The 119,459-nt window shown below is 35.5% G+C and overlaps 5 protein-coding genes and 2 long non-coding RNA genes across 8 annotated transcripts; 4 read left to right on the top strand and 3 right to left on the bottom strand.

The window, feature by feature from the left end:
• Positions 1-10,095: 10,095 nt before the first annotated feature.
• On the bottom strand, positions 10,096-10,524 carry LOC141638334 (uncharacterized). Its single transcript, XM_074447737.1, has one exon. It carries the CDS (start codon positions 10,522-10,524, stop codon positions 10,096-10,098), a length of 429 nt encoding a protein of 142 aa, XP_074303838.1.
• A 7,396-nt stretch (positions 10,525-17,920) lies between these two features.
• On the bottom strand, positions 17,921-19,735 carry LOC141638328 (uncharacterized). The gene is made up of 2 exons (XM_074447734.1): positions 18,900-19,735; positions 17,921-18,743 (listed from the first exon to the last, which is right to left on the bottom strand). Exons 1-2 carry the CDS (start codon positions 19,733-19,735, stop codon positions 17,921-17,923), a joined length of 1,659 nt encoding a protein of 552 aa, XP_074303835.1.
• Positions 19,736-42,838: 23,103 nt separating this feature from the next.
• Positions 42,839-46,794, top strand: LOC141642550 (glucan endo-1,3-beta-glucosidase 1). The gene is made up of 4 exons (XM_074451389.1): positions 42,839-43,184; positions 43,678-44,979; positions 46,312-46,339; positions 46,424-46,794. The coding sequence occupies exons 1-4, from the start codon at positions 43,127-43,129 to the stop codon at positions 46,587-46,589; spliced, it is 1,554 nt and encodes a 517-aa protein (XP_074307490.1). The 5' UTR covers positions 42,839-43,126; the 3' UTR covers positions 46,590-46,794.
• A 553-nt stretch (positions 46,795-47,347) lies between these two features.
• LOC141642551 (uncharacterized) lies at positions 47,348-51,619 on the bottom strand. The gene is made up of 3 exons (XM_074451391.1): positions 51,084-51,619; positions 48,915-50,369; positions 47,348-48,789 (listed from the first exon to the last, which is right to left on the bottom strand). Exons 2-3 carry the CDS (start codon positions 50,363-50,365, stop codon positions 47,841-47,843), a joined length of 2,400 nt encoding a protein of 799 aa, XP_074307492.1. The 5' UTR covers positions 50,366-50,369; positions 51,084-51,619; the 3' UTR covers positions 47,348-47,840.
• Positions 51,620-63,474: 11,855 nt separating this feature from the next.
• Positions 63,475-64,200, top strand: LOC141638322 (uncharacterized). Its single transcript, XM_074447728.1, has one exon. The coding sequence runs from the start codon at positions 63,475-63,477 to the stop codon at positions 64,198-64,200; it is 726 nt and encodes a 241-aa protein (XP_074303829.1).
• Positions 64,201-69,103: 4,903 nt separating this feature from the next.
• Positions 69,104-71,204, top strand: LOC141629102 (uncharacterized). The gene is made up of 5 exons (XR_012537227.1): positions 69,104-69,215; positions 69,900-69,969; positions 70,049-70,189; positions 70,846-70,938; positions 71,021-71,204. It is a non-coding gene; the product is annotated as an uncharacterized LOC141629102 (long non-coding RNA).
• A 314-nt stretch (positions 71,205-71,518) lies between these two features.
• Positions 71,519-93,610, top strand: LOC141642549 (uncharacterized). 2 transcript variants are annotated; one of them, XR_012543333.1, is made up of 4 exons: positions 71,519-71,538; positions 79,382-79,471; positions 85,622-85,759; positions 93,006-93,610. It is a non-coding gene; the product is annotated as an uncharacterized LOC141642549 (long non-coding RNA). The 2 variants fall into 2 exon arrangements; XR_012543332.1 differs by lacking the exons at positions 71,519-71,538; positions 79,382-79,471 and having other exon boundaries at positions 84,563-85,759.
• The last annotated feature ends 25,849 nt before the right edge of the window (positions 93,611-119,459 follow it).

Here is a 119,459-nt window from a genome sequence, read left to right as displayed (position 1 = left end):
GAAAATTTGATTATAGGTGGTCACATTCAAAATTTGAAAATTTAATACACAAAATAAAATACTCCCTTCTATTCAATAAACTTCCCTATTTCCTTTCCTTCTATTCAAAATAATTTTCCTATCTTTTTCTGGTACTTCGTGATTATTCGTATTATCCAAATTTAATTATATAAATAAGAGAGAATATTATAAATACTTTCTCCGTTCCGGTCATTTGTTATACTTTTGTAATCCACATCTCTTTTTCATGAATTCCCATTCCTAAATCACACCCAAATTACACTCATCCCCCTACTACTAAGAGAATAAAAATTCTCTTAGTTTTCCCTCCAAAAAGTATCTAGCTAAATAAGGTAACAAATAATTTTTTTTTTCACTACATTATTATATTTTCAGTTAATATATTTTTATAGTTAAACTCTAATCTTTTAATTAAAATTCATATTTATAACTTCACTAAATCCATAATTTATTATGCAATAATTTCCATTTCCATAGATATTATTTTTCATCAGTTACACTGCAAATTTCTTCTTATGCAGTCTTTAACATAATTATTGTCATCACTTACACTCTAAAATTATGTAAATCTGTTTCTTACATTATTTTTCATCAATATGGTGTATATTTTAAAGGACGTAACAATTTTTATATTTTTTTAACTAAAAAAAATATTAGTCTAATTATTCGTAAATCGTCTTTTTAAGTGCGTGGTATACTGTTTTATCTGTTTTTGTTATAAGGTTTATACGCGTTTTAATTAAATTTTACATTGTAGCATCACTTAATTGTAATTTAATGTCATAAATTAGTTTCATGCAATGATATAGCATTATAGAGTTAATTTTTATAGTAAAGTAAAAATGGTTTAAGACAAAAATAACTTAACTTAAAGTGTCTTTTGATTGTAATAAACTTTTATTTTCTACCTCTTACTAAGATTATATTAGTACATTATAATATTAAAGATACAACTAATTTATGCAATTAATTTAATGAGAATATCTCTTTATAAAACAAAACTGAAAAATACCGTGCTGTAGCACGGGATCTACACTAGTGATCAATTAAACCCAAAAAAACCCAAATCGTCATCAAATAACAATCAGATAATCTTAACATCAAATAAATCAATAGATCATCCAGTCTTGTATATCTACAATCTACATCCAAGAAAACTAATCCCTTTACTCTTTAGACAAAATTAATTTGATAGCAATGGTGATGATTGATGATCTTAACTGAGAACGTTAATAGAGGAAGGAATAAGATGAACGATTAATTCGTATTATTCATTGTCAATTACAATCGTCTATTATATACATATATGCTATGCTAAGATCTTACCCTAATACAATCTTTACAATATAATATTTTCATAACTAAAATATACATCGTATCATATCAAATAATTCTCGTATATGGTACGATATTCTTGATACGGTTTCCATATTCCCCTTCAAGTTGGTGCTCCGGGTAAACCGAGACCCAACTTGCGTTGCAAATAGTCGAAAATTTCTCCTCCTAAAGCCTTTGTGAACAAGTCTGCCACCTGCTCTTTACTTCGAACGTGCATCATTCTTATCGTGTTCTCGACAAGGTGTTGTCTAACAAAATGACAATCTATTTCTATACAGTCCGTCTTGCTTCAGACCGCCTTGTTTTAGACCGCAATAAGACCTCTCACAAGTGAGAAGCACATGGGTGGTGGGACACCCCCATGTGCTTTCCCACTCACACCCTACATGGGTTTTTTGTGAGAGGAAATGGTATCCGTCTGACCATTTCAGACGGATATGACGATCTGAAATAAGAATTTGTGATTTCTATATGTTTTGTCCTATCATGAAATACGGGATTCTTTGCTATGTGGATCGCAGCTTGATTATCGCAACATAACAGCATGGGCTTTGTATGAAACACTCCTAACGATGCCAAAAAAGACTTCAACCAGATTAGTTCACTTGTTGCGCTTCCCATAGCACGATACTCGGCCTCTGCTGTCGACTTTGATACGGTTTCTTGCTTCTTTGCCCTCCATGATACAGGTGATGAACCGAGTGAGTCAAAATACCCGCTTAATGAACGTCTTGACAATGGACACCGTCCATAATCTGAGTCACAATATCCTCGTAATTCCAAATTCGAATCTTTACTCAGGACAATTCCCTTGCTCGGGTTCATCTTGATATAACGCACTACCCTTAAGGCAGCATCCCAATGCTCCTTTCGCGGTTCGCTTACAAAACGAGACAACATGTGTACTGAATAAACTAGGTCGGGTCTAGTAATGGTTAGATAGACCAATCTTCCAACTAATCTTCGATACTTTATCGCATCTTTCAATAACTCACCTCTAGCCAATTCTAACTGATGATGTTGAAGCATGGGCGTGTACACGGGTTTAGCTCCACTCATTCCCGCTTCTTCAATTATACCTAATGCATATTTTCGTTGATTAAGGAATAGTCCCTTGTGCCTGTGTGCCACTTCGATCCCCAAAAAAATTTGATTCGGCCCAAGTCTTTTATGCCGAAATGTTCATCGAGACTAGCCTTAAATTTTCCACTTTCCTCCATATTGTTACTTACTATTATCATATCATCGACATACACCAAGACTCCAATGAATATTTTTCCATTGTTATAAGTAAACAAGGAATAATCGGCCAAGGATTGAACGAAACCATACCTTTTTAAGAAATCGGTGAGCTTGGCAAACCAATTACGAGATGCTTGTTTTAGTCCGTAAATTGATTTTAACAGCTTGCAAACTCTATTCTCCCCTTTTCGTTCAAACCCTTGTGGAATTCTCATGTAAACTTCCTCTTCCAAGTCTCCATGTAGAAAAGCGTTGTTTACATCCAATTGTTCGATGTTCCATTTTTTTGCTAATGCCACGGTCAGTAAGCAACGAACGCTAGTCATATTTGCCACAGATGCATATGTCTCGTGATAATCAATTACTTCGACTTGAGTAAATCATTGCGCTACTAATCGTGCCTTATATCGTTTAATGGAACCATCCGCCTTGTATTTAACTTTGTACACCCATTTGCAACCGATTGGTTTCTTTCCATTTGGTAAGGGCACGATTTTCCAAGTCCCATTGTTCTCCAATGCTTCAATTTCTTTATTCATCGCTTCCCTCCGCCTGCTGCTTCATGAAAATAGACGGGTTCTTTTACCTCGTCAATTTTTTTTAGGAATGTTTTATGGGAATTGGAAAAATAACTTGTGTCAACATACATAATTAACTAAGGGATAACGAGTACCTGATTTCTTGGACTCGACTGATCGTGATGAGCATTGGCGATGGCCTTGACAATTCTTGTCGACTTACAAACATAGTCCTTTTTCTAGTAGGGCTCTCGTCGTTCTCTTGCTCCTCGACCAACCTTATCATTGTCGCCATTTTCTGTCGAAACATCTTGTGTTTCGTTTACATTTGTCTCAACATTCAGTTCTACTCCTTCCCCTGCATTATTTCCGTCCTCTTCAAGAGGCACTTCTTCTTCGATATTTTCTGAACCGCCCTCAACATAGTGTTGGGAATTCATCAATCTCATTTGTTTACATATTGAATATGTGAATAATTAATTTAGTCATAAAATTAATTCAAGATCTTATGCATGCAAAATTAGTACAAGAGTAAAGAAAAATCGGTTCCTTACAATTGTTGATTCGACAATATGGGCACTAGCAAGGTCACCTACCTTAGCTAGATCTTGAGCTTTCCTTATGGATGAACAAGATTCAAGTGTAGAATCTCTCCCCAAGGATTGTACCAAGATAACACCCTTAATAGTTTTAATTAATATGAGACTAGTATTAACTAAAACTACCTCAAAATTGACACAAATAAGTTGTATATGCACTTGATGTATTTCGGTCAAGAGGAGGTATTTTGTGAGATTTTTGCTCTCTTATTCTTTCTCAAAGTGTAGAGTAATTTTTATGCAACACTAGAAAATACAACATGTATATTTTTCAATCTTATATAATGATGAAAAAATAAGAGAAGAACTTTATTTTTCTCTTTGGAAAACCGGGTAGGAGGGGAGTGGGGAGCCAATGCATGAAGCCAACTTTCTTCCCAAGAAGAGTAGGCTTGCATGGCTACATATAGGTAGGTTATCATTGTGTTTCTAATTATTTAAAATATAAAAACACAACCCTAATACTCCCACTACTAAAACCGGTTTTCTACCCATAAAATGGAGGTCCATTTTATTTTTGTCAATTGTGACATATGTGACATGTTACATGACATGTTACATTATAATGCATTTTTAACATATTAAAAATCATCATATTAATAAAATATATCACATACAAAAATAACTAGTAGTTCACAATTACTTGTACCAAAATGGGTCATATGATTATAAATCACATCTACATGTGGTTATAATAAATTATTCATTCTATTTTTAATTGTTTCATAAACAATAAATTAATCTAAGTAATAAAACAATTCGATTACTTAGACCGAATCTTATTTAATCAAATTATAATAAGAGACGTAATTTTACTCACAAAATCACTCGTCAATTTTAAGGAATTTAATCAACCCGTATCAGCATACGATTAATTAAATAATCAATTAAGAGCATTACCCTATAGGTATGACCTTAGGGGATTAACTGGTCACCACCGTCGCACGACAGTAATGTCAAACTCTAGTCAGCCAATCATTACCGATATGTGTGGACCAGTTGACTGTAAAATATTACTTTCCCTCATGTATTCTTAAATATGAGATTTAAATATGTGATCATCATGATCAACAATTGTGATCGCATTATTGTCGGAGACACTTACTCCAATAATCTCCCACTTGTCCTCGACAAGTGTGCGTCACCAATTCTCTTATCCTATTACTATCTCTCACTCAATGCAAGGTGTCTTTCAGGGCGTACTTGCAAGTGATCATATCGAGAGTGGTTTCCTCGATCTGGAGAACAACTGATTGACCGGAATTATCTACCATAGATACCTTCCGAGCGTGGCCACGCATTTCCAGTTTATTACTCCTCGAGTGACCCTGAGATATTGTTTTAACCCTGACAAATGGGTGGACAATTCCTATCGCACTGTTCCCTTCGACTAGCCATAGCTCATCATAACCCAAAATAAGCCCTTTAACCCCATTTACGAAGGTCGTAGGATCATAAATCAAAGTTACTCTGAAATTGTGCCACCTTGGGCGAACAATCTTTAGTCAAAAGAATCGACTAATTAGAATACTATAGTATCTCTCACCACGACCAGGCTATATAAATTTGCCAGAACTCTATAAGCGGTCATTAGGCCCGACAAAGTGTTCCTAACAGTCTGCCTATGTGATCGACTAGTCATCTCATATGACTCTATGACACTTGAACTTGCCATCAATCGCATCACACTCTAGTCATTTCGAGACGTCACCTCATACAAGTGACTATGGGCAAATACCATGTTAATCCGAGTTCACTTTAACGGGGTTCAATATTGTCTCTACAACCCGTTTGGATGTAACAAAGTATAAAAGTAGTTTTTTTTAGATTTAAAAACTCGAACGACAAATGTGATTATTACATATGAATAGTCAATACCTGATTACTACTTCATATTCTTATAATCCAATTAGATCTTGTATGTAGTTGTTCATCTCAATCCAATTGAAATGACATATGACATGACTCATCATGTTAAGCCTATGTGAAGGCTTGGTTAGTAGGTTTTATCAACTCCTTGCACCTTACTCAACCTTTCAACATACTTGTTCCCTTTTGTAATGCATACACTTGCATTTCAAAACTTTATAAGTACGTGTCTAGATCCAATCTAGACATAAGCTCTCTAGCCTTAGAATAGCTCCCACTGTTTTCACAATGTGCGAGATCCATCCTCTTGCACATCTCATGATTGCAAGTGTACTCAATTTCCGTTGTAAGCATCTCTCATTGTTCTTTATTGCCTAGAACAATTCAAGCAAATCCATTTCTTAAATAACATAGCCACAATGGTTCCTTAACCATCTTTAGGTGTTTCGAATATGGTTTTTGTCCGAAACCTTATGCAATCTCAACAATAATTAGTGTAAGCCCTTACAAAAATTTGTGAATTGCATCAAAAACATTTAACTTTGCATCCTTAATGCTTCTTCAAGCACTTAAGAATAATCTATATGACTTTTTGGTAACTATTACTTAGATTCGATTTGAAACAATTCATCATACTCAAAGTATATGAAGTGTTATACATCATTACTCATTTAATTGATCCGACAGCGAAAGCAAATGAAATCAATCAATATGTTCAACATGATTGAACTAGTCATGAATCTTATCAACATAAGACTTCTTATTTGACGCTAATATCATGTGGATTGATCTCCATAAATCCGGATATTGAAGATGTATTATAATACCCCAAAAGTGTCAAATCATTCCCAACGATCAATATGTCATCCACATATAAGACTAATTAAAATTTCCGTAACTCCCACTAAACTTCATGTATAAACACAACTTCTCAACCTATTGAGAAAAGTTTTATCACATGATCAAAATATTGATTTCAACTCATTGATGTCCTACTTAAGACAATCCCTTAAGTTGCACATTATTTTAGGATTGCAAGAATATACAAAACTCATGACATGTATTGAATACATTCCTTATAACTGAAGAAGTGGGTTTTAGATTCACTCGCTATATATCATCATAATGAAATACAATCCCTAATAAGATCTGAATAGTGCAAAACACTTTGCAACTAATCAAGCTTTGATATCTCTCTTTGATATCCAACAATTCCACTTGGAATTTATATCGGTTTTTCATGGCTCTAAGCCTTGTATTGAGTTGTGACTTAAACACTCTCATTTAAGTCATATGATCATTACTTTCCAGAAATAACTTGAATCAAACAATTTCTTTGTAAGTTGCAAGCTCTTTAATTTCTAAAACTAACACGAATTCATCATCTTCAACAAGTGATGAGTTCAACCTCCTAGGTTTCGAAGAAACATCATGTAGCCAAGAAAATACAGTTTCTTGCAACATACAATTTTTGACACAATTTTTTTGTGGCTGGAGGTTTCGAAGAAACAACGTCATGTAGCCAAGAAAATACAGTTTCTTGCGACATACAAATTTCATACAATTTTTGACACAATTCTTTTGTGGCTCATGAATATTTTCTCCCATTATATCTTCTAGAAATAAACTTGTATTCTAGAAAGACATCTTTACGAGCCACAAACCTGTTGTACTCGTGATTATAGTAAGGAAAAATGAGCATTTGTTTCTTGTGAAAACTTACAAGCATGGTACGCTAGCTACCATTTCATATCTCATATGAATCGTTTTAAATTTAGTGGAAAAAATAATATAAACAAATGATAAAATCCTCAAAAGGATCAAGTAACTCAAAGTAACTTGATTGAAGTCCAAATCATATCGAATAGGGTTTGATTTCTTTATCCAACCACACATTATCCCATAATGCGTGCAAAGAGAGATTAACTTGTGATACTATATCACATTTCCTTTGGATTATATCAAAGTTTTCACTTTGATAATCCCATCACGATTAAATCGTGATTCTTGGAACTCTTTGAACTTCTTCAAAAATTTCTCTATTTACCTTATTAAGTGAACACATTAGTGTCAACTTAAATTGTTGGTAAAAGAAAATGATCAACCTATCCTGGAGCAATGATTTACAACCTCGATCTCCTTTTCAACTAAAAGGCATGAGACATCTTGCTTTGAATACAAGATACGCATATACCATAAGATTAACAATCTATTGGTTCCAAGAGTACTCGATAACTCTTTGCGTTCATCATTCCAGAATTTAAGGTTTAATCTTGGGTTACCAATTTGAGTCTTGCATCATCTACATGATATATCATTCTAGTTTGGTTTAGAATATAATCACCTTGATAATGGGCTAGCCATACATCAAATCGTGGTGTAAAGGGTCACAAAAGTGAAACCTCTTTTATATCTTAACAAAATTATATTCTTATTTAGAGTTTATTCACTTAATAGTCATAATTAAGGTATAAATATAAACCCAAAACTAGATTGAGTACACAATGATTCTATCTCTCGACATCATCGTTGCTAGTCGCCATATTCTAATCATCCTATGTATCAAATACAATGATGAAAACCACCACCGGTTTCTAATATTGACGAAGTAGTACTAGCAAAATTTATGTCAATCAAATAAACATTTAAAGAAGAATGCCCATTAGATGTCCCACAACTAACTTGCTGATTCTTCAATAATTTGGGGTAGTTTCCTTTCTAGCGTCCAACAATTAAGACAATGGAAACTTTATCGGCCGGGATTGATAGGTTTAGTATCGTTATTCTCAATAACTTTACTTTTACCATTACCTTGTATCAATTCCATTCTAATTTTATTTCTTTAAACCTCATCCTTTTCTTAACGGTTTAAGAGAATGCTCCCACTCATTTCAATGAGTCTTTGCTAAGAGAAGCAAAATTGAAATTTCGTGAAGACTACTCTTCATTCGTTTGTTTAGTCTTAAAACTTTCATTGAAGTGGTTACGATATTTTGGTCAATTACGATTTCTAACAAATCTAGTCACCAAAATGATTTAACGTTTCAAAGTACTTAACTCAATTAAGCACATGAGAAACAATTCATTGTAAGTAAATATGTTAGTCAAAAATCAAAAACCCTTTTGATCACGAATAACTTTTATCTATACTCTTCACAAGAGATCCTTGCAATGGATAATATGAGGTTTTTAGAAGAAAATTAAAATTTGTCTTTAGTTACGTTGTTTTAATAGAGATCTGAACTAAAATCGAAATGATATCGTATATAATTTGAGGTAAATAATTAGAACAATATGATTAACGGAATAATGAAAACAAAACATTTATCGTTATAATAATACTTGTAAATAATTTAACAAGATATGAGCATTTATATAGTGGCCTCTACCCAACTATTATAAATGATTCCAAGATCCAAATTCATATTAACTTGGGCACGCTTTGGCGATACAACCCTCATCAATATAACTCGGTGGATTAACTCTTTAATCGATTCTACTTTTAGAACTCTTGGTCGATAAAATTACATTAATATTTATCTTTAGCCCAAAACACATCCGGCTATGGTCGAGAATACTTTTGTTGAGTTCAACCCAAATTTCGAATAAATGTGTCCATGATCCAAATTCACATTAACTTGGGCACGCTTTGGCGATACAACCCTCATCAACATGAATTCGGTGGATAGAAATTTATCACCCACTTCCCCTACGTAACAAGGTTTGTACCCCGGTTTGGCCGAGCGCACTCCCTCACGAAATAGGTTTTCATGGTTTCTAATTTTTGGTAAGGCTAAGTCTGAATTGTTTATTTAGCGAGAGGCCATGTCAATTTATTATCTATCACGTTTTAAGTGAACTAAAGCGGTGAACTACGATAATTGTAATTGACACGGTCGATAAACTCGATTTAAAATGCATGTTTAGTTATGGCGATTTAGCGATGCATGCAACATATAAATAAAATGCAAAGCATAAAAATAAAATCCTAGTATGGCCTTCCTTAAAAAAATAAGTCTAATAAACTATTACAAATTCGGAAACCAACTCCTTTGGTCCCTTGAACTTTGGTCTTGGCACGCAAAACGAGGCAACACCGTCTTCTTCGGGAACTCCGGGAAATTACAAAATAAATTACATAATTTCCTATTATACATTTGTAATAAAAATTAAATGACTATTAAATTACAAATTGGTGATACGAGATCACAAAATTACAACCGAATCGATATTCCCATACATTTCGGGTAATATCGACTAAAAACTAAGGCTATACTAAGTAAAATTACATAATTCAAAATTATATAAACCAAAATTATGACAATCATAAATAAAATGCAACATTTATAATATGTATGAACATGCCAAATTTTTAAGCTAAATCGCCTTTAAAGATGAGCCAATATCGTATATTAATCGGTTTTTACGGATTTGCGTGATTTAACTTATTAAATCACAATATGTTACATAAACTCATATTTATGTTCAAGTTAATTATCCTAACTCACTTAGGACTCACTCTTAAGTTGATGAACCCTAGGAGCGTTCCCTGCCGAGTACCTTACCCGTAACTCCTCCCAAACATCTTCGATTGGTTGAGTAAACGTGATACTCGGGTGTAACTTCGGATCTATTACATTCCGAAGCCATGCTCGCAACATCGCATTGCACTGTCGCCACGCTACTAGTTCGAGGCTGTCTTCTTCTCCATCGCTTGTTGGCTTCTTGATTCGTCCCTCAATAAAAGCCAATTTGTTCTTTGCATTCAATCCGTTTTTCACAGCATCAGCCCACATATCATAGTTTGTGCCATCGAAGATTATTTGCGTGACATTCAAACTAGGGCTGTCGGATGGATGAAGATACAATGGGGATGTCATGGAAATTGTCTTTAGACCGCTCCCACTTCCCTTCGATTTTGCATCATCGCCAGTCATGGTGTAGGTTTTCGAATGTGTCGGATGGATGAAGATTACTAATCTATATACCAACCATGCCAATAATATACGTTGTTGTATACAAGTTGATAAGAACCGTTTTAACGTTGTTTTTGCAAAATCGTCTTAGGCACATATGGTAGCTCAAGAAGCTAGAAATGACTACTGGTTAGAACCTTAGAGGAAAATAATTGGTTAATTTGAAAGTGTTTCCCATAGTTTATTATGACTAATTGTATTTATGATATCCTATATCGTGCTAAAGATCGTCGACACTTTTGCTAATTATCGTCGACAATTAACACATCTTTCCAATATTGCCCCCCATTAACCCCATTTGTCTCTCTCTAATCTTTCTAAAACAAAAAAGATGGTTTTTTGGAAAAAAAATCGTAATTTAATTTACGAACTTTTCGATTAAAACAGTTTTAAACATATCGACTAATGACGGTAACAACGATGATGCTAGTAACGATGTTCAAGAGATATGTTTCCGTTTCAAGTTTACGATTTGACGAACGGATTAGCGATTATCGATCCCCGCACCCAAAACTAATTTAAGACGGAAATTAATAAATTTTTTTTTAAAAAAAAAAAATTGTTGAAAAAGGGCCTGGATGAAGAAATTTTTCGTCCAGACCAACGTCCGGACAAAGAAATTTTTCGTCCAGACCATGGTCCAGAAAAAAATATTTGGGATATTCTACGGTGTACCCTTGAGTTTTTCGAGTTTCTATGTTGTACCCCTCCTTTTTTTTATATTCTACATTATACCCCTAAACTTCTTACTTATTTCTCCCTCATGACCTCGTTTAACTTTCTATTAACTTTATCACTATCAAATAATCGTACTTTGGCTGTATCACTATCAAACAACCTCATTGTATCACCATCCTATATGAGAAACATCACAAATCACTTTTAATAAGCACAAACTACTATTAAAAACATCTGTTATGATTCATGACATGATAATGGATATTTGATGAACTTTTAGTTAGATTCGTAAACTATTTGGTGGGTTAATGGATAATTCGGCGAAAAAATAAGTAAATGAGTATGTTATCGAGTAATTGGAATATTAAATAGATGATTTAATAGGTCAATTAAGAAACTAAGTTAGCAAAGACGATAAATAAGGTCATGGTATAAACTACTGTATAGAGTTTAGGGTATACCATAGAATTTCAAAAATGTAGGGGTACAACATAGAAAACCTAAAAACTCGAGGGTACACCGTAGAATATCCCAGAATATTTTTCGTCCAGACGAAAAATATTTTCGTCCGGAATTTTTTTTTTTTTTTTTCCAAATTTTTTTTCCCGGACGAAAATATTTTTTGTCTGGACGGAAATATTTTCCGTCTGGACCTGGGTCTGGACGAAAAATATTTTTGTCTGGACGGAAAATTTCTTTGTCCGGACCTTGGTCTGGACGAAAATGTTTTTCGTCCAATTTTTATTTTTATTTTTTTTCGAAAAAAAATCATTTTCTGACTTAGATTATTTTTTGGTGCGGTAATCGATAATCGCTAATCCGTTCTAATAATAACGATTCTATTCTAAACTACCTAAATCTACTAACTAATTACAAATTAAACTAGTTTAGATTACTTGTCGTCGATTTCTTGAATTTGCTAACGGAATTGAAGCGGTAGATTAGGAAAGTCATTACAAATTGTCGACGATAATTAGTAATGTGTCGACGATCTTTAGCAGGCAGGTATAAAAATGGTGAATGATGGTGAGACTTATCTAAGAAAAAAAGGTTCATGTGATAAACGGAGTATGGGCTACTCCGTGTCTAAAGAAAAAAGGCTCATGTCTTCCTGACTATCACAGTATCCACTATTGTAAATTTTGAGCATGTGATAAACGGAATCCTGCCTGCTAAAGATCGTCGACAATTTACTAAATATCGTCGATAATTTTAATGAACTTCCAAAATTGCCCCTCCCTCACACTCCCCCTTATATTTTCCATATTATTCAAAAACTACCTTTCACACTTCCAAATTTTGAAAAAAAAAAACGACTCACATAACAACAAAAAACCGTTTCGACCGCATCATTTCCGTCATCTAATTCAAACATTCAACAAGGTATGTGATTGTTATTAATAATTTTTTTTAGTATTTTCTTAGTTTGTAGATTTGTGACGGAATTAGCATATATGCCTTTATTGTAGACGGAATTAGGATAGATGCCTTGATTTGAATCGGATTAAGCTGTGTTTTGCAAAAAAAAAAAACAATCACTAAATTCAAAAAAAAAAAAAAAAGAAAAAAAAAACGACAAACCTGGGATGGGACGAAGAACATTTTCGTCCAGACCCAGACGAAAATGTTCTTCGTCCATTATGGGTATTGGACGAAAAAACATTTTCGTCTGGGCCTGGACCTGGACGAAAATGTTCTTCGTCCAAGCCCATTTTCTGGTTTTTTTTTTCTTATTTTTTTTGAATTTCTCGTTTGTATTTTTTTTTTTTAAAAAAAACTTATTTTTCCGTCTTGTTTTGTTATCGTTAGAAACTAATAAATTATTAATAATAAACCTCCGTGGCGAACTCGTTGTAAAATTATTTATTTTATTTTTAAAATTTTAAAAAACTTATTTTTCCGTCTTGTTTTGTTAGCGTTGAAAACTAATAAATTATTAATAATAATTCTCGTCCGTGGCGAACTCGTTGTAAATTTATTTATTTTATTTTTTAAATTATTTAATTTTTTTCCGTCTCGTTTTGTTTTCGTAAAATATTAATTAATTATTACTAATAAACCCCGTTCGGGGATGTTTTGTTTTATTATAATTTTTTTAATTTACTTAAACTTATATTTATAAATTATTTGTTTTATTAATTTAAGTAATCAATGCGTTTTTATTATTTTTTGAATAGATGGCCGGTGGAGGAAAAGACCGTCACGTTCGAGCTCGAAAGGGGCTCCAGTTTGAGTCTGAGGTTGGAGATGGTAGTACCCAGTCGTGGACTGCGGAGCAGTTGGAGGAGGTGGTTCGGTCTGGTGATGTGATAGGTGAGGAGGAGGCGGGTGATGAGCGAGTGCGTAGGGTGCCCCGTAGACGGGATGAGGAGGGGTGTTTTCATCGGATGTCGGATGGTAGTTATAGTAGTGTCGTGGCTCCGAAGAAGAACAAGTCGGGTAAGGATGTCTCTTGGTTGATTTCCGATCGTGTTCCGGGTGGTCCGATGTTTCCCCACGTGATTCCTAGCTTTGGGGGCCACATTGCCAACACCTTATGGTCGACTCCTAATGAGGTCGGTCGACCAGTTTTGACGGGTTACCACCGGTTTGGTAAGACGAGGTTGTTGAGTTGTTGGAAATTACATTCGGCCGTTCAGACTATTTATGACGGTAGTGGTCTTTCTCACCTATTAGATTCCATGGCCGAGCATTTTAACATGCCCCTTATTTCTGCTTTCGTTGAGAGATGGCAACCCGACACCAACAATTTTCACATGCCTTTTGGGGAGATGTCCATACTCCTTCACGATGTTGCGCAGATCTTAGGTGTTCGGGTTGATGGTAACTGTTGTAAGGTGGAGAGTAATGACGGGAAGTTGGCGGATCCCCTTATATTTGTTTGTGGCTTCTTTGGGATTTCATCAAACGAGTTGAGGTTGCCGTTAAACCCTAGTAAGAAGGCCCATATTTACAAGAGTGGGGGTATATTGGTAGATGCAGTTTGTGACATGGCGGCAGCTAGTTGTGATGTTGTTTTTGCTCAGGGGTTTTTGGCTGCGGTGTTGGGGTCGACACTTTTTGTCAACAAATCAGGTGATAGGTTACGTCCTCAGTTGTTTCCTTTAGTATATGATACTGATTGTGTACACCACTACGCTTGGGGAGTCGGTGTACTAGCCTTCATGTACCGACAGTTGGGTGTGGCTTCACGTGCTGGTGTGAAGACTATTGGTGGTTGCTTGACTTTGTTGCAATCGTGGATCTATGAGTATTTTCCTATGTTCAAACCCCGTCCACCTTCGGTAATTGACCCTACTCAGCCTCGGTCGTGTTCTTGGAGATCCGTTGGTCCATTCGCTCAAAATGCGGAGAAATTGTTGGAGTATCGGAGGTTGTTAGATGGGCTTACTTATGCTTCCATTAGGTGGGATCCGTACGGGCCGCGTCAGGAGGAGTATCATCCTCGTACTCTGTTTGCCGGTTGTGTTCGTTTCATGGACATAGTCGAGCCGTACCAGCCTGATCGGTGTTTACGACAGTTTGGGTATGTGCAGATAATACCCAATCCCATTATGAGATTGGTAGCGCATCGTCCTGCTTCGAGAATAGGGTACGAGGTTAGTGTTGGGGCTGCGGTGGCTGATCATCTTTGGGATTGCTGGCAGGATCACGTGGTTCACCTTTCTCGTAGATCGAGACCAGTTAGTTTCCCGGGTGAGACGACGCCAAATTATGAGGCTTGGTATAATGGGAATTCTCACCCGTTGATCATTGATCCCGACCACCATGATGCCCCCACTGCACAGGACGATTTTGATGTTCCTGCTGAGGTAATAATTTTACTTACAGTTGTTGTAATAATTGTTTAACTTTCTTACTGTTCGTCGATAATGTTTATAATGTTTTAGTTATTTTGTCAATTTGCAGACTGCACGTGCTTTAGTGTTTCAGTTTGCCGAGGCCGGAAGGATTACCGATGACAAGAAACAGCTTTCCTTCTTCCGCAAGATGATGAAGAACATCGACCCATTGGTTGAGAGGGCTAGGGAGATTATATGTCATAGAGGACCTCGTCAAACACCCGGTGATCGTGTTCAGCGTAGATCAGATGGTGTGTACACTGATAGCGAGGAAGAGGATGATCAGTAGTCGGGAGACTAGTTTGTGTTTGTTTTTATTTATGTTGTACGTTTTTGTAAACATTTTTTATGTTGAATGATTTTGTTAGTTGACTATTTGAACCTTGTTTAATTCAAAAAACATGACGGTTTTAAATTCTGAAATTTCTTGAATACATAGCAACTGATGCAAATTCATACATTTCTGAAAATACTCACTACTTCATGGCAATGGCCAACATAATGAAAACAAACAAATACAAGATACACTTGAAATAAAACTTCATCATCCTTGACATTTCCGAAATCTCCTTTTTTATACCTATCACTTGCTCTTTCATGACATTTCTACTTGATGCATCATCACCTTCATCTTCACATGCTATCTTCAACTTTTTGGTTATTGTCAAATGATCTTCAGTCAACCACGACACAAAATGATCGCAAGGTACACAATTAAAATACGCTTTTTTCGGATTAGTAACTGACCCGGAAATCTTGATGATAGCGTTTTTGTGACAACGATTGCAAATTTGATTCTTAAAATCAAGGCCTTCAATTGGGTGGTTTCCCCACATTGAGGATGATGTTGACATAAGTAGAGAGTTGAAAAAGAAAATGGAAGAAGATGAAGATGATTGGAAAATAGAAGAAGTTGAAGATGAGTGCAAAAATACAAGAATATGTAGATGTTTATATAGGGAAAAATAACCGTTACAATTCAAATGTTACCTGTATAATTCAAAATAACCGTTATAATTCAAAAATAGCCGTTACAATTCAAAATAACCGTTAGAATTTAAAAGTTACCGTTACAATTTAAATGTTACCGTTACAATTCAAAATAACCGTTATAATTCAAATGTTACCGTAATAATTAAAAATAGCCGTTATAATTCAAATGTTACCGTTATAATTCAAAATAGCCATTATAATTCAAATGTTACCGTTATAGTTAATAGCTTATAAATAGGTCATTCTATGTCAATTTCAATCACAACATACAATCCTATTCACTCACTACAATACTAAAATGGTTCTCACAAATACTCAAAAAATCAGAGGTTATCAAGGCAGAATCGATCTAATTGTTCAAAATTTACCAGTTCTAATTGAGCGTCTTGAATCAGTGGTTCCCAGTGCCACTGTATGACACATGCTTGAAGAGCCTCCAATTGGTAGCCTTTGTATAATTTTAACCGGAAACCCGGATCATGTTCTAACTCCAGCAGTTAGAGATGAGGTTGTTTCTGATGAAGCACTAAACGAGAAGATGTAGGAGTTTCGCAGGTTAAGAAGTGATATCTTTACATATTTTGAGCGCGTCCTCACCGTGATCGATTACCCAAGACTATCAGACTTATGTGCCGGTAGAGTGCTCAACCAAGGAAATCTTTATCTCTACATCAATGATTTGTTGACTCAATATATGTTTACCCAACCTGAAGAAATTGAGGTTCAAGATCATGAAGAAGATAAGGAATCGTCATCTTCATCATCGGAAGATAATTAAGTTCGATAGTTATTTAATTATGTTATGTTTTAAATAGTAATCGTTTATGGTATGGGTTTGAGGTTTGGGGTTTAGGGTTTAGGGTTTAGGGTTTAGGGTTTGGGGTTTGGGATTTGGGGTTTAGAGTTTGGGGTTTAGGGTTTAGGGTTTAGGGTTTGGGTTTGGGGTTTAGGGTTTGGGGTATGGTATGTTTTAATTATGTTTTAAGTGGTTTATGTTTTAATTATGTTTTAAGTGGTTTATGTAATGTCGTTGTATTTCAAATTAAGGAATGTTTTAATTAAAATATGTCAAATTGTGTTTTAAGGAATGTTTTAATTAAATTATGTTTTAAGTCATTTAATCGGATGCAGAGGATAATAAACTACAATAATCGGATAAATAAAATATAAGGTACAATATTCGGATATATAAAATATAAGGTACAATAATCGGACAAATAAAAGCTAAGATCAACTCGCGAAACTGCGCCATAAAGATAGCTGATGACGATACATGCCACTATAATGAGCTACGCTTTCATCATGTACCCAACAAGGTGCTAGTGGAGGCATAGGTGACAAGGGGCGTACCCGGAGTCTCAAATAGTGGTTTCCCGCATGTAATACCCATAAGACACCATATGGGGTACGTACTCCGGTGGGGGCTCGTAAAGGCAAATAAGTATAACTACCATTCCAATGTCGGTGACCTTCTTGATCGTCAAATGAAGAAATACAACATATCACCCAATTGTACATCGTAGCATAACCATATAGATCGAAACTGTCCATCCAATGACCCGAGTCACACGGTATCTGATCCATAAATGTAATTCTAGCTACCTCCGCATCAAATCTCACTGGGCCATAAATATGATCACGGTAAAGGGGAATACGGATTTCCCTAAGTAAATCTATTCTAGCCATCGTGAAATGAGATTGGTCACCCCGAACAGCATGTGAGAGAACTCGAAAACCACAATGACCGTCTCTGGAAGGATTATACCACACTTCTAGATGCTCGTGAAACCAGGAAGGCAAAAAGTCAAGATAAGGAAAGTACCTCGAATGACCAATGGTGTAGTCTACCTCAAGAGGGCGCAATACGATGTGCTGAAACTCCCCGTACCCGTGGTAGCAGTGGTAGGCGGTGTACCGGGGCCCGTTTGAGTGGATCGGGGGGTACTAGACAGAGTAAAACGAACCGTTGGAGTGGAACGGGGAGCAGTAGACGGAGTAACATGAACCGTCAGAGTGGAACGGGGGGTACTAGACGGAGTTCGTTGGGAAGACGTGTTTCTTTGGGGCGTTGCACTGCCTACTCGAACCCGAACCCGTGCATGCTCAACGGCGGACGACTCTCTACGAGTTCCCCTACTCGGACGTCTTCTAGGGTTCTCGTTCACCCGAGGCTCGTTAACATCCTCCTCTTCTGGATGTATCTGAGAGTAAAGGACATCGAACATGGATGATCTCATACTCAGATCTGCATTCCGAATTTTATCGAATAACTCCTCCAATCGATCATCGTCACAAGCCGGCATTGCCTCCGAACCATCGTACTCCATCTTCCTCCAAAATGCATGTAACACATCAACAGGGACCCGAGATCCGTTTCTAGCAATGCGATGAAGTGAACAAGCACATAACAAACCAAGTGTAGTAACCTTTACACAACCGCAATCGATAATCAAGGCATCTTCCGTCATCTTGGCACCTCTTTCGAATTCTTCACGCAATTCACTGATGGCATTCTTTGATATTTTATAAGAAAGTCTGGAAAATAATCGCTGAATCCCCGTCAACCGCCTCGATCTAGATAACTCCAAAGAGTGTCGGATCTCAACATGTTGCGTTTCCATCAAAGAATGAAACCGAATCCAGATGCTATCACTGGCCAGTTTCGCGCTATTCAACCATCTCTTCAAATTCGCATGAGCCGACTCAACCCGAGATGTAGAAGTATTCTCAAAATGAGTTATCTTGTTCGTTCTATACTTGGCCCATTTTTCCAAGTGCGGGAACCATTGCCTCTCAATATAAGCCGCCACTCCCGCCCATTGCCTTGCCAAATTGTCCCACGCCACATTAAACTTATCTTCGGTCTCCGCCTCGACAACCGCTTCAAACAAGTAACAAGTTATGTGCTTAGCCCAACTATCCCGACCCGTGATATCAAGTGCTTTCTTCTCCACGTTAGAATATATATGCCAAAGACATAGCAAGTGAGACGAATCCGGAAAAACAATGGGAATCGCGTTCAACAAACCTGCCTCGCAATCAGTAACAATAGCATTAGGTTGAACGACATCATTGAGAAGGGCCTTCAGTTTCCGTAAGACCCACAGATATCCATCCTCGGACTCATGCTTCACAAGAGCATACGCGATGACAAAGCTCTTCCCGACGGGTGTGACTCCAACCATCTCAACAAGCGGAAGATGGTACAAATTTGTCTTGTACGTGGAATCGATCAGTACCACATAATAGTATGATCGAAACATCTTAACGGCTTCTGGATGAGCCATGAACACGTGGGTTAGCTCATCGGTCTCCTGATCAGTGACCCAATAATGAACGTACTTATGCTGAACCACAAGTGCTAGCATCTGTTGTGCCAGATTTCTCCCATCTCTTTCCTCGGCCCTTACTTTCTGAGAACGATTGTAGATTTGTCGCCGATTAGGTCTTGACTTTTCCGGATTCCGCTGATGCAAACCCGCACTAATAATTGCCCGTCTAACGTGAGCTCTAACTTGGGCATCGATATAAGCCAACTCCTCTTCATCAAACTTTGCAAAGTATCTGTCGCCGTCACAATACAACGTTAAAGCATGATTATGAAACCCGGATCTCATGACAAGCTTCCACTTATTCTCTTGTAATTCAACAACTTTCATTGAAATTTGCATTTGCACCACGTGTAGCCGTGTTACCCCTCATTAAAGAATCGACATCCTTATTTACGAGACCTTTTCTACCCATCCGATAAACAAAATAATCTTGTCTCAAATTCGTGTTACGACCAACTCTCTTGTTGCTTGCCCTTTTTATACCAAACCCGAGTCGGAGTCCGATCTCATATGCCCAATTAAACGCTTCCATACTTGATGCAAAGAACATGGTAGTCGTAAAATGATCTGAGTAATCAATACCGTCTCCATCGTTATTCACTTGCGCACGCATTTCGATAAATTAGTTAATAATTAATTATTTTCTACGAAACGAGTCGGAAAAAATAAAAAAATAATGCTTCTTTATAATACAAAGACGGTAATTAATTATTTTAATTGTTTTATACAAAATGAGTCGGAAAAAATAATAAAAAAATAATAATATAAAGACGGTAATTAATTATTTGAATTGTTTTATAGAAAACGAGTCGGAAAAAATAAAAAATAAAAAAAAATAATACAATGACGGGAATTAATTATTTTAACTGTTTTATACAAAACGAGTCGGAAAAAAATATATATATAAGACGGAAAAAAAAAAGAAAAAAAAAAGACGAATTGGGCCTGGACGAAAGGATTTTTCGTCCAAAATCAGGCCTGGACGAAAAATTCTTTCGTCCAAGGCCCATACTGGACGAAATAATTTTTCGTCCAACACCAGGTCTGGACGAAAATTCTCTTCGTCCAGGCCCAATTCGTCTTTTTTTTTTTTTTCCGATTGCATTTTCAACAAAATCCGTCACGAATTCTATCATAATTCCGTCTATAATCAAGACATCTATCCTAATTCGGGATTCAATCGATTATAAAACATAATTTTTTAACAAAACTAAATCGTAAACTCACCTCGTTACTAGCTTCATTGTTGGAATCGTTGTTAAAATCGTTCCCGTTCATGTTGTTAATTACAAAACCCGTCTTTTTTTTTGTTTGAAATATTTTAGTGAGACGGTGACTTGTGTTTTAGTGAGACGGAAATTGCATTTGTGTTTTAGTGAGACGGAAATTGCATTTTGGTGAGACGGATATGGAGTTATGTTATGGAGGGCAAACTTGGAAATTTACATTAATTGTCGACGATAATTAGTAAAATGTCGACGACATATAGCAGGATCCAAACGGAATATGGGTTACTCCGTGTGTAAGAGCCAATATTGGTAGTACAAAATAGAGAGCGGAATAGCCCAATTAGTTTAACAATATTCGAGTATGAATGCATGATCAAGGTTTAACTAGGAGTAATATGTATGAAGCCTCATTAACGTTATATGTTGACACTTCAATATCCATCTATTTTATTTTTATTTTTTTAGTAATAAGGGATCCACCGCCGCTTTCTTTAATCCGCACTGGATAAACCCTCGATTTACGTTATATCTTGCAAATCACGTATACCAGGCCAGTGCTTCAGGCTGGCCCACATTGCCTTGATGAGATAATAGCATGACCTAGGCACGGGAGGTGGACTTCGTGTCGTGCTAGTGAAATGAAAAAGGTAGTCCAGGCACGACCCATGAGGCCATGATCCATGGTATGATGTGTTATGCCATGCTTGAATGTGTCGAAGCAATTCCTCCATTTCAGCCTTATTTCTTTAAATTTTGGACTTGCGTAAGCGTGTGCATGCCTAGGTGGTTGACACAATTGTCTTTCTCGAACTTGGACCCATGCACGACCCATGGCATGTTGGGTCATGGCAATCAGGTGTCGTGCTAGCCCAATTGCACGCGTGCTCATTTCCATCTCTACTCATGCCCCAACCTTCCTATATACAATACTCGAATTGATAGGATTCCAGGAAGCTTAACTGCTTGGGACTAGGTCTGTTAAAAAACAGTCCCGTTCTTAAAATTGCTAATTTATGTCGGTACAGAAGCCATTTGGCTAAACCTCCTAAACCAAATTGTTTCAAAAGTTTTATACGGTTTGGTTAACTACTTAAAACAGTTATAAACGGTTTGGTTAACAACTAACTATTTATATTATCGTTCTATATATACTATTTTCCAATTTTCATTTATTTATCTTGCAATTTAATTTAATTTTTATTATTTATTATACCCAACAATAAACTTAATTAGATAACTTTTATATTAATCAATCTAAGAGTTTTCGAGGTTGGATGCACCATGAAAATTAAACTAGAGAACTTTTTTTTGTTTTTTCCTTAGTTTTTAGTACATTTGTTTGGTTTAAGTAGCTTTTTTTTTCTTGAATATTGCGAACCGGAATCGAACCTACATGTAAAAAATAACGGTCTAATTCATCGAACTTTTTTGTCGGAACAACTCAGTTAATCGAACCTAAAAACACACGAAATTTCGATATTTTGGTTTGGTTATTTTGGCTAGATTTATTTTACCACCCCTATTGATCTGAAATTCTGAATCACTATTGTGCTTTAAAAGCAAGGCAGTATGATAATTAGATAACAATTTGATGGACTCATGGACCACATTTTAACGGTATCTCTTCTGAAACTACAATTAATCTGTATTCCAATTTATTGCGCCATGAATGATGAAACACCGAACATTTCATCATGCAACTTTCTACAAAAGTCCATGATGTCATCATGCATTTGTTACATCTTCACATACTTGACCAACAATTGTTGTTTGGCCGTGTACACTGTACAATACCAAACTTTGTTGTTGCCACTCTCTGAGGACTCCGACTTATAATAAATCTAGCTAATATTTCTATTAAGTGATTAATTATGAGTTTAAAAACCGACACAACGAAAACGTTAAAACATAACCGTCATTTCTAAATTTATATTTAGTGATACAAAGTTGATTTTTGTTTCATCGATGGCTTTTCAATTGTAAAATTAATTACGAGTATTTTACCATTCTTTTGTTAGATCATGAATTACGTCGATATATTACTTCATCACTCACATATCTCTAAGTAAAGGATTATAATCAGACCATGCACACAAATGTGTAATACGAGCAGACCTAATCATACACATGTATACAATGTAGACTGCATGTTTTGGTGCATATATGGTTGGTATAGTATGACATGGGAAATTTAGGATTTGGATCATTTCCATTTCCTTTCTCTCCATTTCCTCTCACAATCTATTTTATTAATAATTAACCCTTCAACTCTCATTTTTCCTTTACTTTTATGCGTAAATTGAGAACCGTTAGATGTTGTCAAGATGTGATCCGGACCATTAATAAGAACTTGAAAGAAATGGAGAGAAATTGTGCTCGGAAATTTAGGGGGTCATAGAAACAGGAATATACCCCATAAGTGTTCCAGGCTGTACCCCAACAACCAATACCTGAGCCTTCACTGTTCAAGTTCAGTCACTTGTCTTATGCCAGCTCCTCGACCCCTTTGTTGTATGCAAATTTTGAGTATATCGGTTTTAAATTTAAAATGGGTTAAATATGTTTATATGGAAGTATAACCATGTGAAAAGATATATGATCCGTTTTAATATTAAGACTAGCTGTGTAGAGGTATCCTTATTATCATCAATTGGTCTCCCTTGTGACGGGTTACCATTTGTGACGGATATTTTGTGAGATAAAATGGTAACAAAATGGGTTAGTGGAGAAAGGGGACCACGTGAATAGTGTTGCAGAGAGAGAAAAAGTGGGTACTTTGTGAGATAAAATGGTATCCGTCTTCAGCTTGTGACGGATATGTCATGTCTTCAATGAGAATTTGTGTATCATCATTAGGACTAAACCATCATTATGTAATTATCTAATCATTAGTACTTAGTCACGTGCAATATTCCTTCCAAATATTATATTTTAACTTTTAAGTAATTTTTTAATTATGAAATTTTTTGAAAACAAACGTATAAGACTGACTTGAAAGATGCATTAGAATGTGTTTTTGTCGATAAGTATATGAATAAAGTTAAAATGAATTGAATTGTTTAGCAGTTAACTTCGATTCGACATTGTCAATGTTAGGGGAAAAAGGAAACAAAAGCAATTTATAATAAGATCAATAAGACAATTAATTATCTTACACTATTGGAATGTAAAACTTTATTTCATTATTGTCAAAAAAAAAATTATTCTACATTATGAAGGTATAACTACAAGTTTTGAGTATGTTAAAGCCAATTATCCTACAATGAGTAACCCCGTATATCTATAAGCAAGGTTATGACTTGAGATGATTTATCTATCATTATATCAGCCTTTATCGTTGGAGTGTAACACTCATAAGAAAATACTTGGGACACTAATTTTAAACCCGTGCCCGTGCAAAAAATGCACGGGTCGTAATAGCATGCGTTATCATTAAATACATGAACATATTATTGACCGTGATTAAGTGTTCAACACCATGGCAATATAAATAGTCTATATTTGGAGATTCGAATATTTGATAAATATTAAATTTGAATATCAGATAATAAATAACCGTATTTCATTAGAATTATATTAAAGATATTTGATATGTTAGACCCGTTGAATGTATGTAAATTGCAACATTTTATGTAAATTGTGACATTTTAACTTATATTTTGACATAAGTAATTAAAATAAGAATATGAGATAAGAATAGGAATTGAGTTGAGGGGAGAGTAATTAAATAGAATAGAAACCATGGAGGGACCCACATATAAAAACTCAGAATTTTTTTCTTAAATGGGGTTTAAATCCGAAATATTTACAAAAATGGGGCTCTTTTCAAAGTATTTACAAGGAATGGGTCCACGTCATCGCAAGGTACGGAATTTTATTTTTTAAAATAAAACTTAACCTCTCGCTGTGTGAGACAGCGAGAAGATGTCATTGCGTTAGCTCCCCAACATGCTTCATTGGTTGTCTTCGTTCTCTTTACTCCGACAACCAAAACACGAACTACGACAACCATTCTATTCCTCCCATTTCCATTACCAAATATACCCATTTATTTGAGTGATTAACCTCGTAGATTGCAAAGTAAATAGTCTGCAAAGTTGCCGCTCACAAAACTAATTTTACGTTTTCGGTTTCGCTAATAAGTGTCGCACATAATGTAAGATGGCTAACTTTTGTACATTTGAGGTATTATTTTATGTGGTCTTGTTAATCATCAATAATCATAATAAGTTATGATGATGGTAGTAGCAAGCTCAATCATTCTTATGCCCTTCTCGAAACAAAGGGGCTGTATGTACTCCCTTTGTTAATGATTATAGATGAACTCAAAAGTCAGAAGCACTTCCGGTGCACGATTGACAACTCTGATTCATTTTACGATGTCTTTGATATCCACTAGAGTTCAGAAAACAAACACAATTGATATGAAAAAAAGGAGAAGATGAGTTATTAACGAGACAAACCCAGCCAGTCGCGAAACCGAAAACGCAAAAACAATTTTGTGAGCGGTGATTTTTCGGGCTATTTACTTTGAAAACTACTAAGCTAATCACTCAAACAAAGGGGTATATTTTATAAGGGAAGTGAGATGAAGAGAATGGTGGTGGTAGTTCGTGTTTTGGTGGTCGGAGTAAGGAGAACGAAGACAACCAATGAGCATGTATGGTATCAAAGGCAATAACATCTACTCGCTGTCTCACACAACGAGAGGTTAAGTTTATTAAAAAAAAATTAAATTTTGTATGTTGTGATGACGTGGACCCATTCCTTGTAAATACTTTGAAAAGAAATTTCACTTTGTAAATATTTTGGATTTCAACCCCATTTAAGAAAAAAAAAAAAAAACTCAATAATCAATTAAAAGCCAAGAAAATACTTGGCTTTTATACTATATAGATTTTGTCAATAAAAACAACCACGATAGTAATCTAAATTTTACTTTTACTAGTATTGGTGCCCGCTTCGCCCGGGCCTTACCTTTACTTACCATTAATTTTTTTTTCATTAAATAAAATTACTTAAAGTTGCATAACCCATAAATTTATCATTAATATATTTTTCTATGACATATCCTAAAATTACGATGAAATAAATTTTGAGACAAATTCACTACTTCCGCTATTAATATTTTACTCTTATTAATGAAACAATAGTAATAACATTTCACTACTTGTCCGTAATCATTGTTACTTTCACTACTCCCGCCGTAACCGTAGTTATTGTTACTTTCACTATTACCGCATTAATATTGATTATTTCACTACTCCCGTTGTTGTTACCACCACTTTCACTAATCTCGCTGATAATATTGTTACTTTTATTATTCAAATGAGTGATTACTATCTTATAATTATATCTAATGTTACTACAATTCTTTTCTTTACTGACGAAATTACTTTTACTACTTAGGCATGCAATTTTAAGAGAATTATATATTTATATAAATATATTACATATATGCATTAAATCAAATCGAAAGAATTATACAATATTATATATTATGGAATCTAACTTGAATTACTTATAACCTACTTATTATATTTTTGTATGTTAAATAATTAACATCTCTATACATCTAATAAATTATAAAGTTCAATAAAATTGCATAGATTTTAAATTTAATACATAATTTTATGATGATAATAATTAATACCATAAGTGTGCATGTTTATACTAATTAATTATTTTATTTTAAGGAAATTGACCATCTTCTAGTCTTCTATAAATATTTAGGAAAATTACCAAACATCTTCTTTCTTTTAGTCTCTTTGAAATTGACCATCTTAATTAATTATTTTATTTTAAGAAAATTGACCATCTATATTAATTATTTTAGTTTAAGGAAATTGACCATGTTTTAGTCTCTTACAAATGTTTAGGAAATTTCCGAGCTTCTATAATTTAATTTTAACCCAAACTATATAATATTTGCATTGAGATCCCTTAATCGGGTCCATCACACGGTGATATTGATTTAAAACTATATAATATAATTAATTTGTATAACTTTTTTTAATTACATTGAAGTCCCTTGGTTTCTGGATTTAATATATAGTATTGATTACCGCCTTCCTAGTGAGAGAAAACGGTCTTCCCTCTCTCTTCCTTTTCCTCCCCTTTTAGGTAATCTTTGATCTACTACACCGCCGAGGAGGGTTTCTCTCCATTTCCTAAAAAGAAATGGAGAGGCCATTTTCTTTCGGTGGTCCAGATCGTATTCTGGCATCATCGAACGGCTCAAAATTAATGGGTAAAAATAAAGGGATAATGAGGTTTGGTGGGAAAAATATTATTAAATGAGTTTAAGAGAGGAAATGGAGAAGAAATGGAGAGAAAGAAATGAAGATGATCCATTTTGTACACCGCCATCCTCCTTGACCTAACACACGCCCCTCTGGCGCCGCCGGAGATGTGGTTGTCCTTCGGCTAATCTCCGGCAGTCTCCAACCGCTTGACCAAGGTTTGTTTCCGTCCTTGCTCCGTTTTCGACCCACCTTGCTCCAACCTTTTTTCTTATCCAGATCAGCATAAATCCCAACTATATCCATCAATTTCTCCTATTTCTGCTATAATTAGAATCCCACATAAAATCAAACCCTTGGCACAAATAAAGATTTCTGGGTTTGGATGGTGGACTGTTTTCAAAGTCTCAATTGTGATTGGTTTACTATTTCATGAGGCGCCTTAAGTTTCTCTGCAATTTTTTTTCACGTTTATCCGTCGCGGTCTCATTTATTGCAGTTTATCGCTTGGATTTTCTACTCTCCCTAATTGAAGGGTTATCTGATTTACCTATGTCGGGTTGTCCCTTTGTTTTTTTATCTGATTTTAGTTGAAGGGTTATTTGTAACCTTTGATTGTTTCATGTTCATTTCAAGGGTTCCGTTTGACTTAATTTGACGCACCATCTTATCATATTCTTTTGCTCTAAATATACCTTTCTTGGTTGGTTCTTGGTTTGCGATTGCCGCCTTTGGAGTGGGTATGGCTGTTGCCATTTTCTTTTCTGGAATACAGTAAACCTTTTTTTAGAGGTTGTTGGGGCTGCTGTCTACTGTTTGAGGTGGTGTCTGTTCTTTGTGTTTCACTTTGGTCGAGTGTTTGGCGGAGGTGGTGTGGTTGGTTTGGTATTGTGTGGATGGATGGTCGTAGTAGTCTTTCCTCGTTCTTGTTTTTCGAATCTCCTTTGCCTTCCTTTCACTTAAGCTTTCTGGTTTGGTCTTTTTCGTATATCTTCGTTGTTAAGCTATGGCGTCTTTTCCAAAATTTTCGTCCACTTCTGGTACCGATTTTCTTGAATTCTTCGTTCTTACTTATGGTTCTGAGAAGTTGTCAGATGAGGAAGTTGAGTTTCTCAAGGTTCTTACCCAGCTAGATTTTTCACCTTTTTCTCAAATTCAAGCCCTTAAAGACTTTGGTAATAACCTTTTTCGACAACATTTGTTTGATCAGGCGGGTGATTGTTACGATAAGGCATGTCGTTTACTGAGTTCGTCTCTCAAAGACAAAAGCGTGCTTGATTTAAACTCAACTTTATCGCTTTGTGTTTCTTTGTATTTAAATTTAGCTGCATGTGCAAATAAGCTTCAAGCTTCTGAGGTCGCTTTGACATACTGCTCTATGGTTTTAAATTTCTTTCCTCGCAATGCTAAAGCTTTTTTTCGTAAGGCTATATCGCTTAAAAAATTGAATAGGTTTTCTGAGGCATGTACTACTTTGGAGGAGGCACGTTTGATCGAGCCTCATAATACAGATATTCTCCACGAACTGGACGATGTTAGGCAGGCTCTAACAATTAACACAAATGGTAAGCGTGTTGTCATGGACACCTTAGATGCAACAGATGTTCGAGTTGGGAAACTGTTTATTTCTTCTCTTCAAAGTCAAGAAGTTGTTTCTTCACCCCAATATCAAGAAGATGCCATGGTGGGGAAGTTGGCAGAGACTGGTACAAGCTCAGAGGTGATGGACTTTATTCGTGAACCATCTATGCCAGATCAGGGTGATGAGCGCTCTGACCCTACTCCATCCGCAAACACTAACTCATCATCCACAAATACTCCCTCAGAACCTACCCAAGTCTTTTTGGAATCCATGACTGAAAACTACTCGGCGTCTGCATTTGAAGCTGCTACTCCGTCCTCAGCCTCTACTCCGGAACAAGCCAAATGTGTTTTTACTAACAAAAAGCAAGCTCATAAGAAATTACATCTTTCGGCTCAAGACTATAATAACTTGTTACTCGGGAAGAATTTAGAATTTTTTCACCCCAGATCTGGGGCAGTTTTGAGGGTTCGCCCCCTCACCCCAAAAACTATCCAGCCGGGAACTCTCCATGACGATAAGTCACGGGAAGCAGCAGTTCCTATGTCTGATCCTTTGCCGGATATTAGTCTGTCAAAGGAAGCACCTTTGCAAACTAATTCTGGTTCTGCGGATGAAGCGTCGGTTCAAGATGAATGCTTCGTCCAAACGGATAAAAAGACGCGCCTTTCTTGTGACATATCTTATGCTAGTAAGGTCTCCATAATCCAATTTAAATTTGACGCAGTTAGGACGCAATCGAAAGAGCACGTATGCCACAAAGGAATTCGTTCCTCTCCTCGTGGTCAAGCAGCCCGTGCCACTGGTAGTTTGAAGAAGCGAGTTTTGAATTCTGTCACCCGTTTATCTTCTTTTTGTAGGTACACCAATACAAGTATTGCAGTTCGGAAGACTAAGAGGGTAGATGACTACCTGATCCAGTTCGATGATTACTACCCATCATTCAAGAAACGTCGTCTTACTGTTTCACTTTGTTCTGCCTTATAGTTTAGTTCGGTTAATTGGATGTCGAATCGTTTAGCAGTTTTCGGTACCAGCCCATTTGAAAATGGGTAATATGTAACTGACTACTATGTAGACTTTCTTTTCTTTTATTATATCAGTTTATTGTTGTCAAAAAAAAAAAAAACCACCACAAAAACTATACTGCTAGCTTACTAACTGCAAGCTACAATATTCCTAATATAAGTCGTACCAAACAAGCGTTGATACTTGATTCTCTGATTATTTATTGAGTAATTAACTTTCTAACCAACCTCATTAATTTGATGATTGATATGAAAAGGAAATCATACCTTCATTTTGTTGTCTATGAGCAACGCCAAGCTAGTCAAAATTATTTCAATTCGCTACTCGATCGATCTACTTCATGTTGTTGTTAAGACGGGCCACCGACCATATAGCACATGATTGCTTTTTTATTAGAAAAGTTGTCAATGAACAAATTCGTGTTTTGACAAAGGAGAATATACTTAACAACAAACATCTCTGATATGTTATCTAGGGTATGTATAATGTTCGATTTTACATAAGTTTTTTTTTTTTTTTTTTTTTTTTTTTTTTGAAGAAAAAGAAGAAAAAGAAAAACTTTCTTTGAAGAAACTCAACTCTTGAAAGAAAATAAATTAACAAATTTGTGATTTAATATGGTAGTATAATGAAACTAAAGACCTAACTTTTAAAAGAAAAAAGATCAATAAGTCTTGGTATAGACGGGTGGGACGAACAAACGGGTAAATACCTCTAATAAAATGGGTAGGGGGACAAGGTGGGGCACTTGGCATGTGCTTCCCACTTTATGGGAAATGGGTATTTTGTGAGGGAAAATGATATCCGTCTTTACTTATAGACGGATAGTGTCCGTCTATAATGAGAATTTGTGAAAAAAGATAACTTTTAGGTTAATCTACATAGTATAAAAGTTGGGTTTTTTAAAGGATTTCTATTGGCTAATTTTTTTTTTTTTTTTTTTTTTTTTTTTTTTTTTTCTAATGGGGCCCCCCATTATCTCTATAGAATTAATTACACCACTCTTAATCTTATTTAATTAAGATTACACATTTACACAAAATAATATAAAACCATATATTATACAATTACACATTAATAAATTACAATTAAAAAAATTAATAAAATTTCAAATAATCGTCCTCCTATTTCTAAGCTAGACAAATAAAATGTGAACAATGCATATTGATTAATCATCCGGAATTAGTACTCAAATTCATTAAATCTAACGAAAAAAATCAGCATGACTATATATTATACTCCAACATCACAAATTTAACAAAATAAATATATATATATATATATATATATATATATATATATATATATATATATATAGAGAGAGAGAGAGAGAGAGAAGAGATCAACTAAGGTCCACATTTATATTGAGTCCATAAGGTCTATTATGAGCCATTGGATGGAGGGAAATGGAGGGATGAGATCAACCCCAAAAAGTGTGTTTATAAGTTAATCTCACCATCTCTCTCCTCCTTCACTAATCCACTCTAATTAATCACTAATTTACTATATATTTGTTTTCCACTCATCCATTTCTCTTTCATCTTACACATTTCATTTCTCTCTTCTCTCAAACTCTAAAAAAAAAACCCAAATAAATAAAAAAAAAACCCAAAAATCCAAATAAATAAAAAAACCCAAAAAATCCAAATAAATCAAAAAACTCAAATAAATCATTCATTCCTCTCATCTTCATTCACCACCACCCACCACCACCCCACCCGACACCAACTAACCACCCACCACCCCCGCCGCCGCCACCCCACCGCCGCCGCCCCACCGCCGCTGATGCGTTTTTTTTTTTTTTTTTTTTTTTTTTTTTTTTTCCAAATCGTTTTGTGTTAATTTGTATGTTTTGAGTTGTTTTTTCCATTCATTATTTTTTTTGTCTTTTATTTTATTTTAGTTGTCTTTTATTTTGTTAGTTCTCATTTATTATTCATTTTCTTAAATCTCTTTTTGGTATACGTTTTTTTTAAGATTTCGTGTTTTAAATCTTGTTTTTTTTTTGTGAGATACTTTTTTTCATCTAAGACAATAATGGACTAAAGTTATACAAAAATGAACCAAAGTTATACAAAAATAGACCAAAGTTATACAAAAAAAGACTAAAGTTATACAAAAATTGGACTAAAGTTATACAAAAAATTGGACTAAAGTTATACAAAAAATGAACCAAAGTTATACGAAAATGAACCAAAGTTATACAAAAATGGACCAGAGTTATACAAAAATAGACCAAAGTTATACAAAAAAAGACTAAAGTTATACAAAAAATTGGACTAAAGTTATACAAAAAATGAACCAAAGTTATACAAAAATGAACCAAAGTTATACAAAAAATGAACCAAAGTTATACAAAAATCGACCAGAGTTATACAAAAATGCACCAAAGTTATACAAAAAATGGACTAAAGTTATACAAAAATGAACCAAAGTTATACAAAAATGAACCAGAGTTATACAAAAATGAACCAAAGTTATACAAAAATGGACTAAAGTTATACAAAAATGGACTAACTTTTGTATAACTCGTGCATTTTTGTATAACTCCTCCCATTTTTGTATAACTTTGGTTCATTTTTGTATAACTTTGGTTCATTTTTGTATAACTTTGGTTCATTTTTGTATAACTCTTGTGCATTTTTGTATAACTCTGGTCCATTTTTGTATAACTTTGGTTCATTTTTGTATAACTTTGGTTCATTTTTGTATAACTTTAGTCCAATTTTTTGTATAACTCTGGTGCATTTTTGTATAACTCTGATGCATTTTTGTATAACTCTGGTCCATTTTTGTATAACTTTGGTTCATTTTTGTATAACTTTGGTTCATTTTTTGTATAACTTTAGTTCAATTTTTTGTATAACTCTGGTGCATTTTTGTATAACTCTGGTCCATTTTTGTATAACTTTGGTTCATTTTTGTATAACTTTGGTTCATTTTTGTATAACTTTAGTCCAATTTTTTGTATAACTTTAGTCCATTGTTGTATAACTTTGGTCCATTTTTGTATAACTTTGGTTCATTTTTGTATAACTTTGGTTTATTTTTGTATAATTTTAGTCCAATTTTTTGTATAACTTTAGTCCAATTTTTGTATAACTTTAGTCTTTTTTTGTATAACTTTGGTCATAAAATGTATAATTTTAGTCATAAAATGTATAACTTTAGTCATAAAATGTATAACTTTAGTCGTAAATAGTAAAAAAATCAAACAATAAATATGAAAAATATGCAAAAAAAAAAAAATAATAACAAAAACCAAAAAAACTCATAATAACAAAAACAAAAAACCAAATAACAATAATAAAACCAAAAAACCAACAACCCAACCAAACCCGAATCTGAAATAAACCAAATAACAATAAAAAAAAAACCAAATTTAAATATCGTGTGTATAACTCTAATGCACGCAGTGTATAACTTTAATAGACAAAATGTATAACTTTAGTCCAAAATTTGTGTAACTTCAATTTATACAATGTATAACTTTTAGACATTAACAGTATAACTCTATTTTGATTATTGTATAACTTTAGCCCAAAATATGAAACTTGAAAAATAACAAATAACCAAATACCAATAATAAAAACCAAATAACAATAATAAAACAAAAAACCAAATAACAATCACAAAAAAACAACACCCTCAAATCCTAAAAGCAAATCTAAAAAAAAAAAAAAAAAAAAAAAAAAAAAAAAAAAAAACCAAACGAAAAAATGACAAAACCAAATCTGAAAAAAATGACAAAACAAATCTGTTATGAAGAAAATGACAATACCAATAACAAAAACCAAATGAAGAAAATGACAAACCAAATGAAGAAAATGACAATACCAATAACAAATCTGAAAAAAATGACAAACCAAATCTGAAAAAAATGACAATACCAATAACAAAAACAAAAAGAAAAAGTGAATCTGAAAACATGAAGAACAAAAAATGAAGAACAAAGTGAATCTGGGACGGAGGTGAGGCGTGCATGGTGGCGGCGGAAATGTGGTGGTGGGGTGATAGTTGTCGCGGTGGTGGAGGGAGGACGGAGCTGCAAGAAAGGTGGTAGGCCGGTTCTGGGGTGATAGTTGTTGCGGTGGTGGGTGGCGGCAGTAGTCGGGGTAATGGAGAAAGGAAGGAGGGAGGGAGGCGCTGTGGTGAGTGGTGGTGGAAGGAGGAGGAAGGACGGAGGGAGGCGGCAGTTGTTGTTGTTGTCGGGCTGTCGGTTGTGGGTGGTTGTGTGTGTGGTGGGGGTGGGGGGCGGCAGACGAGAGAGGGAGGGAGGGAGGGAGGTATTTGAATATGGTGAAGGGAGGACGTAAACTGTGTGTTTGGTTTTTTTTTTGTTGGTTTTTTTTTTTGTTGATTTGGTTTTTTTGTTTGAGAGAATGAGAGAAAGATGAGAGAGAATGAGTGTATGAGAGAAGTGTGAATGAATGAATAATGAGGGAGTGAGTTGGGAGATTAGAATGGTGGAAGAGTTATACACAATTAGGTAGAGTTATACACAATTAGGGAAGGAGATTAGGGAGGGAGAATTGTGACCCTTCAATGAGATGTAATCTCATCCCTCCATCCCTTCCATCCAAGGGCTCTTATAAGGACTTAGGGCCTTATATGGTATGAAGGCCTTATAAGAACCCTATATATTGATATGACATTTGTGTTGAAAGTAAAATAATTAGAAGTAAATATGTGGAACTATTTGGTCAATTTCAGAAAAAATGTCAAATTTGTATATAAAACATTTAAAAAAATACTTTGAATTTGATAAAGTATCGTAAATGTAACATGCAAAACAAAATCTAAATTTCAATGAAACAGCGATGTGTAAATAACTGCAAAAACATATGTTCTACAAATAAATTTGGATCTCAAGTAATCTAAAATTACAATCTTTCTTAGACAATTACTCAATTTGTAGAACAATCAATAAAAGTGACTAGAGTCGTGTACAAAACGAATTTTACATGAAAAATGCAACAATTAAAACATCTAACCTTGAAAAAATCTAACTAATTAAATCAATGTTTGATTTGTTTATCTACAAAATAAAACAAAGAGCAGGATACATATTTATAGTGTCTGATATGAGCGTTAAGGTTAGTAGGGTCGCTGAAGACGTTTATATGGCTGGTCGGGTGTATGGGATGCGATTTTATAATTTGTAATTGGGATTTCTAATTTATTACTTCCCCCGACCCAATTGTTTGTTAAACGGGTTATTTCTTTTAATGTTTTTTATTATTAATAACTCTATTAAAAACATAATTATTTTCATCTTAATTATTTCTATTATCACTATTTATATTTAACATGTTAAATTAGTTTTATTATCAATATTCAACTTACCATGTTAAATTTTATTGTAAGTAGAAGATTTTGAAAAAAAATTTGAAATGACTAAAATAAAATGAGTGTATATTACCTAATATTCATATCTTATATATTAGCTCAACGAGGCAACAAGCAAGCGAGTATCATCACCTGCGTGTGTTCATATTGATCCTCAACTAGATACTTCACTGCAACTATTTATAATGTCATGATATTGAATCTTATTTATATGCTCCTATATTCAATGATAACGCCCGTGCATTTTTTGCACGGGTTTAAAACTAGTTTTAGTTGAAAAGCTATATATTTACAATAGAGCATTGTACATACTTTTAGTTAAAGGAGGGATATCATATATTCATATGTCTAGTGTCGAGATCAAACCTCACCAAAAACAAGAGATTGAGATTATAATTTTCTCTCGTCAACTATATAAGGTAGTATTTGACGGGTAATGTTAATAAGGTTTTGGCGAATTATTGGTTTCCTCACAATTTATTACAAACAAAATGATAATATTAGGGGATTGTATGTAAGAGTAAAAAGAATAAAATCCCTAGAAGATTAGTCCAGCCAAAATATTTCTAGCCCGGCCGATTTGTGACTATTATGTGTCTTTTATTTATTTTCCACTTTTATCATTTTGACTTTGATCATTATTTGTTTGGTCAAGTAGAGTTATTTTTTTTGTCTTTTTTACCAATTGATATTAAGACGGTTAGATTCGTCTTTTAAGTATAAAACGAATTAAATATTACCTTACCTTATATTCCCTCACATCTAAACCAAAGGTAACACTTGCTTTTTGGCATTATTTATGGTCGTAGAGAATCTTTGATATCAATACTATATATTAAATCCAGAAACCAAGGGACTTCAATGTAATTAAAGAAAGTTATGCAAATTAATTATACTATATAGTTTTAAATCACTAGCACCGTGTGATGGACCCGATTAAGGGATCTCAATGCAAATATAATATAGTTTGGGTTAAAATTAAATTATATAGAAGCTTGATAATTTTCCTAAATATTTGTAAGAGACTAAAATATGGTCAATTTCCTTAAAATAAAATAATTAATTAAGATGGTCAATTTCAAAGAGACTAAAAGAAAGAAGATGTTTGGTAATTTTCCTAAATATTTATAGAAGACTAGAAGATGGTCAATTTCCTTAAAATAAAATAATTAATTAGTATAAACATGCACACTTATGGTATTAATTATTATCATCATAAAATTATGTATTAAATTTAAAATCTATGCAATTTTATTGAACTTTATAATTTATTAGATGTATAGAGATGTTAATTATTTAACATACAAAAATATAATAAGTAGGTTATAAGTAATTCAAGTTAGATTCCATAATATATAATATTGTATAATTCTTTCGATTTGATTTAATGCATATATGTAATATATTTATATAAATATATAATTCTCTTAAAATTGCATGCCTAAGTAGTAAAAGTAATTTCACAAGAAAGAAAAGAATTGTAGTAACATTAGATATAATTATAAGATAGTAATCACTCATTTGAATAATAAAAGTAACAATATTATCAGCGAGATTAGTGAAAGTGGTGGTAACAACAACGGGAGTAGTGAAATAATCAATATTAATGCGGTAATAGTGAAAGTAACAATAACTACGGTTACGGCGGGAGTAGTGAAAGTAACAATGATTACGGACAAGTAGTGAAATGTTATTACTATTGTTTCATTAATAAGAGTAAAATATTAATAGCGGAAGTAGTGAATTTGTCTCAAAATTTATTTCATCGTAATTTTAGGATATGTCATAGAAAAATATATTAATGATAAATTTATGGGTTATGCAACTTTAAGTAATTTTATTTAATGAAAAAAAAAATTAATGGTAAGTAAAGGTAGCCCGGGCGAAGCCGGGCACCAATACTAGTAAAAGTAAAATTTAGATTACTATCGTGGTTGTTTTTATTGACAAAATCTATATAGTATAAAAGCCAAGTATTTTCTTGGCTTTTAATTGACTGTTGAGTTTTTGAATTTTTTTCTTAAATGGGGTTGAAATCCAAAATATTTACAAAAGTGAGGCTCTTTTCAAAGTATTTACAAGGAATGGGTCCACGTCATCACAACATACAAAATTTAATTTTTTTTTAATAAACTTAACCTCTCGTTGTGTGAGACAGCGAGTAGATGTTATTGCCTTTGATACCATACATGCTCATTGGTTGTCTTCGTTCTCCTTACTCCGACCACCAAAACACGAACTACCACCACCATTCTCTTCATCTCACTTCCCTTATAAAATATACCCCTTTGTTTGAGTGATTAGCTTAGTAGTTTTCAAAGTAAATAGCCCGAAAAATCACCGCTCACAAAATTGTTTTTGCGTTTTCGGTTTCGCGACTGGCTGGGTTTGTCTCGTTAATAACTCATCTTCTCCTTTTTTTCATATCAATTGTGTTTGTTTTCTGAACTCTAGTGGATATCAAAGACATCGTAAAATGAATCAGAGTTGTCAATCGTGCACCGGAAGTGCTTCTGACTTTTGAGTTCATCTATAATCATTAACAAAGGGAGTACATACAGCCCCTTTGTTTCGAGAAGGGCATAAGAATGATTGAGCTTGCTACTACCATCATCATAACTTATTATGATTATTGATGATTAACAAGACCACATAAAATAATACCTCAAATGTACAAAAGTTAGCCATCTTACATTATGTGCGACACTTATTAGCGAAACCGAAAACGTAAAATTAGTTTTGTGAGCGGCAACTTTGCAGACTATTTACTTTGCAATCTACGAGGTTAATCACTCAAATAAATGGGTATATTTGGTAATGGAAATGGGAGGAATAGAATGGTTGTCGTAGTTCGTGTTTTGGTTGTCGGAGTAAAGAGAACGAAGACAACCAATGAAGCATGTTGGGGAGCTAACGCAATGACATCTTCTCGCTGTCTCACACAGCGAGAGGTTAAGTTTTATTTTAAAAATAAAATTCCGTACCTTGCGATGACGTGGGCCCATTCCTCAGAAATACTTTGAAAAGAAATTTTTTGTAAATATTTCGGATTTAAACCCCATTTAAGAAAAAAATTCTGAGTTTTTATATGTGGGTCCCTCCATGGTTTCTATTCTATTTAATTACTCTCCCCTCAACTCAATTCCTATTCTTATCTCATATTCTTATTTTAATTACTTATGTCAAAATATAAGTTAAAATGTCACAATTTACATAAAATGTTGCAATTTACATACATTCAACGGGTCTAACATATCAAATATCTTTAATATAATTCTAATGAAATACGGTTATTTATTATCTGATATTCAAATTTAATATTTATCAAATATTCGAATCTCCAAATATAGACTATTTATATTGCCATGGTGTTGAACACTTAATCACGGTCAATAATATGTTCATGTATTTAATGATAACGCATGCTATTACGACCCGTGCATTTTTTGCACGGGCACGGGTTTAAAATTAGTGTCCCAAGTATTTTCTTATGAGTGTTACACTCCAACGATAAAGGCTGATATAATGATAGATAAGTCATAACCTTGCTTATAGATATACGGGGTTACTCATTGTAGGATAATTGGCTTTAACATACTCAAAACTTGTAGTTATACCTTCATAATGTAGAATAATTTTTTTTTTGACAATAATGAAATAAAGTTTTACATTCCAATAGTGTAAGATAATTAATTGTCTTATTGATCTTATTATAAATTGCTTTTGTTTCCTTTTTCCCCTAACATTGACAATGTCGAATCGAAGTTAACTGCTAAACAATTCAATTCATTTTAACTTTATTCATATACTTATCGACAAAAACACATTCTAATGCATCTTTCAAGTCAGTCTTATACGTTTGTTTTCAAAAAATTTCATAATTAAAAAATTACTTAAAAGTTAAAATATAATATTTGGAAGGAATATTGCACGTGACTAAGTACTAATGATTAGATAATTACATAATGATGGTTTAGTCCTAATGATGATACACAAATTCTCATTGAAGACATTTACATATCCGTCATGTTCAAGACGGATACCATTTTATCTCACAAAGTACCCACTTTTTCTCTCTCTGCAACACTATTCACGTGGTCCCCTTTCTCCACTAACCCATTTTGTTACCATTTTATCTCACAAAATATCCGTCACAAAATAGTAACCCGTCATGAGGAGACCAATTGATGATAATAAGGATACCTCTACACAAATAGTCTTAATATTAAAACGGATCATATATCTTTTCACATGGTTATACTTCCATATAAACATATTTAACCCATTTTAAATTTAAAACCGATATACTCAAAATTTGCATACAACAAAGGGGTCGAGGAGCTGGCATAAGACAAGTGACTGAACTTGAACAGTGAAGGCTCAGGTATTGGTTGTTGGGGTACAGCCTGGAACACTTATGGGGTATATTCCTGTTTCTATGACCCCCTAAATTTCCGAGCACAATTTCTCTCCATTTCTTTCAAGTTAACTTATTAATGGGATCACATCTTGACAACATCTAACTGTTCTCGATTTACGCATAAAAGTAAAGGAAAAATGAGAGTTGAAGGGTTAATTATTAATAAAATAGATTGTGAGAGGAAATGGAGAGAAAGGAAATGGAAATGATCCAAATCCTAAATTTCCCATGTCATACTATACCAACCATATATGCACCAAAACATGCAGTCTACATTGTATACATGTGTATGATTAGGTCTGCTCGTATTACACATTTGTGTGCATGGTCTGATTATAATCCTTTACTTAGAGATATGTGAGTGATGAAGTAATATATCGACGTAATTCATGATCTAACAAAAGAATGGTAAAATACTCGTAATTAATTTTACAATTGAAAAGCCATCGATGAAACAAAAATCAACTTTGTATCACTAAATATAAATTTAGAAATGACGGTTATGTTTTAACGTTTTCGTTGTGTCGGTTTTTAAACTCATAATTAATCACTTAATAGAAATATTAGCTAGATTTATTATAAGTCGGAGTCCTCAGAGAGTGGCAACAACAAAGTTTGGTATTGTACAGTGTACACGGCCAAACAACAATTGTTGGTCAAGTATGTGAAGATGTAACAAATGCATGATGACATCATGGACTTTTGTAGAAAGTTGCATGATGAAATGTTCGGTGTTTCATCATTCATGGCGCAATAAATTGGAATACAGATTAATTGTAGTTTCAGAAGAGATACCGTTAAAATGTGGTCCATGAGTCCATCAAATTGTTATCTAATTATCATACTGCCTTGCTTTTAAAGCACAATAGTGATTCAGAATTTCAGATCAATAGGGGTGGTAAAATAAATCTAGCCAAAATAACCAAACCAAAATATCGAAATTTCGTGTGTTTTTAGGTTCGATTAACTGAGTTGTTCCGACAAAAAAGTTCGATGAATTAGACCGTTATTTTTTACATGTAGGTTCGATTCCGGTTCGCAATATTCAAGAAAAAAAAAGCTACTTAAACCAAACAAATGTACTAAAAACTAAGGAAAAAACAAAAAAAAGTTCTCTAGTTTAATTTTCATGGTGCATCCAACCTCGAAAACTCTTAGATTGATTAATATAAAAGTTATCTAATTAAGTTTATTGTTGGGTATAATAAAATAAAAAATTAAATTAAATTGCAAGATAAATAAATGAAAATTGGAAAATAGTATATATAGAACGATAATATAAATAGTTAGTTGTTAACCAAACCGTTTATAACTGTTTTAAGTAGTTAACCAAACCGTATAAAACTTTTGAAACAATTTGGTTTAGGAGGTTTAGCCAAATGGCTTCTGTACCGACATAAAGTACCGACATAAATTAGCCAAATGGCTTCTCTCACTAGGAAGGCGGTAATCAATACTATATATTAAATCCAGAAACCAAGGGACTTCAATGTAATTAAAAAAAGTTATACAAATTAATTATATTATATAGTTTTAAATCAATATCACCGTGTGATGGACCCGATTAAGGGATCTCAATGCAAATATTATATAGTTTGGGTTAAAATTAAATTATAGAAGCTCGGAAATTTCCTAAACATTTGTAAGAGACTAAAACATGGTCAATTTCCTTAAACTAAAATAATTAATATAGATGGTCAATTTTCTTAAAATAAAATAATTAATTAAGATGACCAATTTCAAGGAGACTAAAAGAAAGAAGATGCTTGGTAATTTTCCTAAATATTTATAGAAGACTAGAAGATGGTAAATTTCATTAAAATAAAATAATTAATTAGTATAAACATGCACACTTATGGTATTAATTATTATCATCATAAAATTATATATTAAATTTAAAATCTATGCAATTTTATTAAACTTTATAGTTTATTAGATGTATAGAGATGTTAATTATTTAACATAAAAAAATATAATATAAGTAGGTTATAAATAATTCAAGTTAGATTCCAGAATATATAATATTGCATAATTCTTTCGATTTGATTTAATACATATATGTAATATATTTATATAAATATATAATCCTCTTAAAATTGCATGCCTAAGTAGTAAACGTAATTTCGTCAGTAAAAAAAAAGAATTGTAGTAACATTGGATATAGTTATATGATAGTAATCACTCATTTAAATAGTAAAAGTAACAATATTATCAGCGGGATTAGTGAAAGTGGTAGAAACAACAACGTGAGTAGTGAAATAATCAATATTAATGCGGCAATAGTGAAAGTAACAATAATTATGACGAGAGTAGTGAAATTATCAATATTTATGCGACAGTAGTGACAGTAACAATAATTACGGCGGAAGTAGTGAAAGTAACCATGATTACAGGCAACTAATGAAATGTTATTACTATTGTTTCATTAATAAGAGTAAAATATTGATAGCAGGAGTAGTGAATTTGTCTCAAAATTTATTTCATCGTAATTTTAGGATATGTCATAGAAAAATAGATTAATGATAAATTTATGGGTTATGCAACTTTAAGTAATTTTATTTAAGGAAAAAAAATTAATGATAAGTAAAGGTAGCCCGGGCGGAGCCGGGCACCAATACTAGTTACTCTTAATCTATAAGACAAAATATAGTCATGTGAGATCTTATTTGATTTATCATCATGAATGCTATAAGAATATCAATTTTTTATAATTTTTAATAATATGTAACTAAATACATTCACGTTGCAAAACGTGCCTCGGCAAATGTAATAAAGCAACTGTTACCTTTGATTTGGACGAGAGGGGGTATAGGGTAGATAAAGCAAGGGTTTGTTATTCTTTAAACATTCTACTTTTTCAATAGGTCTTGGTATAGACGGGTGTGGCGAACAGACGGGTAAAGACCTCTAATAAAATGGGTAGGGGGGACAAGGTGGGGCACCCCTCATGTGCTTCCCACTTTATGGCAAATGGGTATTTTGTGAGGGAAAATGGTACCGTCTATACGTATAGACGGATAGTGTCCGTCTATAATGAGAATTTGTGCTACTTTTTATCATCCATCTCTTTAACCCATTTTGATGTTTGAAATCCATATCCGTTTTAAATAAGTACTTCATATTCAATTAGCTTTGCTATAGACGGGTCAAATTCAATGCAAGTAGTGACATTTTTTTGCCCCCAACACTCCACTTGTTAATTATCATATTAAGGAAGTGGTATTGTATTTGACCCGTATTTCATTATAGACGGATAATGTCCCCGTCTATAATGAGAATTTAGGCTCCATATTTTTTTTATTTTTTTTATTTGGTAAGAAAATTAGGTTGATCCTCTAAGGTAGAACCAACATATGTCATCCTTTCAATTGAGGGAGGTAAGTTAAAGCCACCAGCAATAAAACCACCTCGAAAGAGCTGGACCTGAAAGAGTTGGGCTCCATATTAGTTTTTGCTAGATCGGGCAGTAATTTATTTAGAAACTAAAAGTAACTCACCAAAAAGTATGGAGGGTTGTGAAATGTCCTTGTTACCCCTGAGTGACTGATACTTGCCTTGTTGGGTCCTATAGAAGAAGCTAGAGCTGGTAAACTAACATAATCAGTCAACTGCTACTAAATTACTCCACATTTTATCACAAATTCTCATTATTACCCATAATAAAACCAGTAAGCATCATATTTACAGGTAAATTACTTAGTTACATTACTTGCACAAAAGTGTAATAATAAACAAACAAAGAAGAAGCAGAGAATCACAAAGCCAAATATAGAGAGAGTGAGAGATAAACTATAATGCAAGGTTCTGTGGTTGAGCTTGACACTACTGAGGATGATCTTCTAGTTGTTGTCTTCAAGCTTTTCTTTCATGGCTTCTTTTAACCTCATTCTTTTACTCTTCCTCTTTCTTCTTTCACCATTTTCAGGTATTTTTATCCTAACCCACTTCATTTTTTCACCAGTTTTAGCTACCCTTTTCATTGTATTCTTCAAAGATTTGGGCTTTTTTTGTCTTTCAATAATTTTTTTACTTTCTTATAATTACTGTCATTGAGCTTTAACATGAATTTCTGATGTACCTTTTGTATTTGGATCATGTGGTTGTCAATTTCCTTGAATTAAGTCCTAGAAATCAATGTTGAGATACTCGGGTCATTCGGAAACTATCTCTTTGCCTTGCTAATACAAGGCTAAGGCTGCGTACCTCTGACCCCCTTACCTTGCAATGGGGGTATTGTTGTTATTTGTTGCAAAGTCCTAGAAATCAATGAAATATTTGAGCTTCTGATTTTCTATTGGCTCATTTATGCACTCACTAATTCAAGTTTATGCTAATTAGATGCAACCCATTTGAAATTGTGTTGTTTTTGGTTGATGACATTATGAGGTAGTAATATGAGTAATTGGTAAAAATTTCAGCTCGAGGGAAATATATAGCAGATATACAGCATATTCAAGTGAAAGATGAACCATATATTGGAGTAAACATTGGAACAGATGTATCAAACTTGTTATCACCTTCAGATTTGGTTTCATTTCTTCAATTACAGAAGATTAACCATGTCAGGATATATGATGCAAATCCTGATTTGCTTAAAGAACTTGCCCATACTAAAATCCGCGTCATAATTGGGCTACCCAATAATCAATTGATTGCCATTGGATCTTCCAATGCTACGGCGGCCGCCTGGATTGACAGGAATGTGGCTGCTTTTTACCCGGAAACTGCCGTCATTGCCATTGCTGTGGGTGATGAGGTTTTGACTACAATGCCCTCATCTGCACCACTTCTTTTGCCTGCTATTGAATCACTTTACAATGCACTTGTGGCTTCCAATCTTCACAATGCTGTCAAAGTGTCGACCCCACATTCTGCTTCGTTAATATTAGACCCTTTCCCGCCTTCTCAAGCGTTTTTCAACACCTCAATGACTCAATATTTGTTACCGATTGTCAAGTTTTTGTCTAAGACTCAATCTCCACTTATGATGAACTTGTATCCTTACTATGTTTTTATGGAGAATAAAGGTGTTGTGCCATTGGAAAACTCGTTGTTCAAGCCTTTGACTCCTTCTAAGGAAATGGTTGATCCCAATACTTTGCTTCACTACACCAATGTGTATGATGCAATGATTGATTCGGCTTATTTCTCAATGAAAAACCTCAATATTACCGATGTGCTTGTGCTTGTGAGTGAGACCGGCTGGCCTTCCAAAGGAGATTCCAAAGAGCCTTACGCCACACTTGATAACTCGGATACATACAATTCCAATCTCATTAAACATGTCTTTGACCGTCTTGGTACCCCATTTCACCCTGAGATTACTTCCAGTGCTTACATATATGAGTTGTTTAATGAGGATCTGAGGTCATCCCCAATATCAGAGGCCAATTGGGGGTTGTTCTATGGGAATACTACACCGGTTTATTTGTTACACGTTTCTGGGAGTGGGACTTTCTTGGCGAATGACACAACAAATCAGACGTATTGCATTGCTATGGATGGGATGGACACGAAAACTTTGCAGACGGCATTGGATTGGGCTTGTGGTCCAGGAAGAGCTAACTGTAGTGAAATCCAACCCGGGGAGCGCTGTTTCCAGCCCAACAATGTCCAAAATCATGCTTCTTATGCTTTTGATAGCTATTATCAGATGGAGGGAAGGGCTTCTGGTTCTTGCGATTTCAAGGGCGTTGCCATGATCACTACCTCTGACCCTAGTAAGTTTACTGTCTCACCATTTCTTACAACCTTTATGATTTGTATGAATATTAATATTTAAAATAGGTCTTGCGTAAGATCGTTGTATGAATATAACCCGTTAGTAACTTCATCATGAAATAAGTAAAACATCCCTAGTGCTTGATTGATCATGTGGGCATTCAACTTGAGATATAAAAGGAATATATAAAATTCAATGCTTTAGTTTGTTAGTTTTTTTTTATTGTAAAGTTGATGTAGTTTAGTTGGGTTGGTATTTGGTAAGGTAGGAGTGAAAGGAGAGGAATTTGGTTTGCCACCATTTCACTCCTTCCTGTAGGCTGGCTATAGTAAAGAATTAGAAAGATTTCTACTATACTGTACATACTTAAGCATCTTAATTACTCGGAAAATTCGCTTTCGCAACACTCCCTTATAAATGTGATAAATTGGACCCAAAATGATTCCTTTCCCTTTTTTATTTGGAACACGAATGTTTTAGTTGTAAAGTTTAAAGATAATGCAACACCACTACTACTACTCTACTAGTGTAGTTAAAGATGAATGGAAAGACTTTTTACAAGTTATACTCTCTGATGACTGATCTCATGGGCATTATAGTAATTTCCCTGGTATTCATTCACATTATTTGGTAACTTAGCTTTCTCCGTCATGGATGCATTTCAAAATCTGTCTTGGACAAGAACTCAGAATGTGGGGAACACATCACAAAAATAATTGTCTTTTCTTATAATTGGAGGGTCATTCTACCGAAGTACTATGTTAGAACAGCCAATTACTTCTATATTAAGAGTAAATTATCAATAAGTCTCTTTTAAAATACACTCTTTACAACTTATTCCCTTTTAAAAAATACTCCAATAATTACACCCAAAATATTGCGAAAATTTAAAAATTGCTACCAAACCCCTATATTTTTCTTTCATTTTTATGACACGAATATTGTATTAATGTGGCGGGAGATCTGAAGAGCAATAGCTAATTAGTTAATCTTGTACTATGGACAAACATATCAGTAGGAAGTACCCATTATTCATCTCTTGTGTAGAACATTGCTGCATAAATAATTGGAAAATGAGTTAGCGCTACCCGGTGGCGTCCAATCTCGACACCACCCTCTCACATGTAATAAATGAGGACCCACAAAATAATGGATACATTCTATAGAATAAGTGAAGTACCCATTATTCATCTCTTGTGGCGCCGAAATTGGCCCTCCTGGTGACGCCGTATCATTATCCATAATAATGTGGCCTTTTGTTTAAGCTGGTTGGCCTGATATGATACTTACGGACTTACACGGTTATTTTTGACTTGGGAAATGTTTGTAGGTCATGGGAGCTGCATATTTCCTGGAAGGTAAAATTTACTACTACTCTCTTGACACTCTCATTTATACAATAACCCGCTTGATAAATGAATTACTGTGTTGATATTTGACAGTAAAAGGGAAGGAAATAACACACCGGAGGTAGTGAATGCAACTCAAGTTGACAGTGGAGCTTGCCCAGTTCGACTCAAATTCAAGATTAGTTTAGTAGACACTCGTATCATTTCTTTAACTATAACCATCTATCTATTATTTTTTGGACTCGTTACTTGCCACTAATTGAGGATCTAGTGTCTATAATTTTTGGGCAAATTTAATGTCCATTTCTGTAACCGTAATCTATTCTTATTCATGTTGATGTTCGCTAAGAAGTTAGAGGGTCAGGTTAAATATCGGGTCCAAGGTCCCGGTCTTGTATTAGATTACCTTATATACATTTGCGCCTTGGCTCTATCTCACAACGATTTAACGGTTAAGTTTATGATAGAAAGTAAAGCGAAAATGCAATGGAAAGAGAAATGATCGAAAAGAAAAATGATTTTAACGAAGGGAGTAATCATTTATACAAAAATTAACGTTATCAAAACAAACAAACAAATAAACCAACAAACAAACAAATAAAAAGAAAGGCAACACGGGAAATTTATGAAGAAAGGAGCGTAAGGGCGTGATATGACAATACCCATAATAAATACACTTCACTGATAGAATATTTAAAATACGGAAATTTCTTATAGTACTCCTTAAATTTTTTAAAATTTTCCATCGTACCCTCCTTTTAATAATCCGCCTCCATTTTTGTGCCCATGGTACCCACTAATGTAAAGTTTTGATGACGTGATAATATTAGTCATTGATTAACGGGAAAATTAATATAATATGCATTATTTGTCGAAAAAATAAAAGTTTTTACATTTCCCACGCTACCCTTGTGATTTATACATTTTACCCAGATATCCTTAAGATGTAATTTTTTTCCCATAATACCCTTGAATTTATACATTTTTCCCACTATACTCCTAATTTGAGCATTTCAATAGCTTGAAAAGTTGGTCATTTTGCTATCATAAGAAAAATTGTAAAAGGAAAAAAAAAAAGCACAAAACAAAAGCTAAAAAAGGCACATCCGTGAGTCGAATTGAACCTACGACATCCGAGAGGTACTTCAGGCAAGCGTAAAGTTGTTAGCTATTTTGCTACTATAGACTATTGATCCATTTATTACAATTTATTACTCCGTATTACTTAACGTTCAAAAGGCCACCCGGGTCCCGGGCCATGGCCTATCCGGCTATAACCAAGCTTCGTTTGTGTTCCAAAGATTAGTTCGCTTATTAGCAAAACTTACAATACATAAGTTAAACCTCCGTAAACTGAAGTTTAGAAACCTTCTCATAGTCATTCTTACGAAACAAGTCTCATTCCTCAGCAGGGGCGTCTTAAAATAAATGGAGATCCGGTACACCGAGAAAAAATGAGACCCTAAATATAAATGCACAAGGGTATCATACTTCAATTTTTGTATTGAATTTAACCAAAAAGAAGTCTTATAAGTTCGGTGTCCGAAAGCTCAGGCTCGGTTCCTTCGTCCGTGGTTGCAAGGGGTGTTGGACGCCGATATTCCTCAGACATCTCGGTTCCTTCGTCCGTGGTTGCACGGGGTGTTGGCTCAGACATTAATCGATCAACATCACTCCATTTTACAGACACTTTAATGCTATAGTTCCCGTGCTCAATAATCTTCTGTTTCACAGAACCCGGATTAAAACAAACATCCAATTTCAAATCTTGTTCTAGCTGATGTTCAGGAGGCAGCAGTCTTGCATGCAAGTTGACAGCAACCATTAAGGCCGCACCACTTGGCACAGCAACCACAGATTTTGAGAGTGGTAATGTACAACCTGATTCGAGATCTGAAGACTTACCTCGAAAAAGGACACTTTGATAATATGCCTTGTCATGTTCAGTCAAGTATGTTCCATTACTGTGACGAGCAACAACATTGCCATCAAGACAATGTCTAGCATCCGGATATCCATTGTATTCGAACGAAATTTTGACTTTAGCCTGCACTGCGTTGGAAAATATTGTATAAAACACCGTCGCGTAACCATGTACACCTCGAATGATGGAGCAAGCATGCTTATCATACCAAGACATCGGGTTCTCAACAGAGTATTCAGACCAGCTAATTTGTCCTCTGATAAATACCCGACCTTCAACATCCTTAAACTTTAGTCCCATAGACAAATAATCGGACATAAGAAAACAACGGCTTTTGACATCTATAGAAAGGGTTTCCTCATTTCCAGAAATTTTGAGAGGATTCAGCCCTTTTCTGTCAAATAATAATAAACTTGCCAAACCGTCACAAATTCCAATTCTTCCGGTGATTTCTAACTCACTATTAGTATCGTGATGAATCATAACTGTATACACCTCCATTAGATAATACCACGGATTACACGAAAAATTTTCCCTGCCAACAAAAAGTGGTGTCAAAAGGACAATCATTTGATAAAAGTATACAACACCAACAAACGGAAAATAATTGTGACTCAATGTAAGAGTCAAACCATAAGAGTAAACCTGATAAAGAATTACCTAAACGGCTGCCTAGTTTCAGGCTTCAGTTGATATGGGTGAAACCATCGCACATTAAAATGGACAACAAAATTTTGAGCCTCAATATAACTATCATCTTTACAAACGTCTGTGGCAAAGAAGTCTACGCAACAATTAATATCTTGTTGGTGTGGATCATGTTGAGAAAGTTGAAAATCAATTCTGAGAAATGAATACCCAGGCACAACAACTACATCTCTGCCAAGCTCAATAGGATCATTTGCCTCAATAGGCTGATTAGACACATGGTTAAGAAGCAGTATCCCGGGATACTTGTGACCATATGTGTTCCCACAACGAGCAATAATTTTTCCTGATAGATTAAGAGGCACTGGAGCAGCACTATCATTTTTCTTAATAAGCGTGATTTTAAGAATAGCCACAACTGCAGCAGGGAAGGCAGCATAAGTGACAAGCACAGGACTATAAGCAAGTTGTCGGACTTTGTTGTATTGATTGATATCGGTCAGTTTGTCAAAACACAAATCCTTATCGACAATGACACCATCACCAGCCTTATCCTTAAGATTCAAAGATATATGCGACCAAGAAGTGGAAACAAGACATTCGGCAGGCATATCCAGAGATAAGAGATTGTGTTGGGGAGTTAAAGTCTCGGGATAATCAGAGTCTCGACAATAGACTTTATAGGGAGTGCCATCTTCATCAGAAATTGTAATAGTACCATAAATCTCAATCGTATCACGATTCCCAAAATACTTGTGTTCAACTGCCACATAAAATAACTCAGAAGAAGGTGCAGCAAGAACATGACGGAGGTATGGTTGCTTCTTCAGATGATGAAACCATTTCTCATTTTTGATTGGAATTTCTTTAGGTGTACGCACATCATCCCCGGCCACAGAAAATAACTCAGAAGCAGGTGCACCAATAATATGAGGGAGGTATGGTTCCTTCTTCACATGATCCAACCACTCCTCATTTTTTTTGATTGGAATTTCTTTAGTTTGAGGGATGTATGACCCAGGCACCATAATTGTAACATCAACAGCAAAATAAGTGACAAAAACAGATTTATAATCAATTTGTCGGACTTGGTTGTATTGATTGATATCGGTGAGTTTGACAAAAGATAAACCCTCTCTGACAATGACAGAATCATCAGCCTTATCCATAAGGCACAAAAATATAAGCGACCAAGAAGTGGAAACAAGACAGTCGACGAGCAAATCAGGATTTAAGAGATTGTGTTGGGGAGTTAAAGTCTGGGGATCATCACGGGATCGATGATAGAGTTGATAGGTATTGTAATGTTGATCATATAGAGTAATAGCACCATAAATCTCCAACATATCACGCTGCTGAAAATACTTGGAGTCGCGGCAGACTCCCACAGAAAACAACTCAGAAACAGGTGCACGATTAGTTTGAGGGAGGTGTGTCCCAAGAGCCTTAAGATTAAGCGCCATAATTCTAACATCAACAGCAAAATCGTAATTAACAACAAGGTAAAGATATTGAAATTGACGCAACTGAAGATGGTAATTCTATGCAATATGAGACAATAAATTTATGCGCATGAAATTAGAAACCTTAAATTAAGCGCATCTGAATTATAAATCAAGTTACACGGTAAATAATATCAAATAAGTACTTGGAATTGAAACCTTAAATTAAGCACACATCAATTAAAAACATGGTTATTTAATGAGAATACTCTGAACTATGAGGTTGCTTCTCAAAATACTATCAACTTTATTTTAACTACCAATACAATCAACTATCATACCCGTCCTCTTTTATTAGAATTGTCCCTTTATTAACCTGAAGTAGTAGGTAAAAGCAAGTCCACCTTCCCCCCTTACCATTGATCTTCATCTTGCTCGTCATGTTAACCTGTAATTTTTTTTTATAACTTCATCTTTCTCCCTTGTATATCCTCTCCCTTGATTAATTATAAACCATGACAAATCAAACACACAAATCTCCTAACTTATTTAAACAAAAATCCAGCGACCAAAAAAGTGTTTCCTTCAATTTCATTAATTCACACAAATTGCTTACTTTTACTAATCAACACAAAATGCTAAACAATACCCAAAAATCTTTATCCTTAATTATAAGAAAAACCCAATCAAATTAACCACTCAACAAGTAGGAACAAAAAAAGAAAAACAATCGGAATACCCATTCAAATAATCTCTCTTTCTCCATACACCACAACACTGAATCCTTCTTCCTTCAATCCCAAAATGGTGTTACCATAAACCGCTGAATTCTTCTTTCTCGAAGTATGTTGGGCAAACCCTGTCAACTGACGTTTTGGGGAAGGTACAAAATGCTCAAGATTAATGGCGTTTTGGGAAGGTAATTTTTCTTTTGGAGAAAATAAATGAGAACAGGAGAAGGCACCTTCTTATTAATGGTATTAAGCTTAAAAGGCACCTTCTTATTTCTTCTATGCCCAATTTTTGCAGGTATACATGAATGCTTTAAGATACATCCGGGTCTACCTCATAAATACTGGATGGCAAAAGAAAGATAAAAGACAATAATCTGGTAAATTACATCGATTTGTAGCGATTTGGAAGAGATGAGATTAGGGGAAGATTAATTGGGCGTTTTGGCAAGGATTAATAATGACGTTTTGGTTTATTGGACTGGAGAGAATTAATGGTGTTATGTACTCTAAATTTGTAGATGACAAAAAAATAAAAGGGGGTTTACAAGATTTTTTGACCGGCTTAGTAAGTAGCCCATCCAAGTATACTAGTACAAGGGAATGAGTGTACTTGTTCGTTTTATTGCTAGTTAAAATAAAGTTCGTAGTATTTTGAGAAGCACATTCAAAGTTCAGAGTATTCTCATTAAATAACCCTTAAAAATAAAGTTACACAGTAAATATCATCAAATAATTGGAGATGAGATAAAATCGTCTTTTTAGAACATATATGATCACAAAATCTCGCGCACGATATTCACAAAAACTTAAAAGCACTTTTATCATTTAGGCATAATTGAATTGAAAAATCGATGATAAAATAAAAATAAAAAAAATTACAAAGAAAATCAGGAGAAAACTGACCACAGTAATAACCTGGAACAAGATTTGCTATTAGGTAATGATTTAGAGAACCAAATTCAGAATTTTTTTTTTTTTTTTTTGACAACAATGAACCCTTCCCCCTTAAACTAAAAGAATAAGAGATTTCTAAGGTTTTCCCGCCTAAATGAATTAGGCTATAAATGGGCTTCATAACATCATATATACAACTGGGTCATCCTGATTAATTTTGACTTATGATATAAATGGGCTTCATAATATCATATCTACAACTGGATTATACTGATTAATTTCATACGATAAATAATTCTATACCATTTAAAAAGGGGGATAATATTTTATTTAATTTGCATAGACATATTAATATGATATTCTTATTTTATTACATACATGATTACACTAATTATATGTACAATGTGATAGAAATATTTTATTATTATTATTTTTAAAACTAAACATTATGGCCAAAAATATTTTTTTGATAAACATTTTCTAATTAATTCTATTTTTCTATCTTTTGATACAAACGTGGGTTAAGAGAATTCATAAATAATTGTTATTACTTCTAAAAAGAAAAACTTATGATATATTTTTTCTTACACTTTAACTTAATATCTATCGTCTTTGCTCCATACTATATGAAAGCTTAAATTTTGGTTACTTTTTTTTAGTTATTTATATAACGCCTTTAGTGGATATAATGATATAATTAAAAACAATATTTTTTTTAAAAACAAAGTTAATAAAATATTTTTTTTTAAAACTGACAATCTTATACGGAGTAAAAGTGTTGAACAATATATTTTCTAGCTCTTAATACAAAATATTATAAATAGTAAATTTTATAATTAAATTTCAAATGCACTTAAATACCAATAGTATAATTGTTAAATTCTCTAATATTCCTATCTAAAAAACCGCGCATTTGCGTGGGATCTATACTAGTTATATTTAAAAGACTAGCAAAATACAACAAAGTTTAGCCTGTAGCCAGGCTTACAGACCATACAGGATGAAGTACAAACAAATTACGGATCCGAAAGACAGAGTGTCGTACAGTAATTGGTACTGGCAATGTGTTTGCCAGAACGGAGGATAATTTTCGACATGTAACCCGGAAATTAACGTGGTTATAGTTCTTCTGTTCAGCATACCTCATAGCTAGAACGAGTAGTCGTGCAGCAGCAATGAACGACGATCCTACCCGTACAGTGTTAAAAATTGAACATCCCAAAGCAGAATCCAGTAGAACGCCATTGAAACATTGTGAGGACCGTAGTCGGTGTGTAGAGACTAAAATGCAAACACCATGCCCCCCTTGCACAGAAGTAATGCCTGCATTTTTTATAAAAGGAAGGCGCACAACATGCATTTCAAAAGAAGACCTACTCAGTTGAATCCGAGAAGTAGAACTTACCAGATCACCAATAAGGCGATAAATACCTGCAGGCTCAACATGACAATTTTTGAAAACCACCCAATTTCGATAGGTCCATATTGCACGGATTACACAACAAAAATAGATCAAGGTCGTGTTCGAGCGAAAAGATTGACGATTAAGATACGATAGAAAATCCGCAATCCATGTGAGAAAGTGAGTAGAAGGGTTCGCCATGGGATTAATACCCAGCCAAGAAGATTTCCATAAGTGCTGAACTATCGTACATGATCTAAACAAGTGTCTCATAGATTCATGGGAAGAGTGGCAAAGATGACAGTCTTGCGCAACATTCAAACCGCGTGATAGTAAATTAGCATTTGTTGGTAAAATGTTGTGTGCCATACGCCAAATAAGGATTGACAACTTACGTGGCATCATATTTTTCCATACAATGTGCCAAGGAAATTGGTGAACCCTAGAGCGAGCAGAGGTAGCAGGTATAGTTTGTGACCAAAGGAAGAAGTAGCCTGACTTTGCTGAGTAAAGACCATCCTCAGTAAATTTCCAATAAATAAAGTCGTCAATATCAGGGGCTGGGGGTTCCATAGCAATGATGTCCTTGGTTGTTTGAGAAGAAAAATAACGGAAAAGCATAGACGAGTTCCAGTCCCCAGAATCCAAAATAAAAGATGATAAAGGTGGTGATGGGTGTGAAAAGGTTGTATTGAATGTTGGTAATTCTCTATTCACCCACCGACTCGACCAAATATCAATTAATTTACCACTGCCTAATTTCCAGCAAATAGCATCTTTCGTCAAATTCACTGAACGACATATGCCAGTCCATGCGTAAGAGACATTAGAGACATAAGACCTGGAGTTCGGAATAGGTAGATCCTTCCGGTATTTTGCAGTCCAAAATTTTGCAAGTAAGGTATTCGGATAGGAAGTAATACGCCAGAAGTTTTTGAGGAGTAAGGATTGACTCAGCAAGAAAGTATTCTTAATACCCAGACCGCCATATTCCTTTGGAGACTGCAAAATCTCACGTCGAAGCCAGTGTATAGTATTCTTGTTCTAATCATTACGCCACCAGAAAGCGGTAATTAGAGCATCAATTTTACGACAGACACCATGTGGCAGAGGAACACAAGATAAAATGTGGTTAAGAGAAGCTAATAGAATAGACGAGATAATAATAAGCTTACTCGACTGGCTTAGATGAAGTGCTGTCCATGAAGTAATGCGTGTAGTAATCTTGTCAATTAAAGGAAGAAAAGGTTCCGATTTTTTCCGCGGGATATCAATTGGAACACCCAGATAATCCCTGAAATGAGTAACCGTGGGCATCTTCAAGATAGTCGTAAGATGAGCTCGGAAATACATTGGCGTGTTCGGACTGAATTTAATGTATGATTTGTCCAAATTAATCATTTGTCCAGACCCAACTTCAAACTCCTTGAGCAAATCTCGCAGGGCTTCAAAATAATTATTTGTAGCTTTACAGCAAAGTAGAGCATCATCCGCGTAAAATAAATGCGATAATGTAGGCGCATATCTTGAGATCTTGATTCCAGTAAAATACTTCATCCATTCTGCCTTGGCAAGCTGTCGTGATAAAACTTCCATACAGAGAATAAACAAATAAGGGGATATAGGATCTCCTTGCCGCAGACCAGAAGTAGGTTGTAGAGCTTGAGAAGGCGTGCCATTTATGATTATCCTGTATGAAACCGTTGAGATGCATTCCCAGACGAGATTGCGCCAGTGTGTAGGGAAACCCATATGTCTCATCACAGCCATGAGGAATTGCCAATATACGCGGTCAAAAGCCTTGCTCATATCCAATTTGAGTACCGCATAACAATTAGTCTCCCTTTTTGTTTTGTTGATGTAATGAAGTACTTCGTGCGCGAACAGGCAACCATCAGACATTAGACGACTCAGGACAAATGCTTGTTGCGAATCTGAAATAATTGAAGGGATCACCAGTATAAGTCTGTTAGCAATGCACTTAGAAGCAATACGATAAATAACATTGCATAGACTAATAGGGCGGTAATGAGTAACTAATTCAGGATGATCAATCTTCGGAATGAGAACAATTTGCGTGTTATTCCATTCCTTAAGCATAACACCCGAGTTCAGAAATTGTAGGACAGCAGCCGATACAAGATGACCAATTTGGGGCCAAAAGAGCTGATAGAAACGGGGAGTAACACCGTCTGGGCCGGGTGACTTGGAACCATCCATGTTTCGTAAAGCTCGAAGGACATCAACTTCAGTAAAAAGTGCAGATAAAACAGAGCAATCTGCAGAGGAAAGTGAAGGCAAATCCAAAGAAGAAAGGAAGGAGTCTATCGAAGCAAAAGACGAGGCTGTAGAAAGACAACTTCAGGTACATAGTAGATTTTGAAAATAAGAAAGTATCTCACTCTCAACTTGGTCTGGGTCCTGAAGCCATATACCATCAGAATTAAGAATAGAAACCAAACATTGTTTAACAGAGCGTTGTCTTACTCTATTAAAAAGGAACCGAGTTGGTAATCCATCCAAGACCTCATTACGAAGCTTTACCCGCTGAAGCCAGTATGCATTTTGTTTTGAAATAAGTTGGAGACGGCTAGCACGCAGCAATTGATAATTTTCAGCCGAATCAAGATCAGAAATATCCGTAGCAGACATGTCAAGATCCTTCTCAATGGATGACCAATTGATGCCGTAACTAATACGATGTTGAATAACCCATTGCATAATAGCGAATCTCACAGAGGCTAACTTGCGGGAAAGAACGTAAGGTAAAGAATCCAAGACAGGGGTTTGAAAGGCAAAATTAACAAGGGAAACAACCTCAGGTAAGTGCAGGCACCAGTTATCAATGCGGTAGGGTCTTTTTAAATTATTTTGAGGTTGGGAAAATTGTAAAATAATTGGGGAATGATCAGAAATAAGAATTGGTAAGTTTAAGAGGGAGGTATTTGGAAATATGTCAAACCAATCCTGTGATGCATAAGCACGGTCAAGCCTTTCCATGATACAGTTCTCACCATATTGTCCATTCATCCAAGTAAACCGAGGTCCAAAGAAAGGAATATCAACCAAACTGTTCTGAAGTTTCCATGTCGTGAATTCAACTTGACCCCGAATAGATGTAGATCCACCAAATTTGTCCGAGTGTAATTCAACCTGATTAAAATCCCCAATTACGAGAAGAGGGGTGCAACCCAAAACAACATCAGAAATCTTATCCCATAAAGACGAACGATACTGAACTATAGATTCTCCATAGATAAACCTAATGTACATATCATTATACACACCCTGAGATAACCTTAAACCCAATTTACAAAAGATAAAATGTGGGTTACTACAAAGGATTGCAACATCAACCGAACTATTCCAGTACAAAAGAAAACCACCACTACGTCCAATAGAATTAACCCCAAAATGATTGGGAAATCCAAGATGAGCGGTCCTCGAATAGGCAACTTCTACTGTAGTATGAGTCTCTTGCAAAAACAAAATTAACGGATGATATTTAAGGACACTTCTATGTAGGTACGGAATTGTAGGATCATCCGTTTCTCCAAAGCCCCTACAATTCCAACAAAAGATAGTCATTGGGTCACGGGTGGTGATTTATGGTCCACCACCTGACCTATGAGAGTCTTCACGTCTTCAACGCTGGAAACAGACAGGACAGAACACGAAAACCGTGTTAGATAAACCAAGGAAGAAACCCAATCTGAACCAGAAGCAAAATTAACTCGTTTATTAGAAACAAACTCCAGGCCCGGATCCATAAAAGAGTGTTTCCGTTTATTTTTGCCGGAAGCCCAAACCAATTTACTTAAATTCGGAGGTTTGGGCTTCGTATTACTGAAACCAGGCAGACCTAGGAATCCACAGATACACTCAGGGGGGGAGTGTGCTTGGGCAAACAGCAGACAAATATGAACAATCCCAACTCAAATGCAGAAATTTAGAACTATTTGATTTCTTAAAATAGGTCTACTTAAGAATTGAAATTGTGATTTACCTTCCTTTTAAAAACAAAATTTAATTTCCTACCGGACGAGTCCATAGTAGCGGGACTAGCATTAGGGCTACCACTAGTCCCAACAGCCATAGACTCACGAAAAAGGATACCAACATCAACATGTCTTGGGGGAGTAGATGGTTCAGCCAAGCCAAGCACCATAGTGGCATCCAAGTCCTCTTCTGGAACAGACATTCTAAAAGCTGGTGAGGCCGGAGCAGCCGAAGTAGAAGCACCTGTATGATCCGGCAGTGAACGAATGACAGGATACGTCTCGAGCAGGACCTCTCTAGACTCATCTTTATGAACTGCAAAGCCAGGTGCAGGAGCGGAAAAAGGAGCCTCTTCATCATCTCCATTGTCAGATGGAGAAGAAGAAAAAGAGAAAACCGGAGATGCCCCTCCAGAGTCAACATGAGCAGAATCATCAGGAGCAGCAATATTAACTTTGGAGGTCAAATACTTAACTCGGGAAGGTAAACCCATAATCAGGGGTATAGAAACGCGAACCAGGTGGTCCATGAAGAACCAAAAGCCCTCGAGCACTAAGCTCGTCCATTCGGGCACGAATATGGCGGGCTCCAATAATTTTACGTGATGGACAAAAGGAGTCACGATGGCCCACTTCACCATAGGTTTTGCAAAACCTGAAAACACCTTAATAAGAAAACCCGATCCATTAATGTTCGCGGTCACTGATGGCAAGATAGCAACCAGGGATTAAAGGTTTGGATAGATCCACCCAAACCTTAACCCGAACAAAACAGCGAGACGGAGTTAAGGAAGGAACAACTTCCTCCTCACAAATGTCCCCTACATGAGGCAGAAGGAAAGCTGCAACAGAGGAATGCATCAGATGAAACGGTAAATACAAGACCCGCACCCAAATAGGGACAATATGAAATAACATATTGTCAGGGAAAGTTGTGGCAGAACAGGGACGGAGAACCAATAAACTGCCGTCAATATTGACCGTCTGTCGTTTCCTGAAATAACGATAGTCGTCCATGGAAGAAAAAGAGAACAAGTAGTAAGGCTTCATGGGACGAATTGAAACCGACCCATTAAGCCTCCAGTGAATTCCAATCAGATGCATGATCCGGGGTATATCAAGATACCTCTGATCAATGAAACGAGCCGTAAGAACTCTATTAAAGTCGAGACCAGTAAGATCCACACACAGATGTGGAGGAAGTTTAATACTTACTCCTGCCCGACAAAGAGCGGTGGAGGAAAATGATGCCATGGGATGGATTTTATGTATGGATTATAAGTATGATAGTGAGGATATGTGGTTTTAAAAATAGTAGTTTGCAATTTATAGTAGAAGAAAACCCAGAAAGGTGGCCGGAAAATTGCACGCGGAAGATTTTTTAAAGGGACACGTGTTTTAGAAGTATGTAGATAACTAGACACAGCAGCAGTCCATGCGGGAGTGGTGAAGTTTGGTAGATCTGATAAGGTAGTGGAAGCAAGGAGATAGAGTTAGGCAGATCAAAGAGGAAAGTGGATTGAAAGTTGTCGGAAAATTGTTAACGGTGAAGAAAACCCCAAATGAAGGGAAAACTCTCAGATTTGAGAGGAACTCTCTAGAGATAGAGAGAGAAAATTTATTCAGAATTTGATGAGAGAGTTAACGAGAACGAATATCTGATGATAGAGAGTTTCACTTTTTTTTTTTATTATTTTTTTTTTTGGGACAATGATTGATAGAGTTTAACCTAAAGAATGACGAAAATTGGAAACGGTCGCTTGCATCAATCTATGAGGAAGACCTTGAGAAAAAGGATTTTACATCAGATTACTACATCATACTTAATGACTTTTTGAGTTTTTGTGTATTTTTTCGTGTACTATAGAGTATATAAATTATATTTTAGTTTTATGATGTCAAAAACTAAATTTTTTTTGAGCTTATATGTAATTTTTTTGAGTTATAATGTAACTTTTTGAGATTAAAGTTTAAGTAAACAAACTCAAAAATCAATATCTATCTATCTATCTATATTAATAAAGGAAGCTTTTTTTCGAGCGATTATAGAGAGTCCAGCTTTTGCAAAACTCCAAGTTATATTAAAGACTCCAAACGGTGTGAAACTGTGAATTCATAAAACAAAGATAATATATACAATTTAAAATAGATAAACAAATTGGAATGAAATTAGAAGATAGAATTTGATCAATAATAAACGTAATGCTTCCGGTTGACAAAACCACAAATACCTCCAACTATATATTAATGGCCTTATTTGAGAATTCAACTTCTTTGTATCCTATTGTTTCCACGTAATTTTTTTATTTCTTATTTTTATTTGCTTATAGTTATGACAATGATTCTTTAATTTTTGTTTTTTTTGCAGCACATTATGTTTATGTCGCATTGGCTTCTTACACTATTATGGATTTACGGTATTTGGGTCTTATTATCATGAATTTGTGTGAACTAAGGAGTATATCTCTATTTGTTTTCTTTTGATTTTTAATTAATTGATTCTAATTGTGGCAAATTATTTGCAGGTCTAATAATAGCTTAATACGATGATGATATGTTTGCAATTATGTCCACAAAGTTATTGACTTTTTAAACCGTAAACTATTACAAGTATGATACAAGACTCAAGAAGTTACGTTTATACAATATTAAAAAAAATTAGTCAGAAAATCATCAACTACAAAGATTTACGTCTATCCTATTTTTTTTTTGTGAAATGTCTATCTTATTTGAGAAGAGTTTTATTAGAGCACATTATAAATTCTTTATTTGTGTTTATCTCCTACTATAAATACCGCTTCTCATGGTTGTATTTATAGATATAGTTCCAAGCGCAGCCGAGTCTACAAACAGAGAACCTTGGAAGTTCCACACCCATCGCCGACCCGTCCACAACCTATTTAGCCGCCACAATAATTTTCGATTTCAGACTTTCTATCGACATCGTCCACCGTGCCAACCACCCATGACTTATCCTCGCTTTTTGACTCAATGGTGCAAGCATCATGGACTATGCAACAATCGCCACACAAAGTAATGGACGTAGAGCGATAACTAATAGGGGTCCAACCCATGGGCCTTTGAAGATTATATTTGAATGCATCGATTAACATTTTGTGTAATTTGCATGCAGGCTACTTTGAAGTGTTTACAAGCGACGCAGTTTATTAGTGACTTAGTCGGATTGACCATCTTAAAGCATATACTTCGTTCGTCTCAATTGAAACAAAGGAATTATTATTATTATTATTATTATTATTATTATTATTTATAAAAGGATGCGCGCAGCTTTCATTAAAAGAAAAATAAAAGTTTACATGAAATTGGTGGGGAGCCGAGATACAATCTGAGCTCCCACACCCTTAGCAATAGCAAAGCTGAGTCTAGTAAAAATGTAAGCGGCCACCCGAGCCCCCGCATCCTGAGATACCGAGAATTTCTGGATCCGCTTGAGCAAGGCAACAGCATCCGAACCTAGCTCCCCAAGTGAAGAGAAAGAGAAAGGAAGGAAACCATAACCCGCTACCACGCACAAATCCCCATACTCAGCACACAGTATCAGCGACAACCCGGCCAGACACAAAATCCGTCATCCCAGTCTGAGTCAAAGGAGAAGAACCTGTCAAGTCAACGCACACATCTCGCCCCCTATCCCAAGAATAAAGCAATAAATCCGCAGGACGAAGAGAGCCACCATGTCCATCAACAATTTATTATTATTATTATTATTATTATTATTATTATTATTATTATTATTATTATTCTCGAATAAAGGTACCACATTCTTTGTCTTCTTTGAAGATGTTTACTGTACTCGACAATTTAATGAATAATTCGCCAACAAAGGAAGACATAAAAAGAACTCTAAGTTTCTTATTAAGGTTAAATAAGGTTTAGAATTTATATCATTAAAATTAAAAAATGATAAAACGTAGAAAATTTCAATTAATTTATGTGTATTTTTTTTAGCTTTTTAAAGTTTATAATAGTAAGTTACTCTGTACACGTTAGATGTTAAAACTTAATTTTAACTGAGCATGTATGTAATGTTTTTGAGTTCAGAAACATTATAGTAAAGTTCATAATCTTTAAAATAAAACTCGAAAACTTTATTATAAAACTCAAACTACACCGTTAGTTATAGTATATCAGATGTACACTCTACCTACTGCTTACTTATGAGAGTTTGTAAGTAAATACGGTATAACGACGCTATTTTGTTTATAAGCTAAAGACATTTTTGTTGTGGTAGTAGGCATTAGTCTTAACTATTCGAATGCTTTTATTAAATGAATTAGAGATGTATTAGGATAAGTACTTAGGGGTCGTTTGGTTACCCACTAAACAATGCAGGAACTTAAATTCATGTGAATTACAAAATGGGTATGTTGTTTGGTTACCCCAATTCACATGAATTAGAAGTTCCCATGAATTCCAATTCCTCCAAAATGGAGGAAGTTGCTTACCTAGGCCCCCCTAGGTAAGTTAGAATGCCTACATGAATTACACTTCCTCCATGGCAACCAAACATTTTTTTGCAATTCACATGAATTCCAAATTCACGTGTTTTATGACTTCCTATATGCAACCAAACGACCCCTTAGTCAATTTGAAGTTGGAGTTTGCATGAAGCCTCTTTGTAAACGGGAGTTGACATTTTTAGTGGTTATTTTATTACTTGACGTTCAAGGATAGCTCAAGAGACATAATATTACAAGTGGCCCGTGCATCGCACGGGCATTAAATCTAATATCTATCTATATTAATAAAAGAAGCTTTTTTCGAGCGATTATAAAGACTCCAAACTTTACAAAATACATAGAATAAAAGATAATATGTACGATTATCAATACAAATTCTAAACAAATGCAAATAAAACAAAAAGATAAAATTTATACTACTTTACGTTTAAAATAAAACAGTGTAAAAAGCTTGGTGGTTAGAATTTCACTCATACTAATATTATTATTGACATATTGCAGGATGAGGTAAACTAAAATCCTACTACCAACATAACTCCAATGTAGGATTGTAGGAGGAATTAAACTCTAAGACTCAATTTGTATATATATAATGCAATTTGCCCGTTCAAATCACTAGCCATGTTATTACTTTGTCAAGAGTATCTTTATTCTTACTCCCTCTGATCCAGATAAATGTAAATATAAGCAAAAAGTGGTTGTTTAAGAAAAGGTGGAAAAGTGAGGGGTAAAGTATGAAATATTGATTGGGGCCGCATGTGTTTAGGTGGATTAAATAAGTAGTTGGTGAGTGAGTGAGTGGATGGTAAAGTTGTAAATAGGTAGTGGATGTAAGGGTAATTTAGTTATTTTTCATGCCAAATATGGTATGTTACCATTGGTGTGGTTCATCCATTTTAGGTAAGTGTTACCATCTGTCTGGATCGGAGGGAGTAGTTTTTTTAAACAGTAAATGAATATGATGTAGGCTATTACTTTGTAGTGATACTTATTATGAATTTATGAGGTGTTACTTTTCGGTGTGTTAGAAACTTTGGAGGTGTTCTATTTGATTTATCATTACTTGAATTTAATCGTGACGATTTCTTTTTTGCAGGTTAAGGACAATTTGATACGGTGATGATAGGTTTTGAAATTATGTATCAACTATTATTCAAAAGGTACTGTTTAAAATTTAAGATTCATGTATTTATTTAGCCATTTTATTCGTGTCATACAGTACAATTTTTTTATGTTTTAAAACTCATATAGTCATATATTATACCATCACTTATTACTCTATATACGAGATAGTATATATAGTATATATACGCCTATTAATTGTTAGATTATAGAAACAAATCACTCATGATTTGTGAATTATTTTCATATTATTTGTTACCTTTTGTATTATATTTAGTCAATAGAATATCCCTTGTAATTAGGCAAATTAGTTAGATGATTTAGGTGTATATATACTTTATTATTATCAATAGAAATGGCATCGATCAACTTTCCTACATGGTATCAGTGTTTATTAGGTTTAATTGATCTTTCGCTTCCGCTCTTCTCCTCGATTTCGCATTAGTCACGGCAGCCTTCTCTCTCGACCACACGTCTCAGACCTCACGTCACCATTGTCATGACTAATAAGAAATCAAACACCTTTCATCCGGCTCTTGCCGTCAAGAACATCAAGAATCATGTTACCGTCGTTCTCGGGATGGATAACGACCAATATCCTCTTTGGGTCGCACTTTTTACGAATCATGCTAAATCGAATCGAGTGTTGCACCATATCATCACGCTTAAAACCGGTGGTTCCAAAGCACCAGAAACGGCTGAAGAAAAAGAGATGTGGGAGGTTCTTGATGCTACGGTCCTTCAATGGATCTATGCAACGGTCAATAATGACCTTCTCGAGACCATTGTAGAGGAAGAATCTACTGCAATGGAGTGTTGGAACCGGTTACGAGATATTTTTCTCGATAACCAAAATTCGCGGGCTGTGACTCTGGATCAAGAGTTCTCACATACCTCCATGTCGGATTTTTCTACTGTCGCCGCCTACTGCCAACGTCTTAAAACCCTCGTTGATCAATTGAAAAACGTCGGGGCTCCGGTCTCTAATACTCGACTCGTTTTTCAGTTGGTTTCGGGTTTAACAGAGGCATATAATGGTGTTGGTACGATTATCAGGCAAGCGAATCCTTTGCCTCAATTTTATCATGCTCGTTCAATGCTCACTCTTGAAGAAGCCGGTTTCGCCAAAAGCGCCGCCACCACTGCATCTCAGGCGATGTATGCGAAATCTAGCAGTGATGGGTCCTCTATTTTGGGTCCGCCGCCAGCGCCGTCTAAAGGTTAGAATAAGAACAATGGCAACAAAAAGAAAGGCAAGAGTGGGAAAGGTAATGGCAATAATACGCGTTCCTCCAACACAAACTCATCCGACAGTGGTATCACGACTGCTCCCACCCCTTCTCCTGTTCCGGCAGCACCCTGGCAAGGGATGGGATATGGCGGCTGGCCGTGGGCTCCATCTCCATGGGCCTACCCTTCATGTCCCTATCCTACTGCTCCCTGGTCACGCCCTCCCGGAACTGCCAGGCCGCCATATGTGCCTCGGCAACAGGCATATACAACCGAGAACCCGCCAACTCCGACTGACATTAAAGCTGCCATGTATACTTTGGGAATTAATCCTCATGATCCACGCTGGTTTATGGATACGGGAGCAACTTCTCACATGACATCGGATGCAGGTACTCTCACTTCTTTTGTTAATTCTAGCATTAATAATGGTATCCTTGTTGGAAGTGGCCAGACTATACCAATTAACGGATTCGGAAACTCTAAACTACACAATAAACAACATTCGTTTACTCTTAAAAACGTCCTCCATGTCCCAAAACTTGTCAAAAATCTAGTCTCTGTTAGAAAATTCACCAAAGACAATTCCGTCACCGTAGAATTTGACCCACTTGGTTTTTGTGTGAAGGATTACAAGACGGGGAGGCGTCTCATGAGATGTGATAGTCAAGGAGATCTTTATCCGGTTATGTCGTCATCAATTCCGACCCACCAAGCGTCGTCGTTTATTGCACTTACACCATCAGTATGGCACGCCCGGTTAGGTCATCCCGGATCACCAATTTTTAATTCGCTACAAGTAAATAATTTCATTTCTTGTCCAGGATTTTCGAAACAATTTGTTTGTCCTTCTTGCTCTATTGGTAAAGCAGTGAAACTGCCATTTATGCAATCTAATACTAAGACTTATATGCCTTTTGATATAGTTCATTGTGACTTATGGACATCACCCGTCCCTAGTTCCTCAGGTCATCGTTACTACTTGGTCTTTGTTGACGATTTTACAAATTTTGTTTGGACCTTTCCATTAGCTCAAAAATCCCAAGTCCATTCAATTTACATAAAATTTCGACAATATATTCATACGCAATTTGAAAGAGAAATAAAAACCATACAATGTGATAACGGAAAAGAATTTGACAATCAACCATTTTGGGAAACGTGTGCCAAGCATGGTGCCTCGTTTCGATTCTCGTGTCCCTATACGTCCTCACAAAATGGCAAGGCTGAGCGTAAAATTCGATCTATAAATAACATTGTTCGTACCCTTCTCCTACATGCGTCCGTCCCACCCAAGTACTGGCATCACGCTCTTAGTATGGCTACATATTTGATAAATATTTTACCAAACAAACAATTTAATTTCGTCACTCCCACATAAAAACTTTACATGAAGCACCCATCTTATAATTCTCTTCGTATTTTTGGATGCTTATGTTTTCCGCTTGTTCCGTCTACCACACGACACAAATTACAAGCCCGTTCCACTCCTTGTGTTTTCCTTGGGTACCCGGATCATCACCGAGGCTATAAATGTTACGATATTACGCAAAAGAAAATTATTATCAGTCGCCATGTTGTCTTTGATGAACATACTTTCCCATTCTCAAATAATAATCACACTGGCTCCAATGACTATCATTTTCTTGATGACGTAATCTCGCCATATATCCTTCACCAAATGACCAACCCATTGACTAACCCCGACACTCCAGTCGACAACCTCACTGTCGACAACACCCCTGGCCCAACCCCGACACCAAACTCAGTAGCCCCAACCGTCCCTGACCCAATGCCCTCCACTACGGCCGAACCACATCTATCCCCTGTCCACCAGCCTCCTCCCGTCTCCAAATCCGTGACACGCGGTGACCGTGGTATATATAAGCCCAAACCTGTGTTCGATCTTAATACCATGGTAACTATATCACCTATACCTCGAAACCCCGTGTCCGCCCTTAATGACGTTAATTGGAAACTGGCCATGGATGACGAATTTAATGCTCTAATTAGCAACGAGACGTGGGAATTAGTACCTCGTCCGCCTAATGTGAATGTTATTCGATGTATGTGGATTTTTCGCCATAAGTATAATGCTAATGGTTCGTTTGAGCGACATAAGGCTCGTCTTGTAGGTGATGGAAAAACTCAAGAAGTTGGTGTCGACTGCGGTGAAACTTTTAGCCCGGTAGTAAAACCGGCATCTATTCGTGTTGTCTTAAGTTTAGCTCTCGCTAACAAATGGTGTATACATCAATTAGATGTGAAAAATGCGTTTTTGCACGGTAACTTACATGAAACTGTATACATGCATCAACCCATTGGCTACAGGGACTCACGATTTCCATCTCATGTTTGTTTACTTCGAAAATCCTTATACGGACTCAAGTAAGCCCCACGAGCTTGGTACCAGAGGTTTGCCGATTACATTGAAAGCATGAGATTCATTCATAGCAAATGTAACCATTCCCTATTTGTCTATAAAAACGGTAAGCATCTTGCCTATCTTCTACTTTACGTTGATGACATGATTCTTACAGCCTCCTCGGATAGCTTGCGTCGTTCAATAATGGATCGTCTTGGGGCCGAATTTGCAATGAAGGATTTAGGTCCATTAAGTTATTTTTTGGGCATCGTTGTGAAGCATGAACCTGGCGGGTTGTTCCTCTCACAGTCGAAATATGCTCTTGAAATTATCGATAGGGCAGGTATGTCTTCGTGCAAACCTTGTACTACTCCTGTAGACACCAAGCCCAAGCTTAGCTCCGTGGCTAGTCCTCCTTGCAGCGACCCGTCCCTGTATCGTCGTCTCACAGGAGCTCTTCAATATCTCACACTTACTCGTCCAGATTTGTCTTATGCGGTACAACAGGTGTGTTTGTTCATGCATAATCCAATGGAAGTGCACATGAATGCTCTTAAACGGATCCTACGGTATGTTAAGGGTACTCATATGTGTGGCTTATGGCTGAGTGCTTCACCAAAATTCTCTCTTACATCGTATACAGATGCGGATTGGGCCGGTTGTCCGGACACGCGTCGTTCCACCAGTGGGTATTGCGTGTTTCTAAGGGATAATTTGGTTTCTTGGGCTTCCAAGCGTCAACCCACGTTGTCTCGCTCCAGCGCCGAGGCTGAATACCGTGGGGTTTGGAATGTGGTGTCCGAATCATGTTGGTTACGTAATCTTTTACTTGAACTTCACCGTCCTTTGCCTAAAGAGACTCTTGTGTATTGCGATAATATTAGTGCAATTTATCTTGCCGGGAATCCCGTGCAACATCAGCGCACTAAACATATCGAGCTTGACATTCATTTCGTACGGGAAAAGGTTGCCAAAGGTGATGTTCGAGTACATCACGTCCCTTCTCGACATCAGCTAGCCGATATATTTACCAAAGGGCTGCCTTCGGTTTTGTTCAATGATTTCCGAGACAGTCTTAACGTTCGTCGTCCTCCCGATACGACTGCGGGGGTGTGTTAGAATATAGAAACAAATCACTCATGATTTGTGAATTATTCTCATATTATTTGTTACCTTTTGTATTATATTTAGTCAATAGAATATCTCTTGTAATTAGGCAAATTAGTTAGATGATTTAGGTGTATATATACTTTATTATTATCAATGGAAATGGCATCGATCAACTTTCCTACATTAATCAAGTTGTCTCTTTTAAGTCGTCTTACTTGGAAAATTTTCGAAGCTATTCGAAGAGAGTGTTTGGTTGTATTTGTCTAAAAACTCCCAATAAAACAGCCCCCAACTATTAATTTTTAGAAATTTTCTATTAAAACTGTCACTTTAAAAATTACATATAAATGATAACAAAGTATGAAATACAGAGTAGTAATTAATAAAGGGTTGGATTGATATGATTCAAGGGTCCTCAGTTTGTTTTGATAGTAGAATTATTTGTGGAATCTTGTGGATAACTGATAGAAGTATCAAACCATTCTTTGTCGAATTTTGGACAAATATAGCTAGCTAAGTTTTGAATGTAATTGGACAACAAGCTTCAAGAAGATGATGAATCTCAAAAGACATCTGCTTATGAGAATATAAGTACACGAAGATATTGTTTTATTATTAGTGGTTTCTTTGAATTTTTTTTAGTGAGGAGAAGCGGGTACAGAAGCTCCAAAAGAACGAAAATGAAACTACGAAAACAGAAAAAACTTCCTCTTATGTAATTAGTAGACGATATAAACACAAACATGAGACATACAAGTCTCAGAAAAACCGACCAAAATAGTAAAAAGTTATGTTTCTTCAGAGCCCGCATGGCTGCATTGAAAAATTGGCTCTTTTGAGCTTCCACATTGTGCTACGTAAATTTTTTTAATAATTACTTCCGAAAACGCAGGGGATGTATGAGTTTGATTAAAGTTAAAAAATTTGTATACAATCAATAGAAAACTTCAAATGATTAACTATCGCTTAATGCTAATACTCCGTACTTTTTAGTTTCGTTAAGATGCTACTGTATATACTTTGTGTTAGTATTGGGTAAATTTCAAAAAGAAGTGGACATTACCCGACTCTGAATTTAAATTTGTCAATACAATTTTGACAAATACAAAGGTAATTTGATGAACTATATATAAGTGCTATTCATAATGTAGCTAACTATATTAAGAAGGAATAAGAGATATGGTATATTAGAATATACCATATATCTTACCGTATAAGTTATATGAGTATTATATATGAATACATAAGACCGTATTTATAATACTAGCTCAAATCTTAACCCTAGATCTAGAATACTAACTTATTCTGCAAGATAGTAATATAATACTCATATAACTTATACGGTAAGATATATGGTATATTCTAATATACCATATCTCTTATTCCTTCCTAATAAACTACTTTTTATTAATCGCTGATTTTTGTGTTAATTGCCGACCAATTTTTTCAGGTTTAGCAGCATCAGTGGACTCAAATGGAGCGGGTTAATTCACCTCACCGGCTTCACCATTATTATCATTTTAAAATGTCGTTTGGTATTCAGCTGATCTTTTTTTTTCAATTTTTGTTTGTTGGTCGTTTGATACCCGCGTACATTGATGTGTGGTTTGATTTTTTGATAAAGTTTGCGACTTTTTAATAGATTTTGGATAAATTTAGGATATTTGATTTGGGTTTGTATTATTTGAAGTTGTTTGTTGAATTTTGTTATGTTGGTAGTATGATAATCTTCCCATTGTGCTAAAGACGTGATCTTTTTTACGTGTAGTGTTGTTTTTAGGTTGATTGTTAGTGTATTGTAGCAAATTTTTGGAGGGTTGACCTGATTTTGTCCTGCTGTTTGAGGGGTTGAATGTGTTTGTTTGTTGATTTTATGGAACTATTGTTATTGTTTGTGAGAAAATTTGAGGTTTGACATGAGTGGATTAGTGATCGAATCAAATCGATTGTCCAACCATAGGATGTTGGTGTTTTGGTTCATGATAGAAAAAATTCTAGGGTTATTTCTAAGATGCAATATTTGTGGTAGGGTGAATTGGATTGGTAGTGATATTTTTTTGCTTTTTTCATTGATTAAAGATCAAGAAAAGGATTTTTAATGAGTTGTAAGTTGAGGATCCAATTTAGATATTGTTGCATATGATGCATTTATGAGAACGAGTTGTTCGAGCTTGTGGATATTGTTGATATTTCGTTAACCCATTTTGTTGCATTGACAGAGGCTGTTGCTGATGCAAATAGAGCAATTGAATTGGATGCTTCAATGGCGAAAGCTTATCTGCATAAAGGGTATTTACTTATAGCACATTGTTGTGTTCATGTGATTATTCAAAGTTTATGCATTGGTCAGAGCTTTGTATTTTTACAGGTACCAAAGTAATTGCATCATAACGACACCATGGGGAGAGCTTTAGGAAACTACTGCAAAGGTCGTTGCCGCCGCCGCCAACTCCGCAGAAACCATTGCAAGGGATATTAAACCTGAGGTCGCATACTCCATAATCTCCAGGTATACACTTATTTTTCGTACACTTTTCTTCCTGTTTGTTGGATTAGAGATCATTAAGTAACATAAGATTTGAAGAAAACGCCATGGCGATGCTTGAATCTTTTTGCTCTTATGATTCTTCACGTATTCATGATGATCGTAGCTGCTAAAAAACTTTCAATTCCAGTTTGCGGGTATGCTTTTCTCTGACTTGGCAAACCTGCTCATTTGAGGCAGTTAATTAGCGGTGGATATTTTGGGTATGGGTAAGCTCTGGTTAATCTCTGAGATTGTTTTATTTGGTGGGCCAATTGTCTCATCTTCGAGCTGGTGCTATTAAGGTTCTGTGTTTCAGATTAGTCATTTTCGTGTCATTGCAGATCTGGTCAATTTCAGGCCGGATTGTTTTGTGTCAATCTTTTCCAGTCTCGGAATACTTCGGGTTGTTTGTATTTAATTCATACATATTCTGGAATTTTGAAGGCGTTATGCTAAAGAATTGTTAGAATATTGTTGAATTTGCTGCTGCTGATTATTAAAATCCTTGCGGTCCGGTGTTTGCTGAGTCTCTGTCGGGTTTTGATGGGGTCGTTGTGCTATCTGCTGCTGTTAATAACTGTTTCGCTGGTCGATTATTAAGTTTCCTGTCTAACATGTGAGTACTATCATTAATATAGGGCGTCCCCGGATCATATAGCGAGGATGCAGCTTTGAAAGCGTATCCGAATTGCGAGACTGTTCCTTGTGATGGATTTGAGGCCGCTTTTAAGGTTCAATTATTTTAACCCCATTTTTACCTTTTTTGAAATTCATTCATACAAGCTTCTAACACTCACCCTTTTTTTTTTCCAGGCAGTTGAACTTTGGTTAGTTGATAGAGCAATTATACCAATTGAGAACACAGTTGGTGGTAGTCGTCACCGCAATTACGATTTACTCCTCCGTCATAGGCTGCATATAGTCGGCGAGGTCCAGCTAGATGTTAATCATTGTCTTATGGGATTGCCTGGAGTTAGAAAGAGGATCTGAAGCATGTCCTAAGAGCATCCGCAAAGGTGAGGCTCCCCATATTTTCTCTTTCATTTTCTTATTCGTCCACCTCATTTTCCACTAACTTTTACATTTACTCTCCCCAATTCATATCTACATCTATACAACAATGGGGTTCCCCAACACACACCCAAATATATGGGAACCTCCCCAAAAGAACACTTTTTATCCTTCTTATTTTTTTGGGGACCTCCTCTATAAATGGTGGAGCCTCTAATTAAGAGGAAGTGTGTGCAATAATGAGGCTCCCCATTTGAGGAGAGATAGGACATATGGGGAGGCATTTCCCCACCTTTGCGGATGCTCTAAGCCACCCTCAGGTTCTTAGAAATGGTCCCATTCCCCATGATTTCGCAATAATGTCAGAAATTATATTTATGGGAATTAATTTGGTTGTTCGTCATTTAATTATAAGTTTATTAAGAGCCTCTCAAATCAAAGATGTTAGGAGTACACGGCGTGTACAAGGCTTTGGTACACGGGCCAATCAGCGCTCGCCACGTGTAAAGGTGAGTCAAAGATTCTTTTTTTGTTTGGAGGGAAAGTTGGAGGGAAAAATGGGAGGGATTATTTGGGTTTGGGCGGGATTAGTATTGGGAATAACCCCAAGATTAATTAACACTTATTTTAATCTAATCTCCATAATTAACAACACTTATTTTAATCTAATCTTTATAATTAACAACACTTATTTTTAATCTAATCTTTATAATTAACAACACTTATTTTTTTTTAATTGACACTTTATCTCTCTTATTATTTTCATTACTTAAATACAGTAACTTATACTAGAACAAAAAAAATACAGTGATTAAAATTTTGGAAACCTTATTTTTTAATACTCGTTGAACATCTACACCAAAAAAAAAATACTCGTTCAGGATTTGATTAAATGGCTCTTGATTTTGATCTCAATAACTTGTATGAAGAAGGTGAATGTTCACGAAACGGAAAAACAAAAGGCAACGGTGAAGCAGAATGTAATGGCGATGTTGATTTAATGAAAGAGTATGTCGAGTTGTATGGCGACGGTCCTGTGGATGATGATGACACCGTCGTTCTCGCTGCGACAACGACAACATTGTTGAACCTGTTGTAGGTTTGGCTTACAAGTCATCTCAAGAACTCATGACTTTCGCCCATTCATACGCATATAAGAAGGGGTTTTCATGGTACATTCGCAATAATAAACTCTTTAAAAAGTACAAGGAAGACGGTGTTTCAAAAAAAGGTTCCTTTAAGAATGAACCGCGGTATCATATGTATGAAAGATTAAGGCTTTGTTGTGGTCATGCTGCTAAAACCAAGGATGCCTGCAATGTTTACATTGAGTCCCGTTATTTCGACGATGAAGACGTAGTGAAGATAACGCAATGCCATTTAGAGCACAACCATGAGATGGATCCTAAGAAAAGCCGGTTATTTGTTGGGTTTAGACATATAAATGACTACTTCAAAAAGAGGATGATGATCAATGATGCTTTGCTTGGTATTTCAATATTAAATAATTACAAGTCGTTGGTCTTGGAGGGGGGAGGTCATGAGAACCTTGGCTTTAAGTTTAGTGATAGTCGAAACGCCATCAATCAAGAACGAAGACGTAGCGTCATAGATGGCGATGCTAAAGAATTGAAGGCATATTTTGAGAAGATGAAAGAGGAGGATCCTAATTATTTCTATGCAATTGAGCTCGATGATTTTGGGGCTCCAATGAATGTATTTTGGTGTGATTCACGCTGCCGAGCTATGTTTAAATCGTACGGAGACGTTGTGTCGTACGATACAACTTTCTTGACGAATATGTAAGGCGTTATATCTCAATTTATCTGTGTTAAAATGTTATTTTGATTAATCGTATTTGTTTGTTTTGTTATGTAAGAGTATCGTGCTTCAAGAATTCATAAAATTTAAATTAAAATTAGCAATTTAATTGTACTATAGAAATTATTCTGATTACTGATTTTATTTGTTTGGTTCTGTAAGTATAAGTTTTGTAGTATATCATTAATCTGATAGAGTAAATCATGGTGTTACAGGTATCGCATGCCTTTTTCCCCTTTCATAGGGGTGAATCAACATGGGAATTCAATTGCTTTTGCTTGTGCTTTGGTTACGCGTGATTATGAAGAAAGTTTTGAGTGGGTTTTTGCCAAGTTTTTAGAATGCATGGGTAAAGCTCCATCAGTTATATTGACAGACCAGGAAAGAGCAATTGGTAATGCAATTAAAAAAATCTTCCCAAACACTCACCACAGGCTCTGCCTTTGGCACATATTGAAAAATGCTAGTAAAAATCTGGGAAAACATCCACTTTGGAACGATATCTCAAGTGACCTTAATTTAGCAGTTCACGACAGTTTGGAGGTGCATGATTTTGAGATAGCATGGAAGGAAATGGTTCGTAAATATGGTATTGAAAAATGTTCGTGGGTGACGGAGTCGTATTTGATCAGGGAGAGTTGGGTCCCCGCATATTGGCGTGGGATATTTTGTGCTGGGATGTCGTCGACGCAGAGGAGTGAGCAACAAAGCCGGTTTTTCAAAACTTATGTCAATGGGAGGACTACTTTAAGTCAGTTTGCCCAGAAAATTGAGGAAGCCTTGAAATTGAAAGTGGAGGAGGAGACCGCGAACAATCACGATTGCACAGAGAAACCGTATAAGATTGAGTGCAACTTACTTGTTGAGCAGGTTTTCCATAAATTGTATACTAAGAAGATATATAAGTTGGTACGTGACGAGGTAATTGGGTTAATTTATACGAACGCTGATCCGCCGAGAAGACTTGGGCATAGTGTGACATTTAACGTTGAAGATAAAAAAGTTTGGTATCCTTACTATAAGAAGAGGGACTAATTTAGTCAAGGAATATTGTCTATGCCAGGGGATAAGAGACCCAGTAACAAAAGATTTGTTTCATCTTGACCAAAGGATTGCCATAATAGAGGATAGGGTTGCAAGAATTTTATCAAGGGTGGATCAAAGAGTTTACTAAATAACTTTCATGGATCCTTTTAATTTCAAGTAGATTCATAGTCTCGTTTCGATTTTAGATGGTCGAATTTGTTATGTTCCTATTTTCAATTCAGAATTAAGTCTTATCTACCAGTTCGATTTTACGTTTCAAATCCTTGCACTCTTTAATTTACCTTCAAATGTGCTAAATTAAAGTATTTAAAAATTATGCCAATTTCAATTATTTATATAATTTCAATCAAAATACAGCAATGGTACGCCAACAGTCACCAACTTATTTTTTTATATTTAATAGAGCAATGGTGAAGCAACGGTAATTAAAAAGTAATTTTAAATTAAATTTATATTAATTTAATTTAATTTAATTAATTTCTTTGATGTCATGGTAGTAGAACAATCACCAACTTAATTATAAATAGTGGGGAGCTAACACAAAGTAGCCATTCTAAAACATAACTATTCATCTCTTTCTAAACTATTTCACCTTTTATCTTCTCTCTAAATAAATCAACTAAAATTTTTAGAATGAGAAACCTTAATGAATTGTTAATTGAATCGTTGCTATTTTTAGAAGAACAAGTTTCCAATCTTCGTGAACTCGAGTTCAAAGCAATGAAGGTGGTTGTCGGGGCGATTGAAACTCGTAACGATTGTTATTTAAGGGGCCTTAAGGAAACAGAAAAGGACGCGGATGATTTCATCAAATACGTGTTGGGTACGTATGAAAAATTTAACAATCTTAGAAAAGGGTTTGAAGAGGATATTGACGCTCTAAAGTTCATTATTAATAAGGATTAGGAGACCTTATTTTATTCCTGTTTGATATTTAGTTATATAATTACGTTGTACTTTTTTTTAAGTTTATCCTGGTGTTATTTCTAAATTAGTTAACATTGTTGGGTTTTCTCTACTTCTACCTCTTACATCAGGTGTATCATTCATTTGATTTCTATGCAAGTGGCCATTGTTTGCAAGGTAAATGAAATTGGCAATCACCAACAGTCATAATTTATGAACCAATTTGTCAAAAATAAAAATAAAAATAAAAACGCAAGTGGCAATTTTTTTTAACTATTCAACGCACGGTTCTCCAAAGGTCATAAATTCAATTATAAATATTAGGTGGTTAACATCATTCTAAAAGAAAACAATTTAAAATAACAATAGTTATCTCTTTCTTCTCACTAAAACTACAAAAGATTTCAAATGGCAAACCTAAGTGGTATGTCAATGGGTTTGATCGCCAATTTGGAAAAAAACATTCAAACGGTACTTGAACAAGAGTTGAGAGCGATGAAGATGATTGTTGGTGCGATTGAAACTCGGAACTATTGTTATGTACATGGCGTTAAGGAGATTGAAAAGGAAGCGGATGATCTCATACAATCCTTGTTTGTTTCTTATGGAAAATGCATTGACCTTAGGAAAGAACTTGAGGATGATCTAAAGGCTTTAAAATCCTTAAATTAGTAAGGATTAAAAGAAGTCCTTAATTAGATATTATTATGTTGTACTTTTCTTATTTAAGTTTATCTTAATATTAACTATCATGGTTGGGTTTTCTCTTCTACCCCTTTTATATTTTGTTCGATTTTGAATGTTAACTATGTGACGTCATTTTAATTTCGTACTTGAACAAGAGTTGATAAATAAATATCGGTTTTAAATACTGGGAATTATATTAATTACGTCGATTTATTAAAATACAATTCATTGTACTTAGGAAGATTAAAGGACAAGTTGTCATTTCCTATAAACATATTAATTTTAATTCAACTTCCACTTGTTAATTTTAATTTATAATTAAAAATCCTCCTGTGTGGCATATGAAAAGACACGACCCACACTTTATTTATATATATGATACATTTGTATATTCAGTAAATCCTAACCATATCTACTACCCAAGCCATTATCTAATTTGATTTGTCTATCAATATTTCAAACCCTAAACCTTTAAAACCTAAACTGAAAACTTCCTTCAAAATAATGGATCGGAACATTACCAAAACATTGATTACAATAGAGTACAACAAATGTTTCATAAATCGCTTAGAGGAAATCGAAAGGAAGAACAACCTATTCCTTGTTAATGTTCAGATCCCACTCAAGGTTGCCAAAGATCGTGGCTTTATGCCGAGATGGAGAAGATGCGAGCGAGATATTGCATCCGCTTTACGAGACCTCAAACTAGCAAAGGAGGTGAAGATCAAAATCATGGAAGAGAATGCCTCCCTAAGAGCCTCTATTTCTCGTTTAAGTTCTATTTAATTTAGTGGGCATGCATGATGTCACTTATATTAAGTATGTAAATTTTAAATGTGGGTTTTTAATATTTTCCATTTGAATCAGTTTTATTATCATTGATTTTCTTTGGTCTCGATATAACATATGAATATCTATTAATAGTTGATTGATTTTCCTATTAAGTAGTCCGTATAAACTATTTTGATTTGACTAAACACAACATAAAAAGAATTACAATTGATTTGATTTGATTATGTGTGTCGTGTAAGCAAGCAAGGCAGAAATCTAGCATGCATGCATGTTGATTTGACTTCCAATTGGCAGGATTTAAACACATCATCACTAAGAAAAATAAAAAAATTTGTCTTTCTCCCCATTATAAAAGTAAAATGGCACTATTTTACATTCATCTACAAAAATAAAACTACCGTTAGATCTCATATATACTTGTAAGGAGGACTCCAAACTTGTTCACAACTCTTGTTACTAATTGTTTGATCATTCATCAAGGTATTTTAACCATTCTTTCTTTTTTACTGCTCATTTCATCAAGATATTTAACCATTCTTTCTTTTAAATGAAATTGTTTGTATAAGTTTAAAACCGTAAACGATTTTTGCATGTATGTGACAATCAATTTAATAACCCGTCAATCATAACTATTTTTTGATTGAATATAAACGGTTTATGTCCATATTGGCGATGGGATATGAATGGTAGTTGTCATCCAATTTTCCTTTTACATAACGTTTTATTTTTAATTTAATTAACTAGTATGAATTTCAGATGGTTAGACAGTTCATTCCTATATTAGTACAATACACTATCAATCGCAGAATCAAACTCGCTCGGTTGCGAGAGATTGACACTCAGTTGGCCGATCTAATAGACCGAGCGGAGGCGATAAGGCAGCGGGCAATAAGTAGAGGGATGAACGACGTGCAGGAAAATATGGAAGCTCTTATACATGAAGTGAAAGTTAATCGTGAACAAGGGGTGATTGAAATCCAGAAAATTGAGTTGGAGCTTCATCAACTTGAACTTCTTGGTTTTTAGTTAGGTTAAATATGGTTTATATAGTACGTATTTTGTAAGGATTAAAAGGTTGGTTTATATTTTCCAATGGATCTATGATTATCAACTACCCATTTTCCTTTTCAAATTCCTGTTATTTTTTTTAATTACTATCTTACGTTATTCGTTAAAAAAATACCCGTAATTTTACCAATGTGTGATGACTAATTTTAATCCAAAATAAATCCGGCACATGAGGAGAACACGGCCAAGCGAGTAACAAACGCCACAACGAGATCTTATGCTGCTACAAATAATTATGCAATTTAACTTGGTAGGACTGACCATTATTCACTTAGGCCATTAATATTCATTTTCCATGTTTCTATGTTAAAAACCAGACCATTAGGAATGTGGCCCCAATAGGGGAAAAGCCCAATCAAAATATAGGTCTTATATAACAATTTGGGCTCATTCTATTTATCAACTAACTTACTTGGGCCTTCGGTAACTAGACCCATTATTACTTCCTCAATTGGGCCATTTTCATCGATTACTTTTAACGACCCATTTACTTCCTCAATTGGGCCATTTTCATCCATTCTTTCTCGTCGACCCATTTACTTCCTCAATTGGGCCATTTTCATCCATTCATTTACTTGGGCCATCGAAAGTAGATGTCATTTGCAATTTGCAATTTGCAAAGTTAACACATTACAAATTAAATGTTTTTCTTTTTGCAATTGATTCATTTTAAGTTTTTAAAACCTTAATAATCAAGCATAACAAACCGAGACCGAAATTATTTTTGATCGACAACGAATAATGGACAACTATCGTCAAAATACAAATTTAGATCAACAATCAATAACAAATTAAAGCTTCTTCTCTTATTTATGTAGTATTATCACAATACAAATTGATAATAATAATACAAATACAACCCATGAATAATACAATAACCGACGAGCTAACTTTTCTCGATTTAGTAGCACGTAACTTCCGAGATTTCAATTTAATATTTTCCGATGTCAATTGCCGTAACCTATCCTCCAAAGAGTTGTTTAGATCAATCAACCTGTTCATGTTCCGATCAACCTCCACGCATTCATCCCATATGAAGTAACCACAATCTTCAGTCTAAAGATGCATTAAAAATTAATTAGAGCAATAAACATAGATATTATACTAATTATATTATTTTGAGCTATAAACATAAATATACCTTCCATAAGGGACAACGATAAAAAAACCTTCCTTTGTTAGGTCCATTTTTCTTCACGAGTTGACGGATTGGAACCAAGTTATGATAACAATGTGAATCGCAAGAACAAGATTGATTAAAACTCATATTAAAGATGATGGTGGTGTCGATACAATTGAAATATAGTAGGAGATTTTAATAATTAAATATGATTATTAGATTTGGAAACAAAATATACTTATTTTTTTAAGGAATTATTAGATTTGGGAAAAAAATATACTGATTTTTTTTTATGGATTATTAGATTTGGGGAAAAAATATACTGATTTTTTTAAGTGAGAGAAACGATTTTTTTTAGTTAGAGAAATGAGGTTAAAATAAATAAGAACATAAAATAAATATAAGAAACAAAAAATAATTAGTATAGAGATTAGTATAAAAAAATTAGATTAATATTGCTAATGATCTTTGGAAAGTGTAGCAATTAATAGGTTGTCTCTTTTTGAATTTGAAATTCAAAATTTTCAAATTTATCCCTCTAAAAACTCATTTGAAAAAGATTCCATATGGTCCCTACCAAACTCCACTTGGCGTGCTCTCACTGGCCTGTGTACCAAGGCCCTTGTACACCCCGTGTACTTGTAGCCTTTTCGCTCTCAAATGCAAGTCCATCTCATATGAGTTTTCGTGAACTTGTTACTGATGAACTTCTCTTTTTGCAGGCACTTGGCCAGTTTACTGGAAGTTCTCCATCGAAATCCAGATTTGTTTGGATTTTTGGTTTTGTTCAAATGGACCCTAATGACGCACATGTTCTCTACTATGATTACCACTGTTTGATTTTTTTTGTTTAAATGGAGCAAAGTTATGTTTCTAATTTCTTCCTGTTACCATTTGTTTTGTCGAAAAGAGGGATTAAAAGAACTGGGGACTAGACGTAACATAACCATTATCTCTATTTTCTACTCCACAATCTAACCCAAACATTATCAGATTGTAAGATATTCTCAATTGTTCAGTCCCTGTTAATAAATTTCTCCTTTGCAAGTCAATATTCCTGTTTCTCTCTCTCTGTCTCTTTTATTTCGAATATTATGATGGGTATGTCATTCAAGTCCATTTCCGTTTTCTTTCTTTCTATTCCACTTTTGTCATGCTTTCAATTATGTAGTACTAATTACCTCTTTTTTTTTTAGGCGAAACCAAACCATGACACATTCAATCTATTGAAGATAAAGCTTCCTCACCTAGTCAACTCAAATCTTCCCTTGAATCTCTCGGTTGTTAGCAACAACTTAGTCATATCTTTTTGTTATTTGTTACCTATTGTCAAGCATTTTGTTAAGCTGTAAACTAGGTCTTAGGCTTGCTCTATACTTCTTGTTGTTATATATACTTGTACATTTCTCTGATTGATCATTAATAACATTAACCACACATTCTATAATCTTATATGGTATCAATCCCTATATCGATCCTAACCCTACTCCTAATCCTTCCTCTCACCAATCGACTAACCATGGCACACACCTCCAACAACCTCATTCCCAATGTCGACGAACCAACGAAACCCTTGCTCTCGATCTCCTTTCCCACATGCACCAAACTAACCCCAACAACGTATCGATCTTGGCGTTTTCAGATCACCCGTCTCCTTCAAGGATTCGGGCTGTTCTGCTTTCTTGATGGCTCGTCAACTCCTCCACCACAAACCATCACACCCGCAGCCACCGAGGCCAAACCCCACCCTGACCCAATCCCGAACCCAGCCTACAACACATGGTTCAAACAAGACCAACTTATCCTCGGCGCTCTTGCCGGTACCCTCCATGACACCGTTGCCCCGCTCATCCTCGATTGCACCACCTCACAAACCGCTTGGAACCTTCTTGCCACAACCTATGCTAACCCCTCTCGCGGTCACATTCTCCAACTCAAGAACCGTCTCAAACACATCACCCTTGGCGACAAATCCATCACGGATTACATGTTAGCCATTAAAACTTGTGCCGCTAACCTTGCCCAATTAGGAAAACCCGTTGATAACGAGGACATCACGAGTCAAATCCTTGATGGCCTCGACCAAAAATTATACCAACCCGTCATCGATGCCGTCCGTGCTCGTGACGTACCCATTACTTTTGAGGATTTACATGAGAAGCTCATTAATCATGAGCTCCTCGTCAGTACCCAACCCACTGCCACCCCATTTACACCCTCTGCCCACGCTGCCTCTACCCGTCATTACACACCCACCACTGCCCGTTATCAACCCAACCCCAACCAGTCCCGTAACCAACACCAAAACCCTCCTCAACCCCGCTATCCATCCCAAAACCAACCCTCCACCAATGACCCCAAACCCTTTTTAGGCCGCTGCCAATACTGCCGCAGCAGGGGCCACGTTATCAGTGATTGCTCGGACTTTAAGCGTGACTATCCCACTGTTGTTTTTCCTCCACCACCACCGAGACAAACCCGCCCATACGCCAACACCGCAACTGCCTCTTCGAACCCCTCCACCTCCTCCTTTCTCATTGACAGTGGTGCCTCACACCACGTTGTCAATGACCTCAACACCCTCTCCCTCCATGCTCCTTATGATGGACCCGATGACCTCGTAATCGGTGATGGGTCGTCTCTCCCAATCACTCACCATGGTTCTTTCTCTCTTCATTCCCTTATTTTTAATAATGTTTTAGTTGTCCCAACCATTTCTCGCAAATTAATTTCCGTATCTCAATTCTGTAAAGATAATAATGCCATTGCTTTATTCTCACCCACTTCCTTTTGTTTTAAGGCCATCTCGACGGGAGCCATACTTCTTCAGGGACAATTCCGTGAAGGTACCTACGAGTGGCAACCGTCCTCCATCAACCACGCCTACACCGCAACCTCCAGCTCTTGGCATCACCGACTTGGCCACCCATCAAATGCAACCCTCAAGCTCCTCAACTCTCAATTTAATTTACGCATTTCAAGTTTTTCTCATTGTACCCCATGCTTAATGAATAAAAGTCAAAAATTACCGTTTTCCGTTTCGACCCTCACTTCGACCTCACCTCTCGACATCATATACTCCGATGTCTGGACGGCCCCTGTCCTCTCCCACGACAACTTCAAGTATTACATTATTTTCGTCGATCATTATAGTCACTATTTTTGGTTATATCCAATCAAAAACAAGTCCGACACATTCACTACATTTCATCAATTTAAATCTATTGTTGAAAAATTCTTTAATAAACCAATTAGACAATTCTACTCCGACAACGGTGGTGAGTACAAAAAGTTAAACCCGGCCCTCCTCAATGATGGTATCACTCACTTAACCTCACCTCCCCATACACCCGAACACAATGGGTTTGCGGAGCGACGTCATCGACACATTGTCGAGACCGGCCTCGCTCTTCTAACTCACGCCCACCTCCCAACTGCGTTTTGGCCCTACGCTTTTTCTACTGCTGCTTACCTTATAAATCGCTTACCCACTCCTACTCTCAACAATAAATCACCCTATGAAATACTTCATCATAAACCCCCCAATTATCTAAAACTACGACCCTTTGGCTGTCTTTGTTTTCCATGGCTTCGACCATACACAGCTCACAAACTCGAATCCCGCTCCAAACCATGCATCTTCGTGGGCTACTCGACTACTCAGAGTGCCTATCTTTGCTATGACCCATCCTCTGCCAAATTATTTACGTCTCGCCATGTCCGCTTTGTTGAGACCGAGTTCCCGTACCTTACCCTCTCCAAAACCACCCGAACCACCACTCCAACCACTGATGAGTGGTGCACTCTTTCCCTTCCCATTCTTGACCTCACTATTCCGCAAACCACACCCACACCCACTGACCCCACCACCCCTCCCACCTCTCCTCGTCATCCTGATTCCGCACAAACACCTTCCTCTCCCACCACGACCCAAGACCCTCCCACCTCCACCCCCTCACCCACGGCCACTGCCAATCCCATTCCCAATACCCCCACGTCCTCGCCATCCCCATCACCACCGCCACCACCTCCCCCTCCTCCTCCTCCCCACCGTGTTGCCACCCGACTTTCCCACAATATTGTTAAACCCAATCCTCGGTATGCAAAAACCGCCGTTGCTGCTACTACCCACACCACACCCACCACCACCAAACAAGCCCTCATTGACCCCCGTTGGCGAGCTGCTATGATCGATGAACACCAAGCTCTTATTCGGAACCAAACTTGGACCCTCGTTCCCCGCTCACAAGCCCACAATGTTATCGGCTGCAAGTGGGTATATCGTGTTAAGTACAATCCGGATGGAAGCCTCAAACAACATAAAGCTAGGTTAGTTGCCAAGGGCTTCCACCAACGACCGGGTGTTGACTACTCGGAAACATTCAGTCCCGTCATTAAACCAACTACAATCCGCCTCATCCTCACCATCGCCGTCACTCAAAACTGGCATCTTCATCAACTTGATGTCAACAATGCTTTCCTCCAAGGACATCTCACTGACACCGTATTTATGACACAACCTTCTGGCTTCGTTGACCCCGAAAAACCCGATCATGTCTGCAAACTTCACAAAGCTCTCTACGGCCTCAAACAAGCCCCGAGAGCTTGGTACACCGAATTAAAATCTTACCTACTTTGCTACGGTTTCAAACCCTCCATATCTGACCCGTCACTCTTCATCTACACCACGGCCCATATAAAACTTCTTGTCCTTGTTTACGTTGATGATATCATCGTCACCGGCCCGTCCTACACCCACATCCAACAGTTCATTCACCAACTAGCTACAAAATTTTCCCTCAAAGATTTGGGACCCCTCTCCTTCTTCCTTGGTGTCGAGGTCACACCCACCAAAACCGGCCTTCATCTAAACCAAACCAAATACCTCTCTGATTTGCTCCATAAATACAATTACCAGGATAGTAACCCAGCTTCCACACCCATGGTCACTCATCCCCCATTACTAGCCGAACCTGCCCAGCCCATTCACGATGAAACCACCTATCGTGCCATCATCGGTAGCCTCCAATACCTCTCCCTTACACGACCCGACATCGCTTACTCTGTCAACAAACTTGCCCAGTTCTTAACCCACCCGACCACCCTCCATTGGACTGCCCTAAAACGATTGCTCCGCTATCTACGGGGTACTCTTCATCTCGGCATCCACCTGAATAAATCCTCCCCCTTACGTCTTCATGCCTACTGCGACGCAGACTGGGGAGGAGACACCTCCGACTATGTTTCCACCTCGGGTTATCTTGTTTACCTTGGCTCCAATCCTATAAGTTGGTCCTCACGCAAGCAACGAGCGCTCTCGCTCTCGTCCACTGAAGCCGAATTCAGAGCCGTGGCTGCCACGACTTCTGAACTATTGTGGCTTATCTCGCTTTTACAAGAGCTCGACATTCGTGCCCCTCAGCCACCCGCCATTTACTGCGATAATTTATCTGCTACACATTACTCCGCGAATCCCGTTTTTCACTCAAGGATGAAACACTTAGCATTGTCATTTCACTTTGTCAAAGAACAAGTTCGCCTTGGTCATATTCGCGTGCAACATATCAATGGTAGCGATCAATTGGCTGACACGCTCACTAAGCCTCTCCACAAGCCTCGTTTCCTCGACTTGGCTTCCAAGATTGGCCTACGCTCCCGACCGTCCATCTTGAGCGGGAGTATTGAAGATAAAGCTTCCTCACCTAGTCAACTCAAATCTTCCCTTGAATCTCTCGGTTGTTAGCAACAACTTAGTCATATCTTTTTGTTATTTGTTACCTATTGTCAAGCATTTTGTTAAGCTGTAAACTAGGTCTTAGGCTTGCTCTATACTTCTTGTTGTTATATATACTTGTACATTTCTCTGATTGATCATTAATAACATTAACCACACATTCTCATCATTTCTATATAATTTTTTGTATTGTCTTTTATTCATTCAAATATTAATTTGATAAATTAGATTGTTAACTCAGCCTTCTTCTAACAAGTATTAATCAACTTGGTGTATTTATCACTCCTTATTTAGCAAAGCGGGCATCATTTTTCACGGGTTGTTCTATAAGTATGTTTGCAATTGTGTCTAATCTCAGTTTTAGTCTATTGAGGATCACAAATTCTCATTATAGACGGCGCATATCCGTCTATGGCTATAGACGAGCCAAATATCTACTCACTTTAACTAAAACGGGTCAAATGTCACCAGCTCAACGCCAAATGTCACCACCAGTGACGCTTTGTAATTTAAAAGCAAAGCAAAAAAAGACAATGGTTAGTTAAATACAGCATTAAATATCTTCTATCCTTTTTCTGATTATCCGTTGTAAAATATTATGTTAGGTCAGACGTATTCATTGGCTTCAGTTAACTCTCGATTCACCCACCAGCTAAGGGAAAAATGTAGAGGTCCTGTCCTCCACTATTTAATATTGACTACATAGAATTTGCACACGATAAGCCACAACAAATTTTCACACGCTTTGTTTATTTATGTACAATTAGACTCTTAATCTACTTAGTGGTACGATGATCCTACAGTTCCATACAGAGTAGAGGACAAGACCTTGTGATAAATAGGTCCTGATTTGGTTTTGTGGCCGAGGTTTATGTCATGGTCTTATGACTCTTATCTGATAAAGCAAAATGGCTCACTAAGATGGTTGCGTTTCTTTTGTTGTGAACTAGGAGTCATTCAATGCTTTGTTGCTGTCTAATCTTAGAAATTTGGTGAATGGAGTTTGTTTTAATTAATTACGCTTTGTTTGGCTATTTGATTTTGATGAGTGATATTTTTATTGTTATTTTTCCAAATTATGCATATGCTTAGTGGTAGGCAGTAGTTTCCCCGCCCCTGCAATTTCTAGCGGGTGGCGGCTGTTTGTTTGCCATAATGTTGAAGTTTGGTGCTTTTGAGTTGTTGAATTTAATGATTTTGAATACTTAATCATGTTTATTATTTGCAGATGGTAGTTTATGACATTTTACGAGAAGGTTTTCAAATTTATCTATACTATCTGATGCTTATACTGGGAGACTTGATGTGAATGCTGTTCTGAGAATGCTGCTTTGCCTCTGAAGCATTATTCTCTTGCAAAAATGTTGTGAGTTACTCTGCTATCTGTCACTGTTTTGAAAATTTGTCTGACCCTGAGGAACCTTGGCATTAAGAGTAAAAAGATCAACTAATTACCTACGAAGTATATAATTAATTGAGAATAACCCGAGTGTTTGAGTTGATTTTATATATAAGACCGTCTCATATAAGAGTAAAAAGACTAACTGAATATTGAATAATCTCTAAAGGATACAGGGGCTCATGCATCTATCAAACCCTCTTACACCACCTTAGTTAGGAGGTTTGAGGCACTGGTTCATGCTCAAGTCTCTTGTTGATGGCTATCGTTACTTCCTGATGTGTTGCTTATTACGGAGTACATGTATAATTTCAGCGGAATTTTCCATTTATTTAAGTTTCTGAATGTTTGGAGTTGAAGGGCAAACTGCTTTTCTGAGTGGCTATTTGAAAATTTGAGTCTCATTCTTTCATGGTAAATCATACTTTTCCGTGCATACATTCTACAGGTGCTTGGAACCATTTATGGGGTTAGGCTCCTCATTCTGCTTCTCCTGAAATCAGCCACAAACCAAAGCTCAATGTCGACATCCGTCACAGTGCGCTGACTGAAGGACTTTCAACATTTATGACACTCTTTATTTCTCTGTCACTAATGAGAACCATTCTGGAGAGTTTCGTGAGGAAGACATGGATTTCTAACCTTTCCAAACTCACCCTTCAAATTAATGATTCCGGCTTTACCAGTGGATGCATGAACTCTGCTTCTGTATACGCTTCTCCCGTCCTCTGAATACTTCCTATTTAAGACATAATGTATCGTAATTATTAATTAGAGAATTCTGTGTAAGTAAAAGGATGAGCATATACACGAGGTGATCACATAACGAACGAGCACATAATGGTGTAGCTTGAACCAATTGAGGGGATGTTGTTGTCTGTTTGGATCTCTGATCTATTGATGGATGTACATGTATAGGTAAATGTTACTCCCTTTGTCTGAGTGAGTTGTTATCTATTCCATAGAGTATTTGACCACATAAACTCTCAGTGCACTTTTTGATGCATGTATAATATCGAAAAGATGTTTGTACGAGGGACAAATGCTCGGGGTATTCAAAATAAAATGAACCGTAATAATTGAACCGAAAATCCTGCATTTTTTAAGTACGGTTTATCAAACCATTTTGACAAAGCATTCGGTGAACCGAACTTTTAAATTTGGCATGGAAACGGTTCAGGTTTTGGCTTCCAATTTTAGAAAATCAATTAACCGAACCAAAACTTTTTACTAAAAAAATCTAAACAAAAAAGAAAAAATTATACAGAAAAGTTGTTCTTCCGTTTCCATTTCTTAGTGCATTCAAACTGGAAACTCTTGAATTGGTTAATACTAAAGTAAATCATTTAATTTTATGGTTCGGTATGATAAATAATAAAAATTTAATTATATCGCTTGAAAAAATAAACGAAAATTGAAAAAAAAAAGTAAATCTAGAAAGATTACTGGTTAACCGTTAACCGAACTGCTTGTGACGGTATAGGTTAGGAGTTTGGCCGAATCGAAAATACGATCGAACCGATTTTAATTAATGATTCAATGAACCGAACCGTTTTGGAACACCTTTAGGCCTAAACAGTGAACATTAAGCTACGTGCCTTGTCAAGTAAGAAATGATTCATGCGTAGGTATTATCATAGTAAGGCCACTTATCTCTTTTTCCGTGAACATGATATATTGTAGATTTGTAGTATTGGTATCCAATGGATAATGATACGGCGTCTTCGAATGGCGCACAATTTTAACGTCATCCTTTGACATGTACCCCTTATTATTGGGGTTCCCACTTAGTGCATGTGAGAGGGTGACGTAAGACTTAGAGCGACAATTGGGTTCCGACTTTTGTTTTTGGTCACTTCAAGCACCAGATTAGTGTGTTTTATCTCTTAGTGTAGATTTTCTTAATATGGGTTGTGAATTTGATGATTATTTGATGTTTATTAGAGTAATTGAGCTAATCTGATTGCAGGGTAGGTGTTTGTATACTTCTTAGGCCCTGTTCTTTTGGACTGAAACTAATCTGATCTGAACTGAACTGAACTTATAGGATCTGAACTGAACTGAACTGAACTTATAGGATCTAAAGTGAACTTAAATTAAGTGACTTTAAGTCCAAAAGAACAGGGCCTTAATGCCCCCCTCACACTTTTTGTGCTAGAATTGTTTTTATTCTTACTTAGATTAAAGTCTATGTGAATTTGTTAAGTATAGCCTTTTTTAGATGTTCCAACATTACAAAACTAGGTGATGCCCCTACCCTTAATGCATGTATGCATGGCCAATGATTAATCTAAAACATCTTATCTTGCCTTTCCTATCAGTTATACTATGTTAAAAAGACCTAGAGAGTGTGGTACTTATTAATGAAAAGTTAAATCTTATGGATGGTTACCTTTTATTTATCATTTTACCAAGGCAGACAATTGTGTGTTTGGTAACTCATTTTTATGTCTCAACACGAAGGAGGTTAGAACAACATCTTAATGACCAAAGGAGGGCACTGTTATGTTATTTCATTGAGTATAAAATGTTTGCTTCACGATTTCATGCTAAATCATTGCTTTTGTGTCGGACACGTGCACTTTGACCACGTGCACTTCATGAATAGTTGATAGAATGCGGAATCGTGTTACCTTCTCATTAATCAATAAGCATATTTATAATTACAATCATTAGCTATGGGCCTAAACTATATAGACGGCCCTAATACCCCCCCTCAAACTGGAGCATGAAGATCAAGAATGGCCAGTTTGCGGAGAAGAATCAAAAATTGAGAAGAAACTAAAGATTTCGTAAATATGTCAGCCAATTGGTTTTCAGTCGAGACATGGTGCGGCCGAATAAGACCATCGCGAATAGCGTCACGAATAAAGTGACAATCAATTTCGATATGCTTCGTTCTTTCATGGAAAACGGGATTCTGAGCCAGCTGTATTGCAGACGAGCTGTCAGAGAAAACATTGATAGGAGATGAGAAGGATATACCAAGACTTGTTAATAAGCCCTTTACCCACTTAATTTCGCATAAGATGGTAGCCATAGCACGGTATTCTGCTTCAGCGGAGGAAAGAGAGACCGTATGCTGTTGTTTTGTCTTCCAAGATATCGGTGAGTCCCCAAGAAAGACAACCCAGCCAGATACGGACTTACGTGTTGATAAACAACCGCCCCAGTCCGAGTCACACCAACCACTCACTATTGGTTTGCTATCAGCCCGCAACAAAATCCCTTGTCCTGGACTCCCTTTTAGATAACGAACTACCCGAAGGGCAGCATCTAAATGCTCCTTGCGCGGTGCACTCAAAAAACGAGAAAGGACATGCACAACGTAGGAGAGATCCGGTCGCGTAACAGCAAGGTAAACTAAACGCCCAATAAGACGGCGATAAGCCTCAATGTCGTCCAACACGGCCCCCTTGGCTGCCCCGAGAGTATGATTGACTTCAAGAGGAGTAGACACGGGCTTAGCACCTAACAAACCAGTCTCGGAAATAATATCAAGGGCGTATTTCCGTTGACTTAAGAAAATACCCTCTGAACTTCGAGCAACCTCAATACCAAGGAAGTACTTCAACACTCCCAAATCTTTCATGTGAAAGCACTTCCCTAGATAAGTTTTGAAAGCCGAAATAGCAGCTGAGTCATTACCCGCAATAACCAGGTCATCCACGTAAACCAAGACATGAAGACAGACATTATCACGAACATAGCTAAAAAGAGAGTAATCATAATAGGACTGACTGAACCCGTAATTCCGCAGGGACGCAGCTAACTTAGCAAACCAACATCGGGGGGCTTGCTTAAGCCCATAAAGAGACTTTTTGAGACGACATACCTTGCCTTCGCGACCCTTCCCAAAGCCCGGGGGAAGTTTCATATACACCTCTTCGTCAAGATCACCATGGAGGAAAGCATTGTGCACATCCATTTGATGAAGTTCCCAGTTTTTAATAACTGCAACGGCCAATAAGGAACGAACCGTAACCATTTTAATTACGGGGGCAAAAGTTTCACCGTAATCTATCCCTTCAACCTGATGGTTACCAAAAATGACCAAGCGGGCTTTATATCTTTCAACGGTACCGTCAGAGTTGTATTTGATTTTATATACCCAACGGCAACCCAAAGCTTTCTTACCATCGGGGAGGTCAGCGAGCTCCCAAGTAGCATTATCCTCAAGAGCTGCAATTTCAGCGCTCATGGCCTTACACCAATCGGGACTAGAAAGAGCAGCGCGAAAATTGGGTGGTTCAACACCCGTAGTAATAGCTGCAAGAAAAATTCGATGGCGCGAGGTAAAATTATGGGAAGACAAGTAATTAGCCATAGCATAGGGAGTACCTGAGGAACGAGGAGAGTCGGGAGAAGAGTCGGAATCGGAGGACGCAGCGGCGGTGGTACCAACAACATAGCCTCGAAGCCGAGTGGAAGGAATTTTGGGCCGCTTGCCACGACCCATGGCAGCCGTGGTTGAACCCGAACCCGTGGTAGCAACCCCAGAACCAGTAGCATTCGGTATAGGATTCGTGGCATCCGTATTTGACCCAGAAGCAGCAGGGGTCGAATCCGTTGTGTCTAACCCATTCGGGGCATCCAAAGCAGGAGCGTCCTCCAAGTTTTCGTCAACAGGAGAAAATGGAGAGGAAGTAGGACCAGCCGAATTAATGTCAACATCAGGGGCGGAATTTGGCAGAGAGGGCATATCATCCGGAAAGTAGGGAAAGCTATTCTCATAAAAATACACATCCCGACTTACAAATATTTCCCGAGTGGCCAAATCAAGTACCTTCCAACCTTTTTTATTTTGCGGATAGCCAAGAAATAAACATTTACGGCTTCGTTTAGCAAACTTATCCCCTTTGGTATTTAAATTATGAGCAAAACATAAGCAACCAAATATCCGAATTTGTTGGTAATTTGGCGCAGACCCAAATAAAAGTTCATAGGGAGTCTTATTTTGTAACAAAGGGGAGGGTGTACGATTAATTAAATAGGCCGCAGTGAGTATACATTCACCCCAAAAATCGATTGGAAGATGAGCTTGAAACATCAAAGCACGGGCGACATTCAAAATATGTCGATGTTTTCTTTCGACCCGGCCATTTTGCTGAGGTGTCCCGACACAAGAAGTGCGAAACAAAATCCCATTTTGGCGAAAAAAAGCAGCCATATTAAAAAATTCCGTCCCATTATCTGACTGAACATGCTTTACGACAGCTGAGAACTGAGTTTTAACCATAGCAAAGAAGCTTAAAAACATGTCCGTAACCTCTTTTTTGTCAAGAAGCAAATAAACCCATACAGTTCGAGAATAGTCATCAACAATAGTTAAAAAATATCGGGCACCACAGGAAGAAGGTGACCTATAGGGACCCCATAAGTCACAATGAATTAATTCAAAAATTGTCGAAGCTCTATTATTATTTGTAGCAAAACTACTACGGCAATGTTTCGCCTCATGGCAGATATCACAAACAATGTCTGAATTGGAACGGGAATCATTAACAAAGGGCAAAAAATTAACTACTTTGGCGGATGGATGGCCAAGACGTCGATGCCACAACTCGAAAGAATCAGCGCTCACCCGGTTTATTGTTGGTTTAACCACCGCTCGCAGCAAATAAAGTCCATCCTGCTGCTCACCGACTCCAATCCTCGTCCTCAAAGAACGGTCCTGAATATGACAAGAAGTATTAGTAAAACTAACAACACAATCTGTCACAGCTACCAACTGAGATACCGATAAGAGATTACAAGTAAGACTGGGCACATATAAAACATTGCGCAAAACAAGAAACTCATTTAAGCGGACCGTCCCAGCCACATTAGCCGAGACCTTGTGACCATTTGGGAGGGTAACCGGATAGGGAGGAATGGGATGTGGGTCGGCCAACCATGAATCATCTCCGGTTACGTGGTGTGAGGCTCCTGTATCAATAATCCAATGAGGAGACATACCACTAAGTCGATCTTGTGTCGGAATAGAAGAGGAGCTGCTGCCCCCGAGGAAATTGACACGCCCCCCCTGAGAACGAGAATAGGATGCGCGCTTTGCCTTCATAGCTTCAAGTGTGCGGGGACGATCACCCCACCAATCCGGAAAGTTCTGAGATTTGATAAAACAATTTGGCACGTCGTGACCCGGGGCATCACAGAAGGAGCATCGAATCTTTTGTCGCTCCTTCCTTTCTGCGTCTCTCAACGCACGCCAATCAGGGGCATTCGGCGTGGTAGTGATCGCAGGTGTTGGTTTTTGAACGGCAAAAGCCATAACCTCCGGTACCTCGGGCGTAACAGAGGGCCCAGTGAGAAGCCGTTCTTCCTGCAAGACCGCGTGATACACACGACTCAAAGACGACAAGGGATCGAGGGCTAGCTGATGGTTGCGAATGGGTCCATAAAGCGATTTGTCTAAACCCATGAGAAACTGATGAAGCCGTTCCGTGTCTTGACGGACAAGTGCCGCCTTTGTAACGCCACAGGGACAGCCGGCAGTAGAGCACGAGAAAGGCGGTTCAAGGGCACCAATGGCGTCCCATAAAGTTTTTAAATTTCCATAGTAGGTGGTAACTGACATACCTTTCGTCTGACGGCATTCGTGTAGCTGAGTCTTTAAATTATGAATTTTCGCGCCATCAACGACGGCAAATTGATCGGAAATTTCTGACCATAGAAGTCGAGCATCTTCGGTATCGGAGACACTGTCCCGAATCGATGGATCAATCGAGTTTAGGATCCATTGGACAACGGTGCAGTGTACAACCTCCCATTGACTGAGCATGAATTCGTCCGTGGGTTTATCAATCGAACCATCACAAAAACCGTATTTGCGTCTTGATTTCAAAGATCGACGCATTGAACGACTCCATTCATCGTAATTGTCGCTACGGAGTTTGATATGAGTTATCGACTGACCCGGACCTTCTTGATTAACAAGTGAAAAAGGCGAAAGGGAATCGATTTTGGTGGGTGGAGGGTTGACGTCATCACCGGCCATGGCGGCCGCGGAGATGATTTTCGTGGTGTTTGTTTTTTTTTTTTTTTTTTTTTTAGGGTTGTGAGAGATCGTAACCTAAACCTGATACCATGATAGAATGCGGAATCGTGTTACCTTCTCATTAATCAATAAGCATATTTATAATTACAATCATTAGCTATGGGCCTAAACTATATAGACGGCCCTAATAATAGTTTGTTGAAATTGTGTGTGCAGAGCAATGAGGTGAATTTGAGGTAGGGTAATTTGATGGAGCGCCGGAGGAGGAATTCAGTCGATAAGAGTTCCGGCAAAACTGAGAGGGTGTGATCAAGATCAGGGTCAATCTCTTCTTCTGAGACGGATTCAAATGAGCAGAAGGTTTGTTTATTTCAAAGATCTAATATTATTCTTGTTATTGGGAAATTGTCTCTCTTTGTTGTCAGCACCGGGTTAATGAGTCATTCCTTTTTAGCTAATCTGTACAGTTTTGCTGTTTTGTTTAGTTTTGCAAGTCAATCATAGTACTTAAGAGAGACGGGGATGATGAAGTTCATGTCGAAACTATGAAGAAAATAAGAGAGTTTTACGGATGGATTTACAGATGGAGGCAGCAAAATTGCACTTAACAAGTTTCACATCTTTTGTTTGGATGTTTATGAACTACAAGTTTTGGTGTATTTCAATTTTCAGACTTAATTTTAAACCTGGATTGGAATAGGAGCATGTGGACGTCCATCATATTGAATGCCAATATTTAAGATTTTTCCAACAAGGGCTTTTCTAACGTATGCCCTTAGGGAATACATTAATAAATCAAATAAGGAAAGATTTACAACATATTCTCATGATAAATGCAATTATAAACTTAGTTTTACCATAAATAGTGAGAATATCCTCAACAAACAAGTTTAAAGTAATTGATTCACCAACATAGTATCCCACTTAACAAATTTGCATGAAAAATGTTATGGAGAGAGAGTGAAGGAGATAAAGGGGGGGAGAAGGAGGCGGTTGAGGTCGGGAGCATGTCAGAGAGTAAATGGAGAGATAAAGACGACAAGAAAGAGGGAGAGGTAGGGGAAATAGGAAGAGGAGTAGAAGGGGGTAAGAGGGAAATGACGAGTAGTAAGAGGAGAAAAGGGATAAGGAGGAGTAGTAATACTAGGAAGAGAAATGATTATAATGAGATTATAAAAAATTATAACAAAAGTCTACTTAAAAAATAAAATTTATTAAATATTTTGAATTTCGTTTTTATTAGTGTTTCAACTCAACATGAAAATAGAAAGGGGGGAGGAATAGGAAAAGGGACAATGAGGATGAAAGAAGGGAGGATAATGAGAATAAGGAGGCGGTAACGTTAAAGAGAAAAAAAGAGGGGGATAAAAGATAATCAGAGGAAAGGGGAGAATACTGATGGGGGAAAAGGATGAAGGTCGAGAAAGAGAATAAGGGGGCGGAAAAATAGAAGGTAAGGACAGGGAAATGGCAGGACATGAACCATAAAAGGAAGGAAAAATAGGCAAGATTGGGAGGAAAAAGAGGAAAATATGAAGGAGTGGTACGAGAAAAAATGGGAGGAGTGATAATATGAGAGCAAATGGAGGAGGAGGGAAACAGAGGATATATAAGAGGTGGATGGGGGGCATGGAAGGTGTAAGGGAGTAGGAAGGGAAAAGGGATGGTGGTCAAGAAAGAGAGTAACGGGAAAGAAGAGGTAGAGAGAAGGATGCGAACAATAAAAAGAAGAGGAATAAGGAAGGCGTTGAGGAGAAATAAGAAAATATAGAGGAGTAGTACGATGAAAAATGGGCGGAGGCGTAATATAAAATAAGGTGAAAGAGGGGGGAGGGGACAAAGGATATATAAGAGGTTGATGGAGGTAAATGGAAGGTATCTGGGAAGGAAGAGGGAAGTTATGGAGAAGGACCACGAAGATAAAAAGGAGAGGTGGTTTAGGATGTGACGACGTTGGAGAGAAAAGGAAGAGGGATAGGGAGATAAAATGGACGAAAGAGGATGAGGAGAAATAAGAAGGCTAAGAGGAGAAGGTTGAATAGTATGAGTAGAAAATGGAGGAGGAAATGAGGTGTTTGGGGGCGTAAAAAAGTTGAAGGGAAAATGGAGAGAGAGAAATAATGAATAATGAGAGGGAAAAGAATTGGAGAAAGAGGAGTATGAAGGGAAGAACGAGTAGAATGAGAAAGAGGAGTAGGAGTTGTAATAGGAAAATAGATGATTAAAATGTAGAATTAAACGATAAGAGAGAAGTAGAAGAAAGTAAACGATAAGAAGAAAGGGAAAGATGAAGGAAGGGGGAGGAGAAATGGGAAGATATGGAGGAGTAAAACTGAGCGGAGTAATACGAAGGCAAGTGGAGGAGGAGGGAAAATGGAGGATATATAGGAGGAGGATAAGGGAACATAAAATGTATATGAGATGAGGAAAGGGAAAAGGAAGAAGGAGGTCCACAAGGTTGACGAGGAGGAGGTAGTTTAAGATACGACGGCGTTTGGAGAGAAAAGAGGGAGAAACAGAGAAAGATGGGGTAGAGGTTGAGGAAGCTAGGAATAAGGAGGAGGTGGAGGTTCATTCTTTCCCTCTCCAACACCCATTTCCCCTTTATCATTTCCCCATTCCCTACTACTACTACTTCGCTATTCAATCTGTATTTTACATTGTCAATTCCCATTATCGATTTGATTTTTAGGATAGGATGAAGTTCAAGAAGGAGGTTAGTAAGGATATGGTGTTGATACAAGGTAAAAGCAAAAGCAAAGCTGTTGTAAATAACAAAGCCAACCCATACGAGGTGCCAACCCCGACCAACCATATTTCTATTGTGACGGTGTTAGACACTGGAAAAGAAACTACCACAAATATATGGAGGATAAGGAAGCTGGGTCTATGATACCTACAAGTACTTTCTCCTTTAATATCTATATGATTGACATTAATTTTTAATCTTGGATTGATTGTACGTCACTCTAAAAGAGCAACGTTAAAGAGAAAAAAAGAGGGGGATAAAAGATAATCATAGGAACGGGGAGAATACTGATGGGGGAAAAGGATGAAGGTCGAGAAAGAGAATAAGGGGGCGGAAAAATAGAAGGTAAGGACAGGGAAATGGCAGGACATGAACCATAAAAGGAAGGAAAAATAGGAAGGAGTGGTACGAGAAAAAATGGAAGGAGTGATAATATGAGAGCAAGTGGAGGAGGAGGGGAAACGGAGGATATATAAGAGGTGGATGGGGGGCATGGAAGGTATAAAGGAGTAGGAAGGTAAAAGGGATGGTGGTCAAGAAAGAGAGTAACGGGAAAGAAGAGGTAGAGAGAAGGATGTGAACAATAAAAAGAAGGGGAATAAGGAAGGCGTGGAGGAGAAATAAGAAATATAGAGGAGTAGTACGAGGAAAAATGGACGGAGGCGTAATATCAAAGCAGGTGAAAGAGGGGGGAGGGGACAAATGATATATAAGAGGTTGATGAGGGTAAATGGAAGGTATCTGGGAAGGAAGAGGGAAGTTACGGAGAAGGACCATGAGAATAAAAGGGGGAGGTAGTTTAAGATGTGACAACGTTGGAGAGAAAAGTGAGAGGGATAGGGAGGTAAAATAGACGAAAGAGGAGGAGGAGAAATAAGAAGGCTAAGAGGAGAAGGTCGAATAGTATGCGTAGAAAATGGAGGAGAAAATGAGGTGTTTGGGGGCGTAAAAAAGTTGAAGCGAAAATGGGGAGAGAGAAATAATGAATAATGAGAGAGAAAAGAATTGGAGAAAAAGGAGTAGGAAGGGAAGAACGAGTAGAATGAGAAAGAGGAGTAGGAGTTGTAATAGGAAAATAGATGATTAAAATGTAGAATTAAACGATAAGAAAGAAGTAGAAGAAGGTAAACGATAAGAAGAGAGGGAAAGATGAAGGAAGGGGGAGGAGAAATGGGAAGATATGAAGTAGGAAGTAGGAAATGAGGGAGGAGGATGATAACAAAGCCAATATGATCTAAGTTGTACCAACATGAATTATAGTTTATCCTCAAATACGAGATCGATATTAATTAGCTTGTCCAGGGCATGGCTATAACAAAATTAAAAGAAGCCGAAATGTTCACAAATCACAACAGTGAAATATACTCGACTGTTACCCTTGCATACATGTACTTTATAAGACAATCCTAATAAAAATGACAATTTCTCAAAAGAAATATAAATAGCCACGAAAATATAGGGGAGAAGACGACTAGGAAATAAGGGAAGGAGGATGATAAGATGGAGGAACATAAGGCGACGACAACGTTAGTTAGAGAGAGAGAGGGAGAGAGAAAGCGGGAGAGAGAGGGGGGCGGATAAGGACGAGAGAGAGAAGATAGGGGAGAAAATGGGAAATAGGGTAAATGGAGGAGGACAAGTAGTAAGAGAAAAGACGTATTTTTTTTCCGGATATTCACGCTTACAGCAAAGATAAGTAATTTTAAATGTAATCGACTCAACCATGAAAACCATGAAACATCAATAGTTTGATTGTCACAGCCACCCAAAAAATACGTACAATCGGACAAAAAAAGATATCACATACACCAAAAACATAAGAGATTAAAATATCTTCGGGGACAGTGCGCACCGTGCACGGTGCAACGAAAATATAGGGAAGTAGAAAAATAGGAAATGGGAGAAGGTGGATGATAAGATGGAGGAACATAAGGAGACAACAACGTTAAAGAGAGAGAGAGAGAGAGAGAGAGAGAGAGAGAGAGAGAGAGAGAGAGAGAGAGAGAGAGAGAGAGAGAGAGAGGACGTTTGGGAGAAGATAAGGGAGACAATGAGGAAGGGGGTAAATGGAGGAGGACAAGTATTATGAGGAGAAAAGTAAAGAGGATAATACGGATCCGGGGAAGGAGAAATGGGTGGAGATCCAGAAAGAGAGTAATTGGAAAGAAAAGAAGGTAAGAGAAAGGGAAATGAAAGGATGTGAACTGTAAGAGGATATGGAAAGAGGGAGGAGAAGTGAAGATATGGAGGAGGAGTACGATGCAAATGGGAGAAGTAGTATAAGAACAAGTGGAAAATGAGGGGAAATAGAGAATATATAAGAGGAAAATAGGGAAACACAAAAGTTATAGAGGAGGAAGAAGGAGGACCACGAGTTTTGAAGAGGAGGAAGTGGTTTAGGATGCGGCGGCGTTAGAGAGAATATAGGGAGAGAAACAGAAGGACGAGGTAGAGAGTGAGGAAGATGGAGAAGAGTATGAGTAAAGAGTAATTATAATGAAAGGGAGGAGGAGGAGAAGAGCTATTAGTATGAGGAAAGGGAGGAGGAGGAAGAGTAATTATAATGAAATAAAAATATTATAAAACAGTCGGTCTTAAAAGGGTATACAAAGTCAAACGAAACTGAGAATGTCCCCTGTCCATCCAAATTAAAAAAATATTTTTTAAAAATATATTTATCAAGTCGAATATATTTTACATGCAAAACTATCTTGGGGTACCGTGCGCAACGTTTAGCCAAAACAAGCTTAAAATGAGTTCAAAATGCTGGTACAAATGAACTAAGTAGTCAAAACTATATAATACTTGGTTGTTGAGAAACCATTTTAAACAAAACTCCAGCGACTTCCTTAACGCTTGCTTTTCTGGGATTGCCTCCCGGCTCCAAAATCCTCAAGGAATCCTGTGCTAACCGATGTCGAGCAAGACACATTCACTTTACTTGATGGAGATTTGTAAAAAAGATTTTTCCGTAAATGGAAAGATGCTAACAATAAGATGGTGGGGGATGAGGAAGGTGGGGAGGATAAATGGGAAGATATGGAGGATAATACGAGGAAAATTGGCACGAGGTGAAATATAAGAACAAGTGGAAGAAGAGAGGAAATGAAGGATATATAAGAGGATGATGAGGGACATGGAAGGAATATGGGAGGAGGAAGGGGAAAGTTAAGGAGGAGAACACGAGGATGAAAGGAGAGATGTGGTTTAGGATGCGACAACGTTAAAGAGAAAGGGAGAGAGAAATAGAAGCGCGAGGGAGAAGGAGAGAGTGAGGGAGATGAAGGCAGGGGAAGAGGAGAAAGAGAAATATAAAGAGTAAAGGGAGAATGGCGAATAGTATGAGTAGAAAAGGGATGAGAAACGTAGGTGTATGAGGACGCGAGAATGTTGAAGATACAATGGTGAAGGGAAAAAGTAAAAACGATGACAGTGGAAGAAATTAGGGAAAGAAGGAAGTAGGAAGGGGTGAGGAGGGAAGCGCGAGTAATATAAGGAGAAAGAGAATTTAGAGAAAGAGGTTGGAGTAGTAATAGGAAGACAAACGATTAAAATGAAAAATGAAACTAAATAGAATCGACTAAAAAAATTATTAACCTTATCATGTTTCTTTTTGCATTAATGTGTCTGTTAATAGAGACAATCTTAATAAAAATGTCATTATCTTAGAAGAAGTATGAGGTAATTGATGGAGGAGTCAAAGTAGAAGGTAAGGAGCCACAAAAATATAAGGGAGAAGACAAATAAGTAATAGGAGAAGGAGGATGATAAGATGGAGGAACATAAGGAGATGACAACGTTAAAGAGAAGAGAGAGAGAGAGAGAGAGAGAGAGAGAGAGAGAGAGAGAGAGAGAGAGAGAGAGAGAGAGAGAGAGAGAGAGAGAGAGAGAGAGAGGATGCCAACGATAAGACGATATCGAAATAGGGAGGAGAAGTGAAGATATGGAGGAGGAGTACGAGGAAAATGAGAGAAGTAGTATAAGAACAGGTGGAAAATGAGGGAAAATAGAGAATATATAAGAAGAAAATAGAGGAACACAAAAGTTAGAGAGGAGGAAAAAAGAGGACCACGAGTTTTGAAGAGGGGGAGGTGGCTTAGGATGCGGCGGCGTTAGAGAGAATAGAGGGATAGAAACAGGAGGACGAGGTAGAGGGTGAAGATTTTGCATGTATACTATCAATTAACTTGCTGTCTCAACCTTCTTTAGGGGACAATGAAAAGTAAAGTAGAACATGTAAAATAAATGGAAAAAGTTGTAATCTAGATTAATATCAATATACACCGTTAAAAATTGTGTAAAAGGTAATCAATATGGTTTCTTTGTTTAACTGTATACATTGAAATCTGTAGTACTCTAGCATCTGTTTATGCTATTATGATTTCTAAGCCTAAACGCTTCTTATCTCATATAGACTTTCGAAAAATACTTTCAATATAATCGGCCCTAAAAGGGTATACGAAGTCAATCGAAACTGAGAATGTCCGCCGTCCAGACTTCAAAACTATTTTTTCATAATATATTTATCAAGTCGAATATATTATACATGCAAAACTATCTTGGGGTACCATCAAGAAAGATGGTGGATGCTGATTCTGCTAAGTCAATCTTCAAGTATGTTTGAAAATCGAAGAATATGTAAGAAATGAGATTTGGAAGAGCCTATTCACAAAACCCAGAACAAGTCATGGGAACAATTGTATTCACAATTTACGTTATTCCAGACAAATGTTACAAGGTTAACAAGAATTGTCAGGGAGATATTAGTGTAGCGAGATTGCGGATGCAGATTTAGCTTAGTACATCCTCGACCTATAAAATAACTACGTCTTTGGAATTTCATTTCAACCAAATAGTACAAAACATTAGCGATGAATGTAACGACAACAGTCATCAATAATAAATGAGCATAATGTAGTCCTACCATTTTAGCAAAAAAAAAAACAATTAAAAAATATAAATTTCAAAATAATACAAAGTTCAATTTAAAATTAACAACGTTTAATATAGTAATACAATAAGTTACGTAACATTCAAAATAGGCGAATTCTATATCTTGGGGTACCGCGCGCAACGACTGGTAGGACTAATTGTATTCACAAGAAATCAGTGCATATGCCAACATCGTTGGAGCATTTGTTCAAATGTATCTCTAAAATCATAGGGATACTACAAAATCATTTCTTCAAACAGCAACAACAACTTCTCAGAGTTTAGGGAGATATGAATCAATAATATTAGAACCAAATGTAATGGCTAGATTTTAATGAACCCTCACTGTTTCGTTATGAACTAAAACTTTAGCTAACGATCAATGTTCAACAATTACACTCTACGAAAATAACTTGAGTATTTCAATAATGTCAACAGGTAAAAACTTATTTACATCATAGGCGGAATAATTAGAATATTACATTAAACAACGTAAAACAAACGCGATGTAAATATTTTGGGGTACCGCGCGCATCGCGCGCGGGGCAACCAACTAGTAGAGAAGAAAAGAGAGAGACATGGTTATATATACATAAATACAATGGGAAGAGTTTTTATAAATTGTTCTAAGATATGGACTGTTGGAAATTAGGGGCTTTTGAGCCAAAGTGTGTTTTTTCCAATTGTTCCACATTGGTGAGAAAATGAATGTTTTGTGGGTTTATATATACTTACCTTACCATATCACTAGTGGGTAAATGGAGCCTTTTGTAGAGGCTTTGTGAGATGCTTAATTCGGCTCGCACGCGCGCGCCGTGCCTGAGCCCGGCCCGGATCGGGATCTGGGATTTGGGATTTGGCAATCGCCTGCGGCGGGCTGTGCCTATCTTTTTGGACCGGGTTTGTTTTTGATTGTATGGTAAAGTGAACTGTCCAGGTTCATTTACCTGTGTTGAATCAGTCAGTCAAACTGAGTGTTAATGGGTGAGTTTTTTACTCCCCACTTCTAGCCTTGACTGCTGGCTTTCAGGGAGCTGTTTGAGGCCTCGGTTTTTGTTATAAATACCAGTCTCTTCAGCACGCGAAAATGGCAAATTGCCCCCTTAACTTTGTTTAATGGTGAAATTAGACCCCATAACTTTCAATTGTAGCAATCAAGCCTCATAACTTTAACAAAAAGTGAAATTCAACCCCAATTTTTATTTTTCACTTAAATCTCAACAAAATTCATTTTATATTTATATTATACAACTAATTATACATAAAAATTACTAATTTTAAATTTATTAATTTATAAAGTTTAATTATTATTTTACATTCATCTATAATGAACAAAATAAAAATGTGATAAAATTAGATCAACTATTCTTACATTTATAATAAATTGTCTAAAATTGTAAAATTATAAAAAATACTACTTATTATAATTATAGATTGTATAAAATTTCTAAGGTTATTAAAATTAAATTATATTTAATTAATTGGATTATAAAAATGAATTTTGGTGGAATTTCATGAAAAATTGAACAACGGGGTTTAATTGCACTTTTGACTAAAGTTAAGGGGCTTAATTGCTACAATTGAAACTTAAGGGGCCTAATTTCCCCACTGAACAAAGTTAAGGGAGTAAATTGCCACTTTCGCGCATAATAAACACAACAATCACAAACTCTCTCTTCTAATCCCGTTCTCCTCCTTACTGTTTTCACAAAGTTTCTGGGTAAAGTTTCTGATCGTTTCAGGCCTACCATTCTTGAGTGGGCAAGTCTGAAAGGCGACAATAGTGTAATCCTAGGGGAACTACCGGTCATCTGCTGATCGCCAGCACGGTCGTACCGAAAATAGTTTTCAAGGCAGTGGTTCTCTTCCACGTCACTACTTCTCTCGTTCGGTATTTCTGATCCTTTTCATTGTTACTGCAATTTTCTTATAACAATTTGAAAACTATTACTGTTGTTGTAACAATCTCGTCTGTTTTATCAAAGACTCTTCCTGATTTGACTAAATTGGAAAAACTAGACGGTCATAACTATAAGCGTTCGTCACAGAAACTGCCGATGATCTTTGAACAACTAGAAATTGATTATGATTTGTTTAGTAACCCTCATGCTCCTGTCAAGGAGGCAGCAGCTGCTACGTATGTAGAGGAAACCCCACATGTTATTTCAGTTATTAAGTCAAATGAAGAGGATATTAAGAAATTTGATAAAGACAATAAACTTGTTAGATGCCAGCTTTTAAACAACATGATTGACACCCTTTTTGACCTGTTTATGGTTCATAAGTCCTCCAAACTGATATGGGAGTCCTTAGAGGCTAAGTATGGGGCTGCTTATGCGGATAAAAAGAAATATATTGTGGGTAAATGGCTGCAATTTCAGATGGTTGACGGGAAACCTATTATGGATCAAGTAATTGTCTACGAAAATTTATGTGCTGATGTGGTTAACGAGGGTATGAAATTAGATGACATTTTTGTGGCTAATGTACTGCTGGAAAAATCCCCTACTTCATGGTCTGACTATAGGAACCACCTTAAGCATAAGAAAAAAGACATGTATTTCCAAGAACTAGTAGGACACATGAGGACCAAAGAGGCAAATCGCCTTAAAGACAAACTTGTTAGCCAATCTGTGAATGCTTCTGTTGCTGTTGTTGCTGCTGTTAATGCTAATCTGGTTGAGTCTGGTGGTCCGTCTTATACTGAGAAGTTCAAGGGTAAGGGTAAGGCCAAGATTGATTAGGGTAAGAACCAGGGTCCGGCTAAGAATGGTCCAGGGAAGCATACCAAACAAGTTGCTAAGATTCAGAAACCCAAGGGTCCTATTGTCTGCTATGTCTGCGGAAAAATGGGCCATAAAGCCTACCAATGCACTGAAAAGAAAACTGTTGAAGCTAATGTTGTTGTGACTGATGATGTCATTGCTGTTGTGGTTGTGGAAGCTAATCTGGTGGGTAATGCTGCTGAATGGGTCTTGGATACTGGTGCTTCTAGACACCTATGTGCTGATAAGGGGTTGTTTGCTGAGTTCGAGGAAGTAGCTGATGGGGAATGTGTCTACATGGGTAATTCTTCATCTGCAATGATCACAGGCAAAGGCAAGATCTTTCTCAAACTCACCTCGGGGAAAACACTTGTTCTCACTAATGTTATGTTTGTACCCTCATTGCGTCGAAACCTCGTGTCTGGTGCCTTATTGAACAAAGCTGGGTTGAAACTTGTTTTTGAGGCTAACAAGGTTGTAATGTCGCGCAATGGGGAATTTGTGGGCAAGGGTTATCTTTCTGGGGGTCTTTTTGTATTGAACACTGATTTAGTTTTTAATAATATTGCATCTACTTCTGCTTATATCGCTGAGTCTATTGATGTTTGGCATGGTAGATTAGGTCATGTGAATGTTGACTATATTAAAAAACTTAGAACTATGAGTTTAATTCCAAGTTTGACGAGTCAAGAATTCTCTAAATGTGCTAGCTGTGTATACGCTAAATTCACAAGAGGTGAATTTAGAAGGATGGAAGGATAGAAGAATACTATGCTGTGAAGCATAATATGGAATTTCGTTCAATTTTCTGACTCCTGAACTTGTTTGATTAACTTAATGTCTTAGTGTGAGATTACTCTAAAGGTGATTGCTTATCATGAAAATTGTTGCACGATTCATACGTTTGACTCGTACATTTGATAAAGTGTTGGCCTCATTTGCCAAGAGGTTGTGAATATAAAATTATTCCACCGAGAAAAAAAAATTACAGGCTTGATGTCAAAATTATAGTAGTATCAATTGTTGGATATAAGGTTCTCGTGAATTTACTCTGAATTTTTTTGAATTTGATGAATAGGGTACATGAAAGTTGCCAAACATGAGTCTCGTCTTTCTCAAATCATATGGACTCAGGTAACTAACTCCGTATTTAGTTATATTTTGTCTCTTTTGAGCTTCGTGAAATTGGATATTTGCTTATATGCGAAAGGGAGATGGGAGGGTGGGAAAGAGAGTCTGTTCTGTCTGTTTTTGGCTTTTTTTTTGTTTTTTTATTCGAGTTGCCTTCGTTTACCTGTCATTGATTCTTTCTTATATGCGACTATTTGTGTAATTATCGCTTAATGACAGAATCAGTAAGGAGGGGGAAAGGGAGGAAGGGAGGAAAAGAGAGATTTTGCTTAGTTTGAGAGGAAGAAAGGGGGGAAGGGAGAGGTAGATTATTACAATAAAAATGACAAATTGCGAATGTGAGGTTTATTATCATAAACTTTCGAAATGAATATAATCTTATATTTAGTGCCCGACTTCCTTTCCTTCATAGGCTTCATTATCTTTTAATTATTTAAAAACCCTTCTGTATACGCCTCAGATTGGTTTCTGTAGAACACGTGTTTGGTTTGTTTATATTGGGAGGAAAGAAGGGAGGGAAATGGGCGAAGAGAGTGGGATAGAGAGCATGTGCTTGATCCGTTTGTGATTTTTCAAATTGTCTTCGTATACACGTCATTGATTCTTGCTTATACACGGCTATCTGAGTACCTATCAAAGAATCACGAGGGAAAGAGTGAGAGTGTAGATACCTCATTTCTGCACCTCCCGCAAGCCACCCGGTGATGATTGGGCCGCATGTTTGGTACGCGGAACGATTTATGACAATTCGTAAGTTTATCGTCAAATGATAGCTCAAATACTTGTGTCTATCCCTTGGTCGTCATCTACGCGTCGTTACGGTCGTTTTAATAATAATTAGAGTTCATTTGGAGTCCGGGTCAAAAATCGTCTTCATTTTCTAATAACCGTTTAAAATGCCGAGTTAGAATATTCTGGAATGTTCCAGATATTTCTATTCCATATTTTCAATCTTTTAATCTTTTGGCAAAATATATCCCGGAATTATATTTTAAATAATAAGGAAATTGAGATCAACCGCAATTCCATAATAGAAACGCGGAAAATCTTTCTTCCGCAGGAGGAAACCCCTGGGGAAAGGACGCAGCACCTGTTGCGCCTCTTCCAAGAGCCGCAGTGGTTGTTGCGCCTCTTCCCCATCCTCTTTCTGCGTATTTTCAAATATTTTCGAGATTTAATTCCAAAGTTTTACCGAAACCTAATTCCTTCGTGTGATTAGTATAAATAGGAGCTTTCGTTCCTCGTATTTCTCACTAGGTGTCCTCCCTTCTCTTCTCCCTTTGCATTCTAAGACCACGCTCTTGCTTATTGGCGCCTACGTGCTTGAACTTTCGACCACGTAAGCTCGGATCCTTCCGAGTACGAGCCTCGTTTTGCATGACCGACCAATTTGACCAACTCCACTTAATCAACTTAATCAATTTAGTTAAATTCCTTTTACGAGGGCACTTTCGTCGTACATTCGAGTCGAGCAATCACTATTCGTTATCTTAGTCGATCTCGTTTCGTCAAACATGTAAGTCTGAGGGTGTAAATCCCATCTTTTATTATTGTTCTTTTATTTTTGTATCACTTATTGTAAGATTTACATCGAAAGCATGTTTAAAATCGATTTATAAACCTTTTATTCAAACCTTTTTACGGATTAACGGGAGACAGATGTCGAGAAGGAACGCAGCAACTGCTGCGCCTCTTCCTGAGGCTGCCGCAGTTCCTGCTTTCCTTCTTCTTCCTTCGTCTTCTGCCAATTCGTCTATCTTGCTTCGTCTTTTCTCATTTACTTCTTATTTTGTTTGTGTAATAATTTTAATACGTAATTCATAGTAATTCGTCACTTTTAACCCGACTTAAATCCCAAATAATCAATATTCGCGGGTTTTCGTCATTAAATCAAACCCGGATTTTGGAGACTCGATTCGTTCATATCAAGTCTCTAGAATTCGCCTTTTGTATATTTTCATCTGTTTATAACCATCTTTCTAATTAATTTGCATAAATAAACCTAGTTGATTCGTAATTAGTTTATAATTCCCTTTAATTTTTGTAATTAGTCTTTAATTTGTTTTAATTAATTCAAGTCCGTGTTTTATTGTTTTTACGACCAATTCACATGTAAATAACCTGTTAAATCACTTTCATCTGAGTCAATCATCGATAATCAATCATTAAATTCATCAACGAATATTAACGATATGCAGTCCTGACTTCACAGTCAGAATTCACCTCAGGAACAGACGCAGTGACCACCGCGCCTCTTCCAAGGGACGGAGCTCTGCTGCGCCTGTTCCGGGTTGAGTTCTGCCTCTGAACTTCCGTTCTTGCTTTGACTTAATTAGTTAGTTTACGTAATTAACTGACTATTATCCGTATTATCACCTGCTAATCTGCTCGCTTTCTAATCCCTTAATTCATTTTCCTTTTTTTTTCTCAAATTATCCGTTTTAAACGTATTTTCGACGTAAATTGTTGTAACCATTGTAATTATCGTATTTTTATTTTATTATTATTATCGTTTGTTTACTTTCACATGTAATCAACCTTAAATCCTAATTCGACATTAATTGTATGCCTAATTACATGTTCACCGACATAGTACTAATTCACATGCTAGGGTCAAAACGTTGGATGTTGCATTGCATGCATATAATCGACATCATATCAAGTATAGATAATTTCCCTAATCATTAGTAGAGGTCGCTATCGAGGCGGGCGGGATTAGGTGTTCGATCAAAAGAGCTTCCTAATACGTACTCTCACCCCTTACTCCAGATCTCTGTGAACATCCGTGTTCATTGGCATCCACGAAAGTCATTCTAGACATAGAATGCTAAGGATAACGAGTTCTTAGTGTTCATGTCACTACTTTGTGTCTTGACGTAACGCGAGGTATTTGAACGGTTTCCAATTTTCCATAATAAATTGGTGGCGACTCCACAAATGCAGACGCTTGTTTTTTTCCCCAAGTGACCCCGTGGGCTCCCCGTGTCCACAAAGAGGAAAAGAGAGTTTGTGCTTGGTTTTGGAGGAGAGAGATGCATGAGAAAGAGGAATTCTATGTTTGGTTTTTAGATTGGGCGAGAGAGGTAGTGGAAGAGCATGACGAGAGTTTATGCTTGGTTAATTTTTGGTTTTCACACATTAAATGAGTAGATATAAGTTGGTGTCTAGAATGTGAAATATAACATTCTAGAATAGCATTCTGGAAGACTCTTTGTCTGACGATCATTGAATAATCATCTGACACCTATTCTCAAACAGACGCACAATTGGAATTTAGCATGATGATCATGCAACTTCTGAGCATGTCCAAAAAGCTTCAGCGCTGCTGCTGCTTGTTTTGATTGAAGTAGGCCCGAAGAAAACTCCTATCAAGGAATATCATATTACACCGCGCTTGGTAGAAAAGTGGTAGTTGACAATGAATCATCCAATATTCAAAATATTGTACAAGTTGGTGATGTGTCGGAATACCTTAACCAAAAAGGAGACTTAGTTTGTTTTGTCAAGTGCTTAATACCTAACCTTATGGCGAGTCCTGTGAGAACATGTTTTAGCTGCCAATAGTAGCTGAAATACGACTAGAATATGTGATGAAATCGTTTGGAGCTGGAAGGTTAATGAATATTATGATGAAATTTATTCTATTTTGTATGGTATTTCAAGAAGTCCTATTTTGTAAGATATTTTCAAGTGACTGATGACAATTACAACGCAACAAGCTATTTAGTATATATTGTTTGGGCTCTAGCAACCGCATTGACATTTGACGAAGTGTATTTAATGTTGCTCTCCTACTCTCGTATTATCTCAGTTTTGTGGTTCTGTTTGAAAAACTGCTGAAAGAATTTCGCCATCTATTTTGCGGCTGTTCTCTAATTATTTTGCACCAAAGTAATGTTTCACGCATTTTCGCCAGCTATGTGATGTCTACTATGCATGGATCACCATTCCTAAATATATGGTAGACCATCCCTTATCCCGTTTCAACATATTTCCAGGTTGTCTCTGCTTAACATTTCATTCATTTGGGGCACCGCGCGGAACAACAACTAGTAATTTTAAAGGGTGGTGCTCATTCATATACGAATTTTACTTATTCATGGACGTTAATGACCATAATACCCTTTTTATTTTAATGATTTCATTTTAATACCCTTATTTAATCTCCCTCCCCCTTATTCATTTACTCTTTTCTCACTCTAACTATCACCACCCATCAACCACTATTCAGTATTCACCACCCTCACCGCCGCCTCCCTAGCGCCACCGGCCGGTCTTGACGACCTCCTAAGTCCGAATCCTGAAATAAATAAATAAAAATAGTAAAAATTACTAAAATAGCAAAAAAAAAAAAAAAAAAAAGGAAAATCGGAAAACGGAAAACGGAAAAGTGAAATGCAGGAAGTAGTAACATGTTCATGTACTACGACCACTACTACCATTAACGCCCAATACCAGCAAGGCAGCAACATTTCTGGCGGGCCACACACATCCCTCAATCCAACGTCGGCTGACCTCCCGTCACCCCTACGCCGGCGACGATTAAAATAAACCCTAATTTAATTAGTATAAATCAATTCTTAATTTGATACAATATAATTAATTTAATTAAAAATTACAATTATTACTTGATCGTAATTAATTAAAAATTACAATTATTACTTGATCGATACGAGAATTGAAATCCATAATTGTGAAGCTTGACGGATTTGATTAATTTTGTAGATTTGATTAATTTTGTGAGGGAGAGAATTAGAGGGACTTAGAGAAAATTAGGCAAAGGGCATGCTATGGAAACATAATGAAAAAAAGTACATGAATGAGTAAAACTCGTCCATGAATGAGCAACTACGATTTTAAAAATGGTGACTTTGATTTTGGCTGACTTGTCTATTTTTTCTTTCCTTCTAATTTTTTTTATGTTGGGATCAACTTGGTTAAAATTGCTTGACGATGACGAAAACCGACTTTGGATGGCTAACTAATACGGAGTATATACTTAGAAACTTGAAAATGAAAAGCAAAAATTTAATCACCTTTATTAATTAAATTAACGAAATATGTAGTTTTTCTTGAGAAAAAGGAACATACATCAGATGTACTACCTCCAATTTTTTTGTTTTTTGAGCATATATGTATTTTTTTTGAGCTTATTACCTCAAACTTTATTTGTTTTTGAGCATATGTGTATTTTTTTGAGCATATCTATAAAACATTATTAAAAGGCTAGCCTAAAAAAGCCACGTAAACAATGCCACATGGGATGAAAAAAAGCCACGTATGCAAAAATAATGTGACTTGACAAACTAATATGACATGGATTATCAATTTATTATTATATTGCATTAATTTAATTCACTTATTTCCTTTACAAATCCATTCATATTTCATTAGCTTTAAACTTAATTAACTCAAAGAAAAACTACAGTAAAAAAATACGAATTAACTATAAGTTAATAATTTCAAAATATTTCATATGGAATAGTATTATATGTATTTGAAATAAAAAAAACCGAATACATGAAATTAAGAACGAAGAAGAATAAATAAAGTTGAAAACAAAAACAAAAATTGTACATATACAATATAGTTAAAAGGCTACTTAAAACATTTAATTTTAATCCACATGTCGATTTTTTATTGGTAAATACTAATTCATCTATATTGATTACTTGATTATTTATTTATACAATATATATTATAAAAGTCTAGATTCTGTATTAAAAAGTTATCTTTAAAACTGTCACATGCTTATAAGTACAAAAAAATAAAAAAAATATTAATTGCAAACATAAAAAATAAATTAATACAAACTCTTTATTTTCCTCTCATAAATTTGGTTATTAATCTACTTATTTATTTAACCTTTAATTTCTTTTATTTAATAGGATGGTTTTTTGGTTTTCTCTCACCATCATTATAATTTGTAGTTATCATAATTTTTTTATCTCCCTTTTAATTCACAAAATCGTTCCTCTTCCCTCGAATAAATTGTTGAAATTAATCAATAATTAATAACAAAAAGTTTCCTATATAACTATTATAACAATCCTAATTTTTATTCAAAAAGTTGGCAGGTAAAGTATACATACTAGATAATAAAATGAATTCTTTCGCTTTTTATCCTTATTATATTTTAAATTTATTAATAGTAAGAATGTTATTTAGTTTTTGTTTTTGTGTTTGTATTGAAATTTCAGGAAGATGACATACTCAATTATCAATAACATTGCATGAAATCTATACTATCTAATTAAAAGGGTAGCTTAGAACATTCAAATTCATTTCACATGACATTTTCGCACCCCATTAATTCTTATTCATTTTTATTGATTATTTAATTATATTGACAATGTGACATACATGGAATAATAATTGAATTTATAAAAATATAATCTATAATTAAAAAGTAAGCCAAACTATCTACCATCATCTGAATGTCATATTTTAAATTTCATAAGATAATTTCTAAACCACTCTTTTGCAAAGTGGATTTTGTAAAAAAACAAAAAAAAAATAAGAATATGAATAAATCAAATCTTTTACATTCCATTTCTCCTTTCCTCCATATTTATGTCTATATTAAATTTCATAAAAATGAGAAAAATCTATAACTCAATAATCTAAATATAAAATATATAAATCTAATTAAAAGGCAAGAAAAACTAACTATCATCATTTACATGTCATATTTTAATTACATAATAAGACAACATCTTAAATAATTCTCCTGTAAAGTGGATCTTGTAAAAAAATAAATTATAACAATAATAATAATTAAGCAAAACTTATACATTCCATTTCTCTTTATTCTTTTTTAATGTTTATATTAAATTTCATAATAATGAAAAATGATGCTCAAAAGTCGTAAACCTTGATTCATATTTATACCTATATTAATTTTGATAATAATGAAAAAAGGATGCTCTAAAGTCATAAAACGCATCCTCAATACTTTATTTATTTTTGATGGAAGACAAAATTTATAAGCCAAAATTTTTCTTATCTCTATCGTCAGTAGAACTAAATGTATCATTAAACTTTTCTATTATTCTATTAACACCAAGCCAAGTGTATTAAGGTTTTAAAATTATTAGCTAATTTATTTACTTTTTATGTAAGTTCCATTGGGTTATGAAATGTTCATCACATTTTCAATTTCATCGTTTGTGTTTGTTTTGTTCTCATTTAGAGGATATCAATATTTGTGGTGTTGAGCTATTCATAGGTAACTAGTTTTGTGACCCGTGAAAATCACGGGTTTTATTGTTTTTGTTCTTTTATTTTTACGGTATCGTTCATGAATGCGTTATTCGGCTTGTTTGCCTTCTTGCTTATTATCTTGGAGATATGTTGGTAGGATACCTAAGCAAGGCAATAAGGAGGGTCCTGAGGATAAGATATATTATATCTAAGGGGGTTTGAGAATTTATTATATTAGAATAGTTGGAACTTGTTGGAAATCACAACCTCTTTATTGAATAATGACACCAAAACTCATGAATCCCTCATTTTAAAGAACATACGAATGTCCATTCTCTGATTTTGAAGGCTGGTATTGCATATAGATTAATGGGAAATTGTATTGTCTTGTGTTTCATCAGAGCACTTTAAACAATTTATTCACAAAGCCTAGAAGCAAAATTTAACAAAAAATATGGAAAAACGTAAAATTGCATTCAAACAGTGGAATATTAAGTTTGCAAACTACTCTTATTTTGCTAAGGCCCTCATTGTCTTTGTCTTTTTACTGATTGTTGTCTTGTTGTATTAATCATTATCGGTCCCCTTTCTATTTTTGTTCCCTGCTTTTTTTTTACGGTGTTTAGATTGTCTCTGGATTTCGAGGGCGCTTGACTTTGTCACGGTGGTTATTCAGTTCACTCAACATTGACGACTTTTGGTATTCTAGTACTTGATATATTGTCTTTAGTCTTGTTTTGGTGCGTTCTAAGAATCTTGGTCCCATTTTTATCCGGCAAAGAAACAAAAGGTTGGACACTTAAACATCTAATTCTATTCCGTATTACCTAGTGTATTCTAATGAAAAAAGAAATGTAAAATAAATTAAAAATGTAAAATAAATAAATGAATGGATAATAATGATCTTTTATAACTGAATTTTACATATTGTATTTAGTCAATTAGAGACAATATGAATAATGCGTAGAAAGCGTTATGTTAAAATACAACTTATGTTTATCTTACTAATTAGGCTAAAATTACAAGTTTATTTTTTTAAATGCAAAGGAGTTTGTTAAACTTTTTCAGCAAATAATACATTTATAATTCTTGTCAATTTGTCGGTCTTGCAACATCGTCCTTGTAAATTCAATTGATTTCCAACGTATTGGGAAAAATATTATTGAAATGATTTTTGTATAACGAAAGACCTAAGTGATATACTTAAATTATTAGCAAGGAGTTGATGACATATTGACATGTGACTTATACAAATAAAATTTTAGAATAAATACGCATTCAATATTTTTTAAAATAAATTTTATGTGAGCAATTTTTGGGAGGATACACGAGAAAATGTATCTGTTCAACAATGACATCATCTAATTTCATTTCTATCTTGTCAATTAGAGTCATCTCTATATCTCTTGTTGTTGGTGAATTTTTATCTGAGAAGTTTTAACACATATCCCAATAAATTCTAAAGAAATAAGGATGCACAATTTGTATTATTATACTTCCATTTTTTTAATTATCTGCGCAATAATTAAGATTAAGAAAAAGTTTGCAATTGGTGGGAGTAATGTGAGAATTTAACCCTTAAACGATGACATTTATTTTGTAATTTTTTTAAAAATTATAAGAAGCATTTGGTAAAAAGCACATCCCAAAGTAGAAATTAAAGAAAAAAGAGTGATAATATAAAAATAGACAAAAAAGAGAAGTGGGGCGATAATTAAAAAAATATTCTTAACAATTGATTATGAGAAAAGAAAAATATATACAAATCATTACAAAAAAAATAAACAATTCTCGAAGAAATATTGGGAGTGCTAGAAGAAAATATTTGATGGAAAACAAAAAATAATTTAAAGGTTTGAAAGCATTCAAAGTTGAAACAATGAATTGGAGAAAGATCATCGGATTCCAATCAAAAACCATGCAAAATATTTACCTTGATCCACATTAAAAGATCCAATTTATATCCTTGGAGCATATAACTTCAACACTTCCATTAAGACATTTGATTTATAATCTGTTATTGACTAAGATATTTGATTTATAACCTGATTGACAAAATACAAGTTGAAGAGTACACGGAAAACTAATAAAGTGCACGAAAGGGTGTAAGACAATTTGTACAATTTATTAAATTTGTCAATTAATATTCCAAGAGTTGAAATATATAATGTAACATGTCACCAATAATTAGAAATTCATACTAAAATTTGATATTGCGCATACACTATAATAATTATAAAAAGGAAAACTCAATAAAAATGAAAATTATATTCAAGTCAAAAGATAATTGCAAAGAAGTTCCATAACCATTATTTCCAGATTTCATGCAATGTTTTTGATATGCGAGTATGTCATCTTCCTGCAATTTTAATACAAACACAACAATAATAATTAAATATGATTCTAACTCTTAATTAATTCAAAACATAATAAGAATAAAAAAGATAAATAATTCAATTGGTTATATATGCATACTTTACCCATCAACTTTTTGGATGAAAATGAGAAATAGGATTGTTGTAATATTTATATAAGAAATGTTTTGTAATTAATTTCAAGAATTTATTTGAGAGAAGAAAAATATTTTGTGAACTAAGGGGAGATAAAAAAAAGTATGGTGAAATAAATACAAAGTATAATAATTGTGAGAAAAAACCAAAAGACCATCTATTAAATAGAAGAAATAAAAATTTAATGAATAGGTAGATTAATACCAAATTTATGCGAGGAAAATAAAGAGTTTGTATTAATTTTTTTGTGTGTTTGCAACTAATATTTGTTATTTTGTTTGTATTTTATAAGTATGTAACACATGGTATTTAGAGATTACTTTTAGTTAGATAATCAAGTAATTAATATAATTGAATTATTATTAACCAATAGAAAAATTACACAAAAATAATAACTAAATATGATTCTAAATCTTAATTAATTCAAAACATAATAAGAATAAAAAATATAAATAATTCAATTGGTTATATATGCATACTTTACCTACCAACTTTTTGGATAAAAATAAAAAAGAGGATTGTTGTAATATTTATGTAAGAAAAATTATATAACTAATTATCTAATTAATTTCAAGAATTTATTTGAGAGAAGAAGAATGTTTTGTGAACTAAGGGGGAGATAAAAAAAATTATGGTGAAATAAATACAAAGTATAATAATTGTGAGGAAAAACCAAAAGACCACTTATTAAATAAAAGAAATAAAAATCAAATGAATAGGTAGATTGATACAAATTTATGAGAGGAAAATAAAGAGTTTGTATTTATTTTTGTGTTTGCAACTAATATTTTTTCTTTTGTTTGTATTTTATAAGTATGTAACACATGGTATTTAGAGATTACTTTTAGTTAGATAATCAAGTAATTAATATAATTGAATTATTATTAACCAATAGAAAAATTACACGTGGATTAAAAATTAAATTCTTTAAGTATGTTTTTAACTATATTATATATATTTTCATTATTAGGAAAATTTAATATAGACATAAATATAGAGTAATGAGAAATGAACTATAAAAGTTCTAACTTTTTTTTTTATTATTTTACAAAATACATATTGCATGAGAATTGTTTAGGGAGTTATCTTCCCAACTAAAAAATGGTAGATATTTTGTCTTCCCTTTTATTTATAAATCATATTTATAGATTTACATATGTATTCAATTTAATGAATTTGAGCAAGTTTATTACAATAATATTTAAGAAGGAGTTGCAAATATAAATAATTTAAAATTAGAGTGATGTAAATTTTTATTTTTCGTTTAACCAATTGTAGTTTTAAAAATTAAAATGTCAATTTTTAATGTTAAGTATGTTATTATTTGCCCTTAATATTTACAAATTCTTTATTATTTCATAAACGGCGTAAAATTAGAATAATGTGATATTTATTTGTTACTTAAAATATTCTAAGAATAAATGTAAAAATTGAAAATTTAGTATGAATTTTGATTCTTAATTGTTTTTTAGTTATGCTAATTTATTTTTTATGTAAATATTTTTTAATTTGTGTATCGTTTTAAATGGATCGTTATACGAACATAAATTACCCTCTTAATTAAACACGTCATACTACATGGAGGATTGGTGACGTGGAATTTTGGTAATGTAAGGTGGCATTTAGTAGTATGAGGTGGCATTGTCTACGTGGACTTTTAAGGTTACCCTTTTAATAATATTTATAGATATACTTACATCTCTACGACTTCATTCTCATTCCCTTTTTTCTTTCACTATTTAAGAGGAAACTTAAGTTAACAACGGTAATATTTTATAAAACAAATTATTTCTCTATTTTGTTGGTTAATTCAGACTAATTATTGAGTTACTTTTTTTTATTATAGAGTCGATTCGTTGGAAAAAAAAAGACTATATGAAGAAGTAAAATACTAAGATAGCTTAAATAACTATATATTGGAGACTAACTACAAGATTGACGACATCAACATGAATGACTAATAGTTTTTTTTCTTTTTTTTTTTCAAATGTATATTTTATTTTTGTATTTGTTTGTTTTTTTTTCATCATTTTACCTTCGAAAAAATAGCAATATTCATCTACTTTGGCTTATTTAATTTATCGATTTGATCTTTGTGTTAACATGTAAATGCGCGTAATCTTAATACACAATCAATGATGAATTATTCATAAGGTGAGCTTAATATATGTTTTGATATTTTATAAAATTTCAATTACTAAAAACACTAGAAACATCACACTCAAAACAAAACATCCCGTGAATTTCACGGGCCACAAAACTAGTTAAAGTTTATAAGTTAGATTTTAATATTTTTTCCGTCAAAACTCAAATTTAACTAAACTTAAAGTAATTTTTTTGAGTTTTATTGTAATTTTTTAGAGCTTAATGTTCAAGTGAATAAACTCAGAAACTTCATAGTAAAACTCATAAACTTTAAAATAAAACTCAAAAACTTTATTAGAATGCTCATAAACTATAGAATTGGAGGTAATATATCAGATGTATAATCCTCTTACTGGTTTTTATTTTGCCAAACTTGTACAACGAGACAATGATAATACAAAATACAATGATCACGCCGTTGCCAAATTCGATTACATAGAGCATTTTTTGAGATTAGAAATTTTTACCATAAATTAAGCGCTATTCTATCAATAAACTTCGCCTCAAGTAAAAATAATGCGGGAATCAACAACAACAGAGCCTTAATCCCAAAATGATTTGGGGTCGCTTGACATGAACCGTCTATGGGTGGACGGACTACTCAAAATGCGAATAGAAAAGGGAAAATGAAAAACAAAAAGGAGAGCAAAAATGTATTGCAAAGTCAAGGTGAACTTACAGGTTTTCAAATCGAATTCCGGATTTTTTTTATACAAACTTAAAATTTAAATCGAGAGAAAAGATTAAAAGGATTTTGAAAACCGAAATAGAAATAAGGATCTGAACTACCTTAAAACTTAAACGTAAACCAAGTAAAAAAAATATAAGAAAGTAAATGAAAGTAAACCAAGTAAAAAAAACAACGCGGGAATACATTTTTTTTTTTTCACAGTAGGAGAAAAATAACTTACAATGTCACATACGTTACAAAGTAAGCTATTCGACTTAGAATTATTATATAAGACGGTCTTAAACGAGAATCCCCTATTTACTAAAAGAATAGGTGGATCTCCAAATTTTTCCGCCTAAAATTTTAGCATCTAGAATTGGGCTTATTGTTATATTCTATTCTATAGGTATATCTTGAACTATAAATGGATATAATCTTTTAATTGGATATATTCATAAAATTAAAATGCTCCGAATCTGCACAAATTTGATATGCAAAAGATTTTCCTCCATAGTTTTTATGATGAAAAATTCATTGGTTTTCTATGAAATAAGAAATTGTGGATCAAAATCCCCTATATATTAAAATATTAACAGATATCTAAATTCACATGCTTAAATTTCCAGCCTAGGTAATATTCTACTGATTTCTTAATTAATTAGTGTTCACTATCTATATTTACTAAACAATATTTATCTCTTAATTTATTTTAATGACATCAATCATTTTTATTTTTTACATAAATAAGGCTAATAAAATATCTCCTTGGAATTATATATGGAAATTTTCTACCCTTTTCAAAATGGAGGTAAAATGCATTAGTTTAATTAATTGTCAAATTCTATAATATCTATAAATATAGTAAAAAGACAATCAAAAGCATAACATTTCACCATTCAAGTAGTTAAGAACAATTTATCAAGCCACATCATCATTTCTTATTTTGAAAAGGAAAAAGAAAACAAAAATGAATTTGTAAACATTAAATGCAAATAAATAACATAATAAACATTAAACTTTAACCAATTTAATTTTAAAATAAATTAAACAATAATCAAAAATTAAAAAAACATACTAAATTTTATAGTTTTACGTTTATTGTTGGAATAAGATAAAGACAAATAAAAGCGAAGAGAGAAAAATAACTGAAAAAAATATCAAACAAAAAAAATGCAATGTAGTGCAAGAAGAAAAAATAACAAGCAAAAAAAAAAAAGCGCAAACACATCATGTATTCATGTGACCCATAAAAAGAAAAATAGAAAAACAATGTAAAATGTAAAAAATTAAAGAAAAAACACATCACGTGCAAAAAAAATAGAATAACAAAGTAAAATATAGAAAAAATAACATAAGACCTCACTACGCACCAACAACCAAAAACAAAAACAGAAGCACAAACGTAGCAATATTCGTGACAAAATAATGATAAACTGTGGCGAAAGTTTAATAACTTGTGACCATATACAACTTGTGGTCATATACATAACAACAAATATATTTTGATGATATATTATGATAATATATGTATGACAATATACGTATTGGTAAATAATTTTTGTTTCTTACGAGTCTTTTTTGTCCGTAGGGTCCAGAATTATCGCAAATCCGACCTTGTATAACACCACCACATAGATAGTCCCGTGAATTTTTACGGGTAATAAAACTAGTTTCTATCTAAAACAATAACGAAAAGGCGCGTCGAATGTGGAGAGATTACTGAGGAGGAGTGTGGTGAATTTCTTGGCATTGTGACAAATGCTGAATTAGGAGGTTAGCTACACAGACTGTTTTTTTTTCTTTTCCTTGTATATAATTGTTCATCAATTTTAATTTAGTTTTTAATGCAGTGAATGATTTGACCCTCAAGGGTGACGACTCTGACGGTGATGACTCTGATGGTGATGACGCTGAGGTTACGTTCATGCACTTACAAAAGAATTTGTGATATACGGAGAATTATACTTATTTTGACGTTTGTTGCGCTATAAAGGTGCAGTTTACTAACTTAATTATTAGTTACTTTGACCAATGTACGAGACAAAGGGCCTAACATGAACGAATCTAACTTGTGATGACTTATAGCCTGAGACTGGCTAAACTTGGTGGATGACCCGATAATGAATTGGCTTAATAATGCTCCAAATAAGATCAGGTTGACATTTATCTGTTATAGTTATGAGCCAAACTGAACCAGACCATTCACCCAATCCTGACTAAGCAATGACCGACATAAATCTGACTCAAATCGAAAAATATAGATCAATAAAATGTGAGCCTGATATGACCCAACCCACGAAAACCTGCTTGTAACCGATTTGAACGATTCAATCACCATCTCTAGTTTAGACTGCCTCATCTTGATTCAAGAGACTCTGTCCATATCCTAGGGTTTGGTATAATTTCTTCTTTGAGTATCCAAGAAATTCATCTTTGTTGAGAAGGGTGCATGTTGAAGGGAAGATCTTTATCTTTGTTGGCTGAATTAAGTCGTTACCGCTGAAGTTTACTGCCAGCGGAGGTTGTTTTTTCTCATTACCTGAACTGACAAATTTGAGACAAACT

Source organism: Silene latifolia, chromosome 2 (genome assembly GCF_048544455.1).
Source record: "Silene latifolia isolate original U9 population chromosome 2, ASM4854445v1, whole genome shotgun sequence".
Classification (NCBI taxonomy): Eukaryota; Viridiplantae; Streptophyta; class Magnoliopsida; order Caryophyllales; family Caryophyllaceae; genus Silene; species Silene latifolia.
Note: the sequence above shows the minus strand (reverse complement) of the source record. Positions and strands in the feature narration are given on the sequence as shown.

What these genes read in the sequence shown, in the direction of transcription:
- LOC141638322 (XM_074447728.1), top strand. Translation starts at nt 63,475, where the DNA reads ATGACTAATAAGAAATCAAACACCTTTCATCCGGCTCTTGCCGTCAAG.
- LOC141642550 (XM_074451389.1), top strand. Translation starts at nt 43,127, where the DNA reads ATGGCTTCTTTTAACCTCATTCTTTTACTCTTCCTCTTTCTTCTTTCA. An exon ending in TCTTCTTTCACCATTTTCAG is followed by an intron (nt 43,185 to 43,677) that starts GTATTTTTATCC and finishes TAAAAATTTCAG; the next exon opens with CTCGAGGGAAATATATAGCA. An exon ending in AGCTGCATATTTCCTGGAAG is followed by an intron (nt 46,340 to 46,423) that starts GTAAAATTTACT and finishes GATATTTGACAG; the next exon opens with TAAAAGGGAAGGAAATAACA.
- LOC141638334 (XM_074447737.1), bottom strand. Translation starts at nt 10,524, where the DNA reads ATGACTGGCGATGATGCAAAATCGAAGGGAAGTGGGAGCGGTCTAAAG.
- LOC141638328 (XM_074447734.1), bottom strand. Translation starts at nt 19,735, where the DNA reads ATGAAAGTTGTTGAATTACAAGAGAATAAGTGGAAGCTTGTCATGAGA. An exon ending in GCGTGGGACAATTTGGCAAG is followed by an intron (nt 18,744 to 18,899) that starts GCAATGGGCGGG and finishes ATGGTTGAATAG; the next exon opens with CGCGAAACTGGCCAGTGATA.
- LOC141642551 (XM_074451391.1), bottom strand. Translation starts at nt 50,365, where the DNA reads ATGGCGCTTAATCTTAAGGCTCTTGGGACACACCTCCCTCAAACTAAT. An exon ending in GAAACTAGGCAGCCGTTTAG is followed by an intron (nt 48,790 to 48,914) that starts GTAATTCTTTAT and finishes TTTTGTTGGCAG; the next exon opens with GGAAAATTTTTCGTGTAATC.